Source organism: Ctenopharyngodon idella, chromosome 22 (genome assembly GCF_019924925.1).
Source record: "Ctenopharyngodon idella isolate HZGC_01 chromosome 22, HZGC01, whole genome shotgun sequence".
Taxonomy (NCBI): Eukaryota; Metazoa; Chordata; class Actinopteri; order Cypriniformes; family Xenocyprididae; genus Ctenopharyngodon; species Ctenopharyngodon idella.
Window position 1 is genome coordinate 12,464,707 of NC_067241.1, and position 144,179 is coordinate 12,608,885.

Here is a 144,179-nt window from a genome sequence, read left to right on the forward strand (position 1 = left end):
GATTCCCAATCTTAGATTCAATGAACTCTCCATTAAACATTCTACTCACATTCATCAAGTAGTTACATGAGAGATCACATGTAGGGCAGGATGTTATGGAAGATGACTGCTCACTTTCAGTTTCAACTGAGTTTCCTGTGATTCAGCAATTATGCAATGCCTCACACTTTTCATTTGTCTTTGAGATGCTTCAGTTGCTCAAGGACGACAGTGGATTTGTCCAAAGGACAAGGTGAAAGGGACAAAGGGAAGAAAGCCTTTTCATTGCAGATCATTCCAAACCATGTTTCATGTTATTTTATTGGTCAACACACTGATTCCTGGCTAACTTGATTCACATACTTTTTATATAATATCAAATAATCAAATGCTGAAATGCAAACCAACAAAATTCTTTCAGAATCAGTTTATGTATTCCACAATGGCAAAGCTGGAGTCATTTTCCGAAATGAATGCCAAGCGTATCCTCACAGGAAGCGTGGAATGTGATGGGCTTGTAGTCAGTGAATGCATCTATCACTACATAAAGGCCATCGGACACAACGCCGCCCTTCAACCAAAACACAAATCTCATTCTTGTCCTCTCTGATTCAAACTTCAGTGCAGCAAACTCAGCAAATTCAGTTTCATTCAGTTAGATGGTATTGACAGAATACTAAAAAAGATTTATTGTCCTCACGAGTTTGCGCATAGCTACTAAATTAACTATTTTTATGTTAACCCTGTATCATATTTGAAACACAAATTTCTAAGGTCTCTAAATGATCAACATGATCAAAACTGTGCTGTTACTCACAATCTTCTACATGCCTTCTGTCATCTGATTGATAGTTTATACTGTTTTAGCAAGTAAAAGGTCTTATAGTGTAATTCTAAAAACGCTTTCTTTAAGTCGAGATACACGTGTCTTTTTGATGTATCTTTACTCATTTTTAAAAAGTAAATGTACCATAAGAATAACTTTTATTTATTTATTTATTTTTATATTTTAAGATGAATATTTACTGGACTGAAGCAACTTAAGTTTACTTGATTATCCATTTTTTTTTTTTTTTTTTTAATTTAAGAAAAATCATGTTAAAATTTATCAAATATGATACATCAGGCTTTTGAGGAACGTTTATTTCTCTCAAACATCATTGTGTAACATTGCATTATAGGCTATATGTTTTACACTTTTTTTTGTCTAAACTAAATTAACTGTTCCATATGAAAAAATAAAGATTTTTCTGACTATTATTTCATATGGCAGGCTTTACAGGGTTAAAGCTACAATATGTAAATTTTTCGCCGCTAGAGGTTGCCTATTCAAAACAAAGGTGTAGCTTGATGACGCCGAGTTTGAGCACGGAATCTTGGGAAATGCTGTCTTCACCTCACAGACAGTGGAAAAGAATCGGGATGGGACTCGAGCAGAAATGAAAGCTGTAGCGTAAGTTCTGCCAGAAAGACTCAATGTTACGTCACCTATTAGTTTAGATCTAACCAATCATTATCTTACACTTGGAGTAAAAAAGATCCGCAGATGCTGACGCCAACCTTCATAGGGTGACCCGACGTCCTGTTTTTCCCGGGACAGTCCCGTATTTTAGCTCCATTTTTAGTGTCCCGACTTATTAAGAAAAAATCATGTTTTGTCCCGTATTTCATCTTTCCTAAAATTTCTTTATTACTGGGTAATCATAGAACGAGTAGTAGTATAAGTGTTCTGTCACGTGAGAACAGCCTAATCAATTCGTCGAAGAACAAAAGTACCATCCAATCACAATTCGTTATTGATTAACTTGCCGTTAGTGCAGGCGGGATAGGCGTAATCGCGCTGAATACACACCAGAAGCGCTCTCTCTCTTTCCTGGCGCGCGATCCCAGTTCTCTCAGACAGCGCGCGATCAGCTCTTCTTGCGCCTGATGCACGCATAGTTTTTCAAGATGTCCATCGTGTGGAGTATCTCATGTAAATACAGTCAGTTATGGCTTAAGTGGACGTAAACAGGTTGGTGAAAACCGGATATGTGGCAGTACATCCATGAATTCGGTCTTAAAGGGACAGTGGCCTAATTAAATATTGGTCATTAATGTTAATCAAACAACAAAAGATGTTAAATAAATGTATACATGGTAAATAAACCTACTGTATTTAATTTGTATCTCTATCGTATTTGTCGTATTGTTTGTAAATTTCTGCTCACCCATCCCGTATTCCACCATGAGAAATCTGGTCACCCTAAACCTTCACCTCCATCCTCCCCACCACCACCAGGATCGTCCCTGTCCATACCTCCCAGGGGGTCGGCTATGCCCCTGCCTTCATCTTCAGGCAGGAAATGCAGAGTCCGCAACCTTTTAGGATGTGAGCTACGGACGGGGCATACGCCAAAGAACTTTATCTTACAATATTTTGCTTGCTGATTGTTAATAATTATCGTTGTTACGTTATCATGCCTCCCAAGTCTTTCTGGTAGAAATCATGTTCATGGATGAGATTATTAACGTTACTGTAGTATGAAACAGAGCAGGGCTGACTCTGAGTGATGTTGGAGCTGAACGAGGCCGCGCTGGAGCGATTGGTAATGAGACACGTCTCGAGAGCAGAGGAACTTTTATTATGCCGTAGTCGCCGGCGCCTCGATCGCTTCTTCCGGTCAAGCGTATGAGGTAACACAGCGCTGTTTATCATATTAGATACATTTAGATACATTATTTTCTAATACCTAGAATATCAAAATCAACTGCAGACGGTAGATCCTTCTCCTATTTGGCACCTAAACTCTGGAACAATCTTCCTAGCATTGTTCAGGAAGCAGACACACTCTGTCAGTTTAAATCTAGACTAAAAACGCATCTCTTTAACCTGGCATACACATAACACACTATCAATTTATATTTTCAAATCCATTAAAGGATTATTAGGCTGCATAAATTAGGTCAGCCGGAACCGGGAACACTTGATGTACTCGTTACATCAGAAGAAGAATGGCATCTACGCTAATATTAGTCTTTCTGTTTCTCCCGAGGTTTACCATAGTCAACCGGATCCGGGCCGTATCCAGGTGAGACCAAGGACCTGCGCCTTGACACGACCACAACGCAGCCCTGAAGTATCAGCAGAGATTGAGTCAACTAGATCATCCACTGTGAGGGCCTCATCGACACGACAGCCACGACACAGTTCCTCAACAACCGTCCATACCGGCGTGATGAATACGATCCTCAACTGGATGGAACTGAAATAAATACTTTGAATGTTGCGATCCTATCGGACTTATGATAGCAACCTGAATCGTAACAAAGCGCTGTTGGCCAGAGGAGAACTGGCCCCCCGACCTCTCCATTTTAACACGTATTTGCCACTTGTCTGCCACCTGATGTCACCTGTTGGAGTTTGGGTTCCTTGCCGCTGTCGCCTTTGGCTTGCTTAGTTGGGGACACTTGACATTTGACTTGACATTTGATATTCAACAATGCTTTGATCTGCCTGCTTTGACACTATTCTTTAAGAGCTGCTGTGCAGCCAAATAATGTCCCAGTTATCAATGTAAAGCTGCTTTGACACAATCTACATTGTAAAAAGCGCTATATAAATAAAAGTGACTTGACTTGACATTTGACTGTGTTGTAAATGATGTTATGACGTTACTCTGTGCGTTCGCTTGGCGGCTGCTGTGAGACTCTTGTTGCACACTGCAGTAAGCTAGATCGATATTAGAATATCATAATAATAAATGCTGGGTGGCTTGTGTTGATAAATGGCATGCAATTAATTTTAAAACGTATTGTATGATGGAGAAAATGCTGTACTACTTAGACAAAATAGTGTTTTTCTCTGAGGCATGGTAAAAGCATGGTACTCTCGGAAAATCAAGAAAACTAGATTTAAACAACAAGACTAAACGTGTTGAGCTATATAACAATAATTTGTTTTCTGTCTATAAATGTAACCAAACAGTTGTTCCCTTGTCTAATAAAACATGTAATATATTAAAGCGTCTTTAGTGTGTCCATGGTTTCTACAAAATAAAACCGGAAACCGAGGGTAACGCGGATATGACGCCATTGACAGGCGACTCCCGGACACGTATCCTTATATATCCTTAAATAATGATTTTCTCATGATTTATAAATAGTTGGAAACATTTGGGATATTTTAAGTACTCAACTGAACAAATATATAACAGTGGCCTAGTGGTTTTTGGATATTTTACTGCAAAAATCTTACATATTGTAGCTTGAACACTGAAAGACACATTTATTCTGAGTGGGTTTATAGACGCTATTTGAACTAAGAATTTTAAGTAATTTGTATGCAATTATGCTACTGTGCCAGATGCTAAAGTATTCTGGTTTTAGGATGTTCAATTTTCTAAGATTATATAGGGTAATAGGTTTATTCAAATGCAATAGTAATAGTAATGCTTGCCATTTAAATAAAATATAAAATAAAAATAATATTGTAAAAAAAAATACAAATATAGCCTAAAATATAAAAGGAATTGTGCGCCATCTTGTGTCCAAATGCCAAATAGGACATCCAAAACTGAAAAGAACACAGATTTAGATCAGAAAAACTGTACAAAAGAGGAACAAAAACACAAAAGCAGTAGCCTATAAATACAACCAATTAAAGTTGAGTAACTACTGAGATCTATGGTCATAAAGACTGTACATTGAAAGATGGGCAGTATTTCAGGTATTTAAAATATGTATGATATATAAAATATGTAAAATAGGCCTACTACTCTGTATTTTAAAGCCTTTTAAAAAATCAAATGTATTTTGCATTTAAACACATTTAAGTTATTCTAGTATTTTGGTATTTTCGAAATACATAAAATATTTTGTGCCAGTCAATCTCTTTATGGCTGCTGATTTCCTGCATCAACTAGTTCAGGTCCCCAACCCAGACTTTCATGCACTTGAGCTGCAACTGCATGGGTGAGCGATTTTTTTTTTTTTTTTTTTTGCATTATGGAATAAGATAAGGTGAGGATGTCATGGTCGATTCTAGGCTACTTGTTGAATACAGATTTGACTTCAGTTAACATGAAGGAATAAAACAAAGAGCACTGGCAAAGGTAGCCAATCAGCCTTGATAGTTAATCGGTTGTTGGTTTTTATTAGTTAGCTAGTCAATGTTTTTAAGCATTACCGTTTACTAGGACTGGGTGATATGGCGATATACAGTATCTCACAGAAGTGAGTACACCCCTCACATTTTTGTAAATATTTTATGATATATTTTCATGTGACAACACTGAAGAAATTACACTTTGCTGCAATGTAAAGTAGTGAGTGTAAGCTTGTATAACAGTGTAAAATAACTCAACACACAGCCATTAATGTCTAAACCGCTGGCCACAAAAGTGAGTACACCCCTAAGTGAAAATGTCCAAATCAGGCCCAAAGTGTCAATATTTTGTGTGGCCACTATTATTTTCCAGCACTGCCTTAACCCTGTTGGGCATGGAGTTCACCAGAGCTTCACAGGTTGCCACTGGTGTCCTCTTCCACTCCTCCATGACGACATCACGGAGCTGGTGGATGTTAGAGACCTTGCACTCCTCCACCTTCCGTTTGAGGATGCCCCACAGATGCTCAATAGGGTTTAGGTCTGGAGACATTCTTTAGCAAGGCAGTGGTCGTCTTGGTCATCTGTGTTTGGGGTCGTTATCATGTTGGAATACTGCCCTGTGGCCCAGTCTCCGAAGGGAGGAGATCATGCTCTGCTCCTCCATGCTTGACTGTAGGCAAGACACACTTGTCTTTGTACTCCTCACCTGGTTGCCGCCACACAGTTTTTTTCAGATCCTCAGAGTTCTTTGCCATGAGGTGCCATGTTGAACTTCCAGTGACCAGTATGAGAGAGTGAGAGCGATAACACCAAATTTAACACACCTGCTCACCATTCACACCTGAGACCTTGTAACACTAACGAGTCACATGACACCAGGGAGAGAAAATGGCTAATTGGGCCCAATTTGGACATTTTTACTTAAGGGTGTACTCACTTTTGTGGCCAGCGGTTTAGACATTAATGGCTGTATGTTGAGTTATTTTGAGGGGACAGCAGATTTACACTGTTATACAAGCTGTACACTCACTACTTTACATTGTAGCAAAGTGTCATTTCTTCAGTGTTGTCACATGAAAAGATATAATAAAATATTTACAAAAATGTGAGGGGTGTACTCACTTCTGTGAGATACTGTATATCTTGATAAAAGTGTGAATCGATTAAACTTTTTATCGTTTATATTTCGCGGTATGCAGATATATCTGTGCTGCTTTTAGTAGGCAGGAGTTATTGACACGTTAGAATGATAAAGAAACATGGACGAGTAATAAAGAGCGGGACGTACTTGATGTTAAAAAGAGTTATTAAAAGTGCAATATGCCAGCCAGAGAACTCATATCAAAAATATGTAAAAATCTGAATATTCACATAAACATAGTTGGTTTGGCATTTTTGATTCATTTGATTTTGATACATTTCAATTGGGGTATTTTGTATTTTTATTTTAAATACATTTTCATGTATTTATGTTTATCTCTGTGTACATTAACTCTGTTAGACCACCCTTCAATTTCACAGATGACTCATTTATGTCAATACAGCAACCTCAAAAATATAGACACTCAGCTACAGTACATTGAGTGGAACAATAAATGCATAATTTCCGCATGGTAAAGATGTCTGCATGTCCCCCACGTCGCCCTCAAAACACCGGGGGAGGCTGCACTTTCTGGATTTCCTGTTCAGTCTTTTCATACCACTGCATCAAACCACAGTTTTCAGAACAAGTTTCCACTACCGACAGAGTAACATAGCTTTCTCATCACTTGATATGAAAACTTGATATATGTAATTCAAGGTCTTCTTCAAGAATTCAAGGACACTCCTTTAAGTCTTGTAAGTACATGTCAAAAGATTATTTTTAGTGTGTGTGTGGTATATGCTTATTTGCATTTCTGTCTAAAAAAAAAATTATAAATTAGCATAAAAATTTGAGTGAAAATTTGAATTGAGAAATGAAAATGGATTTAAGAACGGATTTTATTTTAGAGGAATATCCCGTGTTCAGTGGAAGTTAAAGGGATAGTTCACTCAAAAATGAAAACCTGTATGAGTTTCTTTCTTCTGCTGAACACAAACAAAAGATATTTTGAAGAATGTTTGGTTACCAAACAGTTGATGGGCCCCATTGACTTTAATAGTATGGAAAAATAAAATACTATAACATCAACTGTTGGTTACCGACATTCTTCAAAATATCTTCTTTTGTGTTCAGCAGAAGAAAGAAATTCATACAGGTTTGGAACAACTTTAGAGTGAGTAAATGATGATAGAAATTTCATTTTTGTGTGAACTATCCCTTTAAGCTCAATCAACAGCACTTGTAGCATAATGTTGATTACATCAAAAGGTTAAAAAGTGAGTCACTTACTAGAAATCAAAAGTATAACCACAAAACGTAAACAATATGCGTGTTGGACCCATTCACAATATCTCATTGTGGCTGCGATTTACGCTTTTTTCCTCTTTTGTAGTAATCAACCTCATGTAACAAATGCTTTTGACTGAACCTGTATTGAAGGCATATTTCTTTATTGACAGAAGAATTAAAACAGACATGAAGTAAACCTGATGACCATGTTCTTTTAAGTTTCAAAGAGCTTCAATAGAAGAGTCAAATATTAGGGCTGGGTAAAAAATATCGCTTTGTCGATTTTAATCGATTCTCATTATTACGAACTAATATCGATTCTGGTCGATTAGTCTATCCTGTTTTCAGTTAATGAATGAACGGAACATTGTAGCGCGCCTTTCATCCAATAAATAAGCTTTGTGCTTTGTTATTTTTGAAATGTCTCAGATTTCAAATTCTGTCCATTTTATTACGAAATTAAAAAAAAAAAAATGCGTTTTGGCTGTTCGCTGCCTCAGTTCAAGAGAAGCGGCAGCACAAAGCGCATGTCAACTGATCACCTCCGCTTTAAAACCAGTTACAGCGCGAAGAAAACATGAATGAACACCCTAAGCTACATTAAAAGATACAGTACAATACTTACTGAAATCCGTATCATGTCTCATGTAAGCGCTCAGTGTTTCAACCGCGGAAAGACGTCAACAAAACAGCTTGTAAACAATGTCACGTAACGCCACATTTAGTTACCTCAGAAAAAAAAAACATATTCAGTGACCATAACTCATTAGTCAGCTAGAAAAATTAACTCTAGAGAGAAGCAATTTACTAAATATATGCACCATATTACCTATTCATTATAATTCTTAATGTTCTTTAATAGCCTATTTAATGCATGTTTGAGTTATGACAGCCACCATTTAAATGTTTATATTTCAAAAAACAAATTGGAGTAGAAATATAATTATGTAAATGTAAAGTTAGTGTTGTTATAAAAACTTCCTTGAGTGTAATTTAAGTGTTTGTATACAAATCAGTTCATTTTACCCTTCAATATTACAGGCTATGTAGTACCAACTGACTCCCATGTGTAGTTTACAGCATTAGTTGAGAGATATTTTTCCTTAAGAAAATTTGCCATGTACTGTGGGCTACCTGATATATATCCAAAATAATCGATATCGAATTGCAAGCTTGTGAATCGAATTCCAATCGAATTGTGAAATGTCACTAATAATGTTTTCTTTTCACAGCAAAAAATTTGCAGACTCTATCCTGATGAGGAACCGAAAATCAGACTAGAGACCGAAACGTTTTCAGTTCTAGTAAGTCATATTGAGAGTTGATGTGAGCAAATCTCTAAAATCCAACCTTATTAACCCAAGGAACATAAAACATCATGGATAACGCCACCTCAGTCGACAGCGATGAGAAGTTTTTGCCTTTCCAGCGCTACCTCTTTACACCCGTGTACAGCCTGGTCCTGTTTTTTGGACTGATAGGAAATCTCGGAGCTTTGTACTACTTCATCTTTAAAATCAAACAGAAATCACCTTCAAACACATACATCATCAACCTGGCGGTGGCCGACACGCTTTTCTTGTTCGCCTTGCCGTTTCGTATCCACTACCATCTGAACGACAGCAACTGGATATTTGGCGGAGCCATGTGTCGCATCACCGGCACGGTCTTCTTCGCCAACATCTACATCAGCATCACCTTCATGACCTGCATCTGTGTGGACCGCTACATCGCCACCGTCCACCCTCACACCTACTTGCGGCTCCGCAACACGCATCTCGCCGCACTGGTGAGCACCACCGTGTGGTTGGTCTCCGGGGCAGCCATGTTGACCTTCATGCACGAGTGCCCATTATCATCTAAAGGGAACATGTGCTTTGAGGGCTTCACTACAGACGAGTGGAAAGGCATGGCGCCCTACAGCTTATGCAGTCTCATTTTGGGATCCCTTCTGCCTTCTGTGGTTATCCTGGTGTGTTACCCCATTGTGGCTCGCCGCATCGCCCGGATCAACAACTCCACCGCCCGCGCGGCACGGCGGATCATCTACGCCATCCTGGCCATCACAGTTCTGTGTTTCCTGCCTTACCATGTCATGCATCTAGTGTACCTTCTGTCACGCTTGAGACAGATCAAACATGACTGGATTTACATCCTCCGTAGAGTGACCATGGCTCTTGTCAGTCTAAACAGCCTCCTGGACCCGATATTGTACTACTTTGCCACCGGCCACTACAAGTGGAGGCTCAAAAGACTAAGGTTGAAGAAGAAAAAGGGCGTTTATGCCATTTCCAAGGGTTTTTGAGCTTCTGGAGGCTTCATTCTGACTGAATGATTTGTTTTAAGTGCCGCCCACCATGCAAGATTGTACAACAGAGGCAAGACAAGATGATTCCACTGTGACTTGATGTACCTGAGTCAGGTTTTGTACTGATACAGTGCAAAAACAAACAATAATGACTGTATTTTTTATTACAAAACAGCAAAATTATTGATAGACTGATTAATTGGCCAATATTTGGCCATCTTGACATGATCTTGCCAGCTAGGCTGATCCCCAATTGAGTCGGTGCTGACCATCTTGTCAGTGGTTTATGCGATTTTGGTGTTTTATAATATTTTGTGTAAATATCTGCATCTTATTTCATGTCATTGAACTATTGGATTTGTATCAGATGATATAGATATCAGTATCACCACTGGAAAAGCCCACGAATAAAAATACTGTGTTTTGTTTCAAATTATTTTTTAATGTTGAACTTCATCTAAAACTAAGAAATAAATATATTTTCACAACTGAAAGCCTTCTGAATTTTACTTAAAAAAATTCTTTATTGTTTTTTTAACCAAAGACAAACTTCACATTAGTATCAGCAGTCAGGAAGGCAGACCTTTCTTCAGCAACGTCGACAAGAAACTGCCCAATTCTTCATCCTGAGGAAGACAAAGATTAAAACACTGTGACAAACAGTTTAAAAAGGGCATAATTCAAAACCTAACATATAAAACCTAAATAATTCTCTAACAAAAAACAATTTTTGTACGAATAACAGTATGTAAAGTAGAATAAGAGTCAAGTCATTCAATATCTTAACCAGTATGGTATATTACTATGTGTTCAAAGGTTTGGATTTTTAAAAGAAATCTCTTATAATGTTCACCAAGGCTGCATTTATTTAATCAAAAATACAGTAAAACTAATATTGTGAAAATATTTATAACCATTTTTTATTTTAATATAGTAGACAATGTAATTTATTCCTGTGATCAAAGCTGAATTTTCAGCTTCATTACATCGTCACATGATCCTTCAGAAATCATTATAATATGCTGATTTGCTTCTCATGAAACTATTATTATTATCAATGTTAAAAACAGTTGTGCTGCTTCATATTTTTATGGAAACTGTGGTACAGTTTTTCCAGGATTCTTTGATGAATAGAAATTAAAAAAAAAAAAAAAAAAGCAGCAGCACTGAAACAAATCCGTTTAAACATCGTAAATGTCTTTAATATCACTTTTGTTCAATTTAATGTCGAATAAAATCCAATTAATAAAAAAAAAAAAAAAGGTCTAAATAGGTGCATTTCTTAGCATGGTCGGAGGTGTTTCTATAAGTCGCAATATCGGAGAAAGTGAAGCGAACCACATGAGAAGATGACACCTCAAATTCACTTTCTCTCGAGCATTTGTAGCCGTTTTAAATTGCAATCCAATTGTGATGCACTGCAGCATAATGGATGGTGACATTTATCGTGATGTTTGTGTCATAAACTAACTGGCGATACCCAGCCCATGTTTTTTTGGAAACATAAGGGCAAAAATTTTCCCTTGTGGGCTGAGAGATGCTGTAAATTCCACTAGACCAACTGTCTGACCACACGCAGAGAAAACAAGTGAAGTTTTCCAAAAATACAAACACTCACCTTTAAAAAACAGTGGTTAAAGTTGAACACAATTTAACCCGTATTAAATTACGAAGGGCATCAGCGGAGATTTAGTTCAATAGATGTTTGTTCACCTGATAGCTCCAAGAAAGCAGAATGACTTTGAGGTTGGGCTCCTCGGCCGAGGACGTCACTTTAATAACGATGGATTCCACGATGACGGTGCCGTCTGGGACGTGCTGGATACTGTAACTTTTTAATACACTGAAAGAGAATGAAAAAGACAGACTTGACATCTAATGAAACCTTTAGGAAAGCATGACCCTCATACAGTATTTGCCCACACAGACTGACATTTTGCACTGTGGCTTGAGAGGTAACAACGTTGTTTACTGAGGGAAAGTGTTTGGGTGAAATGACTCACCTGTATCTGCACGAGTGTAAATACAAACAAAATGTTTTTTTCTTTACACTAAGTGAAAATAGCGTTAAATTCTATTTATACTCAGTGTAAATAGAAACAGAAAGTATTTTCTTTAAGTAAAAATAGCAGTAATTTCTTTGCACTGAGTGTAAAGTGTGAGTTGTTAGATAATATTTATACTTAGTGCAAATAGAGGCACATACTATTTGAACCTCAGTTTATTGTAGAATATTATAAAACAGTGCATTAATAATAACAACATATTTAGTGTATATGAACACATTTATTAAAATCATAAATGGGTGCCGCCTTATTGGGTTTATTACATGTTATTACAAAGCCCACCCCTATACCTACCACTAACCCTACACATTAAACACTTTATTCCCATAATCCTATACCAGTCAGGCAATTTATTTCAACATTTTGAATATTTTCTTAATTTTTATTTAAAATGAACTCCTCTCCGAGCAGATACGCAATGGGAAAAGGGAGAAGAATAAGTTTGGGAAAATTTCAAAATTCAAATTCAAACTCGGGTTTGTAGTGTCAAAAGCTAACGCCACCCATCTTACTCTCCACGCCACTGATACTGATACTTTCTAATTTTATGGTTCAATCTGACAATTGGTGGGCAGAGTTAGTGTAAATAGCCTCTGTCAACAAAGCTTGGTGTAAAAAGACACTGTGTTACTGTTTTTATAGTTGACAATATATATAGTCACTCAACATTTTATTGAGCGGATTGCTTCTTTAGCTTTTAAGAAACATTAGAATTTTTTTTTTTAATTAAACGTTGTCACATGAACAAGTCTCAAGAAACCTAAAATGGTTCCCAGTTTGGTTTGAATTGGGCATAACTGAAAAAATAACTTGTTCAAGGGTTAGTTCGCCCAAAAATGAAATTTCTGTCATTAATTTCTCACCCTCATGTCGTTCCACACCCGTAAGACCTTTGTTCATCTTCAGAACACAAATTAAGATATCTTTGATAAAATCCGATGGCTCAGTGAGGCCTGCATTGCCAGCAAGATAATGAACACTTTCAGATCCCCAGAAAGCTACTAAAGACATATTTAAAACAGTTCATGTGACTATAGTGGTTCAACCTTAATGTTACGAAGCGACGAGAATATTTTTTGTGTGCCAAAAAAACTAAATAACGACTTTATTCATCGATATCTAGTGATGGACGATTTCAAAACACTGCTTCATGAAGCTTATAGACTTTACGAATCTTTTGTTTCAAATCAGTGGTTTGGAGCATGTATCAAACTGCCAAAGTCACGCCCCCCAGTGGTGAACCACTGAAATTTCGAAACACTTATGACAAAACAAAGCCTTGTTTACTGAAATCACGTGACTTTGGCAGTTTGATACATGCTCCGAACCACTGATTCGAAACAAAAGATTCATAAAGCTTCAAAGCTCATTAGATATTGTTGAATAAAGTCGTTATTTTGTTTTTTTGGCGCACAAAAAGTATTCTTGTCGCTTCATAACATTAAGGTTGAACCACTGTAGTCACATGAACTGTTTTAAATATGTCTTCAGTAGCTTTCTGGGGATCTGAAAGTGTTAATTATCTTTCTGGCAATGGAGGCCTCAATGAGCCATCGGATTTTATCAAAAATATCTTAATTTGTGTTCTGAAGATGAACGAAGGTCTTACGGGTGTGGAACGACATGAGGGTGAGTAATTAATGACAGAATTTTCATTTTTGAACTAACCCTTTCAGTGAGGGAGTTGAGCTGTGAACTCAGCAACAGCATTGAACGATTCACTGACTGGGCGAGTCTGATTCAAACAAGTTTGAGGTTGTTTTGTGAATCTTTTTGACTGACTCATTAAAAAGAAACAGTTCGGAAGAGTCATTTGTTCATGAATCAGACATCTCAACTCATGCTGTGTCCCTTGTTCGTTTTACTGTCAACAAGAAATCTAAAGAAACCACATATGGATGCAAGATGATTAAAACCATTTCCGTATTGTTTTGTTGCATTTTCGACCAATTTAGCTGCAGTCTAGAGCCCGTTTACATTCATCTCTCTCTTTTTTTTTTAAAAATCACATCACGAATGACTCAACAATGTACTCTACAGTAAAAACTCACACCTAACCTCTAAGTACTTAATCCGAGTACAACACATCCCACACCAACTGCATATTTGGAAAAACCTGACCTTCAAGATTGAATTGATCTGAAGGTTTCACAATTCCTCATTACATAATTTACTTACTAGTGTTACTTTAGTTTTATGCATATTTTATTATAGTTTTATTTATATTTTTTATATTACTATTTAGGTTTAATTTATTTTAATCTAATATTTAATATCTAATCTAATATTTATATTTTACTTTATTTCAATTTACAAAGATGTTTTTAATAGTCTTAGTTTTATTTAACGATAATAACCCTGTTGCATATGGGTGAGGGGGGCATGATTTGCTGCATTAATTTAGCAAAAGAAAAGTGTACGTGTGGTATAGTTCGCTGACCTCTTGAGGTGTGTGTAGATGCGGCCGAGTGTGTCGGTGTCACTGTGGGGGTCGTGCAGCTGCACGCGGCAGGTGAAGCGCAGCTGATGTTCACTGAGGCCCAACTCTTTGAGAGCCTGCTCTGGAGAAACCAGCCGCAGACTCTACACACACACACATATATTCAGAGAAGAGGGAGTTATTGACATCCAAAACCTCATATCAGTCAAATAAATTATGAAAACCAACCTAAAGAGCCATGGTGACTTACATTGTCCTTCATTATTAATGTCCCGTGCATGGTGCGAGGTCTTTTAGCATCAGGCAATGGACCTGTGAGAAAGTTTCATTACTTACATACATACATACATACATACATATACATATATATATATATATATATATATATATATATATATATATGTGTATAGCAGAACTACAAGACCACATAAAGTTTCATTACTTACTTATATACTAATATATATATATATATATATATATATATATATATATATATATATATGTGTGTGTGTGTGTGTGTGTGTGTGTGTATAGCAGAACTACAAGACCTCATAACCACAGGACAGAAAGGTCATGATGGTGTATCCGTAAACAGGTCAAATAAAGCAGTCAGTGGTATACGTGTCAATGATCACCTCCAAGAGCCATCTCTCTCTTCAGCAGGTTGAGCGAGATGTCCACGGGGACGCTGGGGTTTGTCACTATGGTCGTCGTCTCTCCGTTGGCTGGCATATAGCAACTGATACCTGCAATGTAAAACAAAAGCTGTTTACATCAGCACAAAGAGAATATTTAACAAACCTTGAAAAAGAACCTATAAAAGTGATAATTTTCGAGATAATTTGTACCATTTTTCACCCTTGAAGTTCCCTTGAATAAACACAGAACAGAGTTATTGTAGACTTACTGAACTCCTGTTCAATCTTGTCTTTGAGGAACTCCATTTTCTTGGCCTCTCCGTGCACCAGCAGCATGTTCCTGGGTTCTGCCATGCGGATCAACTGCATGATGCCTTTGGCGTCGGCGTGAGCGCTGAAGGACATGTACTCCACCTGCAGCTTCACGTCCAACTAAACACACACCATACAGTATATGAGATGAGGGCTTGCATAGACTAGTTGGTTAGTCGAATATTTCAACCACTATTCATCACTGCTGGAAGCCATCGAGTACTCAAGCGTGCAATGTCGACGCACTTGTTTTTTGTTTTTTTTACCCAAACCGAGCCATGACTGCGACCAAAGAGAGTATGTCTTATTCTGTTATAAACTATTTTGAACCGGTTGAGTGAAGATCTAAGTGAAGTAAGCACAGATCCATTATCGTTTTTTTTTTGAAGACCTCTAAAATGTTATATGAGGAGGCTAATGTTGTATAATACCCCTAGGCTAACTGTTAAAATGTATGTTATTAATATAAATGCACATATTGCTCAGTGTCAAAGACATGGATGTTAAGGTTTTAATATTGCATGTCAAATTACATGATAAATACAAATGAAACCCGTTATTTTAATGTTTTTACATGTAAGAGACGTAATTCTTGCAAATACTGGGCTGTCAATTAATAAACACTTGTTGACACAAACAATTTTTTAATGTTTTTTTAATGTTAACATAAACCATGAGTACTCAAGTGACTTGGGCATTGTTTTGACAAGTAACCGTCTAGGAGAACCCTACATGAGACTTAAATACAGAGATTCAGATGTGAAATATAGAAGTTTTACATAAGAATAAACTTCTGGTTTGGTCAAAAAAGGTAAAAATGGCCAATTTTTATGAAAATTATGGGAAACGGTGGACAAAATAAACTACAGACTATAGTTCAGTGTTCTCTGATGCCATCTAGTGAAGGTCAATTCAAATCTGTGTTTGCAGCAGTAATTACCGTTGCTCTTCCCTCTATCTCCAGTTTCTTCTGTCCATTCAGAATCTTGTGTCCCACAGTGCCTTGCACACAGTATCCTGGCATGATCACCTGAGAAATAAATACATTTAAGTCATATATTTTCTCTTTCGATGAACAATATGAGCTGGAATGGGCATTGAATGAGCTGATGTGGTAATTAAGTGTTTTGCAGTAACATCTTCTGCCATTTCATAAGGTTTCTTACCATGTTCTTTTCATTCCCAGCCCATTTCTTGAATATCTGTAAAGACTGCCCAGCATGCAACATTCCAGGGGTGGCGAACACAACCTGATGGAACAGATATCAAAGTTTCTGGCTGCTTTTGCATAATATCATGTACTTATAATAATAAATCCAAGAATAGTACATAAATTATCAACGTATATCAATGATCAGGTTTAAAGAAATAAGACATTAATTTTAGAATATTAATAATAGAATAATTAAAAACAGAATATTAATTAATATTCTACAAGGTTTCTATATGTATCATTTAATGAGATTAATCATAATTGATTATGCAAAATAGTTATATATACCATTGGTCCAGGGTTATCAGCATATGTGCGATCAAAGGCTTTGATGTGCTTGAACTCAAACATGTTTCTTTGTACAAAGGTCTTGCGGATCTTCTGATTGGTCCAGGTGATGAAGAGTTTGTAGTAGTGATTGGCTTTCTCCGTCAGCCCGGTGGAGAAATAAATGGGTGCTTTTAGATTCATTCTCTCCCTGTTAAAGTGAACAACAAGCAATTAGACATTGTTCTGTGCCAACATACAGTTTCCAGAAGCATCCTTACAGAATATATCATGCCTTAAACATGTTCAAAAAGGTAAAAAATAAAAGCTGAGCAGCAGCAATTTTACAAGCTCACCAGAATGTTTCCAACAAAATACAGAGTTCCTGTGCTCTTCCCAGAGCAAACACTGGAATCAAAACCTAAAACAGAGACACCAAAATGAGCAGAACTTAAACACACATGTCTGAGAGCGTATGACTGAACTGACATTACAAAATGGATCATTCAGCTCTTGTCTTGTCTTACCTTGCCTCCTCTTTCCACTGTTTCATGAACTTTCTTCAGGAAATCTCTTTCCCTGCAGCGTTTGGAGTCTCTGATCGTGGTGGCATACGTGGATTCTGATATCAAAATATCTGGCCGGCATTTGTCAATCCAAGCAGCTCTGGGTATATAAAGTCAGAGAATTTAAAGGGTTAGTTCAGCCAAAAAATTAAAATTCCGTCATCATTTACTCGCCCCTCATGTTGTTCCAAACCCGTAAGACCTTCATTAATCTTCAGAACACTAATTAAGATATTTTTAATAAGATCTGAGAGCTTTCTGTCCCTCCATTGACAGTCTACGCAACTACCACTTTGACGCTTCAAAAAGTTCATAAAGAGATCGTAAAACTAATCCATATGAATTGAGCGGTTTAGTCCAAATTTTCTGAGGAGACTCGATCGCTTTATATGATGAACAGATTGAATTTAGGCTTTTATTCACATATAAACATTCATCAACTCACACATCAGTTGTGGTAAACGGAAGCTCAAGCATGTTTGCTTGATGTACGAGAACCAATGAGGTTCATTCTCGTGTTACGCAGCACATTTGAGCTTCCGCACCAACCAATGTGGTTTGTTTTCGCGCGGCAAGCAAGTTCGGTTGAGCTTCTGTTTATGTTCGCTGATGAATGTTTATATGTGAATAAAAGCCTACGTTCAATCTGTTCATCATATAAAGCGATCGAGTCTCTTCAGAAAATTTGGACTAAACTGCTTGATTCATATGGATTAGTTTTACAATCTCTTTATGAACTTTTTTTGAAGTGTCAATGTGGTAGTTGCGTAGTCTGTCAATGGAGGGACAGAAATTGCTCAGATATCATTAATAAGATCTTCATTTGTGTTCCGAAGATAAACAAAAGTCTTACGGGTTTGAAACAACATGAGTGTGAGTAAATGATACGTTTTTTTGGGTGAACTATCCCTTTAAACATGACTTATACTTGAAGAGTTACATAAAATATGAGCTTTTACTCACCCCAAATGTCTGTCTGGTGTCATGTTGTAATCACCCTATCCAAATTGATTTATATATAATTAGCAAATTAAGTCAATAGCTGGAACATCATAAAATTGAGAGTATGTAATAGGTAATGTGACACTCACTGTGTAGACGACAGACTCCAAGCCAACTTTGATTTGAAACATGGCGGCTCCCAGCACATGACCTGCATAGTACGCTTTGATCTCAAGCTCTTCATCTACCTTGATGGACCAAAAAAAATAAAAAATAAAAATCCATTAGCAACATAAACACAATCCTTCGAAGCTTAAATAACATTTTAGTTTAACTATTTTCAATAGGGACATTTTACAATGAAAAATACATATTAAATTACTCAAATGAATTAAATTAATTCATAGTTTACATTTATTATTTTAGACAACAAGCTTTACCTGAACTGTTTGGTGGAGGTTGAGTGGCACAACTTTCTTCATACAGTCTTTGATCATCTGTGAAGTGAAGAAGTTGGTCTCTCCCTTTTTGTCGACTGTGATCTTTCTGAAGTCCTCCAGCAGGATGGGACAGATGGCTTTTGTGGGGTGGGTCATGTAGATGGGCCCGTCGTAACCCACCATCTCGCTCATGTAGGGAAGAGCACCGCAGTGATCCAGATGGAAATGACTGAGAGGAACATAAAGGAGGAAAAATCACAATGGAGAGCAGGAAAACTCACACAAGTGTCATATAATACAAATCAAGTTTAAACAAACCTTATAATAACACAGTCCAAGAACTCAGTAAGGCGGCCGTTTTGGGTGATGTAACTAAAATCTGGGAAACGTCTCTGAAAACAAACACAAAAAGTTATGGGTGTAGTAGACTACAGAATCATACTTAAAATACACATAATGTATGAATGTAGCAAGAACCGTTGTAACGCACATCATCGTTGAAGCCCATGTGCATCCCGCAGTCAAGCATAATGTTTTTGCCTCCGATGGAGACCAGAATACAGCTGCGGCCGACATCCTGACCAGCCCCTGCCAGATAACAGATAGACACATTCAGAAGAACTTGGTTTAGAATTACACTGATTTATATAATATTATTTACCTATATGATATTATAATATTTACATTATATAAGTCAAAATATATTACAAATACTATTAGAAAACCTATATGACATGTATAAAAAGTTTTTTTAATGTATAATTATCATAATATAATCATATACACACACACACACATTATATATATATATATATATATATATATATATACACACACACGCACAATATGACATTATATGGTATAATATAAAGTCTAAAATAGGTCATTTTAATGTATAATAACAAGTGAAGTAAAACAACAAGTGATTTCATTTACTCGTTGATTAATATATATAATATTTGCATGTATTATCGGATTTGTTAAGTATCATATGTTTGAAATTGGCTTATTTATACACGTTTTTCAGAAGTGTTACCTACAAAATTAAGCAAGCGTCTTACCTAAAGGCGTGACTTTGATATCAGGCATCTTGACAGCTTTGAAAAGATCAGAAATTAATATTTTATGTTTACAAGAAACTAACAGTCAAACTCTAATTGTAGATTAGCTGGATATGAACACTTGATGGGTGCATGTCAGTCAACTTGCACACTTTCCAGGCATGTAAACCAACTGTGAAGACTTTATAAGTGTGGAAATGTTCAAATAGTAGATCATTCAAAAACACGTTAGCACAGAGGCTAAACAACTTCACGCCGCAGCCATAACGACGCCACAGCGTAGAACAAGAGAGAACTGAGAAGCATATCTACAACGGTCTTGGTGTGGGCGTGGCTTAGTGGCCCATACGTTGTCTATAATTCTAAATAATAATTATTTTATTTGAACCCTTCACTGTGTATTTTCAATTCAATGGCGATTAAAGCCCTTTACTGTTATCATTCAGGAGTAAATTATTATCTAGACCACTACTTAACGGACAAAAGACAGCCATTCCACGTGGTAACTGTTACTTTTCACAGCGCTGGTCAGGTTGGACCAATCATGGTCGTTTATGATTTCTGGATATGATTTTTAAAAGTAATTTTCTTTCCGATTTCAAGGGCTTATTTATATTCCGTTATCAGGTAAAAAATTGTGTAGTTCATATATTAAAAAGATTATAGTGTTCATTATATAAATGTCTCCAATAAGACAAACAACCTCCAGATATTTGAATGCGGCTCAATGGAGAATTCGACTTTCTGAGCCCTCAAGCGCCCCCTCATGGAAGACTATTTTGTGCATAACAAAAAAGCTAGTAAGAATTGACGTCTAATGTGACGTCGTTGCGTAATCTTCAACCCTATTGGTTAAATTCCCCAAACAACAGCAGAAGGCCAAGACCCAACGTCCAATCACATGGACATTTTTGTCATGTGACATGAAAAAACGTAATTGATTGGTCTAATGTTGCATACGTCGCTTAAAGAACGCAGGAAATCACGGAAGAGAGGATCAAAGGGAAAGCAAAAAGCGTTCTAAGTGATATGATCCCAATGAAGGACACATAAGATACTTTTTAAGCTAACCAATATATAAGAACTTTTAATCACTCGTAGATTTCGTTTGTCCACGAATTGTCTTTCGTTTATTTCTTGGTAGTTGAATAAGAAAGAGCAAAAATGGCAGATACATTCAGTCTTCAGAGGGTTTTAGAAACATTCAGATCAAGTCTGAGTGAGAATAAGGAGGTTTACATTAAATATTATATATCAGGATGGAAAGAGCTGGTCAGGTGGGTACATGTTTTATTATTGTTTTACTTTATGGCCTTATATGGTTACTTTGAAAAGGGTTGCCACAACTGTCGAAATATTAAGGAATTTTTATTTTATACTTAATTTTTATTATAATTTCAAGACCTGTACAATTCACAGAAATCAGTCTTAATTTATAGAAGAGTTATATTGTCAATTGAAAAGTGTCTAATGCTCAGATATGAAAATACCTATCTTGTAATAATAATTACAAATGACTGGAAAAGTAGTAAAAGAATTAACTGGTACAAAAATGTGTGAAAACTGTGTAAATATGGATTGCCTGATAATAAGCATTTAGAAGTTTATTAATCTAAATCCCTCTTTTTCCATATCAGCTTCATGAATAGTTTGGGGAACGTGTTTTCCTTCATCTCCAAGGATGTGGTCTGCAAAATCCAGATCCTAGAGAACTTCCTTTCAGGAGAAAACGGATCCCATTATGTCACCATCCAGTCCATGGTGAAGTACGAGCTGGAAAATGACCTGGTGGACATCACCAAAAGAGGCAACCACCCAGAATCCGGTTGCCGGACTCTTCTGAGGCTTCATCGGGCTCTGCGCTGGCTGGAGCTCTTCCTCGAGAGACTGCGAACAAGCTCCGAGGACAGCAAGACCTCAGTCATGTGTTCGGATGCCTACAATGAGTCTCTGGCTCATCACCACCCCTGGCTCATCCGTAAAGCTGTCGGCGTGGCGTTCTGTGCACTTCCAGGGCGAAACACGTTCTTTGATGTGATGAATGCAGGTGATCACACGCAGGTGGTTGCTCTGTTAGGAGAGTCTTTGCCCCTCATCTCTGAGGTATACCAGATCACAGAAGACTTATATGCGAAGAACAACCTCCTGGAGTTACCATAGAGGGATAGATTTAGTTCCTTACACTAATTAATACATAGTTCTTGTGGCACATACTCACTTATTCACTACAAACATAGACTTTTTTGAATGTCTGGCTGTTTAAAAATATTCATTTATTTGTTTTGCTGAAGGGACATGCTGCAATATGCAGATTTAATGCATTTTATGCAGGGATCTGCTCATTTTACCTATAAACTACACAACCTTGTTGGCCGAGTGGGCTTTAAATGTTGGGTGTATTTTAATATACAGTATTTGAGCTTAGGGAACAATATAAAGCCATGATGTTTATTTAAAGGATGTTTATGATATATATTTTAATTTAAAGTGCTGTGTATTTGAACATATAGGTCATTTCCTTTTTCCTTGAATGTTAATTATCTTATTGGTGATCATTTTATTTCACTTGAATTCATGTTGAATGTGTGTATTACATCTGCAGCTTTGCTGAAACTACAAAGGGGGAAATGTTGTAGATGTAAAGATAAAATATGTAATGCAATAATTAAATATAAAGAAATCTGTGTTTTTGTCCTGGCTGTTCTTTTATTATATCTCACATTTAAAGCAAACCAACATTTAAGCTTTTTTTATTTTAACTTTTAGGGAAGATGACATGCAATACTTACATTTACAATTTCATTTACAGTTTGACAAACAGCACACCTCTTAATAAGCAATACAGTACGAATTATGACATTCAGTGTACATTTTTAGGTTATTTTTCTTATTTAGCACATGCTTCCATCCAAAACAACTTAAAATACATTTGTGATTTACAAACCTTAGTTTACCAGCATAGATATTTAATCATTCTGGGACTGTAATGCCAAAATTCAGATGCAATCATTGTTGAACTCATTCACACTTTTTAAACTGCAATCACGGCCCTTAAATTGCTTTAATGTGTTTAGTAAAAGTAAATGTCTCTATAGTAAAATTTGCACCAAGATACATAAGATACTTTTCATGAGTAATGATATGAATAGAGCTGTTTTTTTTCCACAGCAGCAAATGAAACTCAATGAAATGACTATATGCTTTACATTTGAGTCATTTCATTGAGTTTCATTTGCTGCTGTGGAAAAAACAGCTCTATTGCAAAAATGAAACTGCACTAGATTGAAAAGAAAAAAAAAAAAATCATTAAATGAAAAGGTGAAAAACGGATAAACAAAGGATACCTCTATCAGTAAGAAAGATATATAAACAAGAAAAAGTTTAATCAATTCACACTTTATATCATGTCCACATATATATCGCCATACCACTAAGTCCTAGCAGTAATGCTTAAGAAATTTGTTTGTATTATTATTTATAAGTTTAAGTTATTTTGCAGTATGAGAAATCTGATAAAGGATGACTTCTAATCTAGGCTGTTCTTCTGAATAAAAAAAAGTTCAACAGCATGGTTGCTGCCAGAGAATTAAGGAAATATGTATTTCAGAGAAAAGTAAATCACATTTTTAGGAGATGGATAACAGCCTAAATTGTACCAAATAGAATGTTTCTGATTGCATTGATAAAATAAATGTTCACAGAATACATATAAGTTGGAAAAAGTATCAGTCTGGGAGCCAGTTGGGTAAATATTATGCAGTATATTTTATTTCCTTCCAGTGAATAAAAAAAGTTGTTCCAATAATAGGTAATTGTTTACCAAAACGCTCATTATAGCACTTCCGCTTAGGAAGCGTTGCCACGGAGACGCCAGAGCGTCGGCAACACTAGCGACTGAGGTGAAAATGCCTCCTCACCAGATCTCTTCAACAACGACTGAAAGAAGCAAATAAGATAATAAAGGTACGACACATCTTTTATATTTTACAATATAACGATTATTATAACGAATATTTGATCAACTTTAACCTATAAACAGAACCCTAAATTTAAAGTTATTTGCAAGCTAGTTGGTCAATCAATCAATCTATCTATCTATCTATCTATCTATCTATCTATCTATCTATCTATCTATCTATCTATCTATCTGTCTGTCTGTCTGTATATCTATCTGTCTATCTATCTATCTATCTATCTATCTATCTGTCTGTCTGTCTGTCTGTCTAGCTATCATCTATCTATCTATCTATCTATCTATCTATCTATCTATCTATCTATCAGTATGTCTATCTATCAGTGTATCTATCTGTGTGTCTATCCATCTTTCTCTCTATCAGTCGGCCTGTCTATCTATCTGTCCGTCTATCTAATCAGAATTCAATGTCCTCAGGAGACAGGATGCATGTGACCAGGCCCAAGTCTTCTAAGGGGCGCAGCAGACCCATGATGGCTCACACTTCGAGTGTGGAAACACCTCCTCAGCCTTCGTCTCTTTCCCCCCAGCCTCCAGCTGCCAAGGCTAATGACAGGTTAAACCAGTCCCTTCGATCCCGAGCCATTCTGAGACGCAGCAGTCAACCAAGTACAGATATACTGACTGAAATCTTTGACAGACCCCCGGATGAGCCCGTCTCACTCAACAAATACAGGGTTCTGCCATCCATAGAGAAAAAAACTTCCAGCTGTAAGTTCAGTCAAGGTGACAGCAACCATAGGATATGTCAACACTCTTCACGTGTCTACACAAAGGCCCGAACGGATGTGATGTCAGAGGGGACAGGAAGTGAGACAGGTCTAACTCCTCCAGAGGAATCAGGCCTGCTGCTTGCTATCAGAACTCCATGTGGTCAGAGAGTCAAGTGCCATTTCCGGCCAACAGACCAGCTCCAGGCGGTGCTATCAGCCGCAGAGGCTGAATTCGGGGAGAGGTTTGACAATTGTATGATTGAGACTATGGATGTACCACGCAGGACTTTTACAAACCTTACAATGACCTTGGCTCAGTGTGGTGTCCTAAACAAATCGGTTTTATGCATTTCCCAAGATGACAGCCACATGGATTTAACTTGAACATTAATGTAGTGCAACTTTTTATGGACACTTATAATACAAAGACAATATTTTGATTTGCTGTCTGAAACCATTTCAAATTATTAATCACATTCCTCATGATTAAATACATGATTTGATGGTAAAATGTTTATATATGACTAAAAAAAATCTGTATAGAACTTTGGGTCATATTCATGTCAAAGTCGACAGGGAAAAATTAGATATTACAAATATCTAGATAAAAGATTATTAGTGCTGTCAAATTGATTAATCTCATCTAACATAAAAGTTTGTTTACATAATATATGTGTATATATATATTATTATATTTATATATATGTGTGAGTGCAGTGCACACACATTATATATATATATATATATATATATATATATTTATACACACACACACACACACACACATATGTAAACAAACGTTTATGTTAGATGAGTAATCAATTTGACAGCACTAAAGAATATATATTATAGGTAAAAAGATTTTATATGTTGCTTAGCGAAAATTAAACTTATTTCTGGGACCATTAAGACTTTTTGAATTGATATCTTGATGATTAGACATTTTCCCCATATATTCTGATTACCACAAATTAAAATAAAGTTTTTGTCTTTATGCAAAATAATGACAATGAATAATTCTGACAAACTGCACAATAGATGTTAAAATAGATGTCACATGTTAAAACAAACAAAAAAAAAGTATGGAGGAAAAAAGTATGAATCCATGCGAAGAGTATGACACGTGGTGCTTTTAATGCTTGCAAAGAAGTGAAAATTACTGATAACACCACACAGAAATGAGCCATCTGGTAGTTTTATTATTATAAGAATATAGAGGAAACAACTATAAAACCCTAAATGCAGCTAATGTACAAAAAAACCCTGAAATGCTAAATGCAATCGCAAATGGGTTTCAGTCAAACAAAGTGCATTACTTTGAGCAGCAAAAATGTAAACAAACTAAAATAATTTTGCTTTTCGCAAACAAGAGTAGAGCAGCCATTCCTAACAATATAGCTACAAAACAATCATTCTTCAGTAGTACTTTGTAAAAGTGCTGCATTTCCTGCAACAGAACAGAACATGCTAGCAAATGTTCAAATAATCAAAACTCATAAAAAGCTGCATAAAAACTCAAACTAATATTTGGTCTGTTTGAACAGAACAAAACAAACTTTCTTCTTCCAAAAGCTTGAATGTTTTTGCAGTTCAAGTACAATGGCATCATTATATATCACAATAATACTTTATTGTGTTTTTACACACTTCTCATAAAAAAAAAAGTCTATTTATTCTAAAGTGCTCTTGAGGAATGTTAGTGTTTCGAGTTGGTCTTAAGGGACTGTGTCATTTGTGCGCTTTATAATTTGGTGCGAATTTCTAGGCATGCTGAATTTATGAAATCCCAATGGTTAACTATATTTATCAGAGATTCTCTTCCTTACTGACTTTTATCTTCTCAGATACTGTGATAGAATAAATACTGAAGTCTGTTATGATTCTATTCACACGTAAGACCAAAAGGTAGTCGACTTACTTCAGAGTGCAACACTATTCAAGATATGCTTTTTTAGTCAAGTAGATAACAGACAAAATGCCTATGTTAAACTCTCCAGTAAACAAGGTTAAATGTAGGAATTAGTATTTCAATTCACTTCTAAATCAAATCACACTCTGTCAAACGCAAACTGATTCAAAAGGTCCTGGAATAACCATAAGGTTAGAATCAAAACTATTTGGCATTAAGCTTGTCGAGTTAAAGCGCATTCTTTTAAATATGCGTCGATAATTGATGTAAACATCATAAGGTAACAGCAGAACTGATTTCTATGAAAATAATGTGGATTTCGCTCTTCATCACTTCAGTTGGCGATTTTTTCAATTTCGTCAAGGTCATCTGTGTCCAGCCTCAAAATTTTCTTATCTGTTGGGAAAAACAAATAAATAAATAAAACAATATAATACTTATATAAAACTATTATATTGAATTATAAGATAAATATAATATTAAATACTAATTTTAGAATGATTCATTATTTTGTAATTTATATACATTACTATTCATTACATAATTAAATAAAAATTAAAATGTGCATTACATATACAATATATACTAATTATTTATAACATTTATGCATTTAAATCAGGGTTATTAGAGTTAACTAAAACTAGAACTGAAATGATAAAAAACAGTTTTGTTACTTAAAATAGAATAAAACGTTCATTGAAATAAAATTTCATTTAGTTTAACGTGATGTACTAAAATAGCTAAAACTAAAATAACTAAATAAACTTAAAAATGACAAAAACACAACAAGATTACTAAAACTAACTAAAATAAAAACGAAAACGGAAAATATAAAAATAAAAACGTATTCAAAAGATTAAAAAAAACACTATAATAGTATCTTGATACTACAAGAACACTGATTTAAATTTGTATGAAGAATTTTTGGGTATAATATGTCAGTTTACTTGATTTTGCTATCCTCACTTACATAAATGAACTATAGTGTCCTGCACCCACTAGTAAAAATAAATAAAAAATGTCTGAATAATTTTTGGTTTGTCTGTATATGAATATATAATATATATAGTGCTATCAAATCGATTGGTCACATCTAACATAAAAGTTTGTGTGTGTGTGTGTATTATATATATATATATAAAATATATATATATATATATATATATATATATATATATATATATATATATATATTTACAGACTTTTTATGTTAGATGCGATTAATCGACAAAATATATATTTTAATTCATTTTAGAATTACTCATTTTTGCATTTAATTAAATATAAAATAATTACTGGCTGATTTTTTAAGAGATAAACTAATGGAGAGACTTACTAAAATGCCTCTCGTATGTCTTGAGAATCTCCATGCTGCGCTGACTGTCCACCATGTTGACAGCGAGTCCTCTCTTGCCAAAGCGTCCAGTCCTACCGATCCGGTGGAGGTACGTTTCGTTGTCTGGATTGCCATCTTTGTCCAGTGGAAGGTCAAAGTTGATCACCACTGACACTTGCTCAACATCAATACCTGTGGAAGGATAGCTTGATTATGTGAAGATGGCAGAATTTCCACATAGATGAGTTATATACAACTAACTCATCTTTTGGTTAAAATAGCATATTCTATCAAGGATGTAAAAATACAGCTTTGCATCTGATTAGATGTATATTTGGTAGTGTACTTGCCTCTTGCACAGACATTAGTAGTGATGAGAACTTTCTCCTTGCCATCTCTGAAACGTTCAATAACAGCTGCTCTCTGCTCAACCACCATTTCCCCACTGAGGAGCGCCACCTGGTGGCCCTCTTTAGACAGCTGGCCGGCAAGCCAGTTGGCTGTTTTTCGAGTCTGAGAAAAGATGATAACATGAGATGATTGAGTGAAAGAAATAACAAAACACAGAAATATCAACCAGAGGCAAAAAGACTCACATGACAGAAGATCATAGCTTGTGCTATAGTGATGGCTCCGTAGATGTTACAGAGCGCGTTGAACTTGTCCTCCTTGCTGTTGCAGAGCACATAGTACTGCTTGATAGTGTCCAGGGTCTCCTCTTCTCGTTTAAGCTTGATGATGTTGGGATCCGGCACGACCCGCTCAGCAAACTTCCACACAGAGTCCTCAAAGGTGGCAGAGAAAAGTAACATCTGACAGCCTTTGGGCAGCATTCTGTAAGAGACAGGAAATAGAAACCTTTTATACTCAATCTCATGCTAAACCTTGTTACCACTTCTTTGCTTTTTAAGTTAGTTTTAAAAGTCCAAAAAGCCAGTATATCTGAAGGATCAGTCAGTGTCCGACTCCGGTTTGAACAATGTAAGGCTGAACACCGTTACTGACAATAGTCATTTTGACTGCGTGAGATTCTCCAGCTTTGTTGTTGTTGAGCAAACGAAGCACGAGCTGTTAAAGCTCCGCCCTCTTCTGGAAAGGGGGCCGGGAGCAGCAGCTCATTTGCATTTAAAGGGACACACACAAAAACGGCGTGTTTTTGCTCACACCCAAATATAGGCAAATTTGACAAGCTTTAATAAATGATATGTGGGGTATTTTGAGCTGAAACTTCACAGACACATTCTGGGGACACCAGAGACTTATATTACAGTTTGTGAAAAGGGCATTATAGGTCCCCTTTAATCTAAAAATCTTACATATTGTGCCTTTAAAAGAAAAATGCCTCTACCTAATTAAGTAATAAAGTTTAAAAATAATTCTTTATTATTACTATTTAATATTAATAATAAAGAATTATTATTTTTAAACTTTAATTAAGCAAAGTTCTTTCAAGAATTTCAGCATTGTAACAAAGAAAAAACACTTTCAAAAAAATATAAAATCTGAAAATCATGCACATCTTTGAAAAGGTGTTATCAAGTCATTGTATGAAATGCATTTTTAATGTTTTAATAATAATAATAATAATAATAATAATAATAATAATAAATTAATCAGATCCAGACACACAAAAAAAGTGTTCATTATAGATCATGTAATCAGCATTATAGATCATGGTTTTGTGTATTTGCCTGCAAGGTTTCAAAGCCAGTTCTCCAAACACTAGGGAAAGTTCACCTCTGAATGCGGATGCTCTGGTCTTGGTGTCCCTGTGTGGCGATCATGACATCAGCCTCGTCCAGAACAAACACTTTGATCTTTTTCGGGTCGATGAGCTTCAGCTTAACGCACCAGTCCAGAACTGTCCCAGGTGTGCCGATGACGATCTGCTCCTTGATCTTAACGCCACGCTCCACTGACAGAAGCACAGCAGTCATCACTCATTTAGATTTGGTTTACACAAGAGGCTTCTGAGGCTTCATTTAAGTCACTTACTTTTATGTCCTCGAACAGCATATGCCAGTTTAACTTCAGGATAAAACTTGCCCATTTGCGCAATGACTTTACCCGTCTGCAGAGCGAGCTCATATGTGGGAGAAATGCACAGACACTGGAAGAAAGACACAGTATTATCAACATTTCCGTTATAGTTCATGCTGAAATGAAAACTCGCCCTTATGACTTTTATGAGTTTATGCAAGAAGATATTTTGCAGATTTAGTTTCCTTATGTGCACCATGAAAAAAAAATATTAACCTTTTTTTTTTAATAAAATGTTTTATAAATCAGGCAAATTATATATGAACCAACCCCACTGTAAAAACCTTCAGAAAATTGATAGGAATAAAACTGGAAAGTTTGGTGTATGTACTGTAAGTGCTACTGAAGTGGAGACTTCTGTCTGAGTACATGAAAAAATGGCCTTTAAAAATATGTATTGTAATTGAAACCTACAGATACAGACAAAGTGTCATAAAATTAACACTTAAATGTGTATTTCAGATGTTTTCTTTCCAGTAGTCTGAAAAAAGACAAGTTATGGAAGCAAAATGGCCTAAAATCTCAAAATTGACCAGTGTCTGAAGAAACAATGGTTTCTGCCTGTAGTGTCTTGCCTTAAAAGGGTTAGTTCACCCAAAAATGAAAATTCTGACATCATTTACTCACCATCATGTCGATCTTCAGAACACAAATGAAGAGATATTTTTGATGAAATCTGAGAGATTTCTGTCCCTCTACTGACAGTTTACACAACTACCACTTTGATGCTTCAAAGTGTTCACAAAGAGATTGTAAAATTAATCCATATAAAAAAATTTAATTAATCCATATGCAGTTTAGCCCAGATTTTCTGATGAAACTCATCACTTTATATGATGAACAGATTTAAGCTTTTATTATGGGTGTGGAACGACATGAGGGTGAGTAAATGATGACAGAATTTTCATTTTTGGGTGTACTATCCCTTTAAGTCAGAATGAAAGGGAACATTCGAGTGAATCTGTTTTCAAACTCACCTGCGGCCATTTTAAGCCTGGGTCCACATGACTGAGCATGGCCAGCACGAAGGCGGCTGTTTTACCAGTGCCAGACTGAGACTGAGCGATCAGATTCTGAGGTCTGTGAGTGAAGGAAACAGTCTGTTCATATGACGTGTTATATGAAACTTACTTCACACTCATACTCAGAGATTTCACATAAATATTATAATGGTCAAATATTGTGCATCAAATATCCAATTTGTGCGTCACTGTTCTTTTAGTCAAATAAAAACCAGTTAGTTCCAATTGTGTGTGTGAATGTATATATATATATATTTTTTTTTTTTTTTTTTTTTTGGCAGGTTCCATAATAAGAATATATTTTGATGTACAAGGTGCTGATAACAGTGTGTGTGTGAATATTTTATATAATATATATAATTTTCACTCCAAACCCTCAATAAGACATCTGTATTCAACTAAAATCAAATTTATAAAATACGTGGACTTACGGTTCGGCAAGCATCATGGGAAGGGCATTCTCTTGGATTTTAGAAGGTCTGTTGAAGCCCATTTCATAGACGCCTTTGAGCAACTGAGGTTTCCTGAGTTACACAAATTAAAACAAATTAATTGACACATGCGAGCCACCTGAGAGGTGTTGAAGCTTCTAAATATAGTGCATGGTCTTAATTCATTTTTTCTCTAAATATTCTTAAGACATTTAGCAGTAATTGTTATGAATGCTACCATTCAAAAGTTTGGCTCTAATGTTCACCAAGGCTGCATTTATTTGATAAAAATACAGTAAAAAAAAAAAAAATTAATATTGTGAAATATTACAATTTAAAATAATCACATGATCCTTCAGAAATCATTCTAATATGATGATTTGCTGCTCAAGAAACATTTCTTATGTTGAAAAAAGCTGTGCTGCTCAATATTTTGTGGAAATGTTATATATTTTTTCTCAGGATTATTTGATGAATTGAAAGTTCATAAGAACAGCTTTTATTTAAAATAGCTTTTTTTTGGTTACAATGTAAACATCTTTTCTTTCACTTTTGGTTAATTTAATATATCCTTTCTAAATAAATAAAAAAAGACTTCAAACTGTAGTGTAAATTCAGTTTTTTTCCCCTCAGATGTCATTGCTTTAACACTCATATGAAGTACTCACAGTCTCAGCTCCTCGAAGGTCTTGACTGAATACAGTGGTGAGTTTGGGTCTCTCTGAAGAACCTCCACTTGATTTGTGTTGTTGACCACATTGCTTCTGATCAGCTTATTAAGGAGAGACTGTGTGGCTTTGTCCTCTAAAATAGTATATTAGGAAAGGAGCAAGCTTACTCTGACGTGTTTTCACTGTCAATCCATAAAGCTTGGGTGTCATTTTAATAAATGCTTTAAGATGCAACCACACACTTTTTTTAATGTCCGAATAATTCATAATAGCACTAAATGTGTATTAAGCAAATAAATGGCTCATAATAGCACTAAATGTGTATTAAGCAAATAAATTGGCTCAATTTTAATTTTATGTTGACTGTAGCAGTTTAAAAATGAACCTTTTTCCTCTTCGTCAGATTTGTCACCATCATCTACAGGAGGGAAAAATAAATGGCACATAAGAAAATGCAAAGAAATCTTTTAATGCAATTATTGTTAACAGTTATCTTACACATCTTTAATAGTGTACACACACACACACACACACACACACACACACACACACACACACACACACACAAATCATTCCAAACCTGCATGTCTTTTTTTGTTCCTAAGAGGAATTAAAAAAGGGAACTTTTGAGTGAAAGACTGATTGTTTCTTCTATCAAGAACCAGATAATATTAATTTTGTTTGATGAACACCTTTTCAAAGGTTCTCTTGTGTTCAGCAGAAGTCAAACAGGTTTGGAACTGCATAAATATTAATTTCTGTGTGAACTATTGTTTTATTGCAATATAATAATGCAAAACGTTACTACCATTAGTCTGATGTGCTGCATCTCCCCCTTCGATTATCCGCGAGTTCTTAATCTGTTTTCAAACAACAGAATTTACAGTTTTAGAAAATATAAATGCTCTGCCAATATCCAATAACGAACATTCACAAATTAAGCATTTGTCATTATTAACGTCTTAAATTGATTAAACAACAGTCAATTATTTAACCCAAGTAACGTTAGATGCTAGTTTAAGTGCTAGCCATAAAAGATACGTAATGTAAATTACACAAACACTCACTAGCTTTCAAACAGCACAGGCTTATTTTATCACACGACAGTTAGATAAAAGTTATGTAGACTAACTTCACAGTTAACTTAAGTGGTTCAAAGTCAAACTTTAGTCACTAAAACTGATCTAGATTTAAAATCTCATACAGGCCGTGTCTCAAAACCTAGTTAGAAAGCATTTTGATGGTCAAAACCGTGTTTGGACGTTGGAACGCGCATGTGACATTCAGAAATGCCATCTAGGTAGGTAGCTCACGTGGATTTGAGACGCAGCCAAACTCTGACTCACCGCCGCTAGTGCGCTAATCCAACACAAGTTACATCACAATTAAAATCACATTTTCACTCACAGGCTTGGCTGTAGACTCTTGTTCGTCCACAGCTAGAGCCCACGAATCGGTTGACATGACTTCTGTCGCAGATATATGAACTATTAAACGGTCTTGATAAGTCTTCAAATGGGATGTCCACTTCACTCGACTCAGCTTCACGAGAACGCGCAAACTGACAGCGCGCGCATAGAACGCTGTCCGGCCGGAAGTCAGCACCTGATAGCCAGTTCCAGTTTACTATTCATTACAAACAATTTCATGTGTAAGTATCTGTGAACCAGTTTTAAATATTAAAATAAGTTAGTTGATTTTTCTAAAAAGCAATTTGTGGACAAATATCACGACAAATACCATTTTCAACTGACTTTACTGTTTGGCGCCACAAAGGCCTATGCAAGTCCAACCGCATTTCCTCATATATATATATATATATATATATATATATATATATATATATATATATATATATTAATTATCTGTTTATTTTGTTTTTGTATTTTTATGTTTCTTTTGTAATGTTTTAACATAGTTCAAATTAAAATTGATTTTTTTTTTTTAATTCCAGTATATTCATATGGAAATTATTACAGAAATTGATTTTCTAAAAAAGTGTTAAAACTTGCCCAATCTCCCCTGAATATAATAGCCCATCTTTAACTTTAAAATGATGTAAAATCCCTATTATAACACTGTAACACCTGTAGTAACTGTTTATTTTTGGAAGAAATAGTAGATGTAGATATAGGGAGCAAAATCATAAACAATGTGTTTTGGCTTCACATTTCTTGACTAATACCTTTGTTACCATCATATAGGAAACCATAGTTGATGTAACCATGGTAATAAGGAGCCATGCAGGTTTTGTCAGTGGTTACTATGGTCTTATTAGAAATGCCACAGTTAAATTGTGGTTACTGCGCAAGCATAATGATAAAGTGATTTCCATTTAAATATTTAAAATCTTCTGACTTATAGTATACATATACTATCAAAGCTATCAAAATACCCTATTTTGTACTATTAAGGAGCCATATACTTTACATTTGATGCTTTTTTCAAATGAGGAATACAACAAAGAGATTCATCCACGTTATCAGGTAGAAATCTTGAATATTGTCAGTTCTCATAAACCCAAGAAGAGTAATGATGTTTCAACCTGATACCTCAGTGTTAGTAATGATTTATTAAGATGTTTGGGGTCATTTTTCTATTACATGCAATCTTATATTTGTCTCAAATACATTTTTGCACCACAAGCTATAGGATTTTGTTTATTTGTGCTTGCTTTTTCATAAGAGGAAATTCAACATAATTGAGAATCACATGCATGTGTTCAAAGAGTCTTTATTATTTAAAAAGATTATCATGTAGCTGATATTTATGACTTACATCCACTGTATTTTTGTCACTGTATTTTATTTTCTTCTTTATTGCAGATGAAATAATCAACGACCACTGCAGCCCTCAGTAAATCTCAGCAGATGAGATAAGAGACATTCAGAGAGCGGGCAAGAGAGACAGTAAATAGCACATGTTAATTTAATTGAGAAACAGAAGCTGAGATTTAAGCCAAGGCGGCACACATCACTAAACACACGCACTCTCTCCAAACAACCTGTTGTCATTTAAAAAAAAAAGAAGCCCTGGAGGCTCCATATTGATTGTCATGGTTACATCCTCTGTAAAAGCAGATTAATCACACACGCCATGGCCATGAAATGCATTCAGAAATCCCTATCATATTGAAATCAAGATAGTGAGCTTAGTAGTCACTGGAGGGAAAACATGAATGATGGAGGGACGGACAAAGACAGAAAAGGAAACGCAACCAAAACTGTCAATCTGCAGGCTGAATCCTTCGCGTGATCTATGATCTCTCGCCCTCCCCTCGTTTCCCCCATGCATGGTGTTGCATTTCAGCCCGTGGTACCCCTGGCTATCAAATAGGATACATGAATGGGCTCTCGTCACTGATTACGGAGAGACAGAGAGGTGGGGGAGCGGGTAGGTGGGTGGTACAGATGCTGAAGGGAGAATTGAGCGTTGGCGGGGGGTGGTGGGGTTCCTGTTAATCTGTTGCACAGGACAAGCTCTCGCTTCCAGCTTCCAGCTCCTGTGTTTCTGCCACAGCTCCTCTGAGCTTCATAACCACATGTTGCTGTGCTGATTGACTGCATTAACGTTCCTCCAGCTGCTTCTATATCTGTCGGTCTCTTTGCCTCCCTCCCATCTTTGTTCTGCTCAGTTGTTGTGTTCACCTCCAAGAGGTAGAGAGCTTTTCGGAGTTGCAGCCGATTATTTTGGACATCACTAATGCAGAGAGAGAATTGCGACCGCTGCAGATGTGAGGTAAGAGTCCTGCTTTGCAAAAAGTGCATGAGGAACTGAACTCAAAGGGTTCGATTAGGATGAAATCTTGCAGAGGCATTTTGTTTTAGGTTTAAGGTGAATTTGGGAAGTGTTTCGAAAACCTCTAAAAGAGATTTCACAGGCTTGCAAAGTGATGCATCTGATGGAGATGCAGGATCAACAGGTGGTTGTTTCTGTGCCGCGTCTCCCGCGGTGTGTGTGTTGGCAGCCGTGGAGTGCATGTAGTGGGGGATTTGGCTCTTTCGTTGGGAGTGAATCACACTCCGTTGCTCTGGGGAGAGGATGGATGGATGGGAGGCGGGGGTCGATCATTGTCTGTCACTTTGGGTTCTCTTCATTTGGGTCCCCTTGAATAGAATATGAGATTTTCATGCATTTTCCAACAAAACCAATCTCATCATTGAGGATTAAATTGATTTTGACCTTTACCTGGTCTTTCTAGTCTGCTGGGGTTATTTAAAAAGCTTAAATGATTATTTTTGTGGTTTTAATGTCATTGGTTTACTCTTAAAAATTAAGCAGGTTTTCACCCCATTTTTAAAAGAACCATTTTTTTTCAATAATCTAATCTTTATTTTCAACAATAAAGAACCTTTTGTGCAGTGGAAAGTTTCCATCGATGTTAAAGATTCTTCATGGAAGCCAATAAAGAACCTTTGTTTTTAAGAGGGTTCATGCATGATTTCAGTATCTGTTGTATCATGTCTGAAAATGATATTGACACCTTTGCTTTGGGCAGAAATGCCCGCTCCTCTCAGGACACATGATGGCAGTGTTTGACCGGTTTGCTGTGTGTGATGGCAGTCAGGGGCGAAGGGGAAATCTATTGCACTGGTCTGTCAGCTCTCATCTTGTCACACGGCACTGTGCCAAACCCTAATCCATTAGAGAGGGGGTGGCGTTCCTCTGTCTCTGAGTTATGGCCATGTGGACACCTTGATGAAAGCGTCTGTTTCTTTTCTGTAATATCGGGAAGCTGTTTCATCTCAAACATTTATGTCCTCTGAGAATAATTGCTCATAAATCTGGAAACTGGCTGAAAAACAAGTCAAATTTTCAAAACACTGACCCTCTGTGGAAGTTAGATGGAAATTAGAGGATTGCTATAAAGCTAAGTCATACTGCAGTTCGCTTTTAAAATACTGTGGGATATTGTTCAGATGTTGTTCGCTCAGAGCTCAACAAAGTTCCTGTTTGTATTTGTCTAAGCTATAGCAGATAGGTAGAGAGTTTGGGAAACCTGTTTGGAAACCATTATTATTTTCTCATAATTCTGTTTGATGACATCTGCTTTGTATATAAGCTTTATCACAGATGTAATTCATTACAGGAAATAAACAGAGACACAAATGTTGATCTATAACATTAATGGATAGCATTAATAGTTGATTTAGCAGTTGATATGAGCTTTTCAATGCCTGATGCAATTGCTGTCACAAATGGTTGCAGCAAGAATGAAATAAAGGCTGGATCTAAACACAACAGTTGATTTTAATGAACACAAATCAAAATAACACTCTCAGAACTCTCAAAATACAAAATGCAGCACACAGAACAACCACTATATACGGACGAGATTGGACAAAGGACACTTGAAACTCAGGGCAATGTATACAAAAAATAATAAAAGGGAGGAAACAAGAAACAGGTGTGGCAACTTAATCAAACAATGAATAACCATAGCAACAAAGGAAACAGAACAGGAAACAATGAAAAACCAACTCAAAGTTCAACTTAGGCTCAGAACAAACATGATTTACCGTGACAATTGCAAGGTTGCTGACAAATATAATGTTTATATATTATAATTAATTCAGAAGAGATGCCAAATTAATATTAAATATATTAATGTTAAAAATACTTGTGTGTATATATATATATATATATAGTATACTAGTATTAGTATATTAGTATATAAAATAATTTTTTAATATATTTTTTACTAGTGGGTGCAGGACACTATAGTTCATTTATGTAAGTGATGATAGCAAAATAAAGTAAACTGTGACATATTATACCCAAAAATTCTCTCTCTCTCTCTCTCTCTCTCTCTCTATATATATATATATATGGTCGGCGACGATAGCCTAGTGGGCAGCACGTCAACACAGCGCGGTTGCGCTTCGGCGACCCAAGTTCGAGTCCCAGCTCGTGGACCTTTCCCGATCCCTTCCCCCTCTCTCTCTCCCAATTCACTTCCTGTCAACTAACTCAATAAAAAGGCAAAAACACTAAAAGAAAATCTGAAAAAAAAAAAAAAAACTTTTATATGTATGTCAAATGTTTTTATGTTAGAGTATATCATAATCTTAGAATGGCCATATTGAAATCTCTGATTTTTGTAAACCTGAGCACAATATGAGGTATTATGAAGTCTTTTCTGAAACTCTATAGTGGTCTTCAGAAAAATCTGAGAAGCATGTTCAACAAAAGTCTTTTATTCTCATTGCTGTTTAGGAGAAATAATTGAGATAGTTATATATGTTCTGTAGTATAAAATATAAGAGATATGGAGATTTTAATTTTAGTTAACATCGTAGATATGCCTAGGAGAAAGAAAAAAACAGACAATTGTTGACATGAGTATTGAGATATAAAATGAATACGGATAACAGCTCAGATCATTTGGTCTCGGAAGAAGGTTTGAGTTCATATTGAGACCTTGTGATTGCAGACTGTATTTTAGCAAATCTGAGCACAGTTTGAGACATTATTCAGAGGAGATCACTTCTGAAACTCTAGACTGAGAATATTGGTGTCCTTTTCCAATGAGAAAAATCTGTGATGCATTAGCTTTCCATTTAAATTCCATTACTGTCTGGGAGAATCAATTGAAAAGTTAAAGAGATCTCATTCGTGCACTGAAAATCAGCTAATTTGAGTTTTACATCATGCAAATCACTTTTTCTGGAACAATCATTAATAGAACTGAGACACAGACGCTGATATGTATCGTATAACTCTTCTGGTTTTTGTTTTTCTATAGTCTGAAGTTCTCTGCGCTGACCTCAGGTAAAAACTGACGTCATGACATCAGCACTGCATCTGTAACAGTGCCAATGGCTTTTTGATGTGCCAGAGGCTTCTGTTCCCTTTGATGGTGCTGAGCCAGACCTGAACTTTGTGTGCCACAAATCCACCGTGGGACGGGGGGTGGGGTGGGCCTGTCAGAGGTCTTCATTTAGACATGGGGAGAGGCATCCAGAGCGGATAATGCTGTTGTCCTCTCATCTTCATTAATGCGACAGGCATGAGGGCAATGATGAGTTATGATGTGTGACGTCTGTGAAATATGAATGACTTGTTTTTTTACAATGGCCACAACTGCATTAGATACAATATATCAAGCCATGTGACATTTATTAGAAGGGCAGATTTGCACAAACACACTTTTCATACAAAACTTCAGTGTTTGTATGGTTGTAAATGATAAAACGTTAGACGTACTGTTCAGAGTTTATTTTTGGTGATTTTCTGATGATCAAATTTTAGTCGAACATTATTAATGTAGTGAACTACATCTGTGGTTACAATGTTCTTAATCAGTATTTTTCATTTTTCAGAGAATATATTTTGAATTAAGTTTATTTTTCTTATTTTCTTCTGATTTTATTTATTTATTTTTTTAACTTAAACCTCACAAAATTGTATTATATTTATGCTTAAAACAAGAAAACACAATGCAGTTAAAAATAATTATTATTATTTAGGTCCTTTATGTAGTTTTGCTTCTTAAGTAAATGTATCTTGTTTTAAGGATGTTTAGACATTTTATCTGTATGTTTATACAGTGTCCAAAAGCATAAATAAATATACATTGGCCCCAAGGAAGGAAGGATGGAGGGAGGAATTGATTGATTGGTTGATTGATTGGTTGATTGGTTTGTTTGTTTGTTTGTTTGATTGATTGATTGATTGATTGATTGATTGATTGATTGGTTGGTTGGTTGGTAGGTTGGTTGGTTGATTGGTTGGTTGATTGTTTGGTTGATTGATTGATTGATTGATTGATTGGTTGGTTAATTGATTGGTTTATTGGTTGGTTTGTTGGTTGATTGACTGATTGGTTGGTAGTTTGACTGATTTGATTGGTTGGTTGGTTGATTGATTGATTGTTTGATTGGTTGGTTGGTTGGTTGGCTTGTTGGTTTGTTTGTTTGTTTGTTCGTTCATTCTGCAAGATGTAATGTAAAACATGGTTTCAATCTTATCTAGCCTTTTTAGCGAAACATCACCTATCGCCCCCTTCTCTGCATGCGTGAAGCTGTACTGGACAGAACCACCATCATGCCAGGCCTGATCAACAAGAGCAAACGGAGCGCTCTGCCTCTCAGTGTCTCAGACATCACTTCCTGTGTCAGGGGTTACACCCTGGCAATGACGGCCTCCTTGACCTATGAAAACATTGAAGATCACCCCGTCGAGGGTGAGTATGCTGTCTAATGTTTGCATTACTTCTGATTTTTCTGAAATGATATCCATCATTAGTGGCTCTTTCTAAGGCATTACATTTTATTGCAGTTCAGTTACATAAATCTTAAATTTAGGCCTAAATATTTTTTTTTTCTGAGCGATTACTAATACTTAAGGGATTTGAACCTAAACTTTAGTATTAAACTTTGCCATGGAACTCTTCACACAATGTCCCAGTGGATCCACCGTCAATGACGAGATTAAATATAATCTCAAAAGATGCTACATCATCATGCCTTGTACATACACTCCAAAAAATTATGTGGTGGCTCAACAAAACAAATTAATGATAACTTTGAGCGAAATTATGTCCAACCAACAAGCTACATTGAGTTAGAGGAACTTAATAAATTGTAGCATAAACACAATTTTTTTTTTAGATTGATTACTCAAAAAAGTTGAGTTGTAGCCCTGGAACCAATTAATCTTATTTATTTCAGTTCAAATCCACAGTTATCATAGCACATGCTTAACGTAACTTATTTAGCATGTATATTTAATGAACAAGTAAGATATTACTTGTCTCTGGCATTAGCGCAGTCATTGCTTATAGAGTCAGTGTAGTGTTTACGTGTGTTTACATGTATCTCCTCTTCAGCACAATGGTACCCACAAAACCTCAAGATTACAGAAACTTCTTTAAATGTCAAACATAATAGCATTAAGCACTAACAGGTCTTTTCTTTCACTAAAAAACAACAACAACAACAACAAAAAAAACGAATAAAATAACATGTAAATTATTCTCCTTGTCCAGTCCTTTGCAAAACATTCTGGGAACTACAAATCCACTACCTAATTTCTGAAGTTATCAAAACCTTTTCGTTAAGTTACTACAACTTTATTTTTTCTTTAAATCAATTAACGCTGAAATTTGAGTTTAAATTACACAAAAATAAAAAATAATTTTTTGCAACCATGCATTTATTTATGTTGTGGTAACAGGTCTACCGAATTACTTTTTAGAGTGTATTTTTTATAGATTTGTGATATAATATTATTTTTTTTTCGTCCAAAAGCACTTCACTTTATCCACTTCAGTTTATGATGATAATCACTGATAAGTATCAAGAATTAGTTTGTTGTTCTTATCCTCAAAAGCAATTTGGTATGAAATTCATCAATTCATTCTCTTTATAATCATAATAATGCTTTCTCAGAATGCCCTGAAGGAAAGAGAAACACTTGTCTTTCCTCATCAGCTATTTGTGTGAAGTCTAGAAATGTCAACGGCGCATTGCTGCTCTGCGGTCTCCAGTGTCGTATTGACTCCAACAGATGGATTTTGCATTAGTCAATGCCGAAAGCACTAAAAAGAAGGATTTAATTTCTGTCAAGTGCAAAATTAGCTTTGTGGAAAGATCCCCTTTCGCTATTGTGTAATAAACAATACATTCTCCGGAATCACTTTTTCTAATCCCCTTCCTGTGATTCATGCAGGAATCTTTATATACCCTCTGGATGAGTGCAGCGTGGTGGTTGGATTCGAAGCGATGATTGGCAGTCAGATAATAACCGTGCAGGTCAAAGACAAAACGAAAATCGATGACTGTTACTTTGATTGCTGCAATGCCAGTGGAGCCCCGCAGAGTGGAGGTGGTAAGATTGCATGCTCATTTATAACGCTCATCAAAGATCTTAGCTAATCCCTGATTCAAACAGAAGGCCTGTCACGGTGTCTTTTGAATCCAGTTAACATGCAAAATCTTATTAAGCTCTTTCATTGATGTTGACTGTACATTTCAGAGGCTTTACTGATGAATCATCTTGCTGCAGGACATATCGTTATGGATGAGGATCAGGAGAGGACAGTGCTGGTGGTCAGTCTGGGGGTCATTCCCCCTTTGGAGACCATTAATATACTGGTCAGCACGTCCTCAGAGCTCAGCACACTCCCTAACGGTGGAATTCGGGTAACCTCACCACCCGTCTGCTCTCCAAGAGTCCAACGCTCTGTCAAAGAGGAGCAGGCGTTTTCGCCCAGCACTTCTAGGAGGTTCGTTATTCTTTTTTGTTTAATTTTTTGATAATTATAGTATTTGAATGGCAACCCTGTATTTATAATCCTCAAACAATCTGGTTTCTGTTCTGAACTCCAAACCCTAGTAGAAGTATTAAACTTTGCAATTCATTCAGCCTGAACTGCTTCACATACAGACTCCAATTTAAAGTCTCAAATTGTGTTTGGTTGATCATTTTCAGCTTTTACCTGTGCTGTCTATTTTCAGGTTTTTTAAACATTATACTTTTTACGAAATTTAAGATTAAAGTTTGAAAATCTCCCATTGACTTACACTGACATTTTTATCATTATAAATCTGTAATATCAGTGTAATATCTGCATACTGAATAGTGATTGGTGTTCTTTCTTGCATTTACTTGCATACAGATTTTTTTCTTGCATCTAAATTTAATCTCTATATAGCTGGAACACAAAAGAAGATATTTCAAAGAACTTTGGGAACCAAAAATGTTTGGACTCCATTGACTTCCATTGCATATACAAAAAAAAAAAAAAAAAAAAAAACGCAATACAAAATATCTATTCTGGAATGACATTATCAAATTATGACAGAATCTTCATTTTCCTTTCAGAAATTCAAATCTAGTTAAGATGTCTGATGTTCAACAGAGCAAAAAAAAACTCAAGATGCAGATATTCCTCAAAATCTCCTCAAAATACAGATACTCCTCAAAATATTTTATGTTATACAGAAGAAAGAAAGTTTTGTACAATTTTGGAACGGCATGAGTAAATGATGACAGAATTGTCAGTTTTTCCCTTTAAATCATTACTACTGTTCTTTTACTGCCTTGTAAGCACTGACTTTTCCTTTAAAAAAGAGGAGGAAACAAAAGTTGTGATCATATTATACAGAGTCATGTTATTACTGCTGGACTTTTTAAATGTGTACCTGCTATTTTGTCTCAGGAGGGATCAGCATCATTGTGCACAGGGAGCACACGAGCAGGCGGCCTCAGGTGTGTGTTTGGCTGCTCTGTTGGAGGAAGAGGCCATCAACTCCATTGACTATGAGTTCAACTTCCATCTTGAGATCAGAGGACCATATTTACTTGCAGGTCAGTTCTTCCATCCTCATGCATGAGTCTTGAATTAAACAACCCTGATACCCTTGATCGTGGGTTTTATTTCCAGAGAACAAAAATAAATATGAACACATGTGAAATGTTAAAAATCTTGAATGCACTGCAACTTTATTTGAATTAAATTGCCTGGCAAATGTATGGAAGCTTATTTCCACCATGGAATCAAAAAAAAAATGTAAGAAGGCAATTGCGAATCCCTTACAATTCTGACTGTACAAAATCGGCAGTATATATTTTACATTTATGTATTTATGTTATTTCTGCCACGGAATAAAATCATAAAAAAAGTTAATTGCGACTTTTCATTTCACAATTCTCACTTTTTTTGAGTTTATATCTAACAATTTAGACTTTTTTTCTTGCAATTCTTAAAAAGAAAAGTCCGAATTGAGAGATGTAAATTCACAATTGTGAGTAAAAAAAAAGTAAGAATTGTGAGATAAAATGTTGCAATTACGAGTTTATAACTTGCAATTGCAATATATAAACTCGCAATTGTGAGGGAAAAAAAGTCAAAATTGTGAGATATAAACTCAGAATTGCAAGAAAATAAAAGGGAGAATTTTGAAATTTTCACAATTACCTTTTTTTATTTATTTTCTATTCTGTGGCAGAAATAAGCTTCCATATAAATGCATAATTAGAAAACAAATGCTGCCAGTTTTTTTTAGCCCAAATGATTCATGCGGTTGCATTGGATAAAAGCGCCTGCCAAATTCATAAATGTAAAGTGCAGCATATGCTTGTCATTTAAGCTGGGACTCAAGCCCAAATGATGTTTGATGTGTTGATTGCCTAATACATTATTTCATACCAGTTGTTTTGCAGTATGCATCTTCCTGCTGGAGTTGCGGAGCGGTTTAGTCCTCGCATGTGGTCTAACATCTGTTGCTCCTGCTTATTTTAGATGCTTTAGAAGTTTTTTTGTGCAGGTGTGGAGAGCCCCTCACATGCCATCCGGGCGGACGCGGACCCTTCGGCTCGCTCTGCCACCAGTATTGTGGTCACACTGGCAGACAAGTACACCTACGACTGCCCTGTGGAGATACTGATCTACCCCAGTGGTGTGTAGCACACATAAATACAATAATTGTATATCATGAGTACGAAACAGCTAGTTCTTTTTAGTGAATCAGAAGTATACAGCGCAACTAAATAAACTGTTGAGAAAAGTTAAAAATTCATTGCAACCTGATGCAGTCAGATTTTTTGGTTCTCTCAACTAATTGTCCTAAGTAACACTACTTTGTTTTGTCCATTTGAAATTCATCGTTCACTAAATGCAAAATGCCTTGTTCAGCCAGTAAATTTTTAAAGGCAACTACTGATTTCTTGTTCAGCAAATTTTCAGTTAGTAACATAATAAATTGATCTATCATTTCTATAGCTGTTTATAGGCTATATAGTCTGTGAAGGAGCACTCATTCTACAAAGCAAAGATATCCAGGATATAGTTTTGAAAAGTCACAGACCTCAACACTGAACACACAAACCTCAAGAACGGTGCCGTTTTCCTTCTGGACCTTCCCAGCAATGTCATTTTTTGTCAGGACATTTGGTCTACATGGACAGACAAACAAGATCACAGTCACTCTGACCTGTGTTAACTGGACAATAGAGTCTGCTTTTTAAGAACAAGCCAGTGCTAATCTCTCCATGTGCCTGAAAGCTTGTCTAAATGAGAGGCGGTTTATTAAATCAGAGGCTATTGAAACATCATTCGCAGGTCCACAACCATATAACATCATTTCTTGCTCTATAAGCACTGTTTAGTTGAGCTCTATATTTCTTCAGCCACCCCATCATGCATCTCGACCTCCAGCGGTGTCTCGGAGGCATAAATGGATCTCACGATGCCTCATAAGCTGCCTCATAAGATTGCCTCACTCTGTAGGTGACCCGAGGCCAGTATTGTGCAATTGAATTCATTAGAAAGCCGAGTCAAAGGGGCAAACGTTCAGCCGTATTGATGGCCCACTAGGAGCCGACGCAGTCTGTTCCCAATACAGCTGCTGTTTTTAAGAAATACTGCCACCGTGGGAGTCCTTCATGTCTGGTAGTAATGTAACACATCTTCTGCTATCATAATTCACTGTTGTGCCTCCACACTGAGAGCTTTTTATGCTGTACAGAGAGAGTAATTCTTCCTTTCTTTCCATAGAGCCCCATCTGCCACACGTTCTCATTGAAGACGGAGACATGACGCCGGAGGAATACGATGAGCATCTGAAAGGACGGAGCGACTACATAAAGGCCACGAAGAAGGACTGCAGTAATGAAAAGACAGTGAGTGAAAGACTGAGAGGAGGAAAAAGTGAGAGACAGAAGATGTGAAAATGAGGGATGTAGAAAACAGACATAAACAGTTTGAGTGTGTTGTGCAAGGACGAAAAATAGCAAAACAAGCTTGATACTCTGTAGAAGTAGGACAACACCATGACGCTTAGCTTTTTAAACTATACATATAATTGGTAAAGAAATCTAGAAAAGATTATTATTTCGTTTTTGCAGCCAGGATCATATATTACATAGGAAGTGGTACTTATTTGAAATAATGCTCTCAAGTTGTGTTTTTGTGACCAAGAGGTTTATTAGCAAATTAGCATGTAATATAACCGATTAAAATGCTTTCAAGGAATGATTTTGGTCACTGACAAGAAGTACCTAAAAGTATCATGGTACAATCATAGTTTTTGGACAAAGAAAACCACAGTTTTAAAATTTCCCACAATTAGAGTACTTTTAGATGCATAAACCTGAAGAGAAACATAAAACATATGGCTGTTAATAGAATAAAATAATTGTGATTAATCCAATAATTTTCAACCAGTTAAATTCAGTAAATTGTAACTTAATACTTTTTTGCTAGTACTGGGTTGGACCCACTTTGCCTTCAGAACTGCCCTTAATTCTTCATAGCATAGATTCAACAAGGTGCTGGAAACATTCCTCAGTGATTTTGGTCCATATTGTCATTATATCGCACAGTTGCTGCATATTTGTCAGCTGCACATCCATGATGAGAATCTCCCGTTCCACCACATCACAAAGGTGCTCGAATTTGAGATTTGAGTATAGTGAACTCACTGTCATGTTCAATAAACCAGTTTGAGATGATTTGAACTTTGTGGCGTGTTATCCTGCTGGAAGTATCCATCAGAAGATGGGTACACTGTGGTCATAAAGGGATGGACATGGTCAGCAACAAAACTCAGGTAGGCTGTGGTGTTTAAACGATGTTCAACTGGTACAAAGGGGCCCAAAGTGTGCCAAGAAAATATCCTGGACACCATTACACAACCAGCAGCAGCCTGAACCGTTGATAGAAGGCAGGATGGATCCATAATTTCATGTTGTTTACACCAAATTCTGACCCGACCATCTGAACGTCGCAGCAGAAATCAAGACTCATCAAACCAGGCAACCTTTTCCAAATCTTCTATTGTCCAATTTTGGTGAGTCCATGTGAATTGTAGCCTCAGTTTCCCGGTCTTATCTGACAGGAGTGTCACCTGGTGTGGTCTTCTGCTGCTGTAGATCATCTGCTTCAAGGTTGGACATGTTGTGCGTTCAGAGATGCTCTTCTGCAGACCTCGGGTTGTTTGTAACGAGTGCTTATTTGAGTTACTGTTGTCTTTCTCGATGTTACATTCCTCGAACCAGTCTGGCCATTCTCCTCTGACCTCTGACCTCTGGCATCAACAAGGCATTTTCTCCCACAGAACTGCCACTTACTGGATATTTTCTCTTTTTTCGGACCATTCTCTGTAAACCCAAGAGATGGTTGTGCATGAAAATCCCATTAGATCAGTATTTTCTGAAATACTCAGACCAGTCTGTCTGGCACCAACAACCATGCCACATTCAAAGTCCCTTAAAACACCTTTCTTCAGCATTCTGATGCTCAGTTTGAACTTCAGCAGATCATCGCGTACTGTCTGAGTACGTACTAGATTTCAATTAACTTTGCGACCCTTTAAAATGTTCGTTCTATAGTATGATTATGGGTAGTATCAATGACATTTGGACGTACTAAATCCGCCATGTACTGGGACATGTGACCTGATATATATATATCAGATATATAGATATATAGGGTGAATTCAGGGTGACTTTTTGCCATTGAGATGACTGGGAAAAAGTGTCCCAAACAACCTGAATTCAACTTATATATATATATATATATATATACTGTATATATTATGTATTTAAATATTTTATTAATTATTAAATGTATTCAAATTAATATTAAATATTTAAAAAATACTGAATAAACATACTGATCCCAAATTTTGTAGGCCCCAGTCATTCTCTAACGTATTCGGGGGGTTTTAACGTCAAGCTGTTAGACTGGCCTAATGACACTCATACTCAAAATCCAGTTTGAAATCAAATTTAGTTAGATTATCCAATTAATGCAAAATCTCTTGCCAATTCTTGCTAATCGTCGCTTTGGGAAGTAGTTATATTAAGTGAAAATGTCAGCACAGATCCATGTTTCTCAGCAGCGCAAAGCTTCAATTGCATCCTTAAGTGAGTGCTGTTCCTCAACAGGAGGGAGAGAACATTCAGCCCTAAAATGATCAGCAATGAATAGAGGTTTCTATGGAAACCGTCAAAGGTCTTCAGCTGAGTCCATAGTGTTTCTACCTATTGCATAGCAAGCTAAGAGTTAACTTCACCTCCTTTGGGATGTGTGCTCCTTTAATTAAATCTTTAAAGCATGAGAGGGGAATCCATGACCCGTAAAATATTTTTAGTATATGTCTCTATCAATTGTTTACTGAAGTGAGCTGAATAACATTGAATATCATCACACAGATAAGTTCACCCAAAAATGAAAATTCTGTTATCATTTATTCACCCACATATTGGTCCAAACCCGAAATTACTTTTTTTTTTCTTCTGTTGAACACAACAGGAGAAATTTGGATGAATGCTCTGGTCATTTTGTCCATACAATAATGACAGTAACTTGAATCTGAACTTAGAAAATGGTCAGATGACTAGCAGCTAAAAAGCATGGAAAAGAAAGTCTTTGTGCCCATCCAAGCAAGCTCAGTTTTATACAGGACACATTTATATATGTAAAAGAAAGCTATTTCCTCCAAAGGTTAATTTAGTGAGCAGGGAAATTGCAGATTCCAAGAAGCAATTTAATGTACAATGGACCAACCAATTGAAATACATTGCTAATCTGAAGTACTTTATTCGGAGAAGTTCACAATAGGTTCACTGCCATCCTCCAAACGATCTTGAGCTCTGACAAGTGCACTGAACTCAAATTTTATACACTGCTCAAAAAAATTAAAGGAACACTTTGAAAACACATCAGAGCTCAATGGGGAAAAATATCATGCTGGATATCTATACTGATATGGACTGGGTAATGTGTTAGGAACGAAAGGATGTCACATCGTTTGATGGAAATTAAAATTATCAACCTAAAGAAGACTGAATTCAAAGACACCCCGAAAATCAAAGTGAAAAAAATGATGCAGCAGGCTAGTCCATTTTGCTGAAATTTCACTGCAGCAACTCAAAATGGTATTCAGTAGTTTGTATGGCTCCCACATACTTGTATGCATGCCTGACAACGAGATGAGACGACGGATGTTGTTCTGGGGTATTTCCTCCCAGATCTGGACCAGGGCATCACTGAGCTCCTGGACAGTTTGAGGTGCAACCTGGTGGCGTCGGACGGACCGAAACATAATGTCCCAGAGGTGTTCTATTGGATTTAGGTCAGGCGAGTGTGGTGGCCATTCAATGGTATCAATACCTTCATCCTTTAGGAACTGCCTGCATACTCTTGCCGCATTAGGCCGGGCATTGTCGTGCACCAGGAGGAACCCAGGACCCACTGCACCAGCGTAGGGTCTGACAATGGGTCAAAGGATTTCATCCCAATACCTAATAGCAGTCAGGGTGCCATTGTCTAGCCTGTAGAGGTCTCTGCGTCCCTCCATGGATATGCCTCCCCGGACCATCACTGACCCACCACCTACCCAGTCATGCTGAACGATGTTACAGGCAGCATAACGTTCTCCACGGCTTCTCCAGACCCTTTCATGTCTGTCACATGTGCTCAGGGTGAACCTGCTCTCATCTGAAAAAGGACAGGGTGCCAGTGGCGGATCTGCCAATTCTGGTGTTCAATGGCAAATGCCAATCGAGCTCCACGGTGCCGGGCAGTGAGCACAGGGCCCACGTCGGGCCCTCGGGCCACCCTCATGTAGTCTGTTTCTGATTGTTTGGTCAGAGACATTCACACCAGTGGCCTGCTGGAGGTCATTTTGTAGGGCTCTGGCAGTGCTCATCCTGTTCCTCCTTGCGCAAAGGAGCAGATACCGGTCCTGCTGAAGGGTTAAGGACCTTCTACGGCCCTGTCCAGCTCTCCTAGAGTAACTGCCTGTCTCCTGGAATCTCCTCCATGCTCTTGAGACTGTGCTGGGAGACAAAGCAAACCTTCTGGCAATTGCACAGAAGGTTTTGATGTGTATTGATGTGTCATCCTGGAGGAGTTGGACTGCCTGTGCAACCTCTGTAGGGTCCAGGTATTGCCTCATGCTACCAGTAGTGACACTGACCCTAGACAAATGCACAACTAGTGAAAAACCGTCAGAAAAGACGAGTAGGGAAAAAAATGTCAGTGGCCTTCACCTGTAAAACCATTCCTGTTTTGGGGTCGTCTCATTGTTGACCATCTAGTGCACCTGTTGTTAATTTCATTAACACCAAAGCAGCTGAAACTGATTAACAACCCCCTCTGCTACTTAACTGACCAGATCAATATCCCAGGAGTTTAACTGACTTGATGCTATTCTCTGATTAAAAAGTGTTCCTTTAATTTTTTAGAGCAGTGTATATATATGTATATGTGCTAATTTATAGACCCTAAACGTTTGAACGGTACTGTATGTATTTAGTCTAAAACCTTTAGATTCAAAATATTTGATGCAAATGTTAAAAATCAAGTCATGTTTCTCACACTTTTCCATTGCATGAGAATAAATTATATGCAAACAATCTCTTAAAATTCCTAAAAATGGGCTTTATGAAAAAAATTAACTTCTTTTTTTTTTTCTTTTAATTTTGTTTTGTAAAGTGACATCATGTTTTCATGAGATTCACCAGCTTTAACCATTATCGCCTTCAGTAATGGCTATGTCACTGGCTGATGTGTGTTGTGTAGGTGGACATCATTCGGAAGAGGCTTCATAAAGACATCCTTCACAACCCCGTGGTCATGCTCAACTTCTGCCCAGACCTCCGCTCGACAACCTCTGACCTGCGGAGCGTCCAGGGGGAATTCATCTTCCTCATTGACCGCAGTGGAAGCATGAGCGGGGTCAACATCAATCGAGTTAAGGTAGGATGCTTCTGTTTCTGCAATAAGCTAACTGTGCCCCTCATTCCCAACGCTCATTAACTTTTGAAGACATACTAATTTATTCAGTGGTTTAAAACCCCAAAGTGCTTCAGTCATGTTAATGACCATTAATGGAACAGGGTATTTATATACACACAGCAGTGCTTATTTAACAAAGAGACTCTTTTTCATAAGTCTCGGCCTCAGGCGGATCGCCCACTTGTGTTCATAAGTTTCAGTCTGATTGGATGGTTTTATGTAGATTACGGGAGTGAACAGATTTTATAAATTCTCAAAGTAATAAAGTTGTGTTTACTGTTACATTTTGCAAAGTTTAGCATGAGAGTTTAGCATTAGATTCACAGTAACAAGTAGGGCTGGGCAATATATTTAATATTTACAATATATATATATCCTATAACTACTGGCGGAAGTACCCACCTGTTCACACCACAGGAGCTACGAATGATTTTAGTTGTAGTAACACATTTTTTGGGGGACTAAATTAGCTCCTACTTCAGAGTAGGGTCTAACCCAGAACAATAGTAACTACCAGTGATGTAATAGTACGTTGATTGGCTGAACACATGCCATATGAAACACCTGCACCTGCCATTTTTAAAAATCTGTTAACACACAGTTTACATATATTTACTTCCCTGTGTTGGGCAAAGTTACTCTTAAAAGTAATTAATTACAATATTGTGTTACTCCCTAAAAAAGTAACTAATTGCATTACTTTTTTTATGGAAAGTAATAAGTTATGTTACTTCAGCGTTACTTTGGTTTGTTTTTTTAATAACAAAAATACAAACAAAACAAAAGTAAAGGCCCTTTTACACCAAAATTGAAATGACAGGAGAAGAAAGTTACTCACTCTTACTTCAGAAATAAAAACAAAAAAATGAAACACAAATGTGATTTTTAACTAAAGTAATTTTTGCTTATTAGTATGGTTGAATTGGATCATCAAAGGTCAACAGCAAAGACATTGGTTAATAAAGTGAGATTAAATACATAATTGATGCATGATTTAACATTTAACTATTGCAGGTTTGCTTAATAGTTTGCATTTCACTGTTTTTATTCATTTTGAGGAATTCTGAATCTGTTTTTGTGCAAGTGAGATGACTAAATGCAGCTGGCTTGCGTCACTACTGCCAGTGCAGAAGGCGAAATTTAGTTCTCGGGGGACCACCCAGGTGGCTAGTTCCTTTAACTTAGTACCTATAACTACCTTGTGCGAAAGCCCCTATATTGTATTTATTGCGGTACTTTTTAATGCACTTTTTTCCATCAAGTTTTTTTAAGAGTCTTGTGACTTCCTTGTTCTTGTGATGTGAAGTGTTAAGACAGAGATGCTTTAAAAGAGTCCCTGATTTAAACTTCCCTGAGTAGTAACATGGTGGTAGAGTAATGTGAATTAGTTCAATTGGTTTCACTGAATCGGTCGAAAACTTCAGTGATTTCTTTGTATCATCTTTCTAAAATGTCCCTAGATGGATTTTTGTATGGTACATATATAGATAAATATGAACAAATATAATTCTGCCTTGTGTTTATTTAGTGTAAAAGTGTGAGAAACATGTTTTGATATTTAACATTTGCATTAATAATGTATTTTTTAGGTCAGGTTTTAGTTGTTTGAAAGAAATTAATACTTTTATTCTGCAAGGATGCATTAGATTGATCAAAAGTGACAGTAAAGACATTTATAATGTTACATTTCTATTTCAAATAAATGCTGTTTTTTTTTTTACTTTCTATTCATTAACAAATCCCAAAAAAGTATCAGAGTTTCCACAAATATATTAAGCAGCACAACTGTTTTCAACATTGATAATAATAATAAATGTTTCTTGAGCAGCAAATCAGCATATTAGAATGATTTCTGGATCATGTGACACTGAGGACTGGAGTAATGATGCTGAAAATTCAGCTTTGATCACAGGAATAAATGACATTTTAAAATATATTACCATGTAAAACATTTATTTTAAATTGTAATATTTTTTCACAGTATTATTGATCAAATAAATGCAGGCTTGGTGAGCAGAAGAGACTTCTTTTCAACAACATTAAAAAATCTTACCAAGCCTTAACTTTTGAATGGCACTGTATATATTTACTCTAAAACAGCTTAGATTCAAAATGTTTGATGCAAATGTTAAAAATCCAGCCATGTTTCTCACACTTTTCCACTAAATAAACACAAAGCAGAATTTGTTCAATTTGTTCAAATTTATACCATACAAAAAGCCATATGAAGACTTTATTAAACAATTTCCCATGGCTTTTTAGTTTTAACTGTTTTTTCTATATTGAAATATAGACATTTTACTAAACATCACGTGGCTCTATAGGTCTGAAGAAAATAAGACCTTTTGAGCAGCCTGCTGAAGGGGCTTTGTAATAAAATAACCAGCTTGTTGCATTGAATAGCTCAAGCAGCTACGATAATTGAACTTGGTAAGTCTCCATGCTGAGATTGAGATTTTGTGCGCTGTGAATGTGTGAATGAGTGTGTGCTCGTGTCCTCTGTTGACGGGGCTCTGCAGCGTGACGCACGAGGCTGCGATGACTCACTGCGGTTTTGATTGAGGATGCTCCCCTTCTGACCACAAGCACCAAACTGCTCTAATGTAAAGGCTCAGGTCACTCTAGTGGTAATATCCATCCTAGAATATGCTTGACCCTGAAGAAGACTTGCTTCATTCTGAAATGTCATACATCCCTTGTGGTGGGGTGGAGGAGGACAGCAGCAGATGTATCCAGTAACACTGAAAGGAAGATACCCATAAATGAACATTTTGCCATCATTTGCTCACCCTCATGTGACTTTATTTCTTCCATGTAACACAAAATTTTGAAAAATTGTGCTGGTCACCTTTGCTTTGAATTGACAGTGAAAGGGGACTGAGGCTTTCAAAATTCAAAAAAGTTGTTAATATGAAGATTTGCTATATTCTAAGTCTTCTGAATAGCTTTGTGTGAGGAACAAACTGAAATTTAATTCGATATTTAGTGAGTTGAACTGGAGAAATTAATCAGTGCAATTTGTGAATGAATCATCCAGACTGGTTTTGTGAACTAGATCAACTGATTCCTTGGAAATTAACTGATTCATCGTTCACCAATTAGACATTGCTAATTCTCTCATCAACTCTCATGAATGGGGACTGAGGCTTTCAAGCTTCAAAAAAAGATACAAAAACACCATAAAAAGTGTTGTTAATACAAAGAAGATATACTATATTCCAAGTCTTCTGAGTTCATACAATAGCTTTGTGTGAGGAACAAACTGAAATTAAGGTAATTATTTAGTTAGTTGAACTCGAATTGAATCAGTGTGATTCGTGAATGAATCATTCAGACCAGTTTTGTTAACTGAATCAACTGATTCCTTGATTCATCGTTCACCAATTAGACATAGCTAATTCTCTCATCAACTCTCATGAAAACATTTTAATTAAATACCTTCTCACAAAGCTGTCTTATGACTTCAGAAGATTTAAAATTGTGTTTGATACTTGGTGGTTCTTTTGAGCCTTTGAAGCTTGAAAGCCACTAATTTTTTTGTAATTGCATGGGGGAAAAAAATACAATTCTTCAAAATTTCGCCTTTTGTGTTCCACAGAAACAAGAAAGTTGTTAAGGTTTGGAACAACATGAGTAAATGATGATTTAATTTTCATTTTCCGGTGAAGTATCCCTTAAAGAACCAACCATTTTTTCTTGATTGTGTGTCAAGTTTTGTTTGAATGTGTGAGTAAGTGATTTGAGAAGGTGGACTTGTTTTATTATGCAAATTAAAACAAACTTGGTGATTAGTTTTTTTTTTTTATTCATTCAGTGAAACAGTGAAAGACCTCATTATTGTGAAAACTGCAAAAATGCTAGAACTCTTCTGTAATAATCACATTCATATTTACAAACTTAATTATAACCTCATTCTAATTACTCACTGCTGTACTTTTGTCAATCTGTCAAAAAGCAGCATTGTAAATTATATCTGTACTTTAGATGAAACACAATGGATGCCTGACAGGTTTAATTGTTATGTTCACTAAGCAGCACATCCATCTAATGGCTTCAGGTCTGGATAACAAAGATTGTTGGTTCAATCCAAGCAATGGTGTCTGAGTTGAAAAGCCATTAGCGATCCACCACTATTCTAAACATTTGTGGTAACCCTCAGTGTCTGACAGTTATGGTCCTGCCATTGGCTCTTAACCCTGCAATTAGTTTAATGTGAGTTGCTTTACATAATAAGCATATGTTAAATGGCAAATAACTAGAATCTATGTTAATGACTAATTTATTATTAAAGCACTATGAGCAGGTCAAATGTGTTGAAAATGTAAAGTCAGTGTGAACCTGATATTTTTTATATAAATATATATCACTATAAAGAAATCCCCCAATTCAACATAAAAGCTTAAGTTCAGTTATATACTATAAGTATAATCAAATTGGCTGTATAAGTCATTTCAACTCATTTTATATATATATATATATATATATTGTACATGTAATGCAAAATACAGAATCATGGCAGGTAAAAAAAAGCTAATTATTTATTAGTTTACCTTCTGATAGCAGGTGTGAGAAAAGTCCTTTTCATTCCCATCCGATTTTCCTCCTCCATTATCTGATCTCCATTATCTAACCTGCTTATCTTCCACCTGACCTCCCATTTTGTGTGCTTTCACAGGATGCAATGGTCGTGATTCTGAAAAGTCTTTTCCCAGCATGCTTATTCAACATAGTGGGCTTTGGATCCAAGTTCAAAACGCTGTTTGCTACCAGTCAGAGCTACGATGAGGTAGGTCACCCGCAGGGACCCGCAGTCAGCGTCCTCAATGACTGCCCTCATTAGATCTGCAGTTACACTGAGATGCTCAAGATGGTCGATGTTTGTGTTTTTCTGCTGGGATCCAGTGGCAAAGGTCTGGGTTTATATAATGAATTTCTATTCAAGTTTCTTACTGATTTCATAATGCATAAAAACACTGCTTATTCAGTAGTCTCTGTGGTAAATAGATGTTTTTTGTTCTTTTAAGCATAAATCTAATAAATATTTACTGTGGATAATGGTGAAATATGCCACTGTTGGGCAGAAGGATTCCTCTTTTTTCAAAGTATCTGGTGGAACAAGACAAGTTGACACCATTGTAACTAAAAGTTTGCTACAGAATATTTCCTACTCAAGCAAGGTGGTAACTGACTCTAGTCAAGCCTATCCAATAGGAGCAGACTGGGATGACAACTTGCCCAGTGCATTATGGGTGTTGTAGTTTTCCTACCTATTTGGCAAAAGGGATTTCTCTAATCATGTAGCAGAAAATTGCTTTTCTACCACACAGGCAGCTAAGTTTTATTGAAAGCCCATTTTGCCAGCAGTGAAGTACCCAATTTAACAAACCTCATTTATTTCACAGGAGAGCTTGGCGTTGGCTTACGAACACGTGAAGAAGATCCGGGCTGACATGGGCGGCACAAACATACTGGCTCCTCTCAACTGGATCCTACGGCAGCCCATGCAGAAAGGCCATCCTCGCCTGCTCTTCCTCCTGACCGACGGAGCCGTCAGTAACACGGGGAAGGTTATTGAGTTGCTCCGCAGCCATGCCAGGTTCACCAGGTCAATGTTTGCACATTTACATTTACGCATTTGGCACTTTTATCTAAAGCAAATTACGTTGCATTTAAGACATTTAAAGGGATAGTTCACCCAAAAATTTATATTCTGTCATCATTTATCACCCTCAAGTTGCTCCAAAACTGTATGAATTTCTTTCTTCTGCTGAACACAAAAGAAGATATTTTGAAGAATATGTGTAACCAAAAAATTGATGGACCCCATTGACTTACATATTATGGGAAAAAGTAAGGAAGTCAATGGCGTCCATCAGCTGTTTGGTTTCCGATATTCTTCAGAATATCTTCTTTTGTGTTCAGCAGAAGAAAGAAATTCATACAGGTTTGTATGAATAATTTTGTGTGAGCTAGCTCTTGAATACATTGAATAGATCATATTAAATAGCATACAGTATCATTACTTGAAATATAGTGCTCAAGGCATACAGACATCATATGGTGTTTTTTTTGTGCTAACCAGCCCCTGGTCACAATATTTTTTTAATTTATATGGAAAAGAGCAACTCGGACAGTCTTCAGTTTAAAATATGCTATTTTATTTCCCTCAGATGAAAGCCATATGCTTTTGGAATGATTTGCTGATTAAATGACTGATGATTCAAATTTTTCATTTTTGGGTGAACTAATCCTTTAATATCAAAGGTTCAAGGTTACAGAGCTGCAGAACTATTCAGGTAATAAGATCATAATCAGTTCAGCACAGACACTAGCGACAGTAAATTGATGTCTCTCTGTCTGATCCCTTTAGATCCGCACTAGCCATAACACTGCTGGTATTCACAGGCTTTGTTTCCAATAGGCTTCAATCTCCCACCTCCAGTCAATTTGTCACATGCCGAGATGTTCACCTGAGCGCTTCTTTTCTTTCTCGTCCTCCTAGAGCAGATGCAAAAATAGCTTTCTTTCAAAAGAATGGAAAAAATTGTAGGTTTTAACAGCCGTTCCTGCAGTACAATAGACACAAGCTGAGGTCAGACACAAAGACGATGGCTGGGAAATGACACTGCAGTGTGATTTACTGCCTTAAACAGCACTTGCCTTCCACAGACGATTGAGAATAATCACAACTGCACTCCATTTCTCTGCTCTGGAGACATGACTCGGCTTTCTTTGCTTGTTAGGGAAGAATGTTTCTCAGACGCAGAGATCGCCAGTCCACACATTTTAGTAAATGAACAGATGTGTTCCCTGTTAGTGCACTGAGCAAACAGTGCATCTCGTATCTCACACGCAGTTAGCCACAGATGTTGTTGCTTATGCTGAAGGTTACTCATCTTCAGTTACTACTGTTTGCCTTCAGATACTGTGCATTAGATCTGGTGCATTTTACAGACTGTGAGCTGGCACTGTGGAAGAACACAGCATATCTTCATGCCTCAAATTAGTAACAACAATGACATTATGTTATGCACATTTCAGAACACAATGATGTAATATTGAGTTTGCTTAGCTAGAAGCATTTGGTCAAATTGTAAGGTAATCCCAGAAATCACTGGGACAAGATCACAAAAAAAAAAAAAAAAATCCAAGATGGATGAGTATTTATTTATATTTATGTATTTTATTTATGTATATTCATTATAAAGTTTCTTATATACTTAGATATTTAAATAGATTTAAATGGATTTATTTAAAAAAGGGTCTAATGAAAAATGGACTGTTGTACCATTATTGGTACAATTTGTAGTGTTTTTTTGTTTTGTTTTGTTTTTTTTAATTCTTTTTTTATTCCAAGAACAAATACTATTGTTTGTACAGAGATTGTATTTTTTACATTTTCAATCCCTCCCCAACCACCCCCGAACAAACTGCCTTAGATGATAATTAAACAGTAATAGTACAAACGATATATATCTAAAAAAAATATAAATAATAACAATAATAATAAGAGTGATACAGCAAAATTAAAATAAATAATAAAATGCAATAGTTAAATGACAATGTTAATATATATATAAAAATAAAAATAAATAGATAGTTGGATACCACAATCAAAGGTGTAACAATGATGCAACAATAAGCAACATAAACCATGCATATTTACATATGTAAAAGTACCAAGCATCAAACACCACGAAACCACCATATAGAGAGGTGTGTGAAAAAGAAAAAGTTACAGTATCAATTTAAATCCCGTCACTCCCCGGGAAGTACATTTATGGCTGAGAAATGTGATAATAAGGGTTGCCAGATATAAGAGAATTTATGAGAACCTCTAATTGAATATTTAATCTTTTCCAAGTGTAGGTATAACATCAAATCCTGAAGCCATTGTGATGCTTTAGGTGGGTTTGCAGATTTCCAATGTAATAGAACCCGTCTTCGAGCCAATAAGGATGTAAAGGCAAGAATGTTTAGTTGTCTTTGAGTCAGACTTGATTTATCATAGAAATATTACACCATTATTTAGGGTAACACTTTACAATAAGATTCATTAAATAACATTAGTTAACTACATTAGATGACATGAACTAATAATGAACTGCACTTCTACAGCATTTGTTAATCTTTGTTAATGTTAATTTCAACATTTACTAATACATTATTAAAATCAAGAGTTGTATTTGTTAACATTAGTTAATTCTCTGTGACATAACAACAAACTATGAACAAATAACATTAACAAATACAGTAACAAATGTATTGCTCATGGTTTGTTCATGTTAGTTAATACATTAATGTTAACAACCTTATTGTAAAGTGTTACCAATTTTATGACTGTTGTACCCAATACTGGTATACAGTATTTTATTTTTAGTTATGCATTTTATACTCATTTGAAAATTGTGTTGTTAGCTTAGCAACATGCTAACATGAAACTGTATTGGAATTAGTTCTCTTAATCGGTTGGTCTTAGCAGGTCTGTTTGCAGGTTTTAGTGGGGTTTTGGTCTCATTTTTAGGCTGGTCTCCCAACTTAAACCATGTAAGACCATGTTTAGGCTGGCTTAAGCTTTTTTTTTTATCAGCATAGTTGTAAGCCTCTGTGTCTATTTGTATGCTATATGCAGTTGCAGCCTAGTGCATTCCTAATCAGCCAGTTTCAATTTGAATGCTTCCTAAGAAGGCAGCTGCCTATGTTTTGAGAAAGAGAGTCGCTGAAGAAGATTTGGTGCTTAATGTTCTAATACACGATTTGAATAAGATGCATCCTGGCTTTCTGACGTGCTGTCTAGTCCCAGAATTAATAAAGCAATAAAGTTCAGAGAAGTAAATGTATTTTGTCTGGCAGAGGTTCACCAAGTTGAGATGCATTTTCCTCTTTATGCGATGCTCTTCTGATGTTTTCATAGACTCACCGCACCTGTCCTGTCTCTGTGTGTGTGTTTTCATCATGGCAGGTGTTACACATTTGGTATAGGCCAGGGTGTGTGCAGGAGGCTGATTTTAGGACTGTCCGCCGTTTCCAGAGGCACAGCAGAGTTCTTGGCAGAAGGGGAACGACTGCAGCCCAAGGTCCTCATTTCCTCTGACATGTTTATCTTCCACCGCAACAGCCTGTTATTTTGAATGTCACCGCAAAGCAATTACAGCAGCCACGTAAATTGTGGAGTGTCCAAATGTATTAGCAATTAACAATTTGTTTTGTTTAGTCAAACATAAAGTAGGATAATAATCAAAGCTGACAGCACATTTAATCTTCTCTCCCTGATGTTTAAGACTAGCGTCTATATGTTTTCCCGTTTTATTTATATAGAGTACGTTTATAGACTGTGCTCCCTTGATTACGTTCACTAGGTGGTATTTGACCTGGCCATTATTTGTGTCATTGGCAGATGATTAAGTCGCTGAAGAAGTCCATGACATCAGTACTGACTGACATCTCCATTGAGTGGCTGTATCCAGAGACAAAGGAGATCCTGCTCTCTCCATTGGGGGCGACCTGTCTGTTCCCGGGTGACCGGCTGATTGGATACAGTGTGGTCTGTGATACCTCCCGATATCACTCCAACCCCAAATCAGTAAGTCATCCATCTATCTGTCCATATGCCTGTAATTATTATACTATATTTTTATATTATTATTTAGAAATTATTTAAAAATATACTGTAATTTGATCAATAATAATACACACAAAATATACACAATCCACACAAATTCTAAAACAACAACAACAATATTTCTTATTATTATTTAGATAGATAATATTATTTTTTTGAAACTATACTCTATTTTGATATATTATAATAACAAATATACACTAAAAACACAGCAACAGTTAATCTGTAATTATTATACTATATTTTTATATTATTAATAATATACACAAATAATTAGAACAGACAATTATTATTATTATTTAGATAATATTATTATTTTAAAATATACAACATATGAATATATTATTTATAATATGAAATATAAACTAAAAACAAAGCAATGTTTAATCTGTAATTATTATACTATATTTTATACTACTATTAATAGTAATAATAATAATTAGTATTATTATTTCTCTTGTTTTTATAATATTATTATTTTAAAATATACTGTATTTTGATATATCAAATATACACAAAACAGATTATTATTATTATTTAGATAAATAATAGTTATTTTAAAATATACTAAATTTTGATATATTATAATTTTAAATATACAATAAAAACCCAGCAACGATTAATCTGTAATTATTATACTAAATATTTATACTACTATTAATAATACTTAATAATAATTAAAATAATTAACATTTTCATTATTATTTTGATAATATTGTTATTTTAAAATATACTGTATTTTGATATAATATTAATATACACAAAGCATTATTATTATTTAATTGTATATTTTAAAATAATAATATTATCTAAGTGTTGATATATTATAATATGAAATATACAAAATGAAAATATAGATTTTTGTATATAAGTATTTTATATATAATTATTATTATAGTTTTTTGCATATAATGTTTGTTAACGTAAATATAGATTTTAGGCCGAAACAAAAAGCTCCCACCTTCTAAAACATATTTTCTGTGTTGTAACAGGACAAACGGAGACGATACAGCATGATGCGTTCCAACGAGTCCGCCAGTTCCGTGTTCTATCACTCTCAAGAGGAGGATGCTGGGAAGTTTTACTGTGACGGTCAGGGGCCACACAGGGACAATCAAGTCGGCTCGCTGTTTGACAGTTGCCAGGAGACCACGTCTGAGAGCAGTCCTATTGCCACAGAGCAAGACATTATGGGTAAAGTACAGCATGGAGTAAACATGTTTCATACAAGTAGTCCTTACGACTTGAGTGTTACAGAATTTTTGGGTGAACTATTCCTTAAAATCTCCTGATGAAAGAGAACGAAGGAGTAAAGTTTTCTTCATGAAGTCAGCAAACTACTATATAAGAGTGGAAATGAAAAAGAAAATGAGCTAAATGATTTTTTTTTTTTTCCCACAGGAACTGACACAAGCACCTCTCCGAGAAGACGTGCTTATAGCACCAATCAGATCGTAGATTACAACCCAGTGAAGAAGGCCTACACCCCCAGTGACCCCAGCTCAGTGGTGGGGAAAAACCCTCTTAGACGAGCAAAAGTCCAGGAGCTCATCGGTCAGACTCATCCTGACTATGGAGCTCAGTGGAAAATGGACTACCAGGTAGGCAAATGTTTTTAACAAAAATACCACCACAAAAACAACTGGACTAACTAATATAAATATATGAGAGGCGGCTCTCTGTGATTCCTGACCTTAAGTATCCAATTCCAGAATTGGAATCGATTTTCGATTCCCAAGCCTACCGATTACGACAAACTGATTCACTAAAATCCACATATTCCACATATTGGGACGAGGATGTTTATGAACTGAGTCACTAAAATGAATCAGATTTCCAACCCTAGATTTGAGAGAGAGGACCATTTAGGACAAAACGATTCACTAGAATGAATCAGATTTCCCAACACTTCATTAAAAAAAGAGAGAACTTTTTAGGATGAACTGATTCACTAGAATGAATTAGACTTTACAACACCACATATGAAAGAGAAAACCATTTAGGATGAACTGATTCACTTAAATCATACTGACTTTCCAATTCCACATATTAGAGCGAGCACTGTTTAGGATGAACTGAATCACTAGAATGAATCAGTTCCCTTTCAGTCGGTCACGTTCGACGTATGTCAGTAGTGACCGACGAATTGGGATATCGCTAGAGAGCCCTATCAGCTTCGAGTGAACTACAACAGGCCAATGAAGTTGGCGTGCGATATTTGCATAATGCGCACCGCCCCCGCCAGGTGGTATAAATAGGGGAGCAGATGCAATCGCACTCTGTCTTTCGCTTCGGAGCCAACCTGTGTGTTCCTGCTGTTAGTCTGAGAGTGACTTCGCAAGCCTTTGAAGAGCTTTTGTTCTACAGTGCTGGCTTTATGGCACCTTACAGCGAGGCCGCGAGCTTCCCAGAGTGAGCTTCTCGAGCTGTTATACAGCTCTCAACTGCTGTTTTCACAGCATTATTTGCCCCGTTGGTTTGCGATTTGGGCCGGTTCCTCTGTGTGTGTGACTCAGGGAGTGAAAAGTGTACCTGCAGTCACATCGCGGCTGTTCCCTGTGTGCTTCGGCACAAAGAACAAGAGCTTCTAAAAGAGCTTCACAGACAGACACTGCGTCTTTTTCAAGACGTCATTCTGTCTGTGCGTTTCTGGAGGCGGTCGTTTCCTATCCTCACTGACGGCCACAATCACTTTCTCTCATGTCTGCTTAGCGTGCTGAGACTGTGTTTGTGGGTGGTTCATATTCTCTTGTAAAAAAAAGAGAGCATGCCCACGTCGGCGCGTTGTTCGTCTTGCCTTTCTCGTAAGGGCTTGAGCGCTCAGCGCGCCGTGTGCCGTCGAGCTGCCGGCTGACAGCGCGCGTTGCCATGGCAACCCAGCGCGTTGTTCGGCGCTCTAGATGCGTGGTCGAGACTCGAGTGCCTCAAACGAGGTGGAGTCCCCTCACCTATTCCCCGATCTAGTTTCTCTTTCTGAATCAGAAAAGTACTACTTTTGGTGAATAAGCCAGGGTGACCAGAGGATCACAGTGGGGCATTACCTGCCGAGCCAATCTCCGTGGGCCCCCCACTCCTCTAGCGCATCGCAAACATGCTGTGACTGTGTTCGTGGGTGGTTTATGTTTGGTAAAAACATGGCCACGTCGGCGCTCAGCGCCATGTGTCGTTCAGTTAGACGACCACGTTCACTCTCTCACATGGCTGGTAGCTTCTGGGTGGATTGCTGGTCCTTCTCATGGGGGACCTAGCATCTTAGTCAGGGCTCCAGCAGAGGATCAGATGTCGACTGCTACATTGGAGAGAGGGTTGTTGGGCTCTGGACATGAAGATGAGGCTGAGCGTCCCACGGTTGTGATGTGCTCATGCTGAATCAGATTCAGAGTTAACGACTATGCTTTCCCGGGCCCCTGGGGGCGTGGTGTGACGCGTACTCGCCTTGCCCCGCCCCCTGTCTTAGCCTGGACGTGCATGAAAAACTTGGCAGTTTAGAAGCCTTTCTTGGTGCCAAATATGGAACACCAAAAGGGTCATATCTGCATTAAGTTTTTTCTCTCTCACTACCCTCTGTGGTGGGGTGGCAGTGCTACGGGCACACCACCTCTGCCCTGCATGGGTCTTGGCCCCCGGCAAGTCTGTGGAAGGCCAAAGCACTCATTGCATATGGGTAGTTCTGAGTCGGGGTTGAGCTACGCATGATGCAAGTCATAGCGCAGGCCCCTGGCCAGACAATGTCTACCATGGTGGTCCGGAAACACCCCTGGCTAGCCTTGCAGAGGTGTGTCATCGTCTAAGTACGCTTTCTCGATGCTCTCATCTCACAAGCTGGCCTAAAATCCAGCCCGCTCAGCCCGCAGCCAAGCCACTTGGCTAGCGAGAAGCGGTCCTGGAGAAACTGGTGACCTGGAGCTGAGGTAAACAGTTCTTCGGGAGACGATGCCCGCATCGCTCCCTCCCCGGAGGAGGGCCGGGTGGAGAATTTTGGTTTGTTCCGCCGCTGGCTCTCCGGAGACCAGCGGTGCCCACGGAGTAGAACTGTTTTCTGACCCTCCAGGTCCCAAGAGGGCGCGGCTGGCAGTGCGCGAGGCCCCACCTCGCCACTCTCAGCCCCCTCTCACTTCGCCAGCAGGTCCCAGTGTGTTGGTTGAGGCCGCCTCCCATGTGCCGTCTCCCATTCACACTGCCACCTTGCAGAGTCTGACCACACTACGGGCCGCTATGCCGTCCGAGTCAGGTCCAGCACTCTACCTCGCTGCCCCACGCCCGGTACGTCTGTGGTCCATTTGGTCCTGCTGGTTCGGTGTCTGGAAGCCTGGCTAGCGCTTTCCAGCCCGTCCCGCTGGCTCAATTGTACCATCAGACTCGGCTATGCGATTCAGTTCGCCCGGCGTCCCCCGGTGTTCAGGGGTGTCCATTACACTCGTGTGTCCCTGGACAATGCACCTGTTCTCTGGGCGGAGATTGCTGTCCTCCTGGCGAAGGATGCAGTCGAGCCGGTCCCTCCAGCCGATTTGAAGTCAGGGTTCTCCAGCCCCTACTTCATTGTACCCAAGAAGGGCGGTGGGCTACGGCCAATCCTGGATCTGCGTGTCCTGAATCGGTCCCTTCTCAGGCTGCCGTTCAAGATGCTTATGCAGAAGTGCATTTTCAAATGCATCCGTCCCCAGGATTGGTTTGCAGCGATCGACCTGAAGGACGCGTACTTTCATGTCTCGATTCTGCCTCGTCACAGACTCCTACGGTTTGCGTTCGAGGGTCGGGCATATCAGTACAAAGTCCTACCCTTCGGGCTGGCCCTGTCGCCCCGCGTCTTTACGAAGGTTGCGGAGGCGGCCATTGTTCCGCTCAAGGAACAGGGCGTTCGCATCTCAACAACCTCGACGACTGGCTCATCCTGGCCAGCTCGTGGGAGCAGTTGTGCGAACACAGGGACATGGTGTTAGCTCACCTCAGTCGGTTGGGTCTTCGGGTCAACTGGGACAAGAGCAAACTCTCCCCCAGGCAGAGGATCTCTTATCTCAGTAGGGAACTGGATTCGGTCGCCTGGACCGCGCGCCTCTCCGAGGAGCGCGTCCAGTCAGTGTTGACCTGCCTGAGTACGCTCAAGCGCAGGACGGCGGCCCCACTGAAACTCTTTCAGAGGCTCCTGGGGCATATGGCATCCGCAGCCGCAGTCATGCCGCTCGGATTGCTTCATATGAGGCCGCTTCAACACTGGCTCCGCGGCCGGGTCCCGAGATGGGCGTGGCAGCGCGGTACGTTCCGTGTCCCCGTGACACCGAACTGCCGTCGCACCCTCACCAAGTGGTCAGACTCTTCGTTCCTGCGGGCTGGAGTTCCCCTCGAACAAGTGTCCAGGCATGCTGTGGTCCACACAGATGCCTCTGCCACGGTGTGGGGGGCCACGTACAACGGGCATGCAGCATCGGGTCTGTGGACGGGGCCCCAACTGCATTGGCATATCAATTGCCTCGAGTTGCTAGCAGTACGTCTTGCACTGGGCCGCTTCCAGGAGCTGTTGACAGACAAGCACGTACTGGTCCGCTCGGACAACACTGCGGCCGTTGCGTACATCAACCATCAGGGTGGTCTACGCTCCCGCCGTATGTCGCAACTCGCCCGCCATCTCTTGCTATGGAGTCAGAAGCATCTGAGGTCGCTTCGTGCCATTCACGCCCCAGGCGTGCTCAACCGTGCAGCCGACGAGCTCTCACGGCAGCCTCCGCTTCCGGGCGAATGGCGACTCCGTCCCCAGGTGGTCCAGCTGATCTGGCAGCGCTTTGGCGAGGCACAGATAGATCTGTTCGCCTCCCGGAGACTGCCCACTGCCAGTTCTATTCCCTGACCGGCGGCACGCTCGGCATGGATGCCCTGGCAATCAGCTGGCCCCGGGGCCTACGCAAATATGCGTTTCCCCCAGTGAGCCTTCTCGCACAGCTCCTGTGCAAAGTCAGGGAGGACGAGGAGCAGGTCTTGTTAGTGGCTCCATACTGGCCCACTCGGACCTGGTTCTCGGACCTTACGCTCCTCGCGACAGCACCTCCCTGGCCCATTCCTCTGAGGAAGGACCTCCTGACTCAGAGACGGGGCACCCTCTGGCACCCGCGTCCCCACCTGTGGAAACTCCATGTGTGGTCCCTGGACGGGACGCGGAGGTTCTGAGTGATCTCCCGCAAGCGGTCGCAGACACCATCACTTCCGCTAGAGCTCCTTCTACGAGGAACCTCTATGCGCTGAAGTGGAACCTATTCGTCGAATGGTGTTCCTCTCAACCAGAGCGAGAGGACCCCCGATCATGTTCGGTCAGAACCGTGCTTTCCTTTCTGCAAGAGGGCCTGGAGCGAAGGCTGTCTCCCTCCACCCTCAAGGTGTATGTTGCCGCTGTCGCCGCACATCACTATGCAGTTGATGGTAAATCGTTAGGGAAGCACGATCTGATCGTCAGGTTCTTGAGGGGGGCGAGGAGAAAAAAAAAAGCTAATCCTCCCTGGCCCCCCTCTGTACCCTCTTGGGATCTGACCCTGGTTCTTACATCTCTCCGGGGTCGTCCCTTCGAGCCTTTGCAATCAGTCGAGTTAAAAGTACTGTCCTAAAGACCGTCCTCCTGGTTGCATTGGCCTCGCTCAAGAGGGTAGGGGACCTGCACGCATTTTCGGTTGACGAATCGTGCCTGGAATTCGGGCCCGGTGACTCTCACGTTATCCTGAGACCCCGGCCTGGATATGTGCCCAAGGTTCCTACCACTCCCTTTCGAGATCAGGTAGTGAACCTGCAAGCGCTGCCTTCGGAGGAGGCAGACCCAGCCCTAGCTTTGCTCTCTCCCGTCCACGCTCTGCGCCTGTACGTGGACAGAACGCGAAGCTTTAGGACCTCAGATCAGCTCTTTGTCTGTTACGGAGGCCAGCAGAAGGGAAAGGCTGTCTCCAAGCAGAGGATGGCCCACTGGATAGTGGACGCCATCGCCCTGGCGTATGAGTCCCAGGGCGTGCCTTGCCCGCTTAGGTTGAGAGCCCACTACACCAGAGGAGTGGCCTCTTCCTGGGCGCTGGCGCACGGCTCCTCGCTGACAGATATCTGTAGAGCTGCGGGCTGGGCGACACCTAACACGTTCGCTAGATTCTATAGCCTTCGTGTAGAACCGGTATCTTCCCGTGTACTCGCTTCCACCAGCCGGTAGACGCGAAGAGCCCGTTCTAGTGTCGGCTTGCAATGCCACTCCCGCCCCCTGGGCCGGATACGTGCATCCTTTTTACTCCAGTCGAGTTCCCCGCTTGGCGAACCCTGTCGAGTTCCTCCGCCTCCCCCTTCGGCTCGGACATTGCGGAGTGTCTGATGCCAGGCCAAACCTCCGTCACCGACGTTGACGTTTGGCTGGGTTCCACATGTCGTGACCCCTCCACGTGAGCGGTCCCATGTGTGTATTTGTCCACGGTCAACTCCCTACGGCGAGCCCGTGTCTTTCCCTAGCAGAGCCAGCTCTGCTGTCACCTGTCAGATGAGTCTCCCCCCTACCCAGGTGGAGCCATCCCAGGGACTCCATATGCGTACTGCCCACGGCCAGTCCATATGTGTACTCTCCACGTAAATTCCTCCCCTACAGGTGGGTAGTGGTCTCCGCAGCGTCCCCTACGGGTTCGCTTCCCCAGTGTAGTCTAGTTTACTTAGTGGGTATATCGGAACAGCAGTAGACTCTCTCGGCGTAAGCTCGCCCCCTTCCCCGTCCCACTGGTGCGCCGGGTGGCTAGAGCTTGCGCTGGGCACTGGAAGGGGTTCATACTGTGGCGCTTTATTTGGGATCCCAATTCGTCGGTCACTACTGACGTACGTCGAACGTGACCGACTGAAAGGGAACGTCTCGGTTACGTATGTAACCCTCGTTCCCTGAAGGAGGGAACGGAGACGTACGTCCCGTCGCCACAGTTGCTGTACCCTCGCTGTAGTGCAGACTAGGTTGTCTCCTCAGCGAAAAACAGAGTGCGATTGCATCTGCTCCCCTATTTATACCACCTGGCGGGGGCGGTGCGCATTATGCAAATATCGCACGCCAAATTCATTGGCCTGTTGTAGTTCACTCGAAGCTGATAGGGCTCTCTAGCGATATCCCAATTCGTCGGTCACTACTGACGTACGTCTCCGTTCCCTCCTTCAGGGAACGAGGGTTACATACGTAACCGAGACGATTTCCAACACTACATTTGAGAGATGGGACCATTTAGGATGAAACAATTCACTAGAATGAATCGAATTTCCCAACACTTCATTAAAAAGAGAGAGAACTGTTTAGGATGAACTGATTCACTAGAATGAACAGCCCTACAAATGAAAGAGAAAACCATTTAGGATTAATTGATTATTTGACTTTTCAATACCACATATAGAAGAGAAAACTGTTTAGGATGAAATTGTAATTTATAAACATATTATGCCTATTTTATGAGTTATCATATAATCAGTGTTGGAGAAAGTTACTTTTAAAAGTAATGCATTGTAATATTGTGTTACTCCCTAAAAAAGTAACTAATTGTGTTAGTTACTTTTTATGGAAAGTAATGCATTATGTTTTGCAATACTTTTATGTTACTTTTGCATTACCTGCGCTGGGCTTGCTTGTTTGTTTTTTAATAACAACAACAAAAAAAGTTCTATTTTTGGCAAATGTGATGTTTAAGTCATTTTGTTACAAATTTAGTAATGCAAAGTAATGCATTACTTGCATTACTTTACTTGCAAAGTAATGCGTTACTTTACTAGTTACTTGAAAAAGTGATCCGATTACATTATTTGTAATGCGTTACCCTAACACTGCTTATAATACACATCCTGAGTATGCAATAAACATTATACTTGTAAATGATCAGAAGACATCTGTATCTGTAATCTCCTTTGTGCATGTATGTTTTGACACAAAGCAGATGGCTTCTGTTTAGGAAGTAGTTGTTTTCTTTAGAAGAAATATCTGTAGGCAGCCATCGCCATGCCATCTGCTGTAGCCGAAGCATCTGCTATGATATAAGAAGAGCTCCATGGATTCATCTGTTCGGTCTGAAGGGTTATTTGAACTCATTTCTGAGCTCAGTGATGAGAATGTAATTCATAATTCAATCTTCTTACCGCCACATCCACACAAATAGAATTTAGATGGCACAGCCAGTGGAAGATGAATTACAGTTCCCTGGACATTTAAGCAATGGAAGAATGTTTTCTAAAAAATGAGTTTCAGGTGGACACTTTTGTGATGTGCACCCACACACTGAAATATAAATACACCTTTGGAGTGCAGTGGGAGAAAAAAAGGTTGTCGCCCGTCACAAAAGAAGTGCCAGTGTTTGAACATGGCTGAAATAATGAGGCCAAAAATATCCCTGACCTAGAGACAAATTAGTATGTAATCAAGACTACAACAGAGAGGTGTGCATCCTTTGTGACTCATAATGATGGCCGTACTCATTTCATGCATGACAATTGAGCTGAATGGCTAAGGAAAACCTTTTCGATTCACAGCAGGCCTTTTTAGGAGACTTAAAGATGCTTGTATGCTTCATGCATGTCCGCATTCCTAATAGACTACAGTACTACAGTTATAAATAATAATATAAAAAAAAAAAATAAATAAATAATAATATAAAATATTTATTATTGCTTCTATTTCATGACATTGTGTTTCATATTCAGTGAGTTCGGTGATACTCTCGCATTGCCGACACCCTCCCAAGAGACATATTGAACGACCAGCCACTTACGTCTGTCGTCCGTGGTACAATTAGTTCTGACAACTGTGACAAAACCCTTGATGGCCATGATAAAATTTCCAGTATCACACTCTCTGAATGGGGAGAAGATATCAATAGTCCAGGCAACACTTTGCACTGTAAGCAATTGGCAATGGAAATTTTATCAAAAAGGGAGTAAGAAATATTACAGATTAGCTACGGCAATAACAAGAGTCCTTGAATTCCCTTTAATGGATGCAATAATGACTTTAATGGTCCTTATTAGCTCTTCAGCAGGCATCAATTTTTCATGATCCAAATTGCTGTTAGACCCAGGTGAACAGAGAGCCACGGCTATAGGAGCTGGCATGGCTACGGCATCTAAAAGAATCATTGTGTTCATAAACTCCTTCTAAACAAGGTGGAATAAATTAGATTTCCTTTTGCTATGTGCTGCCTTTATGCTGGAAATTACCGGGGGAAACTGCATGCTCAACGTGAGCATAGGGACACAGTTGGACTTGTTAGCATTAGCGCCACTACTTTGGCATTGTGATATTTTCCATAAACTCAAGAAACATACAAAACAGCTGTTTTGATTGACCTCTGGACCTGAATGCAGTACATAGCTGTCATAATGCTAAGTAAAAAAATAAAAAAATAAAAAATATTTAGTTGTATATTTATTGTTATTAATTTAATATTTATTTTTAAATATTTTTTTAAATGTAAATATTAAATATTTTATTTTAAAGTTTTTTTTTCAAGTCAAAATATAATTATTTAATATTTAAATATTATTATTAAAATGTTAACATATTAAAATAATATTTATTTATTTGTTATTATTATCAAATTATTATTTAAATATTTTTTAACAATCTTTATTTAAATATGGTAACATTTAAATATTTAAATTGTTTATGTACATGATAAATACATATAGGTTATATACCTATATTTATAATTAAGTTTTGATGACTGGTAAATGTTTGATTTTATAAATGTATATTCTATTTGTGTGTGTGTCTGCGCATTTACAAAGTAACATTAATAAAGATTGTTGTACTTTTCCCAAGAAATTTACGGTAACACTTTACTTAAAGCCTTTATATATAATGTATTACAAAAGTATTTTTAATGCATTAATTATGCCTTGTAATGCACCTTAAAATTGTATGGTCTCCTGGTCTCCATTGTAACCAGTTATAATACAGTTTAATTCATTGAACTCAACTTTAGAAAGTATAATGCATTAAAACACGACGAATAACCAATTTCAGATGCAACATGGAATCTGCTAATATTATAATGCATTTTAACTTTAGTTACAATTATTTATGAAAAAATATAATGCATTATACATAAAGGCTTTAAGTAAAGTGTTACCAAATTAACATTTGTGCACAAATGCACACAGCTCTGCTAGCATTACATGCACTCTTAAAGGGAAGGCACACTTCAAGAGACATTTGAGTGCTCTTAAAGGGTTAAATATTTCCCATAACCTTACACTGTGACTTTGAGTTATTGCTAGATGATGATCTAAATCTTAAAAATAAATAAATACTTCAGTTAAGCAGTTATAACAGTTTTGGATATTTTGGTTCCATTAAAGTACAGTGACCTTGGCAAGATGACCGCAGAGTGAACAAAAGGACTAATGAACTGTTGCTCATTTCTCCAAAAGCCACAGTTGGCCAGCCTGTGTGCCACGTCTTCAAGAGGACGTCCCATACCTGCTCACAAACCTCCAGTGCAGCAACAAGAGGGTCTCCAGGGGGAGTCGAAGGCAGATCAGACCCACCATGGCCCCTCTGCACAGGGCCCTGTGGTGGAAGACGGCTCCAGGTCTTCAACAGACAGCCCTTCTCTAGGCAGCACCGGCGATGCGGGTTAGTCCTTCACTACAGTCCTCAAGTGCAAGAACAAAGACGTCAATTTCTGATGCATATTAATCTTAGCGCTGCTTGGGCTCAGAGTTAAGATGGCTTTTAACACTGTAATTTAAATACCCATAATCAGCTGCACAGTGTGTGGGTGTAGAGGCACTTAACATATACAGTGAGCGCTGACTGACTGAGAAACTACTCATGAATCAGCTAATCAGTTGTAGTTGTAAAAGCCGTTCTCTCTCTATTTTGTTCTGAAAAACCCCCCACCAAAAACATTGCTATAGTGTAGTTTTAATAATAGAGTAATTTTTCATACTTTGAACTGCTTTAACAATTTTTCATCAGCTAGATATCGCTCCTTGTGAATCTTTGTGAAGAGTGAAAACTCACCCACAAGCCGATGGAGATAATATCAGTCTGTCCGTTGAAGGTCATATACTGTGGATGACTGTAAACACTTAAACTCCAAGGATTCAAACCTGGTACATGCATGGAATTTTCAAGAGATCACTATAAAATGATTTTTAGAAATTTTAACAGGAAAGATAATGGAAAAGTTATAGAAATTCTCAACACTTCTCAAGCTTTTGCACCCCATCCAGATGTTTTTTAAAGCATGAACATAAGCCAAAAATGGCGTTTGAAAAGAGTGATGTACCTTAATTATGTTTCCCGACTTAGTCAACTAGCCGTTTATGCCCGGTACGCATTGTACGATTTTGGGCTGTCCCAGTCGAAAGATGACCAACCGTGGTGAATTCTGTGCTCCTAATGGTAGTCCTACGTAGTACAGTGAGAGAGGTTCAAAGATGGCCGTTCTCACGGTCTTGGCGACCAAAGATAGCCTGTGATAATTTTCTGACAGTGATCATCTCACAGTGTGTTTGCTGCTATGACCTACATCTACTGAAGATCCGTTTAAATCCGCTCTGATAGATAGATCCGTTTAGATCCGCTCTGATAGATAGATCCGTTTAGATCCGCTCTGATGGATAGATCCGTTTAGATCCGCTCTGATGGATAGATCCGTTTAGATCTACTCTGATGGACAACAAAGTTGAGTAGAGTCATCCCTGGATGGAGCTCTGGATAGAGTTAGTCCAGGAAGATTTGTCTGTAAGGGTACTGTTTAAATGCACAGCTACCTGACAAATATAAATATTTTTACAGTTATCCCTCCAGTGTGAGGAAGATCCATTTAGATCCGCTCTGATGGATAGATCCGTTTAGATCCGCTCTGGCGGAAAACAAAATTGAGTTAGCCCTGGTGGCTACAAATATTCTGACTGAAACTCCATCCAGATAGGGATATTCTCTGTTTTTACTGTTATTTTTATTTCTTATGCATTCCAATTTTATTCTTGTGTGTTTGTTTCCTCTTTATGTAAAGCACTTTGAATTACCTTTGTGTATGAAATGTGCTATATAAATAAAATTGCCTTGTCTTGCCTTACTGATTAGCCAATAAAAATGATTTGTAATGATCTTATAGGATTGCTGAAATTGCACAGTCTGTAGCAGGCATTAGGCCCAATCCTGTTCCTGGACATCTACCTTGCTTGAAAGTTCAGCTCTAACCCTGATCAAATACAACTGAACCAGCTAATTAAGATCCTCAAGAGCAGTGTTTCTCAACCACATTCCTGGAGGCCCACCAACACTGCACATTTTGCATGTCTCCTTAATTAAACACACCTGATTAGGGTTATCAGCTCATTAGTAGTGACTCAAAGATCTAAAATGGGTGTGTCAGACAAAGGAGACATGCAAAATGTGCAGTGTTGGTGGGCCTCCAGGAATGTGGTTGAGAACCACTGCTCAAGAACACTTGATAATTACAGACAGGTGTGTTGGATCAGGGTTGGATCTGAACTCTGAAGGTAGTAGGTAGGTAGGTAGATCTCCAGGAAAAGGATTGGGTACCCATGGTTTAGACCAGGGGTGGGGAACGTTGATCCTGGAGGGCCATTGTCCTGCAGAGTTTAGCTCCAACCCTAATTAAACACACGTAAAGCTAATCAAGGTCTTCAGGATTATTAAAGTTACAGGCAGGTGAGTGTTTTTTTTCAGGGTTGGAGCTAAACTCTGCAGGACAATTGCCCTCTAGGATCAGCGTTCCCCACCACTGGTTTAGACAAATCACCAATTAGTCGATTTTGAGAATATTCATCCAAAACATCCACTAGCCAGACATAGAGCAACAAGCGCAGCAAGCAATGCTTTATTTGAACAGTTTTAACGTAAGCTCATTTAAGTTATTGAGCTCAACTAATTGTTTTATGATGTTTTTAATCAAGGAATTCATATGTTAGTTCTCTGAATCTTATATTTAATGTCGAACAGATGGATACACACATCAGCTTTGCGAAGTCGAAACACCCCAAGATCCTCACGCACCAGAATTCAAGGCCAGTCACGGAAAGGGAGATTGCAAAGCAGTCGTGTCAGGACTGCTGTGTGGGAAACCCATGAAATGGGAGGTGATCTTTGACATTCAACCTTTTCTAAAAGGTCGAGAGCGGGAGGAAAAAGTTCACGAGGACCTGTGGAACGAAACCTTTCATCACTTGGCAGGACGCTCCATTATTAAAGACTTTGAACATATGGCGGACAAAGAGTGTGAGATTGAGCATGGTGAGGAAGTGGACTCTTAAATACCAGTTTGTCATTTAGCTGATAACCTTTTATAGTTTGTGGGATTTCAATGTCCAATGATCCAAAAATTACTTGCATATCTGACTAAATCCCTCAACTATGCCATTTGTTGTAGGTTCTGGAAGAAGGTACCAGCTTTACGCCATCCACACGAGCAAAGCCTGCAACATCTTGAGCAAATACACAGCGTTTGTACCTATCGATCTGGACAGCAATGAATACTTACCCACCTACGTTGAGTACAGCCACCCTGGTAAGTCAGTCTTCTAATTCATCTGAGCTTACAAGGCCTGGCTGTTGCAATCGTTACATCAAAGATACTGTTCTCAAGAAGATGAAAACAAGGAGAGCGCAGGGAAACAGATGAAGCAGTCGCTTCTGGCTTAAGCATACAATTAGATTATGGTAATGACTCTTTGTATATTTGTTTATCTCCAGGGGAGGATCATAAACGAAGTTCGCACTGCAGTTCTCGTTCCGGCAGCAGGAAGACCCGTGGCTACTCTGTAGGTCTGGGTCGGTCACAGTCAGGAGGTTTGTCTGGGCAAGATGATGCAGCATTATCCTACAGTAAGATTGAAGACAAAATACAGACTATTGGGCTCATTTAAGTATGAGGAATAAATGACATATCAATATCACAGGATCAAACCATGGAATAGGAAATATGGTCAAAAGTTATGAAATTTGGCACACTTATTGAGGAGAGTCTCAACTTTTATCATACCCAATTTGGGGCCTCTATTTTAAACTCTGTAGTGCAACCAACAGGTCGAAGTTCATATATATTTTGTCTCATAATTTAACCAGTCATTAGACTTTGGGTCAGATAATCTTGAAAATATGTTGGAATAGTGATGAAAAGACTTTTGATATATCAAACTGCTTAATGCATTAACAGATTTGATGGTGAGGATGCCAACCAAACAGGAAGTGAGGATGTAGTTTTCCAGTGCTTTGATCTATTGAAACGAAACGTACACTGGTAAAAAATCCTGTGTTAAAAACAACCCTAGTTGGGTTGAAAATGGACAAACCCAGCGATTGTGTTGTTTTAACCCAATGTTTTATTTAACTCAACTATTGTTTAAAAATGACTATATGGTTGACTTAAAATAATCCCAAGAGGTTGGAAATTAAAAAGCAGACACATAATTACTAGAGGTAACAATAATAATCAAAAGGTGAACATTTATTAATTTAATAAATATTTATTGTTCAATTATTATTCATTAAACTTATTAATAAATGTTTATTTATTAAACATATGAATAAATGTTAATTTACAACATATTTTGGGTTCATTTTAGGCAAGCAATACAGTAATTTTTAAACAATAGTTGAGTTAAATAAAACTACCCAGCAGGTTGGGCAAACATTTAACCCAATCGCTGGGTCAAAATGACCCAATTGCTGGGTTTGTCCATTTTCAACCCAACTTGGGTTGTTTTTAACCCAGCATTTTTTAGAGTGTAATAATTGTCATTGCCACCATGCTGAGGTACCCAAGCAGTTTGTTGACAGTGCTACTGGTCATTTGGTCAGTTTAAAAATACTTTGGGATAACTAAAATTTGTCACATTTTGAATGTCTACCACATGCTTTTTGGGAATTTTGAACAGATTCACATACTATATATATATAATTTTTTTTTTTTTTACAGTCCTCATTAAAGCTGGGTGCACACTGTGTGATCTATAGTAGTCCTTGTTGCTTGTCAGTATGAACATGATCCCCATGTCACACTGTGGGATCTCAGCTGTCCTATATGTCAGACTGTACGACAGTCAAGACGCGTTAAAAACGGACGCGCGCTTGAAAACTTGTCCGGAGTTTTACATCATCAACCCATACATTCGATGACTGTGAGCTGCATTACACGCGGGACTGAAATGGTGGCTAACAAAGAAATCTCTAGCATTAATTTTGATCACAGCTTATCTTGAAAAACGAAGACAATTTGACGTTTGTAGTAGAAGTCACACTGCAGCACTGTACACCAAATGTTCTGACGCTGCCAGAATTTCGTCTGAGGTAAAATTTGATCACAACGGTCATTAATCGGCTGTCGGTGAACATGTCAAACTAGCGATCAAAGACTACAGATTTTTGCCTAGGATTCTAGGAATCTTTTAGGATTCTCAAAATTTGTCTCAGACGACCAAATCGTGGCCAAAATTGCACAGTGTTAACACACTGTCAAACACACTGTCAAATCTTCACCAAAGATCCACTTTTGCATAAAGACACAGAACAATGTATGTATGTGTCATGGTTCTGATAATACCATTTCAATTTGGTGAACGTTTGGTCAAAATATACGCTATACTGTTCAAAAGTCTGGGGCCAGTAACAAATTTTTTCAGTGCTTTTCAGGTTGTCTGCTCCTTAAAACTCTACTTTGATCTACAGATGTAGACGATGGATCCCAGTCCCCCAGCAAAACTCCCTCCTCCTCCAGTTGGGAACGATGTAGCTCTTCTGAAGGTACTTTTGTCAAACAAACACAGCAGCATTAATCACTCAAGCCTGTTGCTACTGAATTCATTAGTAGAATTTGACCTAGAGAAACATGTGTGAGTTTATTAAGTGCTGTTTGCCTTGGAGTGCAGTGTATTTGTTTGTGTGTGCATGTTGGGCAATAGAAATGATCAAAATATCAACCTGCTCTCTCTTTCAGCCTCTCAAAGGAGTCCGTCGGTGACCTCCGACCACTCGCAGAGATCAGTCGAGAGCCTTTTCTCTGCCAGGTGGGTGTAGATAGAGTGAACGAAGTGGGGAAAGCAAACCACGTCCACAAATCAAGTTTTACAATTACAAACACTGTAATTCACAGAACACAAATGAATAATTCAGCAGTTTGCATCACTCCTGCGCTATTGTTTTAAATCATGCGTCGAATTTGCATTTTGATTGCTTTTGGTATTCTGTTGGGTGCATGTAATGAGTTCAGCTCTCACAGAAGACAGACATTCATTAGTCATTAAAAAAAATTAAAGACAGGAGATGTGTAGACTGACAGCACAACTAAGTTCTGCACAGGTATTTAGCCTCTTTTAACAAATCATTTCACCGTTATAGTTGGATGTGAAGTGCTTTCTTGCAATTAAATGACTCTGTGTGACAATTATCTTTAGGCAATGAGTGTTTGTTTTATTGACGTCAAAGGTTTCGCTATTAGCACTTTCCTTTTAAAAAATTAGCCTTCTTGAGTTTAAGTGAATGTATGAGGTGAAGAATACTCCAGCCCGAAGAAGTGTGAAAATTAGAGGATGTTAGTCACACACACTCGGTTTCAGTTTTAATTAGTGCTTGGCATTAAGAAACGTTGACATCAACAACCTCTAACCTTTAGGGTAAAGTTGTGGAGGTGGGTTTCTGGTTGTGATGTCACAAAATACTGTAGGTTTACCCCATGAATATTAATTAGGATATGCAAGAAATAGTTTTATAAATGCTTTGATAAATAAATAGTTTATGTAATATATTAATCTTTGATAACTTAATTTGATTTCAATTGGTTCAAATCCGGCCTGGATCGTATCCTGCAATCTGGATCGTATAATACAAATCAAATTTGGTAATCTAGACACCAAAATAAACACTTCCCTTTCGTGTCTGGAATCTCTTTCCCAGTTTTACCTCTCGCTGTCACTTGAAATGTCAGCCGAACTAATGACCAAAGCGTGAGGAGCGGCGCTATCACGGATGTCTACACGCCTCGCAAATTAATGAATGTGAAGGGGCACATTTCACCAAGAAAAAGCACTTTAGACGTGTCTGTGCATGTAATGATGATAGTGAGGCACCAGAGTAAAAGGTGTTGTTTCTTTTTGATTCTAGCAAGCTGAGCCTGAGCAGGACGCGTCTGCTGACGAAAGCGGCCAGGGGATTCATGAGCCGGTCACAGAGCAAAATCAGCAACTCAGTGGGCGAGAGCGAAAATGACAACAAGGACTACATCCCTCTGGTTTCTGTCGCCATATTCTGCTTTCAGGGTGTTAATGCTCTGTGGTTTTAGTAGAACTTGCATTTAAACTCAACAACATGAAATTAAAATTGAACCATATACCTTTTTAATGGATGGATTTATATTATATTATATTATATACACCGATCAAGCATAACATTATGACCACCTTCCTAATATTGTGTTGGTCCCCCTTTTCCTGCCAAAACAGCCCTGACCCATCAAGGCATGGACTCCACTAGACCCCTGAAGGTGTGCTGTGGTATCTGGCACCAAGATGTTAGTAGATGATCCTTTAAGTCCTGTTAGTTGTGAGGTGGGGCCTACATGGATCGGACTTGTTTGTTCAGCACATCCCACAGATGCTCGATTGGATTGAGATCTGGGGAATTTGGAGGCCAAGTCAACACCTCAAACTCGTTGTTGTGCTCCTCAAACCATTCCTGAACCATTTTTGCTTTGTGGCAGGGTGCATTATCCTGCTGAAAGAGGCCACAACCACAGTTTCCATGAAAGGGTGTACATGGTCTGCAACAATGCTTAGGTAGGTGGTACGTGTCAAAGTAACATCCACATGGATGGCAGGACCAAAGGTTTCCCAGCAGAACATTGCCCAAAGCATCACACTGCCTCTGCCGGCTTGCCTTCTTCACATAGTGCATCCTGGTGCCACCACAATTTAGCCATCACAATTTGGCCCTTGTCAAACTCGCTCAAATCCTTAATCTAAAACATCAACTTTGAGGACAAAATGTTCACTTGGTGTCTAATATATCCCACCAACTAACAGGTGCCGTGATGAAGAGATAATCAGTGTTATTCACTTAACCTGTCAGTGGTCATAATGTTATGCCTGATCGGTGTATAACAAATTATACATTTATATAATATAAATATATTTCATATAAATGTAATCTAAATTTATATATTATATTTAATATAATATAAATATAAAATTTAATTTAAATATAAAAAATATGAGTATAAATGTTATATATATCATTGCGAAAATAAAATGGGTTGCAAATAACAGTTCTTGTTGACTTTAAAAGGTCAACGTAACAAAATGTCTGACAAACTTCAGCTGGTAATGACGTCATTGAGTGTATTGCGTCCACTTGCCTCCATAAATAGCCGGTCAATACTCACCTTGCAAACAAAGGCAGGAGTCTTTACATATAGTGGGTAATAGATCTGGTGACATTTAAAAAGCACCGATCAATATCTCATGATCGCTAGGTCTGGTTAAATGAGATGTTCTATTTGCGTAGAATATATATGGGTCATGGGAATTACTGAAAGTAAACGGTGATGAGGCGTAACAAAATCAGTAGAGCGTATTTTTGAGGCTAATGTAATTGACAATGCTTAAAGACCTTAAATGGCTCCTTAAAGTTCCGTCTCTGAGCTTGCTTTATATGTTTAACCACTGATTAAATAGACAAAGCATTTCTACTTCCTGTTGCAGGTGTCATTGCAGCTGTCCTGTGGGGCGTTCATGTTGGACAGTGCCTTGTGTGACGCCATCAGCGTGCCCATGGACAAGCTGAAGTGGACGTCACCCTTCACCAGCCACAGAATCAGCCTTACCCACGTGTCCCACTCCAGCTCCCGGCGCTCCGAGAGCCTGGAGGTCCACCGTGGCTCCTCACCTCCTCCAAAAGACTCAGACTTGAACTCTGAATGTGAGGAGCTGATTTCCCGCACGTCCTCATCCTCTTTCCAGGCCCGAAGCCCTCGGATGGAGGGCGAGCCCTCGCTGCTGGGCAGCTTCTCGTCGATGTCGACCGAAGCCCCGCCCTCGCCCATCAACTCATTGTATGACAGCGGACGGGGGTCTGAGTCTGAAATTGCAGAGATGCCCCTGTCTGGTTCGCCTGGGAGCCTGCAAAGGGCCGTGCAAGACCCGGAGGGGATGGTGTGGGCCACTGCAGTAGCTCTGGCCTGGCTGGAACACAGCTCAGCCAGTTATTTCATAGAGTGGGAGCTGATCGCAGCCAAAGCAAGCATGTGGCTAAATGAACAGATCATCCCAGAGGGCCGAGACCTGGCGTCGGTCAAAGCCGCAGCCAATCAACTCTTCATAATCCTCAGACACTGGGACGAAAACCTGCAGCTCAACATGCTCTGCTACAACCCCAACAGCATGTGAGTCCTTATAGGGTAGGGACTAAACTTCAAACTATGCTAAACGAAAGTTTTACTCTCCTTGATTTGTTTTAATGTTTATTGTGTGGGTTTTGTTTTAGTTTTATGAATAGAAATCGTATTTCATTACCATCCACCCAAAGGCCAGAAACATACTTTTGCGCAGGTACGTAGATGCTAATGTATTGCAAGCTTCCTATTGTGCATATGTAACTTGCGTTCTTGCGTTAATGTGGCAGTAACAAACCTGTAAAAGACTGTATCCACCTCAGAGTAAAGCCCGGTTCACAGCGACTAAGTGACATGATCCCATTTATTTCACTGGAGAGCTGGCAGTTTCTGGCGACACGAGCAATAGTGACCAGCAACTTGGAAAATTATGTTTAACTTTATGCAAATATAGAGCGACTTTCGAGAACGACAGCCAATAGGAGTGAAGTCAGATGGGGAAGTTAATTTTAGCAGTCAGCAACTGCTCCCTATAATTTATAGCCACGATGGCAAAGAGCACTTGCTGTTTCTCGTTAATCTTTAATATTAAGCATTTTATGTACGGCTGCACGATTTATCGCACTATACGAAAAATAGCATTAAACTTAAACGCGATTATCACTTAAATGTGATACTTAATGCGATTATGAAATCACAAAGGCTGCGATTGTTTTTTTTGTTTTTTTTGCACAGCTTGTCAATGAAGTATGGCTCCAAATGTTAATCCATCTGAAAGCACTGCGAGTTTGAGTCACTTATAATGTACATTTGAAAAAACAACACGTGTCAAACATCTTTCCAAACATGAGAAGCATTTATTAACATCTTGTCCAACAAAAGACAACATTTAATAACATGTTTTTACTCCAAACTCACTTCATAATGACAGTTGAGCATCTCTCTGTGAGATGATGTGGCTTCTTACACAGAATAAGGCAGTCGTGTGTTTATTAGCCATGTGTAATCAATCAAAGCATTTCAATCTTCGGCAACTGATTCGTGGAATACCATTTGTAAATGTCATTCACAAGCATTACTAAGCAACCAGTAGCGGGAACGCCCACTAGCCGAGTTTTATTTAAATTTACAAACATATGTTTTTAAAGGGGGGGTATCACACACAGTTTCTGCCAATCTCATGTTAATCTCATGTTAATCTTGAGTACCTATAGAGTAGTAGTGCATCCTTCATATCTCCAAAAAGTCTTTAGTTTCATCATATTTATAAAAGATAGATATGCTGTACCGAGTCTTTCCAAAAACAGCCGAGCGCCTGGAGGCATGGCGTATGAGCGGAGCTAAAGAGTGACAAGCACGCACAGCTTTTGCGTAGCGATCGTCTGCAAGCCATTAATGGTCAGCTAAACAAATGTATTTAAACACACACAATACACAATCGCATTATCCCTGGATAACTTTTGAATCACTATAATGAATATAGCGTATAGTGAATGATGAATAATGAATTTATGAATTCACTACGTTCGTGTTGTTTACATTATATGCACTTAGGCGCCTATTGCCAACAAAACAGACATTTGAAGCAGTTTTACTCACCACCTGCAGGTCCGACTCATGACCAGGATCATTATCGCTGTGACCGCTCCATGTTTCAATTTCAAACGATCTGTAAATCCAGTGTAGAACTGGGCCTTGTTTATAAAACCATAAGCACCGATCCTGAGGGCTCGAGCAGCCATGGAAAAACACGAGATATTCTCCATTCATTTTAACCAATAAAAAAGTGATTGCAACTATCAGTTTCTATGGTTATTTTAATAACAAATATCAAGAGCGCATCAATGTAATGCGTGAGCACAAAACTCTCAGCTCCACTTAACGCTGGGTTCTTTGGGAAGCAAGGTTATCTTTCCCTCACAACCAAAAACACACTTATTTGGTGACATTGTTGATTTCGTGAAGTCCTGTGCAGCGCTGCCGACGACTTCCATAAAGCCGAACGAAGCACATTGATGGGCATGCTCTTACTCTCTCGCTCTGGTCGACGTGTGCACGCGCTCTTCCGGGAGAAGTGCCCGTACAAGGAATTCCGACCTTCTTGACGTCACACAGGCACATACTCGAAAAAAGACTGCGAAGTTCATGAGGATTTGGAACAGTATTTTTGGCACAGAAATACTCCGTCATTCGTCCAACTCGTGTTTTGAAACTTTGGCCATGTTTAGCATGAGAATCCAACTCTTTAACAGTGTAAATAAGTCATGAAATAGCATTATACCCCCCCCTTTAATAGTTTTAGCTTTAGTTAAACCCTGTTGCAACCAGTGTTGAGTGTAATTAATTACTAAGTAATCTAATTACGGTAATGTAATTACTTTCCCCTTGAAAAAGTAAAGTAAAGGATTACTCTTAATTTTTCTGTAATGTAATTACAATTTCTTCTGATGTAATTGCATGAAATACTGTATAGACTATAGAACAATTCTATATAAAACAATAGTGGATTTAACATCAAAATGTAATGTTAATGTATGTTTTTAATGTAACCTCCTTTTAAATACTTCGGTCAGTTCAAGAATAATTTATGCAATTGTATATTGTTTATTCTAAAAAAATCAATAGTGTAGTTTCGTGTCTGTCCTTGTATTGTTCAACTGGTTGAAGTTGATATGGGATTTAGAAAGTAATTAGTAATAAGTAATCCAATACTTTTTAGAGATTAATTAATACAGTAATCTAATTACACTGTTTAAGATGTAATTAGCAGCTAGTAATTAAAGGGATAGTTCACCCAAAAATGAAAATTCTGTCATCATTTACTCCCCCTTAAGTTGTTCCAAACCTGTATAAAAAGGAAGATATTTGCTGAACACAAAGGAAGATATTTGGAAGAATGTTTGTTACCAAGCAGATCTCGCCCCCCCATTGACTACCATAGTAGGAAAAAAAATACAATGGCAGTCAAATGGGGGGTGAGATCTGCTTGGTTACAAACATTCTTCCAAATATCTTCCTTTGTGTTCAGCAGAACAAAGAAATTCATACAGGTTTGGAACAACGTGAGGGGGGTAAATGATGACAGAATTGCCATTTTTGGGTGAACTAACCCAAACTTACCCAACACTGGTTTATCTTACAGTCACAATTGTAAGATAAAAAGGCACAATCACAAATATAAAGTCACAAATGTGAGGAAAAAGTCACAGTTACTTTTATTATTTTTTTATTCTGAGGTGAAAATGGGTTTGCGTACTGTACATACTTAAGTAATCGACGGGGATATTGTTTCCTTTTAATATTTGTGCCATTCATTCAATCGCAGTCCTATCGAAGGAAATAATGGGAATAGTAAATAGCTGCAGTGTTGGCAATGCAACCCATACTTGTTGAATTCTGAACTGACATTTCAAAACCATGAAATCCAGTTTGCATACTGTAGCTAAAAGTGTTTGCGTTCACATATTTGCGTAGAGTATATTTCGGGCCTGCACCACCCAAAAAATTTGCATGTCTCTGCATTTTTTTGTCTGTAAAATGGAGAGATTGGTTGTTTTTTTTTAGCTTGTCTCTGAAATAATAATGTGCATTTGGTTTAATGAACTGTCTGGTTGCTGCTTTGGAAGATTTTGTACCATAAACATTAATCGTACGAAGCCTTATAGTGACTTTGGTTCATTAGTTGATGTGGTTGACTGCTACTGTATATGTGGCATTTTAGGCTGTTTTAGCTATCAGAGGATCCAGTGACTTGATTAACACCATCGGTATAAGATGCAGTTCCATGTAAAACAACATACAATGTACATTAGTTTGCCTTTATGATCATTAAAGATGTCAAATCGTGGCTGGAACGACACTTTCTATTGCTGTAAGTACTCTCCAGTCTTAAGTGCCTAACCCTGGACTGTTTCTGGACTGTTGACATGATCGTTGTACTGTTACTGCAATGCGTAAGCTAATTGATTCTTTTTTCATTTGTTATTACTTTGCTGATTATATTTATTGCTGTATATGTATAATTATAGTATTTTTTTTTTTTTTTTTTTTGACGTCAGTTGAAAAATTATACAGAAAAGTATAATAGAGTGGCTGTAAATATATGTCAAAAAAGTAGCCTAAATAAGAAAATACAAAGCTAACATTCTCTGGTTATAACGCACCGGTTTATTTTATTATTATATGTATTACTCCTCAGGTATTGCTCTTGAGAACTGTTGTCTATGTAGATGCATGAGTGGTTTGTGGAAAGATCTTTAATCTCAAGATTTCTTTACTGATTGAACCTCTCCCATGCGCTTGTGACGGTGGCAGCTGGTTTGTGAAAAGTGCATTTCGTCAATCAAGTGTACTTTGTACTTAAGTGTGGAATTCTGTTCAAGTCGTGCGTAAATTCTAGTGCAAATCTGGACTGTGTAACTGCATGTAATAAAGTTTACTGGATGAAAAAATGGGTCTCGTTTTGCCATGTCTATTTCCACTAAAATGCAAAACATTAAAAACATAATATTGCATAATTTCTGGCTGCGTTCACACTGACAGTATGAAGGCCCATTTCCGCCACATATGAAAAAAAATCGTGCTTTTGTAAATCATAATTATTATGATTCGTGTCATAATTTAAACCTTCTCATAATTCAAACTTTTCATGTCATAATTATGACAGTCAGTTTTGACTCATGTCACAATAATGACTTTTTAGGTCATAATTTAAACGATTGAATGTTATAATTTCATCTTTTTATGTCAATTTCAACTTTTCATCTCATAAATATGACATTTTGACTTTTTAATGTCATAATCTCGACTTTTTGTCAATTATGACTTTAAGTCATAATTTCAACCTTTCATCTTATAATTATGACTTAGTATGTCAATCTCGACTTTTTATCTCATAAATATGAGTTACAGTATGTCATAATTTTGAATTTTGTCAGTTATGACTGTAGTTCAGAATTTCGGCTTTTTAATGTCATTGAAAAGATTCATTTAAAATTTTCATCTCATAATTGACTGACATAATTTTGACTTATGTCAATTATAACTTTTTAGGTCATAATTTAAACTTTTGAATGTTATAATTTCATCTTTTTATGTCAATTTCAACTTTTCATCTCATAAATATGACTTAGTATGTCATAATTTCAACTTTTATGTCAATTATGACTTTAGGTCATAATTTTACCTTTTGAATGTCATAATTTCAACTTTTTATGTCATAATTTCAACTTTTGTCAATTATGACTTTTTAGGTCATAATTTTGACTTTTGAATGTTATAATTTCATCTTTTTATGTCATAATTTCAACTTTTCATCTCATAAATATAACTTAGTATGTCATAATTTCAACTTTTATGTCAATTATGACTTTTTAGGTCATAATTTTATCTTTTTAATGTTATAATTTCCACTTTTTATGTCATTATTGACTTAAGTCATACTTTCAACTTTTCATCTCATAAATATGACTTAGTATGTCATAAATTTGACTTTTTTTTCACCAAAGCATAATTTTTTTCCCCTCATGTGGCAGAAATGGGCTTTCACAGTGTTGCACATTTGCAATGAGCTTTTTTCCTTTTTGTTGTGCCTCTAACCTCACCAAAGGCAATACTTTTAGCAGCCAGTAGATGTTGCACCACACTTTCAAAATCAAGAAAGAAAGGGGGCTGTTTTTGTCAGAATGTCGCATTTACAAACCATACAACAGCTTGTTTCTATTCTGTGCTCTCGCTCTCTCTCAGAAATGCTTTGTATAGTTTAAGCTTATTAGTCAGGCATTCATCAGGGAATTACACTGCAACTATAGCTGTCATCATGTTTGTGTAACTCAAAACAATGAAATCTAGCGTCTCTTTGTTACTCACGAAATCTCTTTTATGACATGCCAATGTCTGTCCTGCAGCACACGCCACGCTTTAATTATATCAGTTACCACTCAGTGGGGTAAAAATGGCTTCAGGCACAAAGTCAGCATCAAAGAGAGGATTATGATAGTATGCTTTTGATGATGCTATAATGCACAATTACAAGAGAGAAAGAGACAACAGTGCAAGAGTTGAGCAGGCTGCTAATTAGGGTTATTTAAAAGAAATACCAGAACCAAATGATTTTCATGACATTCGGTACCAATACGTTTGCATGTTTCATCCAATATGGACAGAACACTGTGCTAAAATACTCTGACAGTTTTTCTTGGATTCGGCAGTATAGTGCTGCTAATGAATCTAATGGTGACGCAGCACAAGAAATTGTTGTATGTCATAAACCCTGTAAAGCCTGACATACAGTATGAAAAATCTATTTTTTATTGGCAGTTTATTGAACCTTTTAAACGAACTATAACCACACGTACCACAACCTGAAGGTGGACATTTTTACAGTTACTAAAAGGCCTTTTACTTGCTAAAAAAGTATAAACTGTCAATCAAATGACAGAAGGCATGTACTGGATTGTGTACAACAAGTTTTTCAGCAAAGATTTGATCATGTTGATCATTTAGAAAGTCATGTATCAAATATAATACAGCTTTATAAGGTAAAATGTTACCAAGATGTGATAAATTATCCTTCAAGTACTAAAAGAGTGGTTAATGTAATGCTTAAGGAATCACAAGTATCATCCAGTAAGCTCAGGAGCTTCCCTTCAAAATTAACTTGTATTTCCTTACTATTTTCCCCTCTACAGGGTATTTTCGCATGCAGTGTCTCGAACCTGCTGTGTCATGTAATGAGACCTGTAGTTGGTTGTGCGTGAGGACTGAGGAAATGTAATTATGCTAATGTCTAGACTATTCTAGCATACACGCTAATGGTAAGCCATTATGATTGTGAATGCAAGGCTGAGAGAAAACCATAGTCACTGTAAGAGACAATCAGCCTACAATGACCACAAAGAACTGTGTATTGGCATGTCATTTCTCATTTATGAATATACTTCATCTCAGATGTTTCTCATAAAATTCTTTACACTCTTAAAGGGATAGTTCACCCAAAAATGAAAATTGTCCCATAATTTACTCACCCTCAAGCCATCCTAGGTGTATATGACTTTCTTCTTTCAGACTAACACAATCGGATTTATATTAAAAAATATCCTGTCTCTTCCAAGCTTTGTAATGGGAGTAAAGGTACCATTTTTTTTTTGAAGCCCAAAAAAGTGCATCCATCCATCATAAAAGTTGCTCCAGGGGGTTAATAAAGGCCTTCTGAAGCTTAGCAATGCATTTTTGTAAGAAAAATATCCATAATTCTTATTTTATAAACTAATCACTAGCTTCCGGTAACGGCCATCCGCGCGTTCACGAGTGAGACGAGTTACGGCGGAAGACGTAGGATGTAGAAGTATCGTAAGCTTAGACGCATATCGCAGTTAAAACAAATAGGGCTGAGCAACAAACTCAAGCTCTTTAAAAAGTCTTGTTTTAGACTTCTAAATCGTGACCGGTGTTTTGTTTTGCTCAATCCTCTGAGCTTCCGTGTTCATCATTACTTCATACATCAGGTTACAGGTCACTCTTCAACCGGAACTAGACTCGCATACGGCCGTTACCAGAAGCCAGTTAATCATTTATAAATATGGTTATAAACCATATGGTTATGTTATAAATACAAAAACGCATCGCTTCACTTCCGAAGGCCTTTATTAACCCCCTGGAGCCGTATGGATTATTTTTATGATGGATGGATGCACTTTTTTGGGCTTCAAAAAAAAAAAAAAGGTTCCGATTCACTCCCATTATAAAGCTTGGAAGAGCCAGGATATTTTTTTAATATAACTCTGATTGTGCTCGTCTGAAATAAGATAGTCATATACACCTGGCTTGAGGGTGAGTAAATCATGTGATAATTTTCATTTTTGGTTCAAAAACCTACATATTTATCTTTTTATTCTCCAAACATGTAATATGGTAGTTCCAGATACCATGGTACACGAATATGGTCATTCAATACCATGGTATCAATGTACTAGGGCTGGGTAAAAAAATTTTACAAACCGATATCGATTCTTAAATCCCAAGAATCGATTAGTCTAGTCTGTTTTCAGTTGATGAATGAACAGAACATTTAGCGCGCCTCCCATCCAATAAATCGTAATAATCTTTGTGCTTTGTTACTTTTGATATGAAGCAAAGTCTCAGATTTCAAATGACGTCCATCTTGTTATGAAATTCAAAAAATAAATAGCGTTTTGGCGCTGTTTAATGTGACGTGACAGATCGCTTTAGCGCTTCAGTTAAAGAGAAGCGGCAGCACGGAGCGCATGTCAACATCCTCTCCTCCGCTTTAAAGGGTTAGTTCACCCGCAGTTTGGCGGTTTGACATGCGATCCGAATCATGATTCGACACACTGATTCATAATGATCTGAACCTTCATGATCGAATCGAATCGGAATCGAATCGCAAGCATGTGAATAGAAATCGAATCGAATCGTGAAAATCGTGTCAATATCCAGCCCTACAAAGTACACTGTTAAAAATAAAGGTTCGTTATTGCCATCTACGGTTCCATTAAGAATCTTTAAGATCCATGGAAAATTTCCACTGATCAAAAGGATCTTTATAGTGAAAAAACATTCTTTAGATTATTCAAAATGATTCTTCTGTGGCATCAGTGTAAAAAACCCCGTTTGGAACCTTTATTTTAAGAGTGTAGCCAATGATATTACCATAATATCATCACATTTGCATACAGGAAGTTAGGTTTACTGTTCAGAATTCCGCAGTCATCAAACATTCATCGACTGTGCAGATATCATCTATAAACCACTGATCCCAGGACGTAGGAGGATGTCACCGACATTTTGATGTGTTGTACTGATAGTCCCACATGTATTACCCAACACTTTCACATGAGGAACGGAGGAATCGCCAGTGATATTCTTCTCTTATGTAAAGACTCTTATTAAGAAAGTATTAATTGTGTGGAATAGGCATACACCTTTTACATGACCTCTTTCACACTTTTGCGCACACTGTTTTTAATCAGCGGAAAGGTGTTATTTGATGTTTTGATAATGACTGCCGAGCACAAGGGGCAAAGCATGCGCACATAAAACTGAAGCAGAATCGTAATGACAGGTCTGCAGTTAGCACATAAGAAATTAGAGACAGCACTTTTATGCTGCACAAAAACAAGAGATATTTTATGCCTTTCTGAGCTTGTTTCTATGGCAACTATAAGCATTGTTAAGCAGGCCTTGAATAATGTACTTGACATAAGAGCTAAAAAAATGAAAAGAAACTAAAGTTTTGGCAGTTTGATCAAGTCGTACTCAAACTTATTAGTAGTGCATCACAAGGACTATTGCCTGTACTTTGGTGTACAACAGAGGGAATAAATTCTTTTCTATCTCATAAGAGACTTCTTCACCTGGTGGACAATTTTCATTTTGCAAATGTTTTTCATATGATAATTTTTAGTTAAATACTAATTTTAATTATTGAATTGCACTAATGCTGCATTAACAGACGGTGTAAAAACCCTTTTGCAAAAAAATATATATTTAAATGCATATTCTTATATTTATTCCATGCAAGTATTGTCCAAAAAGAATCATTAATGGAACCGTTAAGAGGATTTGGAGCCAGGACTGTTAAATTTCTTGCGATTCTCAGCCCAATTGAGCAGTGTCGTGACTTTTTATGCACATGTAGGAATTTAGTCCCATTTAAATTGTTTTAAATTTGTTTTGGTTAAGGTTTTAGTATTGTTTGTAACTTTTGTCTAGGTTGCATATGAAAGCTTGTGGGCTGATATCATTTTTTTGACTCGGGACGTTTTTGCCAGGAAAATCAAAAGGATGTGACGTTTACGTGAGCTCGCGAAAGCTTCTCTTCAGTTCCGTTCTCTGACACGTGAAATTAAACAATGTTTAGGATAATGCAGAAAGAGCCATTCAGTACTGTAATGTCAATGTGTCATGCAAAGAAAGGGGATTAATTCAAACTATAGTCTTCCATAGCAAGATCTATATAGTCTCAAAGATAGGCTATACTTTATAATCAAACTATCATAACAGTGTGATTTTCATTACTTCATCTTTCCACGTGATGCCGGTTATTTGCAGAGATGGAGCAAACGTATCCACATAGTTATGATCAGATTATTCATAACTGCTGCCATTTTAGTTGTGTGTTTATTTTGTTGTTGAGGGGAACGCGCACAGCACATATTTACATATTCATCTAACCGTCGATCTCAGCAGCGTGGACGCGTCGGGATGTTCGCTATCACTGCAAAGGTATATCCAGCTTCTTTTTACTTTTAAGCAAAGAACGAAAAAGAACTTAACCGTGAGTGAAGCCTTGAATCACGTTCAGTCTCAAGTATGTTACGTGCAATAAGTTGCTAACTGCAGTTCACTTAATGGCCACCGGTGTCGCTATATAACAAGGGTTTCTGAATTCATGCCCACCTTTTGGATGCCAACCGCCAACCGCCGTTTAAAAAAGAAGAAGATGATGATGATGTCTTCCTCTTTCCTAGCGAGCCTACTGCGTTTAAGATTATGGCTCTTCCGGTTTGGGTAAGTTCCAAAAAAGACCGAAACAAATAATTTTAAATCGGGTTGCGCTACAAATAATCCTTATCCTTCAGTTTGTCTGAATGAGCTGTAAAATTTCTTTCATGTTCTATTTTCAGACGTCAGGAGAATAACTTAACACTTGGTATTTTAATGTGACATGGTAACAAAACTATGTAGCCTAAGAGCTCTTTTCAGTCGCGGCTTTTCCTCCTGATTATTTTCATTTTTTCCTTTTGTATTCCGCTGTAACAGTATGAGAAAAGTACTGTAAAAAGTACTGTACTTTTGTGGTCTGGTCTCCCAATTTAATTTACGATATATCACATGGATAATTCACTGGAATGCCCTAAGAATCTCTCGTTTTCCTCCCCAAGTCCTCTCATCTCTTTCAAGTTTGTTTTCACACAGATGCTTTAAAATGTAATTGTCTCCGCTTTTAATTTCTAATCCCTATTAGCAGTGTTTACTGAATGTTTCTAAAGCAGGTAAATAGGCTACAATACTTATTGTCTGTCAAAATAATGGAAATAACTTTGAAATATTATCACTCAATGTTTCAGTTAATGAACATTTTTATTAAGGCAGCATTACATGTTACATGATTTAGACTGATATTTAACTCGTCCATAATATTGCCGCAGAAATAATCAAGCTTTGGGGTTATTCTGTTGTAGTAATTTGTTACTGCTACACTTTTAAATTTCATCTCATTATTGTGTGTATTGATCATTTCGGTGATTGTTTACAGTTTAACAGAACTTACTCCAATAATTCGCACAAAGCTTCATGGGGCGGATGAAAAAGTTGTTATTTCAAGAAACAAAAATATTTTTTATGATTGTAGTTTTAGTTAACTATAATAACCCTGCATGATACTATACACTATATTTTCTTATTTTCTTAAAACAATTTTCTATTTTATTATTTTAGTACAGGCATGATCTGGCAACGCTTGCTATGTTTTCTTCTCACTGACAAAGTTAAGTTACCATCAATGGTCAGTCAGCAGTGAACTGTGATGGATCACTTTGAAAAACCAAAACTGATTATGCACAGTATTTTGGGCATCGCTGTCATGGCTGGTGATAAAATCAATGGCTGACGAGTTCTGACCCACTTCACTGCGTCGCTGTGCATCTTGTCTCTATAGAGATTCCCAGAACAGTCTTCTTATCTTCCATACATTGCTTTGAAACATTATTTCATTCAAAATTGAATTAATTAAACCGCTATTAGCATCTCGTCAACAGATCCATCCTGGAATAGCAGCTTGTTCGTGCTTTCCAACAGTTAATGTCATTGAAACACCGTAAATTAGCTTGCGCACGTTTGTTTTTTCCGAAAACCCGGCACTGAAAAATGTCATCAGTCCCATTAGGTGAAGCTCAATTAGGGGAAATTCTCTCAGCGTGTTCCTCAGCATGACAATACGAGTAATCTCAAACAGCTTTCTTTTTGGACTCTTGTCCTCGTCGGGGGATCAGAGAGAAGCTTAGCTGTTAATTAGCTGCGTTACTTTCAGTGCAGCGAAACGGACGTCTCAACCGAGGGACATACACAGGGCTTTAATGATGTCCGACAAGTTTGTTTCCACTGGAGTCCAGGGCTGATTAATAGCTGCGTACCAGCGCTTCATTAAAAGACTGAGGTTTGATTAAAAGCAAAGCCCCAGAGAAAACATGCTTGCCCTAAATGACTCTCAATTAGTCCACCTTCACACCTGTAAATGACAGTAATGGTAGAGCAGGTACTTTTCTTCGCCATAACCTCCATCGCCACCTCTGAGGCTTTGCGTACTTTGCTGAATTGAGTAGGACTTAAAAGTTAAGTTCTATACAAGTTAAGTTTTAAAATCTATGGCATAATGTCAGTTAGCAAGGAAAATAATTTGGACTCTTAATCATTGTTAAAGGTACACTATGTAACTTTTGGCCCTCTAGCAGTTAAAAAACAAAACTGCACGTGCTTGCGGATGAATATGACCCTTCCACTGTAAAAAAAGATGGACGATACACCTTCATTCTCTTCCATTGTAGTAAGTGAAGCCAGCAGTATGCCAATATGGCGTTGACATCTTGAGTTTCGAGTCTGCGCACAGTGAACTTGGAGCCCGAGTCTGCGCAGTAGTGAGCACGAAAGTGGAGCCACGATATCAAGGTCCCGCCCACACACCTGCAAATTCGGTTAATACTGCAGAACAACTCATTATGTTGGTGTAAAATAAATAGTTCTGGAAATGTAGAAATTAAAGTTAAAGCTCCAGTCTCCTCCCAAAGATCTAGAAAAAAGTAGTCAGTGACTACTTCGCTCAGAGAAGTTGTCAATCATGACGTCAAAATCCGCGTTTTTATAACATCACATGACTAACTAAAAACAAACGTATTTAAAGAACGAACACTTTAACTGACATCAGCATGATAAAAACTGCCTAAAATGACAGAAACCATCTTTGGAAACAAAATATTTGATGTATAATTGACTTTAGTTTGCCTCACGTCCCATTACATTACATGGAGAGGGCAGGGTTTATGACATATACTGCATCCAGCCACCTGGGGGCGCTTTCAAAACGCTTTGGCTTCACTTTTCAGGACTCGTGTGGCACGCTTGGACCCTTCACAGTAGATGCTTTACAATGAGCTCTGTTCGAGAGATACATACAGCAATTTATCTGTTTAATAAAATACCTTTCTCACCTGTTGAGTAATAAAAACGTTATCTCCGTGTCACTTTTACAGCATTTCGAATCCCTCAGTTCTCGCCATCTCAGAAAAGCCAAGCCAATGTTGATTCTAGTTTTATTACAAGCTCTGTCGAGTGACAGTTGGGGATGTTGCTGTTCATAATGATCACCATGGCTGAGTTTGTTAGTGGTTTGTCACAAAAGAACTTTTACACTTCATTGATTTATGGAAGATCTGACCTGCATAAACATCTCATTTATACTTTGACCGAAGAGCTATTCAGTCTGATAAAAGAGCGATGAAGCTGTGCTGTACGCAGTGGCCGATGTCAGGTTTTTGAGCTTCATGTAGCGTTTAACAAAAATATACTAGCAAACAGCTTTATCTGTAAATGGATATGCTACTGAAATTTTTATCTTGTTTCTAGGCAACCATTTTATGTGCTAGAGCTAAAGCCTTTTTTGACAGAAGTCTTTGAAGAGCCCTTTTCTTTTCAAGTGACTTCTCTCAATTGCCTCTGTTTCGTTTCTTTGAGGAAACATTCACATGGGGTTATGACCCCAATGAAACTGAGATATTTAATTTGCCCCATTGATCCAAATGGTATTTTTGGTCATGCAGTCATCTAATAGTGATGTAATGTCAGGGGAAAAGTTGTGGTGAACCACAGATGAAGTGCAATTTGGATAAAAAGGATTTGTTGCAGATTAAACTGTACAGTGATTCAGAGGGACAATTTTCTAGCCAGCCTTCATTCTGATTTTGGAGCTTTATGTTTCAGTATTCATTCACTTTTATTATATTAGGATGATTGTCTTAATGGAAATCACATGAAGGTGAATAAATCTGCACTTTGCAACAAACCCCTTAGGTTAAGAAAGCCATCACAATTATAACTAAAAGTGAAGGTTTGTTGCCAAGTGCAGATTTATTCACCTTCATGTGATTTCCATGAAGACGCTCTTCTTGATATAATAAAAGTAAATGAAGACTGGAACATAACACCAAAGTGGTTCAAGCACTATATTTCAAGTCTTCTGAAATAATATGATAGCTTTCTATGGAGAATAGACCAAAATTCAAGTCATTAATCACTGAAAACTGCCCTAGATCTCCTTGATGAGAAGCAGAAGTGATGTCTGATTCATTAAAGAATCATTTTGTTGAGTTTTTCAAATCAATTGATCTGGTTTGCACTGTTCTTAATATTTTGGACTGATTCGGTTCATGTGTTTGAGCTGAATGGTTAACATCCCACTAAATTGGAAGATGAATAATGCCTCAAATTTATTTTTTCTGTAAGCAATAAGGTACAAGAGGCTGTGCTGTATCGTGAATAAGTCACTGCAGTTACCACACAATACAAATATTAAAGCCAAAAATATGTATCAATGCAACTTTCATGAAGTAAACTCTTACTAAAACCCTTCCTTCCGCAGGAAAAAGTAGTCCCTGACCGTGAACAGCAACAGAAGTTACATTAATATGCCATTAGATGGTGGCAAAGACTGTCTTTATGAGTGTGTCAGTCAGTAGCGAAGATTTTTACGTTGAAAAGACTGAATTGTTGTGAACACGGAACAAGACACATCTGACAAATTCTTTGACTAGCGTGTCAGAATCGTGAATAAAACACAGCTATTGACCAATCAGAATCAAGAACAGGAACTAACCGTTTTATATTTTTCAATATAACACATCGAGACTACTTTTAAAAAAACTTTTCATCAAGCTTTTTTGTGCTTTTTGAAGTTTTGTGCTTTTTGAAGGCCCTATTGTAATTGCAAAAGTATTTTTGAAATTTTCCTTGTTGTGTTCCACTGAAGAAGCTTAAAGCTTGACTTTTTGAGAAAGCTGTCTCCATTTTTTGTGCAACATGATCAGATGGTTCAGGAGTGGTTTGTGGGTGGTACGTGGGCATGCCGCCTGAGGCTGAGACTGGCTCCAGGTCTGCTAAGGAGTGAAACTGTAAAACTAAATTTCTGGAGCCATACTGAAAAAAAGAGCATACTTATCTAAGGATAAAGTAGCTTTAAGGTATCACGTAAATTATAATGCTTTATTCCATTTGCTCCATAATTAAACAACAGCTCATCGGTATCCTTGAAGCATATTTATCAAGTGTCTCCCATGAGCCAGAGCCGTGGCAGTGCATTAACACTGTTCCCTACACAGATGAATGTCTGACTGATTAGATGTGCCACAGGGAGGTGGCAGCTATAAATTAAGCATGTTGGACCAATGAACGAATACATTGGGCTCTGCTCCTGCAGTGGCTGAGGATCAAGTGTCCGTAGTATGCTTTTCAAGAATGCTTCATGATATTTGATAGACTATTATTAATTTAGCAGCCCGGTTGTGTTTTGTTGTCAGTGCAAGAAATGATGCCTACAAAAGGGAAGTTTCCAGTCAACTTTAAATGATTGATGTAGTTTATTGTTACTGGTGTTACATGACACTACTTACAGTTTGGATAAAAAGTTTACTTATTATTTACTTCTTTTAACTAAGTTCACTCAAGTTCAGTTTTTGTCTGAAGTGATTCACAGCACATTAAATGCCATTTCACAAGTTCACACTTACAAATAATCTGATAGAGTGAAGAGTATGCATATTTGGCATGCTGTCTGAGGGGAGGGCCCCATTCTATTTCTGACATACTCCAAGTGTTTGTGCTGTTTGTGACACAAAGAACAAATAGATTTGCAATGGTTGTTTTGCAGCATCCAGCATAAGAAAACCTCAGGCTGTTGCAACGACAACTGATGGGTCCAGTGTAGACACAAAATAACACCAGACGCGAGCGATGCAACAAAAGCAAATAGAACCCATTATAATCAGTGATGCTGTCTACACTGGATGTGGCGGGACACAACAAATTCCTGACCATAAACTGATGCCCTATTCTATTTCTGACGTACTTCAAGCTCTCGCGCTACTTCAAATTTGCAACATTCGCTTTGTCACGTCCAGTGTGGACAGCCTTTAGCTGTTGCGGCATGGTGCGATTCGACAATGGTCATGTTCAGTGTAGACATGGTGTAATCATTTGAATCATTCAGAATACTTTGTTTACTTTCAAAAAGAATCGTTGTGATTCGTTTAGTGGCCATTTTTATCAATGTTTGCCAGTAGGTGGCAACAAGTGAGTGAGTTTTGGGGTATTATGAGTAAGAACTAATAAGAACTGATCCTTTTATGACCTAAACACCTCTCATCCTTCATTAAAATGTACTAATCTACTAAGACTCAAAAAGAGTTTAAACATTATATTAGTTTATCTAACAACTGACAATAATGCAAATCTGTCAATGCTGGGCATGACTATGATGACTTTTATCAATCTATGGAAAAGGACAGTAAAGTTAACCTAAATAAATTATTACTTTCAGTAATGTTGTTATGTCAGTGTGCTTGCGTGTGGCATCTGCGATGTTTATACATTCATAATTCTTCTGTGATTGATTCATTTGAGGAACTGAAAGAATGATACTTTCCCTTATTCAGGGGCGGTTTACACAACACCGTTTTCAACTAAAAAAAGAAAACTTTTTATGTGTTTTGGCCGACAACAGCGTTTTAGGGACCTGAAAACGGGATACAAAGTGCAATTTTTGGAAAACAACAAAGTTATCTAAGTATAAATTACAAAAACGCTAATTTGTGAGAACTGCGACATCATGCACACGCAGATTACTTGTTCAGTCTATAGGCGCGTAGTTTTTATTTACAAATTGACATCGCCAACTACTGGCATCGCAGCATAATACAGCGTTTTTAGTCGTTTTCGCTGATCTGTGTGAAAGAGGATCATTTTGACAACATTTTTAGTACATTGTTGTCGTGTAAACGTACCCTCAGTCAGCTCATTCACGAATGACATCAGTGAATCTGTGAAGACTCAAATCTCAGACTTGTTCAGTGAAGGGGGCGTGTTCGTTCAGTGGGTCTAACCAATGAAATGCTCCTTCACAGCCCACACTCAAATGCTATTGGTTGCACTATGTCAAAATTTGACAAGTGACAAATTTTAGTAAAACGCGGATATGTTCACAAATTAAAATCCATTAAAATCTAATTGGCCTGTCTGTAATCTCAGGGACAATAAATAGTAATGCAAAAAACGAAAGACAATTTGACGTTTATTCATTTTAATTCACATTTTTAGAAAGGATTTTAAGATTTCCCTAGATAATCTTCATGGTGGGCTGTAATTTCCTCACTGTGGGCTGTAATTGGCATAGCGAGAATTGGACTGACCTGATGTCGATCTGCAATAGCTGAGTGTATGTGGAAAAGAAACATGATGAGCACCATGGCAACCAACAAGGTCACAGCGGGCAAAAAATAAGAGGGAATTGGTATCACGTCAGGCGTCCACAGTAGGTGGAGAAGCAGAAATAAGAAGCAAGAGCAGTAGGGACCAATGGGGCTGCAGGAGGGAGGAACAGTGTAGAAGGTACAACGGTGGAACTCAAACAGTCTTGCGGAGGTTTTGAGCAAGTCTTGAGCAGTGGCGCGGTGACAACTGTAAGTCAATTTGGAGCCGCAATTTTATTTCTACAAGACAGAAGATGGGACAGAAAGGGTGCAATATTTCAGACAGGAAGGTTAAAGCATCCCGCTGAGAGTTGCATTGGTTTTAAAATGGAAGGAACAAAAGCTACAGATGTAGAGTCTCAAGTAGTGTGGCAAACCGCAGTTTTATGTGATTCTCATCTTAGCTCGGCAAATTGGTGCAGCTCCAAAGTGGCAAAGAGGTTTACAGCATGCAGACCTATGGGTGGGCAGCTGGAGTTTGCAAAAAGCCATGTGAAAAAAAGCTAAAGCTAATATTAAAGTTGAGCTCTTTGGCCTGAAAATGAAAAGTATTATGTACCGAATGTAGTCAACAGTTTAGGTAACACTCCTTGAAATACCAAGCAAAGCAGTGGCAGCATTATTGTCCGACATCCATTTTACAGAGGGGTATTGAGAAGTTTGTATCAAACTCTTAACATTAGAACCAGTTTCAGCTGTCGATTGGCGAATATCCACTTTATGACCCGAAGCACACAGCAAAATCATATAAGAATGGCTTGGAAAAAGTAAGCACAGAAAGAGCTCAGAATGTAAATTCAAAGCATAAAAAAAGTAAATTGACAGTTTAACAGTTGAGCCCAAGCCTCCATTACTAATTATAAAACGTCACTTCAGAACTAGTAACGAAGGAATGTTGAATCGCTTCATTGCAGCTTATTGTATTATGTAGACTAGAGTAGCCTATTATGGTATCATGAGAGAGAGCTCGACTAAACGAGTGTATTACCTGCATGTGATAGAGCATTCATTTTTCAGGTCGATGTCCATATTATATGCTTTATAAAGAAATCAGTTTGAATGTCCGCAGAGGAAAGCGACATCTTTGACTTTGTCCTTTTAAAAGTTCCCCCAGTGCTAAAACAACTTCCTTGTTCTGACTCACTCATGTAACTTTTACTGATACCGTTGACGGACCCTTTCTCAATACCAAATACTATATTATTTATATAAAATAATATTTATTGAGCAACAATATTTAAATTAATAACAGCTTGGATTGACCGAGATGAAGCTGTTCTCTGTGGGTACATGAGCACTGACGGCCTGGAGCTCGCATCTGCGGAAGCGCCAAAACGAATAGTAAAATAGGCGCTATGTTTATATATGAGTCACATATTTGAGGTCTAAATAACTTGAGAATTGCACAAATACATACAGATAAAGTAACTTAACACGAAATAGCCTTCCCTTTTTGTTTTCTTTAAATGTTTAAGCTGTGTGGGTAAATTTGCAGACAGCTTTTTACAGGAAGAAGAGTCAGTGTTCCCCTCAATTTTAATGGCTTCAAACAGTTCATGTCTAGTTGAAAAATGTCTCCAAGTTCATTTGATTTTAATGTGAGACCAAATATTCACTATATCACCCTTCCGCCGGAATTCAACTCTCTCGTGAACGCATGAACGGTACCGGAAGCTAGTGATTTACAGATTATAAAGTTACAAATATAGGTATTTTTCTTACAAAAACACATCGCTTCGCTTCAGAAGGCCTTTAAAAAAAACCTGGAACTTTTATGATGGATGGATGTGCTTTCTTGGGCTTTAAAATCTTGATCCCCATTCACTCCCATTACGAAGCTTGGAAGAGCAAGGATATTTTTTTAAATATATCTCCGATTGTGCTCGTCTGAAAGAAGAAAGTCATATACACCTAGGATAGCTTGAGCGTAAATAAATTATGGGATAGTTTTCATTTTTGGGTGAACTATCCCTTTAAGTTGCCTACTTTTTGCAACAAGCTACGAGTCATGAGTGCACCTATGCTTTCTTAAAATACTGCCTCCGTAGGCAGTATTTTAGGTTTTGTAACAGCTTATATCTCCCATATGCACTGATAGTGTTCAGATTTGAAAATAGCTGCTCCACAGTGAAGACTTGCATGACCTTTTTCATGACAAACTCTTGACGCTGGAGCTATAAATTATATTGTTAGTGCAAAATTATGTAACATAAGACAGCAGAACTATCTTTACATAATACACGAATGTGAACAGAAACAAAGTAATGCATCTGGTTCTTGCACGACAACATTACACTATCTGTCACGGGAAGTCAAATAAAGACAAAGAGGATGAAGAAAATCACTCTGTCGCTCACAGAAAACATGTCTGCGAGACACATGCTTCATGCTTTGTGTGGGAGACTCACTGAGGCACGATAAAAAAATAAACACGGCCTCATCTTCCCGGCACAGGCTGCTGCTGAAGCGTGAGAGGCTGTGGGGTTACTATGGCAACAGTGCTGGCAATCCATGTTTTGTTGCCCTGTTTTACAGCTATCATGCCAAGAGTATGTCACCATGTGTTATCAGAGCTTCCTAGGGGACAGAGTCACAAGCGCACACACAGATTCTGTAGAAATGTGCATTAAATGCACATGAGGGATCATCAAGTAGAGGTGAGCTTGGATGATGAGTCTTTTATGCTTGAATGAACAGATGTTATGTAGTAATTATAAAATATTTGGAAAAACTGTAGGTACTCCCACATTTCCTGTGCTCATTTCACTGTCAGCAGAGTTAGCTAACCATGCTTAGGACAGGAGAACCGTGCTGGTGGAACGACTTTAGTGACATGGTGACGGGTGTTGCTTGGTGGCAAGCTAAATTAGTTCATTTTTAGTTAAAATTAATAAAAAATCACCCATAGCTGGTCATCAGTTTGTTTGTTTCTTTTAACCAATGAATATGTTGTTGTTGCCTTGCGTCAGAAGTTGTCAAACTCGTTTTCAAACTACTATACTATCAATGTTAGAATTTTCACTATTAACTATGACTTTTGCCTCAATATACTCTAAATTACTGCTCGTTAATAGTAAGGTAGTTGGGTATTGGGTAGGATTATGGGATAAATTAATTAGCATTTATATGTTCAGCTTTTGTTTTGATTTTAGTTTAGATTTTAGGAATTTTATCACATGCTTTTTTTTCATTAGGTTTTTTTATGCAATCCCATTTAAAGAAAAGTTCAGAGATTTTGTAAAATGCAATAAAATCAAGAACCTGTGATTTGTTAATTCACCATTCAGCATCCACTAATGACCATGGGTCAGGACTTACCACTTTGTGCCAGATTTCATGAGAGAATTGTCAAACAATTAAAAAATCAAATTTCTCAATGCAAGATTGCAAAATATTTAGGTCCTTCACCATCTACCATACATAATATTGTGAAAGATTCAGGGAATCCAGAGAAATCCCAGTCCATGTACACTGAAAAAAAAATATATATATTTTCACGATTTATCACAACATTTTTTCTTTTGTCAAATCAACTTCAATAATGTGGTTCAGATAACATAATATTTTGAGTTTCTGTTGATTAAACTAATTGCCTTCATTGTATTAACCCAAATTTTTAATTTCAGTGAACTAACGTACTTTTTTAAGTTAAACCAACAATTCTTTTTTACAGTGTATAGAGCGAGGCAGGAGACCTTCAGATGGCATTGCATGAGAAACCAGTATGCTATTGTGTTAAATGGGCTTAGGAGTACTTTGGAAAACCGTTGTCACTTAACATAGTCTGCCACTGCATCAAGAAATGCAACTTAAATCTCTGTTACTCAAGGAGAAAGCTACACTATATTGCCAAAAGTATTGGGACACCCCTCCAAATCATTGAATTCAGGTGTTCCAATCACTTCCATGGCCACATGTGTATAAAATCAAGCACCTAGGCATGCAGACTGCTTCTACAAACATTTGTGAAAGAATGGGTCGCTCTCAGGAGCTCAGTGAATTCAATCGTGGTACCGTGATAGGTTGCCACCTGTGCAATAAGTCCATTTGTGAAATTTCCTCACTACTAAATATTCCACGGTCAACTGTTAGTGGTATCATAACAAAGAGGAAGCAATTGGGAACAACAGCAACTCAGCCACAAAGTGGTAGCACGTAAAATCACAGAGCGGGGTCAGCGCATGCTGAGGCGCAGAGTGCGCAGAAGACGCCAACTTTCTGCAGAGTCAATAGCTACAGACCTCCAAACTTCATGTGGTTTTAGATTAGCTCAAGAACAGTGCGTAGAGAGCTTCATGGAATAGGTTTCCATGGCTGAGCAGCTGCATCCAAGCCTTACATCACCAAGTGCAATGCAAAGCGTCGGATGCAATGGTGTAAAGCACGCCACCACTGGACTCTAGAGCAGTGGAGACGTGTTCTCTGGAGTGACAAATCATGCTTCTCTGTCTGGCAATCCGATGGACGAGTCTGGGTTTGGAGGTTGCCAGGAGAACGGTACTTGCCTGACTGTATTGTGCTAAGTGTAAAGTTTGGTGGACGGGGGATTATGGTGTGGGGTTGTTTTTCAGGGGTTGGTCTTGGCCCCATAGTTCCAGTGAAAGGAACTCTTAATGCTTCAGCATACCAAGACATTTTTTATACAATTTCATGCTCCCAACTTTGTGGGAACAGTTTGGTTATGGCCTATTCCTGTTCCAACATGACTGCGCACCAGTGCACAAAGCAAGGTCCATAAAGACATGGATGAGCGAGTTTGGTGTGGAGAACTTGACTGGCCTGCACAGAGTCCTGACCTCAATCCAATAGAACACCTTTGGGATGAATTAGAGCGGAGACTGTGAGCCAGGCCTTCTCGCCAACATCACTGCCTGACCTCACAAATGCGCTTCTAGAAGAATGGTCAAAAATTCCCATAAACACACTCCTAAACCTTGTTGAAAGCCTTCCCAGAAGAGTTGAGGCTGTTATAGCTGCAAAGGGTGGGCCAACTCCATATTAAACCCTACGGATTAAGAATGGGATGTCATTAAAGTTCATGTGCACGTAAAGCCCTGAGCTCATCTCAGATGGTCCAATGACAGTGGAAATGTGTGCTGTGGTGGTCAGATGAGTCCACCTATCAGCTTGTTTTTGGAAAACGGACATTAAGTGGTACTCACAATGGTAAACATGCATCTGTCCCAACTTTTTGTAGTGTGTTGTAGCCATCAAAATCAAAATTTGTTTATATTTAGGAAATACAATTAAATTGGTTGGTGAAAACATTGGAAATCTTTTCTTCATACTTTTGTCAGTTTAAGGTTTAAGAGAATTAACAAATCACAGATGCCGAGAGGGTGGCTTCACATGTATTCACATGTACATGATTTAAAAATAGTTTGTACTTGTGCTGTATCTTTTTATGGAGTTTCTCCTCACCACTATCACCTTTATCTTGCTCACTGAAGGTTGAGGCCGTATTCTCTGTAAAATTGCTTTGAAATGATACTTATTGTGCAAAGAGCAATACAAATAAATTTGAATTGAAAAAGTTTCTATTCAGACTTATGCTTCTAAATTTCTTCTAACACTGGGTTGAAAAAAAATATTCTCTCAACCTCTGTGAATTGTACAAAGTAAATGTTTTCCAGATAATATTCTAATAATTTGCTTTGGCTTCAGTACAGTGACAGTATAACATTCTTTTTTATTTTGGAATCAATGTGTTGTCTTCATAACATAATACTTAATATTTTCTACAGTAAATGGGTTTTTATACGCACGTGAGCTGAAAATCCAAATCATTTTTGAGTTCTTAGGCCTGTCGACTGTTTTTTCATACTCTTTTTTTTTCCTCTATGTGTTTTTCAGAGACTTAATAGTGTCCATGACAACCCTGGCTGCATTCAAAAACTTAAAAATGCTGTCTTTGGAGGATGCATTTCAAGGTAGGAAGGCATCAAGGCACGACCGAATCCAAAGTTAGCTTCACTTCCTGTCTCGTGAGATGCCTTCATCTGATCAATTTTTGAAGGCAGCATAGATGTATCCTTCACTGCCTTTGATATCTCACAAACCTGTTCCATTCGGTGACAGTTGAGCTAGATAAAGAAAGATGGCATCTGAAAGTTGCGGTTGGTAGTCAGTTTGTGTGTAATATGTTTTTGACCAACGTTTACCACTTTTGATGTCATTTCTAGTGAGAAATTATAATTGTAGTTATTAAATATGTGCTTAGTTATCACCGAAGCTCTCTCTATTTTGCTATAGATCATTAAACCGTTACACTGCCTCAGTCAGAACTCTGTCCGATATCAATTTCGTGAGTTACCTTCGTGTGCAAACCCTGCCTGCAAAGTCATTGCCTGATAAGGCGGCGAGGCAGCTGCCTACACAGCCCCTGACTTGTTCTGAAGGAAGCTTGACACAGGTTCTCCTAATGATTGGTAATTGAGTTGTAAAACGGATCTAATTATGTCACACCACATGTGCTGAAGGGGGTGACTCACCCCTTTACTGCCTTTAAAAAATACCTCTTGAATTGAATCAGGGATCTATGAAGCCACTGGTCATAATGAATTAAATTCCACCTTCATTCTCTGCCTGCACTGTTGCTAAAACACGTCTCCCAGAGCCAATTACTGCCACATACTGTGCTCCCTTCAAACCTGAAGCCTGTTTTTTTTCTAATGAAGATGAGCAGGTATAGGAATAAATGACTTTTCATGTACTATCTGTAATTCTCAGATTCTCAGATTTCTCAGAAATCTCACTTGTGTGTCTGTATGTAATACTATTTTTAAATTGTCTCATGTTTAATTATTCCTGCTATAAAATGTTTCTGCATTCTGAATAAAATGTCACTGTAAAATTTCACTGTGAAAAACAACTCAATTAGATACAGTAAATTAAAAACTTAAAGACCCCCTGTAGTGAAAATCAAGTTTTTAATGTTGTTTATATGTCTGTGTGGTGTTTTTAATATGCTTTAAGACAAACCATGTGCAAATTCATAAGTCAACACCATTGCTGAGTATTTTCTCTTTAAAACTACAGTAAACCAAAGACGGTCTCAAACCCGCGATTTGAAATCGCTGGTGTCTCTGACGTCACAAACTACCTTGTAACCAATCACGTCAATGTGCCGGCGGGCTTTAGCATATCATTAACTGACCACACAAGGGAGTCTCAAAAGAAGGTTATCCCGGTATATTTTTCTGTTGATGTGAAAAATCGGGTAGATTTAGCAAAATAGCGGGTGTATGATGTATATTAGACTACGATGTTATGATGAATTATATGCCTTTCTCCACTGACGTTCTCAGTTGTTCAAAGCGTTTCTAAGGATATTGACTGTTAGAAAACAGCTGTCTGACTCGTGAATGTGAACATGGTTTGTGTAACATTAGCAATGTAATTATTAGCTGTTTGATAACATAGTCAAGCAAAACGCTAATCATATTAATTACTGTTATATGTCCGACGTTGTAAAAAGCGATACCATTGTGCAGCGTTTGCCTCAGCAAGTTGAGCGAGTGGATGTCGTCTGAGCCTGTGCGTAAGTGGAGGCGGAGCTAATTAGCATATTCGTAGATCCTTGTATATTAAATGAGGCAAGGGTGTAGAGTTACATTCAAGTTATTTTAAGGCATTAATATTTTTTTTTTCCACAGGAAAAAACGTTTAAATATGCAATTTTGGTGATCAAAGATGAGTTTTAATTGATAAAATTATCAACTACAGTGGGACTTTAAGAATAAATAAACAATTATTAAAGAATAGATACAGCATGCAATTTAAATGATCTAGGAACAATTAAAAAGTAAAATATTTTAAATAATCTTTAATGCTGTGTTTTTGATAATCACATTAGCCTGTTTTTTTAGACATTTTAAAATTTGGTAACACTTTAGTTTAGGGTCCAGTTCTCACTATTAGTTGCTTATTACCGCGCATATTACTAGGATATTGGCTGGTTTTAGTACTTATAAAGCACATAATAATGCCTTATTCTGCATGACCATATTCTACATTCCTTAATCCTACCCAATACCTAAACTTAACAAGTACCTTACTAACTATTAATAAGCAGTAATTTATTGAGGCAAAAGTCGTAGTAATCTAAAGTGTGACCAAAAATTCTTCCAAATTCTTTAACAGGACATCGTCCTGTGGATCAAAGCAAACAGGGTTACGATGTCACCTTTCAATCAAGCTCACAGAGAATGCATGAGTGTGAATCAAATTAACCTTCTGTTTGATCAAATCCAATTAAAAACTCTTCTGCTGATAACTGGCTCAACCTCTGGCATCTACAGTATAATGATGTATGTTCAGCTTGGACTTTCAAAGAGTTTTTGTTTTGACTTCATAGTGTAGTATTTTAACCCTTACAAAAAGTACTGTGATGGTATCAGATCATAATACCATGGTATTTTGATATATACCATGGTAGTACCACATTCATATGATATTTACAGTATAGTGTAAAACATTGCATATCCATGCTTTTTCCATTTTTAAATGGGATTTAGCACATTGTAATATGTTGTAATAATGTTGGTTGATAAGTAATTTTGGTTGCTCAAAGAACTAAACAAAATGTATAAACCTTGAATTTATATTGTGAATTTAATTAGTATTCTTGCATCATGCACATATTGAGCATTACATTTTAGTGTGTAACTCATTCAACAATGTTTTTGCTACAGACATGAATGGTGTGCTGTACATGTCTAAAGGCCCGTTCACACCAATAACAATAACTAACAATAACTATATTTGCGTCCACACCAGCGAACGATAACGGTCTGTTTATTCTAAGCCCACGCGCTGCGATTTCAAAGTGTGTACAACGTTTATGCTGTTCTTGCTGCATTTACACGGCTTTAATCAGCAGATGTCCTCAGCATGCTATGTTTCAAGTGAATAGCTAGTGTAATTGATCTAATCTAACAGTGAATTTAGCTGACAAAGTCAATATAGTGGAATAAAAACAACGCCTAGTCTTTTTCACCGCAACTTCAAAGGAAGCAAGACAATGTTGTCGAAACTAGCGCTGGATACCTGAGGTAATTTTATGTTACACTGTTTGCTAGCCTGGCATTATGATCTCATCGTTAATATTTCTCACCATATATTCCGAGTGTGACCGATTGTTTTCCATATATCCATTTTCAAGTATCCTTGAAAAGGGGGTTTGACTTGTCAAACAGTGGTGGCTTAACTTCTCCGCAATGTCGTCTGCTATTTTAAATGCGTAAGCCCTTAAATTAGAATGGATTCTGATTGGCTGTCAGTGTTTTAACGGCTGGAAAAAAAAAGTTCTGAAAGTGATTCCAACGATATAGTTCCTCTATAGCGTTATCGTTATTGCTGTGGTGTGGACTATTTTCAGAACTATATCTTTATCGTTATCTTTATAGTTATCGCATGGTGTGAACGGGCTTTGGGTATGTTTACATGACAACGATGTACTAAAAACAGAGGGGTTTTTTTGCGTTTTTTCTTGTACAGACGAAAATGTTGTCAAAACGATCCCCGTTCACAAGGATACCAGTGTGTTTCAAGAAATCCATTAAATATGATGCTACTTTAAAGCCAGAAATCCCCATTTGGTTTTATTGCCATAGGGCAATGACGCATGAAATCGAATAGTTTGTAATACAGCGTGATCGCCTTGCCTTTAGTGCACTACAGCAACCACAGAAATAAACTCATCTCCAAACCAGAGTTTTATCTGTCTTTTATGTATATTGGTGAAAATGCCAACTCTGAGATGGGTTTTCCTATTATTTTCAGCCAAATAGTTCAAGATGCCCTAGCACTGCAGTTTGGTGTCACGTAATGCCTAGTTAGATCAAACAGGCTCATTTGCAAATATCTGACATTTACTTTAGGATCATTGACATTTTTACCTTTTTAAAAGAGGTACAGAGGTGGGTGAACAATCAGTAGAGTGGGTGGAGAGTGTTTAACTGTACAAACCTCTCAGAAGCAAATGGGAAAATTATGATTTTTACCACAATAGCACTCTAGTTATTGTGTGATGACCTGTGCTGTTGTTGGAAATGCATCAAGGAGAATTAATGATAAGACAGGAGCATCGTTCTCATGCCTCCTACGGATCACTTCCAACACAAGCGGTGCGCTAACTAGGACAACTTCCCTTCTCAGCACACATTTCCATAGCAACCATTGTGGAACTTTCAGATAAACATGGTCCCAAAGTGAAAACAGTCTTTTACTGCAATTAGTGGCATGATGCCTTGCAACAAAGCAGAATTTAACCTTTACATCAGTATCTGATAGAGAAAGATATATAGCAATTAAGTAAATAGCAAGTATATTATAGTTTCTCCAGGAAGCAAAAATGTATTTAAGGCCCTTTTAAATTGTTCAAGTCAAGAAACAATTTACTCACCCTCATGTTGTTCTAAACCCATATAATTTTCTTTCTTCTGTAGAAGGTGAATTTAAAGAACATCCTGGCCACTCTTTTTCATATAATGAAAGTGAATGAGGCCCGCTAAGATCCGAAATAACAATAAAAATAGTCTACATTAAAAGCACCATAAAAGTCTTTCTTACGAGTTGTGTGCAATATTCCAAGTCTTTTGACTTGGCTCTAAAGGCAGGAACACACCAAGCCGACGGTCAGCCGTCTGGCCGTTTTTGTTCGTCGGCCGACTAAGTTTTCTCAGTGTGTTCCGCACCGTTGACTGAAGTTGGTCCTCGTCACCTTTTTGTCGGCCGATTCGACATGTTGAATCGGCGTCGGAGCTCGTCGGTCCGTCAGGCCATCTGATCATTCTGATTGGCTGTTCAGATGCTGCCACCTGCTGGTTCGGAAAGGCATTTCATCTCACGCAGGCGCAGAACTGACGTGCTACTTGGCCGTCGGCTGTCTAGCGTTGGTTTGGTGTGTCAGGGCAACTTTGGACACAGACGCTGCCGACATGAGCCAACCCCGCAGTCTGCTTTCGTCGCCACTAGTTCGTCAACGTCGGCTTGGTATGTTCCGGCCTTAAAATGCTCTAAAATAGACTACAAAAGTCATATCAACTATACTGCTGTGGCCATCTAGTGGTCAAAACTAATCGCAAAACTGCTGTGGCCCGTTACAGCCACTGGTTTCACGTCTGGTTCTTTATTAAACTAATGATTCATTTTAAATTAAGAAAAAGTCATTGTCAAAGTCGTTTGGGTATATTAACACTAAAATACGTAAAATAAGTGAAACTTGAATTCATAAATAGGCCTACCTGCATTCTGTATATTTTAATCTTCAAGTCCTTCGACTGTTATTTATAGGCATGTGTAACAGAGACCAGCTAGCAAGAGCTGTGTCTTTTTAGCACGCCCGCCTCCCATGCCGGAAAAGCTGGTTCAAATCCAATGTGAGTAGAACCAGAGGGGATCCATTGGTGCCGTGACCCAGATTGGAGTGAGGTTTATGGAGGTGAGTGTAACGGAGGCCAGCTAGTAAAGAGCTGTGCAGGTAAACATCACTCCTCTGGCCACAAGAGGCGCACTAATGCTAGAGGCTGTGGTCTTTAGCGTCCTTGTTAGCACGCCCACCTCCCATACCGGTTCGAATCCTACTCGGAGCAGTGCAAGTAGAACATTGGTGCCGTGACCCGGACGGGAGTGAGGTTTATGGGGGTGTAATGAGGCCAGTTTTTAAAGAATTGTGCGGGTAAACCTCACTCCTCTGGTCTCAATAGGCGCACTAGAGACTGACGCTAGAAGCTACTGTCTTTAGCCACACCGCCTCCCATACTGGTTTGAATCCTGTTTGGAGCAGGGCTTCATAAATAAATTACAATATTTAATAGGCAATCTATTGTATTAAAGTAAAGAAAACCCCTTTGTTGTTCACTACTTTTGAACAAAGTCCCTTTCAAGGAAAGTCTGTTCACTCATATTTGCAATACCTCCGGGCAGCTATTTTGAGCATCCAAGACCTATCTACTTGAATGGGGGAATCCTGAAATCTTAAAAACTTCTTTCCAAACATAGTTCAAATCAGCAACAAAATCTTACATAAACTGTCCCATAAATATTGTTTCTTATGCTCACATAGTGTTAAGAAAGCATATTTTTCAGACTAGACCAACCAATGCCCATGTGCAGTCCTAAGCTGCAGTGATGTGATGATTTTACCAATCAGCAATTGGCTTTTTTATTTAGAAGGTGGGACTTCATAAATAATATGAGTAATATGAGTGCAACATCTTTGTACATCTGAAATGCTGGCGCATTCTCAGTCTTCGAGAAAATAAAGTGCATCAATGTGAATGTTTTTTTTGGGGGGGGGTTGTTTACAAAGGTTTCGGGGCTTCTGTGTCAAACATAAAAATGTCACCAGTTCTTGCACGTCTAGTGTCCAAATGCCAAATGTTGAGTAAATGATTTTTCATTTTTGGTGAACTATTCATTTAATGATGCATTCCTGTTCCTTTATCCAATAGTAACACACAGTTAGCAAAACACAACAACAAAAGATTTCATCCGAACCACGTGGCTCTTGAGAGCAATATCATTCAGAGCTGAGGCTCGTGAGGCTGTCAGCTTAAGTGGAGAATAATTAAAACACATGGCTTTGATGCAAAGCCGTATTATTTGCATAGAGAAAAGGCACCAATTGGGGCTTTTGCTCACATCGCTGCTCCAAGATAACGCTGAGCGCATCTGTTGCCATGGCAGCCAACTGTACCGTTAGCACGTCTATGTCTACAGAGTGGACAAAATAATAAAGGAGAAGTGGATGCCCGGCCGCCACATGCCGTTCACGCTTCAGACCCGCTGAGCAGCTATGCATCATCTGCTTGTGCTCTAATGAGATGCCAACACACAATAACACTTTTGTTTTCTTGTTTTTGTCCCCCAATGTGTTTAATTTCTGTAGTGCTTCAGGCCTGTGAGATGCACTGCATGGTTATAATGGACTCTTTTAACATTTCCAGGGTTCTCAGAAGCAGAAGGTAAACTTCTATAGCAGTGAATGGGAGATGACAGCAAATATAATTTTTGTATTTCCATTTGCTCCAATAGCAAAATAAATAATCTGTGATCGCATTTTGATGATTTTCCAAAAGAGGGGGAAAATATTGAGAGATTGATTGCAGCAGTTTGTTTTCCGGTTTGTGTTTCCACAGCATGAAGGTAAGATCTTACGGATTTATGAATGAACCGCTCATTTCAAAATCTTCCCGGTCTACTGACATTTGTTATGACATCAGCTTCAAACATTACAATGTTCATGATAACTTTCATTAACTCTGCAATAAGAAAATCCACTTTACCAGCTAATTACTCTTCGACAGCAGTGCCATAGAAATATACAGAGCAAAAACCGACGTTCAAAGACAAAATTCTAAAGATGGGTGTGTGCTTCTTTCTCTGGCGCATCAGTGCAACAGTGCCCGCCCACTTTTTCAGTGGTGTTGGTTCTGGAAGTATTTTTTCCATTCATTTCTCCCATAGGGATTGTAGAAAAGTCTTTGTTAAACAGCTATAAGCCATGAACCAAAACAACCATCTATGAGGTGAATCATAACATAAAAAAACTTTGGTTTGAAGCAAAAAAGTTTTTGAAAAAAACAAAGGTACAAGACTGTATACTTAACGGCTTTAGTGAGGGAAAGAACTACAATCCCATGAAGCATTGCTAACAGCATAATCAAATTAAAAACGATGGAGAAATATAAATCTTCTCATATACAAATGTTGATTATATAAAACAATATATTTTAAGTTTATTTAAAAATATGCACATATATACAAATATTTAAGTATTTTGAGAGCTTAGAAAGAATGGCTGTGTCCGAAATCGCCCCCTATACCCTTAAATAGGGCACTATTTGAGGGGACAGCCATTTGTAGTGGTGTCCGAAACCATAGTGGACAATGTTGAGTGCACTCATTCAATCCCACAATGCACCGCAATAACGAGTGTACAACCGATGCACGCTCAACGGCTAGAGAATACCCATAATGCACTGTGAGAGTCGCGCGCTGAATGAATTCCTGCGTCTCGCCAGGAGATGGCGCCCGCAGCTGAATCAATCATCCATTCATTTTCCAAACCACGCTGGTCCAGCATTATCATACAGGTATAAATTCCTTTTTAATTGATCATTAAATCGTTTAAAAGGTTTGAACATGCTAGTACAACATAAATATTCATTACTACTGGAGCTGCCAGTTTGCTACATTTCAAAAGATTATTAACAGCAGCGCAAACTATGCGAAATCGGCAGCCCTTCCGGTGCACTCAGTGTCCAAATTCACTCACTCGTTTCATTCACTCCTTCTAGTGGACTATATTAGTGGAGTAATGTAGGGAATAGTGAATGAGGGTATAGGGGGCGATTTCGAATACAGCAATTGTCTCGATTACATCATTCCCAGTGTTTCATGGGAGTGGGCGGAGCTAAAGAGCTATTTTGGCGAGTGTTGCTTTTTTGACTCACTGATTGGTGTCATTTTCTGTACAACATCATGAGTAATGTAGTTATTCACTAGGAATTCTGCTGTTAAATATGATTATTTTAAAAATAAGCTGAAATAACGCAGACTGACGGCTTTAGCAGAAGCAAATACCATGGATTAACAACCTTGTAGCTCACAGTAGGTCTGTCTTTAAAGGTTTATAAGTTATTGTTCAAAATCAATTTCTGTATTAAAATGAATGGAGTTCTTAGAATCAGACTGTTGCACGATAGAGAATGTGAAACTGACGTCACTGTTCTTGATAACTGTTTTGTTTAGACGGCATATTTGGAGGATCACGCTGCCTTTTTGCTATAGTGAGTTAAGGCAGTGTTTTGATCTTCTGTCATGATTGTGAAAAATGCCGCCATTGTAGGTCATTCCTGCTGCATTGAGAATTGCCATATTAACTCACATAATCGATCAGGGAGAAAACTGGACAATGTAATATGTTTTTTCACCTTTTCTCCCATACAAAAGGGTGACGAGAAGACGTCTATTAACAATGTCACTGCCTATCACTCAATAAAATGATCTCATTGCTGAGTGTTGTATTTTGTTTGGTTTACTAATTAACATTACCTTTGCAAGTGTGTCTCTCACAGTTTGTTGGCTTGTGAATTAGCAAAACTTGCATGCAGCCACTACAAAACTGTTCGCAAGCTTCTAGGGATTTGATTTTGGATGTCATGTGTTGAAAGAAAATCGCCGTGTCGATGCTGTCCGCTGATTGTGACCCACAATCTCTGATTTCCCTCTGTGGCCATGGGAAGGTGAATATTTACAATGACAACAATAAAACTTCAGTTACATCTAAGAAATGGATCAGCAAGTGGTGTAAGTGTAATGAAGGCATTCTCTTTCAGAGAAAGAACAGCACATTCCTGCTACTAATGCACTCTGCAGTTTAAAATAAAAATGAAAGTAAATAAAACCTGAACTCAGTTTGCAAAGTCATTCTAGTGCTTTCTAAGTGCATTCAACTTACTTCTGACTGTAGAGAGTTCAGTAATGTGGGAGAGAGAGCAGATAGTACAGCAATGCCTTTCAAAGCAACACAAAGACACTGAGTACTTTACTTTCTTCATAGATTTCTTCGCTATTTCCCCTGCAGCCTCATGTTTTCTATATAAACCGCTCGTTTGAGCAGCTCTGCTTCATTTCCTTTGACAAAATAGGCTAATTGAATAAGTAAACCTAGTTCCCATGTTGTCCAAATGGTACGCTTTTAAGCGTAAAGATAGACTGAACTGTTGTGACGTTTCTATCACCTGATTACCCACTCATCCAGGGGGTCCTAATAAGCTGGAAGGGGAGTCCCAAACTTTCATCATGACCAGGTTGCTTTCAGCAGAATCTGGACTTTGTGGCTCAACAAACTCAGTTGTTAAATAATCTGAAGTCTGGTATTAAAGTTTGTAAGTTTGATTGGTTGGCCATTGAGGATAAATCTGAATGTTCAATCTGAACACATTTACAATGGAAGTCTGTATTTGGGCAAGACATTCCAGAGGTTCAAAAACAAAAACGTGAAGCTTAAATTTTCATTATAGCAATTACATTACTGCTTAAAAGTCATGTTTAATAGGATTTTTTAATGTTTTTAAAAGAAATCTCTTATGTTCACCAAGGCAGCATTTATTTGATCAATAATACAGTGAAATATTATTACATTTAAAAGAACTGTTATTATTTCCTGTGATTGCAATACATTCCTCGAGTCTTTAGTGTCACATGATCCTTCAGAATCATTCTAATATGCTGATTTGATGATCAAGAAACATTTCTGATTATTATCAATGTTGAAAATGGTTTTGCTACTTAATATTTTTGTGGAAACCATGATACTTTTTTTAAGGATTCTTTGATGAATAGAACGTTCAATAGAATAAAAGAAATCTTTTATAACAATATAAAAATCGTTGTCACTTTTGATCAGTTTAATGCTTCATTGCTGAATAATAGCATTCATTTCTTTATAAAAAAAATCTTACTGACCTCAAAATGGTGTATAGTAATTGTTCTGTACAATTTTTTTTTTTTTTTTTAGCCATAAAGTTTAGCATCGTGACTATTGTTTTAGCTAAAGGGACTTCCGGTTATGCAATATTGATGTAGGTGGTGCTTGCTCCATGCATACCCTACCCGGTTACCAAGTTTACTTGCTATATATGGTCGTGATAGTAGTTGAAAGACTGGATGTAACCAAAGGTTGAAGGCAAACCTGCAACCTTATCCGAAAAAAAGTGTAACGAAGGAGACAAGAAGCCGTTTTTTTAATGGATTTCAATGGAGGAGAGGCTTCACTATGCTGAATAATGCACTTTTGTGAGGAAATTATTTAATGAATCGACATTTAATTTAATGAGTCGACATTATCATTTAATGAATCGACAGCCCATAGGCTAATTTACAACATGTTTGCTCTTAAGCATTCATTTTGGATTGATCTATTTTTAGTTTACAGTAAAAAAAAAAAAAAATGCTGTTTTATAAGAGAAATGGACGATTGCATGACAGGAACTATTCAGTTTACGGCACTTCTCATTAATTTCTATGGTATCCGCAAACAGTGATTGACTGTCGCACAACAACGAAATTCAGTGACGTCAAGGCTGTAATGTGGTTGGTTATCAAGGCACACATGATCCAAGTTAGTCATTACGCTTTTTCCAACGGATCCTAACTCCCAATAATAAGACTATGTCTGATGTAACTTTGCACAGACAAGTCTAATCGCTTGTCTCATTCTCATGATTAAATCTTGAGGCTATATTTAGGAACAGTGTGTATTTTAACATCTACTTAAAGGGTTCACCTAAAAAATGAAAATTCTGTCATTAATTACTCACCCTTATGTTGTTCCAAACCCGTAAGACCTTCGTTCATCTTCAGAACACAAATTAAGATATTTTTGATGAAATCCAAGAGCTGTGCGACTCCTGCATAGACAGCAATGTAACAACCACTTTCAAGGTCCAGAAAGGTACTAAAGACATCATTAAAATAGTCCATGTGACTACAGTGGTTCAATCTTAATTTTATGAAGTGATGAGAATACTTTTTGTGTGCAAAAACAAAACAAAAAAACGACTTTATTCAACAATATAGTCTCTTCTTTATCTTTTTCATACGCTGTTTACATCCAGCGCTTCTATGTCAGAACGCTGATTCAGTATTGGCGTATGTACGCGTGTGATTATGACGCAGGAGCCGGCCAATAATGAGTGGCCGTTCTGACTTTCTGGACCTTAAAAGTGGCCGTTAAATTGCTGTCTATGGAGGAGCCAAATACATCTCGGATTTCATCAAAAATATCTTAATTTGTGTTCCGAAGATGAACGAAGGTCTTTCGGGTTTGGAATGACATGAGGGTGAGTAATTAATGACATCATTTTCATTTTTGGGTGAACTAACCCTTTAAGTGCAATGCCTTGCTTTCTATACTTTTGCTGCAAAAGCATTCACTGTAAACATTTTTTGTTGTTGTTAATTTAAAGATAGGGAAGGCAATTTCGGAGCAGCTAGCAATAGCAAGTTAGCTTTTTTGAAAGCATGAGATCCCACCCTCCCTTCAGTGCACTCTCTAAAGCCACGCCTCCCAAAACATGAACATATACAGCCAGAGCAGAGTCTTTAAAGTGTCACGAGATAAGAGACGGTGTTAAATTACCTCATGTCTCAAAGCACATTACATTACAATAATAATGAACGTAAACAATTTACAGAGCTCTAGCTGTACCACCTGATTGCTGCATATTCTTTTCGGCGTTGATAGTTTTGCCAAAGAAATGCATAAATCCGAGTCTGAGGAGGTGAACAGGTCTGGGTAGAACGTCACGGGTTGCCGTCTCGTAATTACAGTTATGACATGGCGTGAACGCAACATAAGATCATTGTTTTGGTTCAGGAGGAACTGTAAAAGGTGGCTGCTGTTTGTTTGTGGCACTCGGTGACTGACGTCTGTCTACAACTCTGAATAGCCTTATGGAACATGCTGATGACGTGTGACGTCTGCGCGAGCAGGTATGGAAATACATTATGTTGACAGGCAGGTAGGGCATTGTATCATTGCATTCGGACCGAACATTTTTCAGTCCTGAGACTTTGACAGAAGATATATGTACATGTTTTCTGTTATTGATTGCTATCAGGATGTGAAGAGAGTTTCAACCAGTAAAACAAAAAATGTTTATAAAGCAAATGACCTACCTACCTTTAAGAAGTGAATCAAAAAAATATTCTCTGTGGATACCAACAGCTTTTTAACTGATATTGGAAGTAGAAACAGCAATTTTCAGCACATCCTTTTGGTTAAACAACTGAATGCATTCTTCATTATTGACCTGACAGCTTTGTGATCAAAAACAACTCTGAATGTTATATCCGAACAGGCCTGTTTTAATTGGAAAGCATTTGTTTTAGAAAAGTGTCACCTTACATTTGATAAAACAGCAAAGAAAAGAAACTTCACATAGCGTACAGTGAGGGTTTAAGAGTTCAGTTATGTAATCACATTTTATTGGTCATACATTTCATTGCAAATATAGCCCTGTGTAACATTATAGAGAAGTGCAACATACACAATATTCAAGAGTCTGAGGTTCGTCATTCAAAGTAACATTACTGTAAATATAATAGTAATTCACTGCCACAGGAGGCGTTTGTGCCTGTCTCATGCAAAAAAAGAAAAAGCAGTTAGAAAAGCCCTGAAACATATATGAGAGGCAGGCCTGGAAAACTTCACATTACTCAGGTGAACGGGAACACAAGTCGACTGGCATATTTTGCAAACTTTTGGCACAAAATTGATCAAAATCCATTTAGCTGACAACCACGTTTGAAAGTGCTACGACTATTACCCAAATAAGCATTTTTTTTCTCTTCAGAAATAACTCCTTGATATAAAAATAAGCTTTTGAACTCAGGCTAAGCAGGCAGTTTGCAGCCACATCAAAAAAAATTACAATATGCAACATGAAAAAATTGCTTTAAAAAAGTAGTCTTTCCTTTCTCATTCTATAAAAAAACATTTTCTCAGTCCATCATCTCTGCAAAAGAACACGAAATGTATCCAGGAGATCATAATTAGGATATTTAAAGTTTCATTGTGCACAAAAAGATTCGGAGAAAACAAGTGCTCAGTCTCACGGCAAAATAATGAACGAATGTTGTCATATTTGTGCTTGTGATTGATATCAATGCATTCCTCTCACAATATAAACTGAATCTGGACCACTACAGACCAACTCCACATGTATTTTAAACAACATAGGACTTGTATGTCCAGTGTAAGATGTCACTTTATAAGAAGGGATATGAAACATGCCCTTAAAGAGAGAAAGCAGATAGAGCCCCGCTTCCTCTGTTTGGATGCCCGCAGCAGGGACTCTCTCCTCGCCTGCTGCTGCACCGTGAAATTCAACCCATATTAAGAGGGACTGCAAAGTGCTTTTGATGCAGAATGCACGTAACCCACGATTTCCTGCCGCTTTAACATCGTCCTTGAGCGTTACACTCCCGCCGATGACTTCTCTGCTGTGTTGTTCAGAACTTCATCAATTCTGTCATCTTCTATGACAACTGCAAGAGAAATCACATGAGGCACTGGGGTCAAACATGCTGCCCTTGGAGAAATGACAACACTTTAGTTTTATTGACAAGAATAGGGCAGTCAGACTGCAGAAGAACACAAAAAAAGAGAGAAACTAATGTAAATAAATACATGCTAACATTTATTTTAAGCTATTTTACTTTTTTTTTTTTTTTTGTAATTTTATTATAAAAATTATGCATGCCGTTTTGACCTGATAATACTGGTTAGATTAATATTAAATATAATATTTGTACTTTTAAAAATAAATTTTGTCACACTGCAAGACTAATTAATTGAACTGCAAAAAGTTTAATGGTGATTAAAAATTGTGAAAAACCCATACATATTTTTTTTAAAAATCTGTGGAATAAAATAGAAATGAAACAAAATAAAGTAAAGTAAAATATCTTTTTCATTAAACAACAGTTCATGTCTGTCAAGCTCCAAAAAAAAACAATGCAGCTGCCAATATATTTTATCGCATTTTTTTTTTTTTTTCAAGTCTGAGATTTTAGAGCTTCAAGAACATTATCAGTGAATAATGACTTACATTTCAGTCAGCTTTCAAGCTCCAAAAAAAGAACAATATACACTTATTTAATATTTTTTTAATAGATGCGATTGTCCGGAAAAGGTTTTTTTTTTTTTTTTTTTTTTTTTTTTGTGAAGCTTGATAGCCGCAATCTGGACTGTTCTTCAATAATAATAATAATAATAATAATATATATATATATATATAAAACGCTTACAGTAAGGTTTCATTAGTTAACTACTTTAGTTAACATGAACTAAGAATGAACAATACTTCTGCAACATTTATTAATCTTAGTTAATTTCAACATTTGCTAATACATTATTAAAATCAAAAGTTGTATTTGTTAACATTAGTAAAAGCACTGTGAATTAACATGAACAAACAATTAACGACAGTATTTTCATTAACATTAACAAATATGAATAGCCTACTGCAACAAATGTAGGCTATTACTCAATGTTAGTTCATGTTAGTTATACATTAACGAATGTTAAAAAATGAGACCTTATTGTAAAGTGTTACCTATATTATATATACTTTTATATGTAATAACGAAAAAGTTTCTATTGTCAACTAGCCATCAGCAAACAGCAAAAACAATATACCATTAGATGAAATCTCATGATGAACAGGCAGGCAAGTAAAAACAAACGCATCACGCTGACATCACGTGATGCCACAAATGTGCATATTTAAGTCATCGGTATTATATTAAAGGTAATGAGTGGAAACGAAGCATTAGGTCGGCACATTAATTACCTATTTATGTAGTTTGTTGGATATCACAACATTAATATATCTTTTAAGACTATAAAACGCACTTTTATTTTTATTTCAGCTACGACACAACGTAAATAAGTCGTTTTCTCACCTCTCTTACTGCGTCCGATCTGTCCGAGTTTCGGAGCTCGTTTGTTCTGCGCAGAACTGAAGAAGTTACTGCTGTTGTTCTGCAGGCGACAGGTGAGGGATATCTGCTCTTCATCTCCATCATCACCGTAAGGAGAGATGTTCTCTTCGTAAGGCAGCACTTCTGACATGATTCCGTTCACAATAATCGATCGGGATAATAAGACAATCGATAACTAACGAGCGAGGGCTCTGTAAGCGAACGGCGCGCGAGAATCTAAACTGTCACGATACGATTCCGCTTTATTTTACCTTCATACTATGGGAGTCACTTTCAGTTTTCCTCTCGTTACTTACAGGCGATGAGCAGAAGTCATTTGGAAAAACTGATGTAGATGCAAAACAGGAGCGCGATGCAAAAACACACGGATCCTCAGAGAGCAGAGAGACGTCACTCAGACTCAATGCTCCGGCTGCACGCGAAGATCCATCCCCCTCCCTCCACCCGCACACTGCTGCCTGCAGCATTTGGGTGCTGTGGTTTAGTGGTTAAAGATGTCCAAAAGTATGTGGGTTTGAATCCCACTAGAGTTGAACATCATTGCCACCCAAAAGCTTGTCTTATTCTTGGTGAAAGATATGCGTTTTAACATTAATGAACATAGCTGTAAATGTGCCAGAATTAGCCAAAACGTCTTTTTTTCCCATCTGTAAACCCTTGACAGAATGTTAAATCACCCTAAAAACTAATCACATTATATAAATAGAATAAAAAAGGGGGAAAACACATTAATTACATTATCAAATATGGGGTGACATGGCTTAGGTTGTAGGTTTGAAACCCATAAGGGCAAATTAATCAACTAAGAGACTGTGTTAAAGGATTAGTTCACTTTCAAATGAAAATTGAAAACCGCCTTCCGTATTCAGTGTAAAACTCTCGCAGTTCAAAACGCTTACGCTACATCCGTATTCAGCTTACGGAAAAAGCGTAACTGACACGACACCAGTTCCACTTTCTTCGTAAGTTGAATACAGAAGGTGGTCTGGCAGAAGCTAGATATTTTACTTCATAGCTTGTTAAATATGTTTTTTTTTTTTTTTACACAAACGCATCGCTTCGCTTCGGAAGGCCTTTATTAAACCCCCGGAGCCGTGTGGAGTACATTTATAATGTATGGATGCACTTTCTTTAGCTCATACTCGCTGATCCCGCTCACTGCCATTATAAAGCTTGGATGTGTCAGGATATTTATTAATATAACTCCGACTGTGTTCATCAGAAAGAAGAAAGTCATACACACCTAGGATGAGGGTTAGTAAAGCTTGGGACACAACTAATTCTTTAAGTATTTTTGTTTAATTATGATGTAAAAAACTTTCTATTGCATTCTCCAAAACTGCAGTTTTATGATTACAGGACTAGGACTACAGCAGTGTTAATTTCGTTGACGAATATTTTTCGTCATAATTTTCGTCAACAACATTTTTTCACGGGCGAAAACGAGACGATGACTAAATAAAAATGCGTTTTGAATGACTAAAACTATGTCTAAAATCTACTCTAATTTTCGTCAACGAAAAAAAAAATGATAGAGAGGGACGATTTGGGAAGATATCCAGTCAGGACTGCTGTCCTGTGTGGAAGATGTGCACATTTGAAGTGTAACGTGTTGTTCTAACCGCGGGAAAAGCGGCGCTATTGCGCGCTCTACAGGCTCGCCCAGCAGCACTTCAGACTGCTTCGCAATCAATGAATAGCGCACATTTATACCAAGTGATTGCTTGTAAGCTAATGTTGATGAATTATGACAATGTTTACCACACAATGTTTATATGCTAGTATGTTTTAGACGGTTGTAAGAATGCATATTTTATCTCCCTCATCTGAACTTAAATGAGCAGCCTGCTACAGTGCAGACTGCAGACATTTCAGAATAAGAGTCACGGTGTATTTCGGAATGGTTTATAATTATTATTTCTTCCTGGTTATTATTGTTCATTTGTTTACACAATAAACTGTATTTAATTTAATTTCTATTTAATTCATAGTAAACTACTGTATCTTCTGTCACAGGAAGGAAAGACTAAGAACATTTGACACATTATTCCTAACTAAACCTAAACCATAAAGAAATCTTCATTACTTGAAATAAACGTTAGCTGAAATAAAATAAATATATATATAAAAATGTAAACTTTTTTATTTAATTTAGTTTCCAAGCTTTAGCTTAACCTGATGTACTAAAATAACTATAACAGAAATAAAAAACTATATAGACAATTAAAAGCAAAAACTAAAAGACATAAACACAAAAAATTACTAAAACTTTTAACTAAAATTACAATGAAAGCAGAAAAACTAAAAATCAAATCTAATCAAAATTTGGATTGACACTGGATTGCATGAGTTAAGCTATTGAAATCTGAGCTATTAAAATAAATCTATACTTTTTTCCCTAAAAAAAAAAAATACAGTAAAATTACAAATGATGTACATATGGTAAGGTGCATTACAGTTAACCATTTTACAGGTTTTAATGTTTTATACTAGGGATGCACCGATATGAAAATTTGAGCCGATACAGATAACCGATATATTGGCCAATAAATATAAATCAAAGTTTTTATATAATTTTTGAGTGCCTGATTACAAAACCAAAAGTCTCACCATTAAAAGCCATGTCCCAAACACACAATTATAATGTTCTCACTATAATATTATGTAGCCTATATGACAGACTTGAGCTGTACATTAACTGTATTAATGTACTTAACTGTATTTTCCTTTTTGAAGTGAATACTAATACCGATATGGTGGCCGATATATCATGAGTCCCTATAGTTTTTACATTGTTTTTTTTTTTATGTAAAGCTACAATGTAAAGCTAGATTTCTTCTGTAACACTTTCATTAAGAGCATCACCATTATATAATGCTAACAGAATATCATCTGTTATTCAATAGGCCTGTAATATGACTCATATAGATACTTTAACAACATACTTACTGTAGATTACAATCTGGACATAAATTATTGATTTATTAGTGGTTAATGTGATTTTATCTATATTTATTACTCAAGCTTTTGAAGATTTCTGGTGGGTTTTATGGTTTAAAGGCATTATGTTGATGGTTCTACATGGTATCTGGATCTGTAATTGTCATAATTATGTAATTTACACAATTAGCTGATCTCTCAGAACTAGCCAACCCATAGTGATCCTCCTAGATTGAACTGTGATGGTAAAGCTAGACAGGTATTTAGCTCCATCTACTGGTCGGACACAGTAATACTCTCTGCTTACATGTACAATTAATGCAAAAAAAATAAAAAATAAAAACAAATTATAATATTGTTTGTAAAATATGCATAACAATACAGCTTTTCTTAATTGCAATATAGATAGTCCCATTTAATAATTAAGATTAAAGCAAAGAAAAAAACAATAACATATCCCCTCAATAACCCTTCTAAAGCAGGAGCATCTAAAATCTAATTTATATCTTCATTTATATTTTCTCTGGCATATTGCATTATCCTAAATAGCTCCTGTATATGTCTGAACCTCCTAACTCTTGTCCTCTGTTTCCTGTGCAGCACGTAGATGAAGATGACGCATGCGATCAGGCCAAACATCCCCTTCAAGACCCTGCAGAGCCACAGGTTTCTCTCCTGCTTCTTCAGAAGGGAGTGAAGAGTGAGGACGTGCTGTAGGTCCAGCGGTGGAACACAAACCAGGTTGCTGTCTTGCACCATCTTGCCCACACCAGTGAAGCTGGCAAACAAGCAGAGCAAAAAGTTGGAACATTTTAAAAATGCAAATATACAGCTGTCGTATTGACCTCGCGTGATATTTACACTACTGTTTGAAAGTTTTGGGCCGGTACAAGGTTTTTGAAAGGAGTCTCTTCTGCTCACAAAAGCTGCATTTATTTGATCAAAAATACAGTAAAAAACAGTAATATTGTGAAATATTATTACAGTTTAAAATAACTGTTCTATTTTAATATATTTTATAATGTAATTTATTCTAGTGATGTCAAAGCTGAATTTTCAGCATCATTACTCCAGTCTTCAGTGTCACATGATCTTTCAGAAATCATTCTAATATGCTGATTTGCTGCTCAAGAAATATTTCGTATTATTATCAATGTTGAAAACTGTTGTGCTGCTTCATATTTTTGTGGAAACCGTGATACGTTTTTTCAGGATTCTTTGATGAATAGAAAGTTTGAAAGAACAGCATTTATTTAAAATAGAAATCTTTTGTAACACTAGAAATGTCTACTGTCACTTTGATCAGTTTAATGTGTCCTTTCTGAATAATAGCATTATTATTTTTTTTTTAAGTTTTAAATTGTACTGTATATTAATTCTTGTGCACAAAAAAAATGCATTTTTTAAACTGTAAATAATTAATTAATGAAAAGCTCTTTCCAAAAAAATCTTACTGAACCCAACAATAGTGTTCCTACTAGTATTTTTATAATGAACTATATAATCACTATTATTATTATTATTATTATACTTTCAAATCTTCTTATATCATTCATATTTACTTAATTGTTCCATTACATGAGAGTGTATATATAACTGTATATATACATAACTGTTACATTTTAGTGATGGTTTGTGTTTTGCATAAAGGAAGTCATTGACTTGGTGGGTGACAAAAATATGTATTGCAAAATGCAAACAATAATAAGGTAAATAAAAATAACAAGCATGGATCCTATAGAATAGATCCATTCACACAAAATGAAAAAGCTTAATTATTAAATAGGACAATTATCTATTGTTGTTACTCTGCAGAAAACAACTTACAACTTCCTGAGTGCTGAAGAGCGATATGCAAACAATCTTAACAATTTGCATCAGCTTGATATGAACAGTTTGAGTGTGAAAACATATATATATATATATATGCAAACAATCTTAACAATTTGCATCAGCTTGATATGAACAGTTTGAGCGTGAAAACATATATATATATATATATATATAAATATACAGTGTACAATACAATACAGTGTATAATCCATACCCTTCCAGGTACCATGTAGGCTACTCATAATATTAATCATTTTAATATTAATGGGCATATACAAAATAGAATATTTACCAGACGCCTGTTGTGCAATTCAGCACCCTCTTCTCTTTCAGGACCCTTTTGCAGTTGTCGACAAAAAGGCTGTTCAAGGATTCCTTGACTTTCTGCAAAACACATGGAGACTGTACAAGTACAAATCTCATGGAAACGTGCAGAAGTTGTTGAGACGGCATCTGTTGAGGCTTATCTGCTCCTTGTGTTGGCTAAAATGACTGATGTTTTCTCAGGACGTGCTCCCTCTCCATCCACGGTAATCAATAACTACTGGATATAAACAACAGGAAGGTGTAATTTGATGTGTGTTTAGAGGCTGGAAATATTCAGAAAAACTGATATACAGAAGGATGCAAATTACAGTTACTTCAGAGACCAGGTAGCAAGGTTATTATAGTTTTGCATTTTTCATTAGTTTTTATTTTTATTTCGTTTTGACTTTTTGTTTTCAAATTCAGTTTAGTTTTAATTAGTTTTTAAAGTGGGTTTACTAGTTTAGTTTAGTTTTTATTTTTTGAAAATGCTTAGTTTTAGTTTAGTTTTTATTAGTTTTAGTGTTAGTTTTAGTTTTTTGTTTTTGTAATTTGGGTTATTTGTCAGGGGCAAGATTCAAAAAGGTTAGAAAAAGTATTGTGTAATAATAACTCAACAAAAACATCATACAATTTTAGAAAATATTCATTCAAAAATAAAACCAGTACATAAAATGTACATATGGGCACAAATATGTAAACAGTCTCAACACTCTGCAGTAAGTGCACAATGTGTAAGTGAGGTGTGCCAGTAAAAAACCTAAAGAGCCAACAGACTAAAGAAGACATACATGAACCGCATGTATTCAACCCATTTTTGAGCCACAACAAGACATTTCTGTCAGATTGTCTAAATTTACCCTATACAACAGCCTACTCATCTGGATTGAAGCAGCAAACATTCAGTGTAAGAGTAAACAAATGACATAACATTATTTAATATTTGAATCACAGCTTATATAGTGTTTTGACATCGACAACCCAAGTGCATTTTACCTCAAACTTGTGACTAGTTAACTTTCTAAAGTAGCAATCGCTTCTCGGGTCGACATTAACACACTGACAAAATTATATTCAGAATTAAAAATATTTTTATACCACTTTTTAATGTGTGATTGTGTAAAGGTGTTCACGAGATACAAATCTTTCGCGAACTTGCTTTCAACGTCGAACACTCGTTTTCATGGAGACGCGGTGTGCACGGAGGGGAGGGGCTGTGTGTGTGTGCGCGCGCGCGCGTGCATGTATGTGAGAGAGACGCGTGAGTGAGAGACGCAGGGAAAGGAAATGCAGCTGAACGTTATTTGCTCTATGAAAGACATTGACAAAGACGAAAACTAAGGACATTTAATCTATAATTTTATTTTATTTTTGTTAGTTTTGCCAAACACACATTACAGTTTTGGTTAGTTATCGTTTTTTTGTAATGCCTCGTTTTTATTTTTATTTCAGTTAACGACAATGTTTTTTCCCACCTAGTTTTCGTTTTTTCGTTCGTTTTCGTTAACGATTATAACCTTGCCAGGTAGACGTCAGTCCGATAAATATCACCTGCAAGCTCCTGCTCCTCCCATTTCACTTGGTTTTGGCCAATGTAGCTTAGTGGTTAAAGATCTGGGCATGTAATTAAGGTTTGAAGATTAAAAAAACTGTTTAATAAGCTTCCACCTTCATTGCGCCCTTTCCATTTCAATTAGGAAACACTTTGTTGTTCAAAATACATATACAGTGCTCAGCGTAAATGAGTACACCCCCTTTAAAAAGTAACATTTTTAACAATATCTCAATGAACACAAAAACAATTTTTAAAATATTGACAAGACTAAGTTTAATCTGTTTATCTAATAACATGAAAGTAAGGTTAATAATATAACTTGGATTACACATTTTTCAGTTTTACTCAAATTAGGGTGATGCAAAAATGAGTACACCCCACAACAAAAACTACTACATCTAGTACTTTTTATGGCCTCCATGATTTTTATTGACAGCACCAAGTCTTCTAGGCATGGAATGAACAAGTTGGCGACATTTTGCAACATCTAACTTTTTCCATTCTTGAAGAATGACCTCTTTTAGAGACTGGATGCTGGATGGAGAGTGGTGCTCAACTTGTCTCTTCAGAATTCCCCATAGGTGTTCGATTGGGTTCAGATCAGGAGACATACTTGAATCACTTTCACCCTGTTCTTCTTCAGAAATCCAACAGTGACCTTAGATGTGTGTTTAGGATCATTGTCATGTTGGAAAAGTGCACGACGACCAAAGGCACGGAGTGATGGTAGCATCTTCTCTTTCAGTATAGAGCAGTACATCTGTGAATTCATGATGCCATCAATGAAATGCACCAGCAGCACTCATGCAGCCCCACATAAGGACACTGCCACCACCATGCATTTTTCTTTGTATTCCTCACCTTCGTGACACCATACAGTTTTGAAGCCATCGGTTCCAAAAACATTTATCTTGGTCTCATCACTCCAGAGTATAGAGTCCCAGTAGTCTTCATCTTTGTCAGCATGGGCCCTGGCAAACTCTAGGTGGGCTTTTTTATGCCTGGGCTTTAGGAGAGGTTTCTTTCGTGGACGGCACCCATGCATGCCATTCCTCTGCAGTGTACGCCATATTGTGTCACGGGAAATAGTCACCCCAGTTTGGCTTTCTACTTCTTTAGATCAGAAATGATCGTAAATACGAGTTTTCTAGGTAAAAAGTGAACATGAAGGCCATCTTAAGTCGTATTTACCACTTGGAAGTTCAGGGATAATTTTGATACCCAAGTTCCTGAGTTGGCCGTCCCACTTTAACTTTAAACATGGCGGAAGGGAGAATGATTGCTGCTATGACTGCTATTCTTTATTAGCTTTTTCCACAACAGCTACATCGCCTTGTCCTTAGATTAGTGCATACATACAGTAGGCTATATGAATAATCATTTCCTCAATGATTCCTGTTCTTTCCGACAACAAAGCACTTGAATGCAACAAGCTCGTATTCACGACTTCAGAAGTAGGAAATTTTCCAATAGCACGTGAAGGCAGTATTAAACCCTACTCTGATGTAGGAGCTAGTTCCCCTCAAAAGGTGTTCCTAGAACTAAAATTGTTTCCAGTTCCTGAGGTGTGAACACGACAAAAAGCGGGTCCGCTATTAGTTCCAGGAAACTATGAAAAGGTTCCTCTGGTGTGGTTCCTTCTCAAATTAAACTAGTATATATTTATCTCCTGTGGTGTGAAGTAATGTCGCTCTCACACATACACAATAACAAAACATTATTATTTTCAAGCCATTATAATATTGTTTGTAAATTATGCATAGTCAATATTAAACTAATAAAGTTTTCATCCTGAAGAACAAAGGAAGAACAAACTGACTTTTGGGGGTTTAACAGATTCCCATTTAATAATTCAGATTAAAGCTTCAAATCTCCTGACGCTCTTTCAAACAGAAACTATTCTTACAAAAAAAGAATAAAACAAATGAAAATAATTAAATTGATAGGGCACCAAAAAACTGACATCCAATTAACATGTCTTAAAGTGAGCATGTCAATACTTAACCCCAAAATGAAAATTTTATTTTGCATAAAGATAATGAATCCCATTTTTAGGACCTTTAGATATTGTGACATTTTCATGACCCCTAAGCACAAACCTTATATACGTGCAAAGTATAAGTGTGAAGTAAAAAAAAAAAAAAAAATCTAATGTTGTACTGCTTTTAATTTTTTTTTAATACAAAAAAAAAAAAAATTGTATTACGGGAGTTTTTACTGTAATAAAAAATACTATATTACAGTAGTGAGAATCTAATGTGAACCACCAAGGAAAATATTCACAATGCAAAAAATCATAATGGTCCTGAAATGGGCTCTTTTTTAACTTTTTAATAAAAGTAACCATTTTTTAAATGTTTCTTTTGTTTTGATTTTGGTTGAAATACAACAAACAACATTGAATTTCAGTTCACACAGGCACAAGAGATGATTACAGCTGGCAACAGTGCGATCAATCAACAGAATACAAAAACCAACTCAAACTGGAAGATTTTTTACTGCAGGGTATTTGGATTATGGCTCATTTTACATGGCAAGAAATGCTCTGCTCACACCCAAAAACCTGCCCTAAAATTAAAGAGCACACATATTCATAATAAGGCATCTAGCTGTTATACAGAGGGACAATCCTGTCTATTTTAGCCCTGCATATGGGGCACTTCTTAGGTTCGGGCAGGGCTCTATAGCACTCGTCACAGGTACAGACATGACCACACTCTAGAAACACGCAGGAGCGCTCGTGACTCAGGCATATTGTGCATGAAGTAGGAGACACATCATCCTCCGCCAGATTGAGCTCCTGTAAACGTCTGGTCTGCCACTTCCTGTACTCGTCCAGTAGGTTGCGCTCTTTCCTCCGCTCCTTACGCAGCACATACTGTCGCCACAGCAGGTAGAATAGCGTGGCACAGGCAGTCAAGCCAAACAGCACCATCAAGACCCTCCAGAGCCGCAGGTGACCCTCTTGCTTACTCAGGAGCGTGTCGTAGTCCAGGCGGCTGAGGAAGTACCGCAGGCCCTGCTTAGGGGGTTGGAGACGAACCAGGTTGTTGTCCAGCACCAGCTCCCCGACGCCCGTCATGCTGGCACCCAGACGGAGCATTTCTTCCGTCTCCTGGATGCCCTGCGGCCGCTCGCCGCTGATGAAGTGGCCGATGACGTTGGTCAGAGACTGCTGGGAGGGATGGAAGTTCTCATAGGTTTTCTCCAGATCCAATTCAACTACATCGAGTGGACGAACCACTCGCACTGTTGTGGGAACAGTGTCATCATGAGGGGCCAGGTCAAAGGGCACGGTGTTGGTGCGCTGGTGGATGACCTTTTCACAATCATTCCTAAAAGACAGATGTATTAGCACAGTGAATTAAATAAGATAGCATTTTTGAAGGTAAAATTGAAATATTTAGAAAATGTATGTTTAATGATATGAACATATATACACACACACACACACACATATATATATATATATATGTATAAATATATATGTATATATATATATATATATATATACATATATATATACATACACACACATATCCATATATATATATATATATATATATATATATATATATATATATATTTAAAAAATATATATACACACACACACACATACATATATACTAGTTTAACTGAATCTGTTTATATTATTTTTAATTGAATGATATTATTTTTAATATTTTTTAAATACTATTAATTAAAAATATAAATATTAAATATATATTAAAATTAAATATTTTTTAAACTTTTTTAATATTTAAAATATAAAAACAATTATAGTACAATATAAAAACAAAATATTAAAAATATTTTTATATTAAAACAATAATAAATATGTAAAGTATTATCTAATTATTTCAAAATATGTAGGTATATTTAGAGATTTAAATGAAGTATGATATAGTATAATCATTAAAAACAAAATTTTATAAATATTTTAATGTTGAAAGAACATTTAAATTATAATCTAAATATTTAAATAACTATACAAAATAAAAAAAATACATATTTTAATACTAAATACATAATAGATATTTAAAGTATAATATAAATATTTAAAAATATAGGTATAATTAAATTTTTAAAGTATACTGAAAGTATAATGACAAAATATTATACATGTTTTATATTAAAACAATATATAATAAATATTTAAAGTAGAATTATTTTAAACTAAAATATTTATGTATAACTTTAACTGCAATTTGTTTCACATTGTCTAAAACCTTTTTATCTTATACCTAGATGATCTAAGTTTTGTGGACAAATACAAATTGTGCCTATGTATAAGTTTCTTTAGAGAACTAAAATTATAAAAACAAAACTCTGATAGTGTAATTGACAATATAGGCCTACATCATAGTGTATATATTGTATAATAGTATCAATGGACAGTTACACATTCAGAACAAGTACCATAGATGTGTTGTGCGATTCCACACCATCTTCTTCTCCTTCAGGGTCAACCTCTCGATGACTCCTTTACAGTTGTCTACAAACTGGCTGTTCAAGGTCTCCTTCACTGAGCGCACAACACCTAAAGACAGTATGAATAAAAATATTACAACATTAACACACTAAATACTATTTTTGCTTGTGTCCTTGAATTACAATGAGTGAATAATTATTGTATCGACATCAGCAGTTTTGACCAACTGAAATACTAGATTAAACTCAGAAGCCATACCTTCAATAACTGCATAAGGAACACATTTTCCTGGTGCTTCACTGAGGATAGTTTTCAGGTCTGGATTTAATGACATCTTCTTGGCCTCCTGTTACACAGGTCAGGTTTAACAATGATTTAATTCTTTGAGTGCTTGTGTCATTAAAAGAAATACACCAGGGTTGTTTTCTTACCCTTAATCTAGCAACATGGCTCGATTTCTTCTTGTATATGGTGTATAAGACAGCAGTCAGAGCCGAACTAGTGGCCAGCAACACAATCTGTGCTGTGGAGGGTCTGCCACTTGCCTCCATCCTTCAATCTACAAACCAGCTGAGCATAAAAAAAATACAATGAACAACATCTCACCATACAACTCTAGTCTAAACATCGGCGATTAAGCTGCAATGGACAAAAACTTTCTCCACAACATATCCATTCCTAGCTTTTGAACTTGCGATTCTTCAAGAGGTTAAACCTTTTTATTTACATTGTAAAACACTGATTGTATCATAAAAAAATTAAATATACAATATCAAGTCTTGCTTTACAGTATTTTTTTTCCACAGATATTATAAGTAACTAATATAAACAAAACAGCTATAAATTAGCCTAAACTGCTAGCAATGCCTTCCGATAACAACAAACTTAAATATGCGCTCTCGAAAAAAAGCCATTTCTTTTATTTTATTATTTTAGAAACTGACGACATTGGTAGCTGAAAAAGGCACCGTTCAAGTTTGGTGTTCAACAAAACAAACATGCATCAAAGAAAAGGTTATTCGACTACCTTCACTAAAGCTGTGCTGGTGTACAACTCACTGTCAGCTCAACCCCCTTCAAAATAAAAGCCCTTTCTGATCAGTTGACTGACTTTTAAAATACGATATAAAAATATGAAAACATATTTAAAATATTAACCCATGCAACCAATGCTATTTTAAATAGCTAAAGATACACTATAATATATATATATATATATATATATATATATATATATTTTTTTTTTTTTTTCTTTTTTCTTTCTGTATTCATATATAAATTGTAATGAGTTATTTATTAAGTTATGCATGGGTGTTTTAAATAGAATTTCATTTTCTGGTTTTATAATGGAAATTTTATCAAACATAATAGCGACATTTTGTTAAGGCAAATCTGGTTTAAACAGTCTAGAATTTTTGGATTCGGCTCCAACTCTTATTCTATTTTTCTGGAAACTATCAATTATTGCTTGTTTAAAAGACACGAGTAAGCTTGATTAGCCAAGTAATCATGATAATTTAAAACATTATTTTTTTAAATTAGTGCCAGTTATGGTGTTTATTGGTCGTGAACTGCTCGGTGTTTTTGAACGACTGTGTGTGTACGTGTTGTACAGATTCAAAAGATTCGAAACACTGGGATGAATCAAAAGTTAGAGTCACATCTCCGTTAACGCCTTTCCTTGGAGTCGATTCCCTTAAGTGGACCTTTGTTAACGTTTTGGAATCAAAAGAATCAATTAGGAGCTTCCTCCAGCCCCGCTTTATTTAGTTACAGGTAAAGGCGCGAAAACAATTTCGATCAATGTGAACGCTAGAGCCTCAATCTTCTGCCATGTACCACAAACGGTAAAGATAACGGTTAATTAAAGTAAATTAAATTAATATTTTAATATTTTAATAGTTCAATAGCTCAAAAAGTTTTGTAAGCTTAATTAGCCTACTTGAAGCCATTTCAGACTAGACTTGATAACACACTGCATGTAAACTCCTACAATAAATGTTAGTACAATCAGGGAATTTAATTAGTTAAAAGCTAAGTTAGCGTTAGTTATGTTTATTTGGGGGGAAAATAAGACATCATGGTTCCGCCTTGGTCATCTGACGAGACTTTTTTTGTTTGTTTAAATAATAACATGGTGAGTTTACATTTTGTTGTTGCTCCCAAAAGTTTGGTAGTAGTTTATTATTTGTTATGATTCATAACAAATCATAAATCATTAGTATAGGTTGTTCAGTCATTTTGTTAAATTATGACGCTGCAAACCCGGATGTATTGCCCTAGATGGCAGTGTTGAGTCATGCTTAGGGAAAGCCAGACAAACACCAATAAAATTAAAGGCTAATATTCATATTCTCCCTATCAACAAGGGACCATTGAGTTATTGCAAACATGTAATTCAGTATTCTGAAAGAAACAGCATGACTGCGTCATTAATAAATCTGTAAGACCTTTGCCAGTAGCCAACAGCATAAAGCTCTATGTGAATTTGCATGACAAATACTGACAGACACAGAGATTCTGTACATAACTATTCATCAGAGTTACATACTGGATGATCCATTCATAAAGAGCTTTCAATCTCATCTTCAGCACCACAAATGCACAGTTCACTCTTATTCACAGTAATTCACGAGATAAAAACCCCAGCAGTTCTTGTTGATGAAAAGCCTATTTGAGAGGAAGATTATAACAGTGTCCCACAGGGTGTAAAACAGGCTCTATATAGATCATTTAACTTAAGACAGATGATTTAATAATGACAGTTAAATGCAGCTTGATGATTGATGAGCTGTGCACAATAGAAATGGAAAATAAATGAGACTTTTGTATTTATTTATTTTTTGCTCCAGAATGCTTGCAAATGCTTACAATGAAAAAAAAAAATCTTGCATACTGATGGGAAGATTTGTATGTAACAGAAGATCACCTGCAGAATATGATAAAAGAAAAACTTAGCATACAACAGTAACTTTTTACTAAGTATTAAATTATAAATTATATGCTAAAACAAATCATATTGAGACTTTATTTGACCACATTTTAAGTGTTATCTGGTGTGTGGTATGTAAAATACAGGTGTATATAGGCATATATATATATTAAATGTGACTTATCCAATTCGATTTTACACAAAAAAATATCCATACATTAATAATACTTTTTATAGATTAGGTTAATTGAATTATATGAAGAAGGTGAAGTTATCTCATCTTGTCATTATAGATATATTATTATATTTGCAAGTATAAAATTTACAATAGAGATTTACTAATATTTTAATTTATTTGTTTTTCAGATATCTCCATTTTTCATCTTAACCGATTGCTGATGATTTAATATCATTTTTATCATTGGCATTATTTGGAGGGGCTTTAGAGAAAAGCGCCCAACTAATATATTTACAGGTAAAGTAATGTTTTAAACATGATTTTTGGATATATTTACACAGCTTTTTCAATAATGGACTTTGGTTTTGAAGAGAGAAATGTATAGTTTAACAGTTAGACATAACCCAAAACAAAGATGAAAGTACATTTTTGATCATTTAGATTGCAAGAAAAGTTTGTTATTATTATTATCATCATCAAAAATAAAAACAACAATAAAGAATATCATGCAGATTATGTTTTTATTGTTGTAATCTAATGGTCATTTAGTTATTGGGTCAAAAAGTAAATAAAAATTAAATATCAGTTCTGCATATTATTTTTATTATTATTGCATTCTAAATAGTCACAAATGTACTTTCACTTAAATCTAACAATTTTTATTATTACACAATTCGTATATACAAAACAATAGTAAAATACAAAATAACAGTAGTTATTATTATTAATAATAATAAATATAATGCAGATATTTAGATTATTGTTTGTCAGATTATTGTTTTTATTGTTATAGTCTAATGATCATTCAGTTATTGTATCAAAAAAAGTTAAGTTAAAAACTAATTTACAATCAATTATCTTCAACACAGTGTGAATGAAGTCTGTATGTTAACCCTCTAGTGCTGCTCCCGTGGTGGTCAAAAATGAACGATTTTTTTATTTCAGTGAAATGAATGTACTATATTTTAGATTGATAATGTTTTTTTATTTAATTTTTTGTATTTTTAGGGGATTTTATAGTAAAAACTATATTTATGTTTCTTTTATTACCTGTTAATCACATAAAGTTGGAGCATAGACCTGAAAATGAAATTTCCAACTTAAACTGTCGTAAATCTTGAATGCTTTGGAGCTCAAACTTAAGTTTGGTCTCTTTTTAAAGAAGACACTTGGCAGATTATTGCTGAAGTGAAAAAAGTTTAAAAAGTGAAACTAAAAAAAAAGGAACAGAAGTTTAATGTATGAAAAATACATTAAAAAGTACTATTTTTAAATTTCATATGAAATATATATTTTTCAAAACATGTTTTACTCTGAAACTGTGAGAAAATCAAAGCCATAAATCTTATCAAGTTGTGTTCCAAATTTGAGTTTGATATCTTAAAAAATTAGCTTTCAGTTTGGCTGCAGTACCACACGTTTCCATACACATTTTTGACCACGAACAGTACTAGTGTGTGACTATTTAACCTTTTTGAATCATTTTTTTGTATGTGTGTGTGTTCACATAGCAAGTGCCAAAACCTTTACTAAGTTTCATACCATTCTGATGAAGTAAAAAACATTCTGATGTTTTTTTTCTAAAAAACAGAAATTAAAATTCTTCAGTCAAAAATGACCGAAGTGGTTAAGTGGTTTCTGTTGAATTATTGCAGTACCCTGACAGCAACATAGTGTCGGCCCAGATCCGGTGTAACTGTGCGTTCACACTGCCGCCGGCGAGAGCATCAGAATTCGCTCTGGCTGCCCTGCCAACAACACTGTACTGTGCGTTCAGGGAGTGGCAAAGTAACCGGCAACCAATCAGAATGTAGAAGTCCTCCGCTTGAGAGGACTCCAGAGAACGCAGAGAACAAATTGCTTAGCTGGAGAAAATAATGATAAATGTCATTAGGCTTAAACATATAGTGCATACACGTCTAAATATTTATATAGTAATAATATATATGTATATAGTTAATATATAGGCGTACAGCTATGCAATTTCAGACATAGCAAGCAAACAATGTCAGACACCTTTGTCCACGCATAATTTTTCTTATTTATGCCCCTGTATGCAAACAGGGACAAACGTCATATATATTATTATTACCCGCCACGGCAATTATCCACCTCTCCTCCATTTTACTTGGAAACTAATGTTTGGTCGGAACCAAAGTTTACGCGACTGCGTAAAGTTGACCTGACTTCAACTCAACTCCTCCTCGACCATCCAAGACGCGCCACACCGCTGCTCACCGGAGCTCGCCGCCAGCTCACATTGAAAATGAATGACTTCCTCTCACTTTGGCGCTTTCGCCGGCGGCGGTGTGAACGCACAGTAATCCATATGTACCAGATGTGGGCCAGATGTGAGCCACACTATGTTGCTGTCTGGGTAGTTTGATGGGTAAACAAACAACAAAGAATGTTTGAGAAGTATTAACACAGTGCTGTTGTGCAAGAATTATAAATATAGCATTTGGAGTAGTGGTCTAAAATACAGTACAGTGAGTTTGTGAGGCCATTCAGAGACCTTTAATCAGTTCCTCAAAAACACCATCAATGAATCAAGATGGGTTGTTCACCTGACAGAAAGTGATGTGTGCTCAGTGATGGCTGACTAATGCGAACATCAAGCAGAAGCCAGAAACATGGGAGAAATGTCCTTTCCACATCAACAGCTGACTCACCAGAGCTCCCGCCTCGGGCCTCGGCTTTAACATTACTCACCTTGTTGAGGGAACGAACAAACTGTTTGTGTAGTGCGCTGTTCCTTACCCCTGAGACAGACAAGAAACACAGTGCCTACTCAAGCATGGATTGGAAAAAGTGTAGACAGATGGGCAGGCGGGCAACAAACAGGAAGTTCTGTATACCAGATGTGTCTGCATTAGTGCCGTACAGCGCATCGATGAAGGTGTGCAGGGATGCTGATGTACTGTACACACTCGTGCTTTAAACTAAAATTACAGAATGTTTCCAGGTGGATTGTATTTACATGATGCAATCTAAACAGGACATTTGTGTGGAGCCCCTAAAGCAGGGGTGGGCAAACTCGGTCCTGGAGAGCTGCTGTCCCTGCAGAGTTTAGCTGCAACCCTGATAAAACTCACCTGCGTGTAATCCTGAAGACCTTGATTAGCTGGTTCAGGTGTGTTTGATTAGGGTTGGAGCAAAACTCTGCAGGGACAGCGGCCCTCCAGGACCAAGTTTGCCCACCCCTACCCTAAAGGGAGGTGGGAGGGGAAAAAAATTCAAATTCAAATTTCAATGCTTTTGTGTTCCCCCGAGAAACTTTACGTTCCCTCGCAAAACCAGCATATTCAGCATATTAGAAGGATCATGTGACACTGAAGACTGGAGTTATGATGCTGAAAATTTAAAATATATTCAAGAAATAGAAAACAGTTATTTGATATTGTAATAATTTTTCACAATATTACTGTTTTACTGTATTTTTCATTAAATAAATGCGGCCTTGAAGAAGGTGAGCAGAAGAGACTTCTTTCAAAAACATTTAACAACCATAAACTTTTGAACAGAAATTCAGATTCCAGACTGAGATGCATTACAAAAACAATACTCCATGCTGTTTCAATCAATAAAAAATTAAATATTATAATAAAATATAGTATATAGTATTTAGTCTTGCACTACAGCACAAAATCTACTAATAAATGGTTATTTATTAACATAATACCATTTTGCCGTCTGTTGTAAAATCCCACACTAAAGAATGAAAAACTTCAGCACTGCAATGCATCATTACTGAGTTTCTTAGAAATCCGACATAATTAACTGTCAAAACTATGTGGAAAATGAGTAGTAGACACATAAGAGATTTTTAGTGTGTATTTTATGCTTCATGCATTCTTTGTCTTGCATTTTCAGCCAGAAACTGAAGGATGACCAATATCCATCATCGGTACTTTAAAGTTTTGTCATTTTTCATGATCCATGATGTGATTGGAAAGCCTCCTGAAAGGATTACCAGACAAAGACACCAGGTGAATAATGATTTGTTTTGGCACCGGCCTGCATCACTGTGATGCTAATTTCCGCTCTCTGCAAACTTCAGCAGAGAGCCTCATTTGCATTTGTTGCCTTACATAATGAATATGCAAAAAAGGCTGAATCAGGCCAACTACTTGGACATTTTGTGTCATAATACGCAACGCTGTTTAATGTTTGTTTTTCATTTAATTTCCAATGTACTGCTGATGGAGAGGAAGTTAAGGGGCAGAAATTATGCTGCATTATGTATTATCAAAACAGCTGAATTCAGTCAAACATTGCATTAAGATATGGTCTCCATTAGACCATAGCAGCAAACCATAAATAAATTAATGAATCAAAAACTAAGGTCACTTAGTTTGGGCCACTCAACCAAGTCTAATTTATCAAATAAAACATATTTGCATTTATATATTTATTTATCCACAAAGTTGCCATGTATTAAGTATGTATAATATCTCTTACAATATCTCTTTGCATTATGAAATGTCTAAGATGTGTTAACCTCTTAGACATTTCATAATTCAATGGCAATTCCTAGAGGAGAAAAGAACAAGTGAATCATCTCTTTAAAAGGAAATGATTCAACCCTCTGCGGCTACTTTATATTGGTTGTGTACGTCTGTGCTTAGTTGCAGGAAGTGCTCGGCTCTTGGCACTGGTTCCAGCTTCTAGAGGAGAGTGTTCACTCTTATCAGGCCAGTTCATTCTTTACAGTGAGCAGTCCATAGAGCTCGTGTTCGGCCATAAATCACACATCTATGAGATCGACCCTTTTTCCCCTTCGTTCTGCCTAAACCCTTTGGTACATGATGCTGTATTGGCTTATTAAGGACAGCAGAAGCTGATTTGATTAGATGGCTGTTGTCTGTGGGGAACAATGTAACAAAAACGGCCTGTCAGTTTAGTGTTCTGTAGAAACAAAATGAGGAGACGTGTGTTTGTCCATGCTGCCACTTCCCTACTATATAGTATGTGAACAGTACGTCTGTGTGTCTGAATACATAGTATTGGAAAAACAGTAGGTGAAAAGTCCCCGATGACCTGCTACTTCTGCCGAGATTCTGAAGTGCGCATTCAATGGACACTTTACCATCCCACGGGAGGGAATTTATGAATGGAAGTGAAGCGACGCAACTGACGCTGGTAGGTCATGTGACAGTAACAACATGGCGGATGTACTGTTTACATGCACTTAAGACATAATCGACTATGTTTACTAGGATACTTGCTATTTTTGACATTTCTTGTGTCAATTTGTCTGCTCAAGTACAAGAAGACGTGAAAGAAAGCTTAGTTTAGTAATCGCGCGCTGTCTGAGACGCGGCTTTCTGTGCGCAGGCTTCGGATGTGTGCGCACAAAAAAGAGTGTGAGTAACGAAATGAGCTCCTTTTCGTGTCTTCTTGCACTTGAATATAAATTGTCAATGTTTAAACTTTCGTGACGATGCAGTTCTGCCGCATCAACTGTCCTGAGCGTCGTTCACGTTTGTTTGCGTTCATGCATTGTTAGGATTCATAAAAATGTTACCAGCCAACTGCTGAATGACACCATTTCATATACTCGCCAATGCCAATTTTTAGGCCGTGTGTGCACCACACGATCATTGTTGCATGAGTTATGTGTTTAATAAAGGTTAGAGATTTGAACAAAACCCTAACCATATGTTTGAGCAATAGTGAGTGATGCTTGCCTTAGAAAGCACTATTAAATCAAAGAAGCAGAAGAAAATGGTCTAGACAGCGTGACTGGATTGATTTTTTTTTTTTTTTGTTCGGTACCACTGTAAAGAGGACATGTGAGAAAATGGCTCATGATAAATGATGTCCTGCAAAGGAGCCAAAAAGAAGTTACAGTTTCAGTGCTCACAGAATAAAACAGTGGTGCATTCAGCACTGTGAGCAGCATTTCTCTTGGCTCCACTCACGAGGGCAACGGCGCAATAATGCCTGTGTGCGATTTTCCTCCTTTGGCTCCGATGAAGAAGTCTAATGAGCACAGGAGACAAATGTTCCTTCTCGTTTCTCTGTGAAATGGATGCCTGTATCACTGTTAATTGTCGGGCACAGCACAAACAGTCCCAATTCTCCAACGAAATTAAACCAGATAAAACACTGAGTTGCATTTAACCCTACTGTACTTTGAAGGAAACCTGTAATCTTTTTTCGCTCTGGTGAAAATTTAATTGCTCTTTTATTTATTGGTGGATAATTTATGGGTCATTTGACCCTAAAATTAAAGGATTAGTTCACTTTCAAATAAAAGTTTCCTGATAATTTACTCACCCCCATGTCATCCAAGATGTCCATGTCCTTCTTTCTTCAATCAAAAAGAAATTAAGGTTTTTGATGAAAACATTTCTAGGATTTTTCTCCTTATAGTGGACTTCAATTGGCCCCAAATGGTTGAGTCAAAATTACAGTTTCAATGCAGCTTCAAAGGGCTTTAAACGATACCAGACGAGGAATAAGGGTCTTATCTAGCGAAACGATCGGTCATTTTCTAAAAAATTATATACGTTTTAACCCTAGACGCTCGTCTTGAACTAGCTCTCTTCTTCTTCTTCACTATTAGAATTCCGGCAGTGCAGATGTATTACTGACCTCCACAGGTCAAAGTTTGAACTAATTGTTATATACTTGCACTAGTATTTTGTATATGACAATTTAGTTCAAGACGAGCGTCTATGGTTAAAACGTATATAATTATAATTTTTTTTTTTTTTTTTTTTTTTAGAAAATTACCGATTGTTTCGCTAGATAAGACCCTTATTCCTCGTCTGGTATTGTTTAAAGCCCTTTGAAGCTGCACTGAAACTGTAATTTTGACCTTTAACCGTTTGGGGCCAATTGAAGTCCACTATAAGGAGAAAAATCCTGGAATGTTTTCATCAAAAACCTTAATTTCTTTTCGACTGAAGAAAGAAGGACATGGACATCTTGGATGACATGGGGGTGAGTAAATTATCAGGAAATTTTTATTTGAAAGTGGACTAATCCTTTAAAGGGAAAAATTAAGAAAATATGTTTTGTATAAAGAACATAAATCCTGTTTATACAACCATGAATAATTCGTACATTGTGTGACACTATTTTCCCCCTTAAATTCCCTTTTACATGATACATCCTGATGTTTTACTTGTGCGTTTTTTTTGCAATTCTAAATTTTTACAAAGGTGATTTTCATTAGAAAACCTTAATACACTCTTTACTGTATCACTACAGCAGGGATATCTATCCTGATATGATTCTGATTGACTCTGTTTTATTTGATTCTGATTTTGATTCAATTCTGATTCATTTGGGCATATTTCAGTTATAATGTAAATTTTTTTTACATATGAAAGAAATGATCTCTCTGCAAATAATGTAAATGATTTCAATACAGTGTTTCAAACTGATTCAAACCAGTAACTTTTATGTTTGAATAGGTCGAGAACATTTGAGTCATACATCTTGGGAATTAGGCTTCACAATTTAAAATGTATTGTTTCTGGGTGAACTAATTATTTAATTATTTAAATTATTAGTTTTTTTAAGATTACTGTAAATGAGTTGTTTTTTTGTTTTTGTTTTTTTTTGGTAATGATTTTTGGAAAGGAAAATAATTTAATTAGTTATTTAAATGATCTGTAGTAAATAATGTCATTGTAACGGATGGGAGCGGGACAACGGAGTTGGAGATCCACGTGCAGGCTTTAATAACAGGAAGAGCGTAGTCATACAGACAGAGGGTCAAACACCAGCAAACAGTAAGAGGAAGGCAAGGCAAAAGAGTAGTCCAAAACACAGGCACAGGTCAAGGCAGGCAAACGATCAACAAACAAGGAAACAGTCCAGCGGCCGGATTCACGAAACATTCTTAAGAATAAAATTCTTCTTAACTGCTAATTTCTTCTTATTTTCAAACTTAAGAAAAAAGATAAGAATATTTTGTATTCTCAAAAACTTTTCTTAAGAATGTTCTTATCTTTTTTCTTAAGATTGTTCTTAAGATCAAATTTAAGAAGTATTCATAAGAATCCTTAAAAATCATCGTAAAGAACTTCTTAAAGTTAGAATAACCTCCAGCCTGTCTTAAATAGATGCTCAATGAATTTATTGGGTTGTTTCAAATATTACGCATACAACATAACACTAGCTAGCTAAACATAATACATATTACTTGTACCCTGAATGTGGACGAGCACTCTAAAGTCTGAAATTACACTATTGATCATTTGCGCGTACCTGTATATGATGCGCTCACTCAAGCTTGTATAGAAAACGGCACAAGACGTTAGCACGATTTACTAATTTGTTTCCTCTATTTATAAACAGTGAGTGCAATTTAGCAAATCGAGGGAAAGAATTAGTAAATCATGAGCATTTTTTTCCCCCTGCATGTCATGTGCGGGACTCCGTAAGCTAGAACTAGCGAGGCAGCACACACAGGTACAGGACACATTCACTCTAGAGAGAGAGCAAAAAAGACAGTGTACAAATGAATGGGAAAGAACGTTGCATCTTGAGACAGGTTTTTTTTAAAATAACGATTTTAATGGTCCATTAAAAACATGACAGAGTGATTAGCTCCCGTCAAACAACCACAACGAAAATAGTCTGCGTGCTCATTATGATATCTACGGTAGCCTAATCTACAGGCAGTGACAGGCTTTGAGGTGTTTTTCATTCAGCGAGTCTTCAGTAATTACCTGAAACACCTTTCATTTTCTTCTTAAGTAAAAAATTAAGATCTTGCCCTAAGTTCTTAAGAAAATATTTCAGAACTTCATAAGAATTTTTCAAGAATTGTGCTTAGGAACATTCTTAAGAACTTCTTAGAATTTATCTTAAGAATTTTCTTAACTTCTTTCTTAAGAAGATGTTTGTGAATCCAGCCCCAGGGTCAAAACACAGGCTAGGCAAGACTAGGCAGGACAAGGAACAAACGGAATGCAAACCAATGGCTGAACAAGGTAGAAACAGTACTCAGCCAAGTGTGTACAGTATGTGTGTGTGCAGCTTATAAAGGGTCACTGATGGGAAACAGGTGTGAGTGCATGATTGGTTCGTAGATGGGGAATTGTGGGAAATGGAGTCCATATGATAAAACAGAACACAGACCCAGGGCACATGTAACAGTCATAATGCAAAAAAATCGAAATGGTCTGAAAAGGTTTTTTTTTTTTTTTTCGTTATACAAAGTATTAAATCTAAAAATATAATTTAATAATTTCTTTCTTTTGATTTTTGAGTTGAAATATTACCCTGCACATTAGAGCTGCACGATTCTGGATAAATTGAGAATCACGATTATTATTATTTTTTTTAAAATAAAGATTACGATTCTCCCACTATTCTGAACGGACAACTAAACAAAATAACGGTTTACTAAAGGTTCTGACAAAATGTTAATTGCTGCAGTCTATTTTAAAAATATGTTTTTCAAAAAACAGTTTGAATGAGTGATTCAATGACTCATTCATAAATACTTGTTTCATTACTGTATAAATTGAATGATTCAATGACAAATACGTTTTCACCTTTATGTCGTTCCAAACCCGTAAGACCTTTGTTCATCTTCGTAACACAAATTAAGATATTATTGATGAAATCCGAGGGTATCTGATCCACACATAGGCAGCAACGTCATTGCACCTTTTGACGTACAGAAAGGTAGTTGAAAACATGGTTAAAATAGTCAATGTGACTACAGTGGTTCAACCTTAATGTTATGAAGCGACGAGAATACTTTTTGTGCGCCAAAACAAAAATAATGACTTTATTCAACAATTTGAACCATACGTAGTGAACTCAGTGCAGGCTTCCTTGTTTACGTCCGAACACCAACTCAGTATTGGCCGTGGGCATCAGTGTTTATATCCGAACTATAAACTTTTATCCCAGTACTTCAGTGATAATTTGAATTATTGTAACACAGAAATAACGATACTGTGTGGCTGAAAAGACGCTGTTTCATACCTGTACATGATAACTGCTCTCTCTGGCTCAGCGGTGATTGTACTTGTCAAAGGTTTAGACATAGCTGAATAAGATCGTATGGATGTTTAAATCGAGATCACAGTCTTTTAACGGATAATCGTGCGGCTCTACTGCACATAGTCTTTACTGTTTTCAAAGTTGAAATTTGCTTCTGAACAGACACAAGTCTGTCTGTTCAGAAGTCTGGAAGTTACATAAGCATGTTAAATTACAGCCCTCTGTTGTAAATCACGACCAAAGTCTTAATTTCATCCAGATCTCCTCTTTCCTCGTTAGTAAAAGTCACACAGTTAATTAATTCCCTCACACCCTCCTCTTTCATATGCAGATGAGGTATTCTGCTACACAGAAGGCTTTAATAATGCATTCACTTGGATAGGGGAGCTGGTGTCCCATTTTCTGTTACTGGACAGAATGTGCGATTCGTGACAGCTTGCACAAATGCGCTTCCTTTCCTAGAGTCCGAACAGAAAACAGTTTTA

At 37.2% G+C, this 144,179-nt stretch overlaps 8 protein-coding genes and 1 long non-coding RNA gene across 11 annotated transcripts; 5 read left to right on the forward strand and 4 right to left on the reverse strand.

The window, feature by feature from the left end:
• The first annotated feature begins 6,765 nt into the window (after positions 1-6,765).
• LOC127505123 (P2Y purinoceptor 1) lies at positions 6,766-10,244 on the forward strand. The gene is made up of 2 exons (XM_051880469.1): positions 6,766-6,907; positions 8,675-10,244. The coding sequence occupies exon 2, from the start codon at positions 8,821-8,823 to the stop codon at positions 9,745-9,747; it is 927 nt and encodes a 308-aa protein (XP_051736429.1). The 5' UTR covers positions 6,766-6,907; positions 8,675-8,820; the 3' UTR covers positions 9,748-10,244.
• Positions 10,245-10,247: 3 nt separating this feature from the next.
• Positions 10,248-19,990, reverse strand: ints11 (integrator complex subunit 11). The gene is made up of 17 exons (XM_051880468.1): positions 19,696-19,990; positions 19,125-19,222; positions 18,953-19,026; positions 18,635-18,863; positions 18,344-18,442; positions 18,216-18,250; positions 17,214-17,352; positions 17,043-17,107; positions 16,708-16,897; positions 16,373-16,456; positions 16,147-16,236; positions 15,164-15,326; positions 14,892-15,002; positions 14,507-14,568; positions 14,257-14,399; positions 11,464-11,593; positions 10,248-10,376 (listed from the first exon to the last, which is right to left on the reverse strand). The coding sequence occupies exons 1-17, from the start codon at positions 19,721-19,723 to the stop codon at positions 10,320-10,322; spliced, it is 1,797 nt and encodes a 598-aa protein (XP_051736428.1). The 5' UTR covers positions 19,724-19,990; the 3' UTR covers positions 10,248-10,319.
• Positions 19,991-20,661: 671 nt separating this feature from the next.
• cptp (ceramide-1-phosphate transfer protein) lies at positions 20,662-22,379 on the forward strand. The gene is made up of 2 exons (XM_051880434.1): positions 20,662-20,972; positions 21,333-22,379. Exons 1-2 carry the CDS (start codon positions 20,860-20,862, stop codon positions 21,853-21,855), a joined length of 636 nt encoding a protein of 211 aa, XP_051736394.1. The 5' UTR covers positions 20,662-20,859; the 3' UTR covers positions 21,856-22,379.
• A 133-nt stretch (positions 22,380-22,512) lies between these two features.
• ubxn10 (UBX domain protein 10) lies at positions 22,513-25,428 on the forward strand. The gene is made up of 2 exons (XM_051880433.1): positions 22,513-23,658; positions 24,086-25,428. Exon 2 carries the CDS (start codon positions 24,094-24,096, stop codon positions 24,763-24,765), a length of 672 nt encoding a protein of 223 aa, XP_051736393.1. The 5' UTR covers positions 22,513-23,658; positions 24,086-24,093; the 3' UTR covers positions 24,766-25,428.
• A 132-nt stretch (positions 25,429-25,560) lies between these two features.
• ddx19a (DEAD-box helicase 19a) lies at positions 25,561-33,408 on the reverse strand. The gene is made up of 12 exons (XM_051880432.1): positions 33,198-33,408; positions 32,599-32,650; positions 32,176-32,208; positions 31,788-31,923; positions 31,120-31,212; positions 30,644-30,746; positions 29,622-29,736; positions 29,364-29,541; positions 28,223-28,460; positions 27,977-28,139; positions 27,627-27,818; positions 25,561-26,686 (listed from the first exon to the last, which is right to left on the reverse strand). The coding sequence occupies exons 1-12, from the start codon at positions 33,252-33,254 to the stop codon at positions 26,625-26,627; spliced, it is 1,422 nt and encodes a 473-aa protein (XP_051736392.1). The 5' UTR covers positions 33,255-33,408; the 3' UTR covers positions 25,561-26,624.
• Positions 33,409-35,242: 1,834 nt separating this feature from the next.
• vwa5b1 (von Willebrand factor A domain containing 5B1) lies at positions 35,243-83,342 on the forward strand. Of its 3 annotated transcripts, none has more exons than XM_051880889.1 (22): positions 35,243-35,528; positions 39,765-39,975; positions 41,463-41,621; positions 41,799-42,018; positions 42,955-43,103; positions 44,063-44,194; positions 45,292-45,416; positions 50,326-50,502; positions 55,217-55,327; positions 55,944-56,146; positions 59,504-59,618; positions 59,939-60,124; positions 61,156-61,357; positions 61,565-61,764; positions 71,561-71,765; positions 74,109-74,399; positions 74,536-74,673; positions 74,859-74,990; positions 76,833-76,907; positions 77,101-77,170; positions 78,264-78,390; positions 79,859-83,342. In XM_051880889.1, exons 2-22 carry the CDS (start codon positions 39,804-39,806, stop codon positions 80,540-80,542), a joined length of 3,873 nt encoding a protein of 1,290 aa, XP_051736849.1. In that variant the 5' UTR covers positions 35,243-35,528; positions 39,765-39,803; the 3' UTR covers positions 80,543-83,342. The 3 variants fall into 3 exon arrangements, with proteins under 3 accessions (XP_051736849.1, XP_051736851.1, XP_051736850.1); XM_051880891.1 differs by having other exon boundaries at positions 74,859-74,954; XM_051880890.1 differs by lacking the exon at positions 35,243-35,528 and having other exon boundaries at positions 39,537-39,975.
• Positions 83,343-116,998: 33,656 nt separating this feature from the next.
• On the reverse strand, positions 116,999-119,988 carry camk2n1b (calcium/calmodulin-dependent protein kinase II inhibitor 1b). The gene is made up of 2 exons (XM_051880036.1): positions 119,502-119,988; positions 116,999-118,082 (listed from the first exon to the last, which is right to left on the reverse strand). The coding sequence occupies exons 1-2, from the start codon at positions 119,668-119,670 to the stop codon at positions 118,012-118,014; spliced, it is 240 nt and encodes a 79-aa protein (XP_051735996.1). The 5' UTR covers positions 119,671-119,988; the 3' UTR covers positions 116,999-118,011.
• Positions 119,989-124,641: 4,653 nt separating this feature from the next.
• Positions 124,642-137,705, forward strand: LOC127505267 (uncharacterized). The gene is made up of 3 exons (XR_007927679.1): positions 124,642-124,843; positions 133,905-134,013; positions 137,590-137,705. It is a non-coding gene; the product is annotated as an uncharacterized LOC127505267 (long non-coding RNA).
• On the reverse strand, positions 127,990-131,721 carry mul1b (mitochondrial E3 ubiquitin protein ligase 1b). The gene is made up of 5 exons (XM_051880709.1): positions 131,634-131,721; positions 131,038-131,176; positions 130,865-130,952; positions 130,594-130,714; positions 127,990-129,509 (listed from the first exon to the last, which is right to left on the reverse strand). The coding sequence occupies exons 2-5, from the start codon at positions 131,155-131,157 to the stop codon at positions 128,780-128,782; spliced, it is 1,059 nt and encodes a 352-aa protein (XP_051736669.1). The 5' UTR covers positions 131,158-131,176; positions 131,634-131,721; the 3' UTR covers positions 127,990-128,779.
• Positions 137,706-144,179: the final 6,474 nt, after the last annotated feature.

What these genes read in the sequence shown, in the direction of transcription:
- LOC127505123 (XM_051880469.1), top strand. Translation starts at nt 8,821, where the DNA reads ATGGATAACGCCACCTCAGTCGACAGCGATGAGAAGTTTTTGCCTTTC.
- ints11 (XM_051880468.1), bottom strand. Translation starts at nt 19,723, where the DNA reads ATGCCTGATATCAAAGTCACGCCTTTAG. An exon ending in ACATGGGCTTCAACGATGAT is followed by an intron (nt 19,027 to 19,124) that starts GTGCGTTACAAC and finishes GTTTGTTTTCAG; the next exon opens with AGACGTTTCCCAGATTTTAG. An exon ending in GAGAGAGATGGCTCTTGGAG is followed by an intron (nt 14,569 to 14,891) that starts GTGATCATTGAC and finishes ACTTTCTCACAG; the next exon opens with GTCCATTGCCTGATGCTAAA.
- cptp (XM_051880434.1), top strand. Translation starts at nt 20,860, where the DNA reads ATGGCAGATACATTCAGTCTTCAGAGGGTTTTAGAAACATTCAGATCA. An exon ending in GGATGGAAAGAGCTGGTCAG is followed by an intron (nt 20,973 to 21,332) that starts GTGGGTACATGT and finishes TTTCCATATCAG; the next exon opens with CTTCATGAATAGTTTGGGGA.
- ubxn10 (XM_051880433.1), top strand. Translation starts at nt 24,094, where the DNA reads ATGCATGTGACCAGGCCCAAGTCTTCTAAGGGGCGCAGCAGACCCATG.
- ddx19a (XM_051880432.1), bottom strand. Translation starts at nt 33,254, where the DNA reads ATGTCAACCGATTCGTGGGCTCTAGCTGTGGACGAACAAGAGTCTACA. An exon ending in AAGAGTCTACAGCCAAGCCT is followed by an intron (nt 32,651 to 33,197) that starts GTGAGTGAAAAT and finishes GTTTGAAAACAG; the next exon opens with ATTAAGAACTCGCGGATAAT. An exon ending in CCCATGATGCTTGCCGAACC is followed by an intron (nt 30,747 to 31,119) that starts GTAAGTCCACGT and finishes CTTCACTCACAG; the next exon opens with ACCTCAGAATCTGATCGCTC.
- vwa5b1 (XM_051880889.1), top strand. Translation starts at nt 39,804, where the DNA reads ATGCGTGAAGCTGTACTGGACAGAACCACCATCATGCCAGGCCTGATC. An exon ending in TCAACATCAATCGAGTTAAG is followed by an intron (nt 50,503 to 55,216) that starts GTAGGATGCTTC and finishes GTGCTTTCACAG; the next exon opens with GATGCAATGGTCGTGATTCT. An exon ending in TGATGCAGCATTATCCTACA is followed by an intron (nt 74,991 to 76,832) that starts GTAAGATTGAAG and finishes TTTGATCTACAG; the next exon opens with ATGTAGACGATGGATCCCAG.
- camk2n1b (XM_051880036.1), bottom strand. Translation starts at nt 119,670, where the DNA reads ATGTCAGAAGTGCTGCCTTACGAAGAGAACATCTCTCCTTACGGTGAT. An exon ending in GATCGGACGCAGTAAGAGAG is followed by an intron (nt 118,083 to 119,501) that starts GTGAGAAAACGA and finishes TTTCTCTTGCAG; the next exon opens with TTGTCATAGAAGATGACAGA.
- mul1b (XM_051880709.1), bottom strand. Translation starts at nt 131,157, where the DNA reads ATGGAGGCAAGTGGCAGACCCTCCACAGCACAGATTGTGTTGCTGGCC. An exon ending in GCCATGTTGCTAGATTAAGG is followed by an intron (nt 130,953 to 131,037) that starts GTAAGAAAACAA and finishes CCTGTGTAACAG; the next exon opens with GAGGCCAAGAAGATGTCATT. An exon ending in TCCTTATGCAGTTATTGAAG is followed by an intron (nt 130,715 to 130,864) that starts GTATGGCTTCTG and finishes TACTGTCTTTAG; the next exon opens with GTGTTGTGCGCTCAGTGAAG.